The following is a 144179-nucleotide window of genomic DNA, read 5'->3' as shown; positions in this document are numbered from 1 at the left end:
CCCACTGAACTGGAGCTAATGGGAGTCCAATGCTTTTCTGAGGACAAGCATGAGTCTTATGAGTCATATGGTGATGGTGGAATAAAGAATAGGGTGCAGTTCTCCAATATATTTTATGAGGACTGAACTAGGCAGGTTGGTAGAACTCCATGAAGTAGTGGAACTCTATCACTTCAAAATTACATCCTGAGATTACAAGGAAGGGATTTATCTCACCTGAGTCTCTATAAAAAAAAAAATAAATTAAAAAACCCCAGATATATACATATTTAGTTCAACTGAGTCAGCAAATTATCTATGGTTGTTTACAGAGAGAAAAACTGTTATTGATGTCAATCTGGATTGGGCCTGTACTGCAAGTTATTTGGAATGGAAACTCTATATTTGCTTCTGGAAGAGCCTAAATTTAGTTTTCAGGCCAATACTTCTAAGTGAGATAAGCCTCTTTTGACGGGAACTCAGACCAGAACTGATGGGAGCAGAATACCTTAAATCTTCTGGAAATATTATCTTATATCTGGGGTCATCTCAGATGTCTAGTGGTCTTTGAAAACTGAGATCTGAGCTCCTGTTCTTTCTGCTTTTATTTGTTTCTTCAAAATGTCTGGTTTTATGGGTGGGATTAAGTCGCAGCGTTTGAGAGAGGCTGAAGATTTACGAACAGCTATGAAAAAGTTATGGGTCACAGTGTTCTTGAGTTGGGGGGAGGCCACATTAGATGTTTCTACTTTTGTGCTTGTGATCATGTGCAAGTTCATTCAGAAGGCCACAAATGAGACTGTCAGTTTATAAGTCACCAGGCTGTGCGGCCAATTAATTGCTGATTAACTTCCACTGGCTGCCAACCAGAGTCTGGAAGCTGAAGATAAAAAAATTGAAAGCCACTTTTGCTGATTTTCCTGTACTAAGAATATATGTTGTGGAAGCAAACTGCTGAGCACTACATCTCAAAAATACCACTGTTTGAGGAATTATTGATGAGTATGCTTAGCACCCAACAAAAAAACCAAACCAAATCAAAACAAACAAACCCAAAAAAACCCACAAAAAAACCAAACCCAAAAAACCCCCAAAAAACCCCAAACAAAAAAAAAAACACCACCAAAAACAAACAAAAACCCACAAAAAACCAAACCAAACCAAAACAACAAACAAACAAAAAACAAAAACAAAAAAACCCAACCCAGATATTATCACCTGCAGATGACACAAAGATATGAAGCCTAAGTGGTGCCAGTAAAAAAACCCCTAAGGCACCGTTTTCAGTGAGGACCATGAGTAGGATGTCCACTGTCTCCTGGAGGATTTCATCCAGAAGCTACTTTATCTTGCATGTGGGAGGTTCTTAGTGAAAGTAACCAGAGTATTTAAATCACTTTCTTGCCAGTGGAAAAAGACACACAGCACAGCAGTACAATGACCACAGGGTTAATAGCCTTCATTTTAAAGGAGGGTGTTGGCTAAATTAAAAGAAGTTGCTGTGTGTAGTCTCTGTGTTTAAGGTGAGTGCTGTGCCAGAGCAGCAGTCTCAGTCTCTGGTTACAGCCAGGTGAAGATGCTGATGAGCTTTGTCACCACCCACCCTGGGTGACCTCAGTGGCATCTGCGTGGAAACAGAGAGCTGGGACACATTTGGTCAGGGAGAGAAACACAAAGTTGGCTCGAGGCAAAACAATGCAAACACTGAATATGAGGGTAAAAAAATGCAGCAAAACTCACATCTTAAGAATTTTGATCCTAAGTTGTTTGTTAATCCCACCAGTCAAACCTGGCTGCGCAGCAAAGCAAGCCAAAGAAAGTCTCCTTTATTGTTTCCGTGATGCTTACTCATCTAAAAGCCATTCCCCTTTTAGATTATTCTATTTTTAAGACACAATTCCCATCTGTTCTTTGATCTTATACCACATAAGACATTCAGCTAATAACATCATCCATCAAATACCAACTTTCCTTTAGAGTTCAAACACAATCGACACAGAGCCCTGTCCATCTGCTGGCCAGTGCCTCTGAACAGATCCAGCTTGTGAATGGCCAGCTATGTTGCTTGTTTCTTAATTAACCAGCTTTGGTCTGTGCTTCCCATAATCCTGCAGGATGACTAGGGGGCACTCCACAGGGAAGTGAAACACCCTCCTCTGTTGAGAAGAGGGTTTGGTGCATCCAGAGCTGTGATGTGATTGTTGTAAGTGGGGTTTTCCAGTCGATGGAGCCTGCCTTCAGCCTCTGAGGGCTTTTTTTTTTTTTATTTTTGCATACACCCCTAATATTTTCTAAAATATTTTAAGGATATCTTCTTTCAAACTTGGCATTCTTCAGAGAAAGGTGTGTAAAGTGTTAAGTAGAAAGACAATGTTTTCTTCTCTGAGCAAACTTCTGAGTTTATTTAGCAGAAACTTCAGAATTTCAGGGCAGGTTGCCTGAAGTAGGGAAATTGCAGATTTGCAGCCAAGCATTTATACAGAAAATGCTTGTCTGCTTACCCAACTGGAGAGCCAGGGAATGTCAGATGATTTAGTTGACCAATTGTAGTGAAGCAGCACAGCTTGAATTAAGGATATCTGAGATCAATCACAGTTAAAAAAAAAAAGCCTAAGAAAAACTGGTCAGAAAAAAAATGAAGGATTAATGAGTAATCCAGGGAGCAGGTAGTTTTTTTCTATGGATATTTTCCAAGTGCAAAGAGTTATCAAATTCTTTAAATCATTACTGTCAGACTCTTCACTTAGCTCCATTACCTTTCTCCTCAGTGGTTTGCTTTATCTTGCACATGGTGCATTTATTTAGGGAGGAATTTGATTCAGGATTTATATTCCACTGGCTTACACATGCCACAGCGTCCTTATCTCCAGATCTGAAACAATAACAGCAATTTAAAAAGCACCTACATTTCCTTCTATTTCCTGGCTTGCCAATAATGAGAAGTCCCTGCAGAGGGGAGCTTGGCTGGTGGTGTTTTGTGATTTCTCAGATAACAAGAGCTTCACATTTCTGTGGAATTCCCATTTGCCAGAGAGCTGCTGCTGCTGCTGCCCTGATTGATATATGACTGCAATGACACTTTTCCATTTGACATTCCCCCTCTCTCCCTCTCTCTCGCTCTCTCTCTTAAACAACAGCCCTAACTTTTGTGTGTTGCAAATATAAAAGGCAAGCCATGTGATGGAGGGACAGAAGAACAAAAGCATTTGGAAGCAACAGGACCTCTTTTAGCTCTCCGAAGAGTTTGAGGGAAGAAAGGAGGGGTGCATTTTCCAAAGGTAAGCATGCAAATAAGAGATTCCTACAGATTTTGAGTATTACATGGACTTAAACTGAGTGCTTAATCTCTTTATCTGACAAAAACATGTTGTCCTTGTACCGTTTTTTAAATTAAACTGTATTTAAATGGAATCAACACAGCTCTTGTCCCTGTGTCTCCCTATCCTTGTGTCCTTATCTCCTGTCTGAAGGTTGCCTGCTTGCAGTCAAATAGGTAGCCCAGGGTGCTCCTGAGCAACTTGGCTTAAACACCTATTCTTGTGAGCATGCTGAGCTCCAATCTGCAGCTCTGTGCTGGTCATAGCTGGGGCTTTGGAGTGAATGGACATGCTGGACCCTGCCCTGAATTCACCGAGAGAGCGCTGGTATCGCCAGCACCCTCTTTGTCCCACTACAATAGGGCTCTATGGACACGGGCAAGCCTGCTACTTCTTTAAAGTTGGGCTGTTTACTTTTGTCACTGCTCACGCCCGCTGTTCTCTTGCCAGTCATCTGCTGGAGCGCTCAGAATTATTTCAAACAACAGGCAATATTTATTTCTAGCTTTGCGTCTCACGCTTCGCGGGAGCACTCACAATTCGCACGTTATTATTTATCCAAACTTCCGCAAGGCTTTCCAATGGACCGGACAGCGCTGGTTGTGGATTAGGACAGATTTAACACACACTCTTTAATTGGCTGGGAGCTGTGAGGAAAGCCCTTTGCGGTGGTGCCCGGGGTATATCTGGTCGGTGGCCGGCGTGACCGCAGCGGTGCCGCCCGGAGCTGACACGGGAGGATGCTGCGCGACCCCAGACCGCCCGCTGAAGGAGAGAGGGAGGCTCTCCTCCGTTCCCGGCAGATCATTTCCCTGTGTGTCAGCGCCAGAGGCACCAGCACGACTGTTCTCTGTTTCTCTGGGACGAAGGAAGGATTTCGCTGCTGTGAGCCCGGTGACCAAGTGTCAGTGTAGTGTAACTGCGAGGCTCGGACACTGCCCCAGGAGAGCGCGGCTGAGCGAGAGAGCCCCGGAGCCCTGCTGGGATTCAGGTGAGTGAATTCATCCTGTAAAAGTTCAAGTGAAAGGGTCCAGCCGCAAAGAACAGAGTAACAAAGGAGACCAATGTCAGGACTGGGTTAGCTACTGCTGCAATGTCACGCATTGTGTGTGCTGGTGTGCTGGGGGGCGATTTTCTTGTGACAAATCTGGATTTGCAAGATCTCTGTGTGTGTGTGTGTGTGTGTGTGTGTGTGTGTGTGTGCACTGACTCTCGTGGGACTGCCAGGCAGGTTTCTTATCCTACCTTGCAAGTTCATTGAAATTTCTCTCACAGCCTCCCCATAACACATCTTATTTGTTTCTGTCTGGGGGAGGTGGCATGGCACATAACTCCTTAATGTTCCTGCAGCTCTTTAAAGATGAAAAATATATTTCCAATATGCTACATGTTACTTACAGTTCCTAAAGCTTTATAACTGTGGCTCCGCCTGTTGAGAAAGGACTGGCAAAAGGTTTTTCAAAACATGTAATAGGACAAACCCACTTGAAGGCAAATGATTATTTAAAACCAACACTGGGGACAGTCTCACTTGAAATCAATACTTTATTGCAAAGTTATTTTCTAATAGAAGCAACCCTAATATATTTTCTATTTCTAATCTCTTTTCTAATAGAAGCTGCCTGATGTGGAAATAATTGTGGCTGTAATAGTCACTGTGCTGTTATTTGTCCCTCCTCAAAAAAATATAAGAATATCTACATTTTAGGACCTGTACCTATTATTATTTTCCCCTTCCTTTTGAATTCCTAATAACGCTCACTTTTGCTCTTGCTGTGGGACCTTACTTATATTTGTGAGTGGTTATACATATGAATAATTTCCTGGACCTTAACAGAACTATTTGGTGAGTATCTACTTGTCAGCTTGAATCAGGGATACCCAGTGTGAATTATACGTACACTGATAAGCTCTTGCTGCTAATGAAATCTTATTTTGTATTATAAAACAATGCTTTAAGACTTTCCAGTTAAAAAAAAATGTGGAAGGAATAGGGATTTCAAGCTTACAAAATAAAATGCAATTTGATTTAGGGAAAGGGTATAATTAGGGGCTGCTGCTGATTAGTTACAGGCTCATTTCTCTACCTGAAGGTGTCCCATGTAGGTTTCCTGGGTTTGTGCAGTGCCTGGTTTGGATCAGATTGATGTGTGCTGATGACTGGCCTTTACAGAACAGGATATTTGTTATGGACATCCTTGGGTACAGTTTGCAGTAGCAGTACCCCAGGTAGCTCCTTAGGCATGGCTGATTTCCACAAAAGCCACCTGCCCCACTGGAACGATCCCTCATGCACCACTGAGGCTTGTGGTAGCATCTGCATATTCTTGCCTTCTTGCCTGGCCAGGACTGCAGTCCGCCTTGCCCGGGTGGGAGGGAAACAAGCCACCTCCTTGGGAGCTCACACCGATGCCTGCTGTGACTCATTTGACAGGGAGTCCTCCCGTGGTTGGCTTCATTCCCCGTTTCTCCTGGGGCTGACTTTGTTCCCTTCCTGGCTTGTCTGCTCTCAGATGCACTAGGAAGTTCCCAAGGTTGTCCTTGGAACTTGGAGAGAATTGACTATCTATGGCAAAACTTGCATGAAACCACTGAGACATTAATTTTTGCAACTTGTCTGGTGGATTATTTGTTTAACTGAGAGAAAACAAAATCCTCTCTTTCCCCCTCCCCACCTCCCAATCACTACTGTAATTACAGTTATAAATATTTGATAGTTGTAGTGTAAGTATTGCAAATTTCTCTGTCTCATATTCCTTCTGGGTGTGAGGAGAGACTTGTCCCTCTGAGTCTTAGGAAGGTTTTGCTACATGAGGCTGTAACCCCCCGTTATTTGAGCAATCCACCTCTGGAAGCGGCCACATCAAAGAAAGACACAAAGACCCTGTGGCAGCAGCTACGGTGTAACTTGCTAGGGCAAAGAATTTTCCCCTAACACCATCCACTGAACTCTCAGAGTCCTGTGGGTTTATAACCCTTCCACAAACTCTTCAGAAATGAAGCCCCTGTGACTGTAACCCCCCATACACAACAGGTCCTTTCGCCGAGCCCAGCTAAACTTTTGCCCTCTGTGATATCTTGTTCCCCCGGATCATTGTCGGTTGTGTAAACACGTGTTTCTTTTCATCAGTGTTAAGTGTTCTGCCTCTCTGCTCCCCTGCCCTTCTCCATGTCCTGGTATCTCAGGATGGGGTCAATAGCCATGTGCAGATCACCTTTTCTTCTGCTGCCTTCACACTTGACAGTACTTTTGCTGAAATTCAAGTCAATGGCAGGAGAAAGGTTTAGTTGGGTCAGGTTAGCTCAGGTGTCTGGGGCAAGAGCACCCCATTTTGACCACCCCACTTCTGTGCATGCGTATGAAGAGATATTGCAGTCTCTGCTGTCTGTGATCAGCTGTTATTTCCTTTTTATATGTGTCAGTGTGGAACATATTAAAATTTCTCAGTAGTGGTATGTTAGGAATCCTTCTGATGCCCCACCTCTAACTTAGCAGAACAATAAAAGCAAGGTTGTAATAAGCCTTTGAGCAGCTGGTCGTCTATATATTCCTCCTTTTCTCACATAATCTAATTCAAACTATTATGTGGGTAGCAGTGGCACTACCACTTCCAGACACCATCAGTCCTCGTCCTGTTTGCTGGAATTTCATTGTGTGGCATGGAGATCCTTTCTACTACAGGCGAGTGTAGCCTCTCTTCTGGCATGAGAGAAGGGGGCTGCTGGTGCCATGGAGACACTGGTCCCAGGAATTCCTCCTCCTCATTGCTATTTTTCAGCTTCTCTTTGTTATTTTTCTCGTTGCATCAATCATTTTTACGGCTCATGCTTGTCACATTTTCGTGCTTGTTATTACTGAGCTGCAGACTGTGTCGGGCCGAGGCAGCACAGGTTATGTTGCCCTTTAAGACATGTGAGTTGAGGATCTGAGTTAATGCCTCAGCTCTGGTTTGGCAAAGGTTAAGCATACCATGGCAGTGACAATCACATTGCTGTCATAGCAGCACGGCTCAAAGGGAGTGGGACCTAGGGCAGTGCTGCTCCCCTTGTTAGAAGACATAGAATTGTTACCATGAGCCAAATATTTAGGTTCCTTAATTATCAAAGGATGAGGTATATGGATGGTAGTCTGAATGTTGCCTGTGTGTAAAAGAGGAAAGGATTTTGCCCCGGAGGTCAGAAGAGAGGGAACATCCCCTTCAATCATGTGCTGTCTCCGGCATGCATAACACTCTCTGCTGGTCCCAGTGGCTGGGATGTGTTTGCTTAGTGTTAAAGAATAAAAAGACCCATTCCTACTCCTGCATCTATTGATAACTACAGGCCTTTGAGTTCGCTGGAAAATATGCCAAAGACAAAGAACAAAAACTGCCCACCTGCTTGCAACACACTCCAACAGGTAGAGGACACATGCCTGAATGCCCTAGACCTCTCAGCAACTTGTAATTTGGCCAAGAGTAATTTTGCCTCATGTTGGGTCATAAGACTGAAGTAGAGGTAATTACCAAAGCAAATCCTATAGCTAATGCTTGGCTGGGAACACTTGCACTGTAGCCAGCAGCCACCCTTACTGGTTTGCCTCCTGAGAGGGATGGGCTGCCCTAGACTGCTCAGCTCTGCACCTGGTGCTTCACCAAGGAGTAATCCCATCCAGCACCCTCTGGATGGATGACCAAGTGGAAAATTGTATTCCTCTGCTGTCTGGGACTCGAGACCATGACTACTCTGATATTCAGCGAGACACAAGAATAAAGAAAGAATCCAAGGCTGGCATCACCTCACCATTAAAAGGCTCTACTCCCTCATTAGAGAGATATCCCATGCATGCCCTTAATCAATCTATTTAAAGCTTCCTGGAAGCAGGAAAAGGAAAGAATAAAAATACAAGCACTCTTTTGTCCCCCAGTAGTTATTCTTTGTGAGTGTATTAAACCCTTTTCTCCATGCTGGCCTGTGCCTGTCTGCTGGCTGGGCGCCAGCCCGCAGTACCCACTGGAGTTTGTTATTTCAACCACTGAGCAGGAAGGCACCTCCTGCTCCCCCTCTCCTACTACCTGAAGGGCTGGAAATATTCTTGGGAACTTCAAAGGCAGAGGGAAGTTCAGACAGCTCAAGTGCCATTCAGCTGGATTTGTTCCACCTCATGCACTGGATCCCCACGGCAGGAACAGTTTTGGGGCCTTAAACAAGCCCTGGGAATCAGTCCCAGGTATGCTCATCCCATGCGTGCTGAGGCTCCCAGGGTGCTTCCATTATGTTTGCTGCAATTGCCATGTTGCTTCTTATGCTTCACATGCCACAGTTTTCCTATTTCTTCTTTTTTAGTCTGCTTATAGTAACAAGTATGCTTCTCCCGAAATATTAAAAGACTTAAGGAAGTCTCACAGTGAAAAATGGTTTCCAGGAGTTTCTCTCAGCACAGCCTCAGTAGGACCAGAAGATGGACTTCTCTACCATGGACAATCAGATGAAGAGGCTTAAATTTCCTTCTTTTGAGCCTGTTTTCTTTCTTACTGCCTTTTTCCTTCCCCTCTCCTCTTGCCCACAAGCTGCTGCCAGGTCTGGCCAGGAGTGTTTGTTTTTTGTGTACCCTCCATGCAGGCCCACACTTCCCTGCTCTGTAATGGGTGGATGGAGCTCCTGGACCATGGATGAAGACTTCTCCTTGGCATAGAAGGGGACAAGCTCCAGCACAGATGGATGTCAATTGAGCAAACCCTCCTAAGCACAACAAGACCTTGGAGGAACGTTCACTTATTTAGACCTTAAGGGTCTCACTCAAAATATTTGGTTTGGTATTTGCCTTGACTCAGGATGGGAAGAAACCTGTTCAAAAGCCGTGTGGAGGCATTTCTCAGACAACTGGGGTTGCCTGTGTTCACCTGCTGCTGCCCAGCTGCCACGTGGCCAGTCAGTGGCTCTGTCAGGTGTTTTGACAGGCAGCTGCAGGATGAAGTGAGGATTTTTGATAGCATACACAGGAGGCCAGCTCCTTCAGTGCTGGCACAGAAATGACCACAGTAAAATAGGTACATAAGAAGATGATTGTGTTTATTTACAGAGCTAAAAGATATGCTGGAACTGACAAAGACTCTGAGGTGGTTCTACAGAAGGCAGAGTCAGACACAGACCCTCATCTGGGGTTGCCTTTCCCTCTCCCTGAACTGTTCTCTGGAATGACTCAGGTTGTCACTGGTGCGATTCAGTCCCACAGCTCCCAGTGCTTCTGGGAACAGCTTCCCAGCTGTTCCCAGGCATGGTATGGGTGGCTGCATGGACTGGAAGCCACCTGAGTGCTGTGGGTGCTGAAGGATCTTTGGGAACAGACCGTGCTGCCTTTGTCATGGCAGTGGAAAATTTAACCCTGCAGAACAAACCCTTGTGGAGCCTGACTGTGTAATTTGCCCATCACAGTTGTTCCCACTCCAACTCAGATCTTGGCAAGTGAAGGCCCCAAATCCTTATCTTCCTGGAAAATCAAAACTTTTCTAAATTCAATGAAGTTCTTGAGAAATTCATTTTCGACTCATGAAGAACTTCGCGGCTTTTTTCTTGTCAGAACAACAGCAGTGAATTGACACACACGGACACACATGGTTAGTGGCACTTTTTTAGGTCTGGAATTTGGAGAAACTGAGTATTCTTGCAACTCTTCTGTTTACATAACAAATTCAGATTGAGGGAACCACATGGTAGGATCCAAGTAATTGTGTTTACTAAATACGCACAGCATGCAAGGCCAGGCTTAAGTTGTATACACACACCGCTGCTTCAACGGGATTTTGGCAGCTTCCAAAACACAAAAAGCATCGAGTGACTTAAATGGTGCCCTCATCTTCAAGCAGGAGGCTCAAACACAGAAAATGCCCAGCAAATGAAGGTCAAGCTGAACATACTCACATGCCTAGTATGGGAGGGCTCAGGGAAGAACTAACTAGAAGTACACCATAGAAGAGCTTTTCCACTGCTCCCTCCTTGCCTCCCAGGGTAAAAGCTGTGCAGACCCAATAGACCTTTGGAGAATTGCTCAGCTCTTTATTTTTTCCAAGATACATAGCAAAAAGGGAATTTCTGTTTACGTTCTCACAAAGTGACTGGCTAAATAATTCCAGATGATGGAATGTTCTCCTGTCCTTAAAGGAAAACAAAACCTCAGCCTTCACCACTCTCTACATGATATTAAATCTATGATAAGAAATCTTTATTATTCAGAAAGCAGTTAATAACGTGGAGCTGGAAAAACAATCCTAACTTTGTGCCTATATCCGTGTGCAATACAGTCTTAGACTGTATGTTAATCTGGTTTTTCTTTGGGATGCCTTCTATTTTTCCCTGAAGTTTTTAGGTTAACAGCTGTAGCAGTTTTAGGTAATGGCTGTGACAAGTTTTAGTATGTTATGTATCTATGAAATCCTGAAAACTAGTTAAATGGAAAGGAAACTAAGCCATTGATAAAAAAATGTACTTCCCATATCTCAGCAAAATCTGAAAAAAAAAAGTGAAGCAGTGCTTTTCATCCACTTTAGGACATATATTTTTGTAGAAATTTTCAGCCTGAGGATATGAAGTCACGTTTGCATCTTTTTCTTTACAGGATGCTGTAAAGAGAGAGGGTTTAGTCTTCCTTTTTGTTAGCTTGGCAAATGAGCTATCTATCACAGTTTTTGCATGTAAAGAAAGTGAGGAAATAACAGCTGAAATAGAAGAAAATCATTTCTCTGTGAAACTGTTGATTTTAGTAAAAAAAAGTGTGTTTTCCAAATGAAACAAAATGTCATTGTAATGATGATTTATGATCACAATTGTACTTGCTTCTGTTTTTTGGACAGAAGTATAGACTGGAAACTACTCATGCCAACCCTGATAGCATGTGCTATCTAGGATTTTAGAATTTCAGACAGCATTTCAAAAGGAATGTGACTTTTAACTTAAAAAAATAATAATGCTGAGTTCAAATGAAATGCATTTGCACAATATCAGCTGGAAATGGAAAATATCATGCTGACATACCTCATCATGGTGATGTACCTAAGTGAAAATATTGCGACTTTTTTTTACAAGATAAAAAATCCACACCCTAATTTCTTAAATGTCATTCTAAGACATTTTCTTCCATATATGTTATATATAGAATACGAGCTTGAAAAATGTATGTGCATGCTTCCCAGAGGGATGTCAGGAGATACACCTACACGTTTTACCAGTATATCTATAAACAACTGTAACCACTTATTTCAGGAGAGATGGATGATAGTTACAATGATTTTCTCTCTTTTTTCTTATAAATATGTGATACTTTTTACTTCTTTTCAAGTATTGTAACCAAAACCTGCTACATTTCTTTGCTAGTGAAGTATAGGGGCAATTTTAAAAGGTTGTGGAAGTGTTAATACTTTTTGTACTGTGCTTATCCTGAAGAAGGTACAGCCATGTTCCTTTTCTCACACTTTTCCCTGTGTCTTTCTCAGAGCGTTTTCATGAGGCAGACTCTGTGTCATCCAATTATTTCCTGAAGAAAACTAGGGAGATAAGCCTTTGAAAACCGAGCCAGGACTTCAGATTTCTCTCACTGTATTAAATCATACTGATCAAAACCATGGAAAGATATGGAAGCACAGAATTAACAATGGGACAGAATGGGAAATGGGGATCCCTGGGTGTAATATCACATGAAATGAGACCGTCTAATATCAAGTAAATTTATTTGGACAGAGCGGGAATTACTGGGTGTGTAACAATGATTAACTATGCTGGAGGGAGACCTTGCCAAGCAGCATGTTTTGGTCAGCCTCTTTATAAAAAAAGAATAGGAATGTAGGTAAAAGGTTAAACACGGAGAAAAAAATAGTGCATCCCTCCTCCTGTGAGCTAATCCTTGGGCATCATCTGCATGAACTGGAGTAGCACAGTTCAGGGAGGGAGTCTGTCCCAGCTCCCATGACCAAGAGATTTCTCTCCTATGCTGCTGAAAGGTTTGGAGGGATATTTATTGACATGAATGAGGCTGTGCATAAATGTGTCTGAGTTCCTAAGTGTTTAGTGTTGTTTGTTTAAGTTCTTTATACTGCAGAGATATAGTATGTTTTTAATGCCCCATTTGCTGAGGAAAAGATACCAGGTCATATGTCAGACTCTGGGAAAAAAAAAGATATTGTCATTTAAATCCACAGTCACATAATTTTTCCTTTCCTACTTAAGCACATGGATAATAGCCTGAAACAACAACAGCAAAAATGTCTAATACACAGAGCATCTTTGTCTCTCTAACACACAGAGCATCCCTAATAACATTTCTTCCCAGCATGAGACTTTGGATGTCACATCAACTCCATCCCAACTTGGATGAACTCTGGAAGTGTTTGTCACTGCTAGACACTCCTCTCACAGAAGTGCTGGAGGAGGCTGTGAAGCAATATACAAATCATCAAGCACTCTGGTGGGGAGGCTGTTTGGGAGATGAGTATCAGCTGGTTTAGAGGACTGTCAGCAAGCCAGAAAACAGCTTTGAAAGAGGCTTGTATAAGGCAATAAAGGCACACACCAGCTTTTAAAATACCCAAGAGGCTCTGCTGGAGCAGTTCTTTCTGAGTAGGGAACGGTTTTATCTTAAGTTTCTTCAGAAAGTCTTTGCACTTTTAACTGCACTGATGAGTATCCTTTGACTATCCTTCATCGGGCTGTGTTTAGATGGATAATTCACAGCTCTTTCAAGTTATATCTGTTTGTAGTAAAAGTGAAATTAATCTCCCAGTTGGGACTAAGGGCTTTGTGAGAAGGATCAAGGGACTGTGAAGAAGCAGCTGATGGAGATATTCTCCTTCCCCTGCTGGCACAAAGCTCTGGGCAGCATTTCAGGGGCTGTCCTGTACCTGTTTCCTGGGGAATCTCCTGGTCTCCAACATGAACCAGAAATCCAGATGCCTGGGTATATAGCCATATGTCTCCACCTGAACATATTTCTTCCCAATTGATAACTGGGATAGTACTTGGATATTATGGAGTAATAAATGTATTTTTCAGGTGCTGCTCTCCAGTTACCTGGGAAGAGACTGACACCGAGCAAGTGCTGCCTGACAAGTAAGCAAGCAAAGCCTTTCTGTGTGCGTGCATGGGGGTTTGGTGCTCAGAGGGCAGGACAGTTCAGCCAGAGGCCTGGGAAGTTCCTCATGCAGTGCAGGTCAAGGCTCAGCAATTTGCTGGGGAACCACTTTGCTCATGGCTTGGCTCAGACCTTCAGCATCCCTCCATGGTGGGGGTGCCCCTTGTCCCTGCAGCACACCAACCTGCCAGGCCAGGCAGCCTCCAGAGCCACAGCTCAACCTGCCTGCAGCCTTTCCATGAGCTGCCTAGGCCAGACATTCCCACCTGTAATGCAGAAGGCAGCCGAGCTTTGCCCCTCTTTGACACTTTGAGTGGATACAGAGTCTTTTTGATTTGCAGAAACTTCTGATGCATTGCTAATCACCAGTTTTGAGGGGAACACAATAGGGTCATCACCAAGTGGAAAAGAATGGCATTGCATGCACTACTTGTGATGTTAAAAGTCCAAAGATTCTCCCTGAAATAATAGAACAATGCTAAAAGTAACAAGACCTTGACATCTCCTTCCTTAAGGCCATATTCCCCACCTACTGTGCGAATTTTGCTCACTCTGAGCAGGTATTTTGCCTAGTAAAGGTCCTGAGTGCCTTGATATTATTTATGTCTATTTTCTCCAGATGTCTTATTGCTCAGGATTGTGATTTATATTGTTTGGTTTTTTTTTTTTTTTTTTTTTCCCCCTGTGCAGGAGATTCTTTGATGGATTAAAATCTCGTCGGACTCCAGCTTGAGAAGAAGAATGACAGCTCAGACACTTAAACCAGACTTTTCACCGTCCTGGAAAGGAACTGGCTTCCAGAATTCGGAGGGTTTTTGATGCTCTACCTCCCTCTGCTGTTACCAGCGAGAAGTTCCTCGACAATGGGAAATCATGTTCTCGCGGCTTCGATTTCCATGCTCTCGCTGCTGGTGATGATGGGAGACACGGACAGTAAATCGGACGGTTCCTTCCTGATCGACTCCGACCCCAGCCGCTGTATGAGGCACCACTACGTCGACTCCATCAGCCACCCTCTCTACAAGTGCAGCTCCAAGGTAAGGCCACCCCTCACCTCCTCACAGCACCATGCTGCCAGGGAAGAGTTGTTAAAATGAGCCATTCTGGGTGATTTTCTCTGCGTTAATTCCTGCCTACCAGCAGCAGAGACACGATGCAGATGTGAAGACATCTCGTGTGTACATAAGAACTGCGACTGGAGATAAAAGCTCTTGACTCTCTTTTCATCTTTTCCAAAGGAGAAATTCACTGTGATGGTAAAGCTCACATGCAGTAAATTTCAAGATTCAAGGGAACACATTTGGGATTTCAGTTGATGGTCCCAAGGAGATGGGCTAGTTTGGAAGTTTAGATCACCCCAACCACCCCATCCTTCAAGTGAGTGTTTAATCTGGAGCAAGTTCATAGCTACTACAGGTGAAGTACTGAGATAAAGAACCAAACTGTAAAATGGTAATTAAAAAAGGTTGTGAGGAACACTGCTTTATTTTCTTCCTCCCCACCCCCTTTTCGAAGCCTTTGTTTTCATGCAGAATGACATTTGGATGGTAATTGTAGGGCTTAAGAGCAGACAGAAATACAAGATCAACTTTCATTTGGGATTTCGAGTATGAAAAGTTTTGTGTCAAAATGGCTTAGCAGCCAGTGCATGTAGACTACAGCAATTTATTTCATTGTGTGGAGAAAAAGAATTGGGAGAAACAATGGAAAAATCCTTGCTGGTCCCTTTTGTCTTGTCCTAATTTGTTCTGTCTGAGTTAACACAGTCTGTACATTCAGATGACTGGGCCATTCCTCTGTTCCATGGGAAGGGGCTTTGCCTCAGGCACTCACATCCCAGGATTAAGGAAAGGGAACAAGTGCCAGCTCCAGTGCTTTTGCCAGCCCTGTGTTGGGTAAGAGAGGGATGGCAGGCAGTGTGTGACAGGGTTTATCACAAGAGGGGTGCCTGCCTGGTGGTAAGCCCCAGCAGCAGGGATTCTGAGAGAATTTACAAGGAGAGGGGATCCAGAGTTGAGATGGATGCAGTGCTGGCTGCAGACACCCCCAGATGCCTTTGTGTGCAAAAAGAGCTCCTTGCTTCCCATAATCAGTGCAGGGGTGAGGGAATGCCACAGGTAGCTGCAGACCACAAAACCTAAAATAAAGCATAGAGAGAAGTGTCCACAGAAAATAAGATCTGCTGGGTGCTCTGAGCACCAGGACTGCTGCTGCCCTGGCCAAGCCTTTGCAGCCAGGCTCATCCTGTTCCTGCTCAGCAGAGAGGGGCCGACAGGCTCAAAATTGGGCACAGGGAGCCTGCTCTGCTCTGTGCTGCCTTACACTGTTCTCTCAGCAGTGCAAAACAGTGTTTTTGCATAACCATGCCTGATTCACAGCAGTGGGAGCCCAGAGACTTTTGCCCTACTTCTTCTGAATCCAAGCAGTAAAATAGTGCATTACTTGAGATTCAGGAGAGGTCTTTTGATTTGCTTGTAGTCTAGACTAGAACTCCCTACCATCTGGGAGATGTGTGGCATTAAAACAGAGAACTGCAGAGGTGCATCTCTTGGTGCAATATTCATTTTATTGCAGTTGACTTCAGCAAGAGACAAAAGTGACAAAGTGTAAGTGTGTGGGTGGTGTGGGTGGTTTTCATTGACAGGTTTCTGTGTGCCACCAGTCCTCCCCTCTCTGCACTTCTCTGATCACCTGTTGGAAGGAAGGAAGGAAGGAAGGAAGGAAGGAAGGAAGGAAGGAAGGAAGGAAGGAAGGAAGGAAGGAAGGAAGGAAGGAAGGAAGGAAGGAAGGAAGGAAGGAAGGAAGGAAGGAAGGAAGGAAGGAAGGAAGGAAGGAAGGAAGGAAGGAAGGAAGGAAGGAAGGAAGGAAAAGGACCCATTGACAATTCCCTTTTTTTGGCATCCCCAATGACAGAGAAAAGGAAAAAAGCAACCAGGCCTTTAGGAGTGGGGCTGATGGAAATGAGAACACAGAATGCATTGTAATGAAAACCATATAATTTCAAAACTGAGCTTTAAGGAGGGAAGGTTGTTGACATAAACATTCGCAATTGTGGCTGCAGAAGTCAGTGATTCTTTCAAATCAAGCCCTTAATGTTTGAAAATATTATCACATATTTTGACTTCCCAAATTCCACAACAGTTTCAAGAACAATTCTATAACAATACTGTGAATTGTATGGACTTTCTTATGAAGTGAAAAATGAAAACATTTTTCATACAAAGTGAAATAATTTCCCGGAAACTCTCTTAATTCAAGCTCCTTTTTTTTGTTGTTCGTTTGGGGTTTGTTTTTTTTGTTTGTTTGTTTTTGCTGGGTTTTTTTGTTTGTTGGTTTGGTTTGGTATTGGACTTTCTTGTTTGTTTGGGGGTTTGTTTGGTTTTGGTTTTGTTTGTTGGTTTTTGGTTTAATGTCTTGGGTATCTGAATCATTCTGGTAGACATACAGCTTCTGTTCTGGATCTAGTACCATATAAACACAGGAATATTAGACATGCTAATTAAAACTAGATGCAATGTCTATTTATACATACATACTGTGATAAAATGTAACCAAGACAAAAAAAAAAAGAAAAGTTCTGTGGGGGTAGCTGTGGGAATTGTGGTACCTCTTGTTTCCACCAAGTTTCCATTGTGGAAGCTTGGACTTACAGTGCCAAGCAGAGACTTTGCCCTTTTTTGGGGTGATAGGCTGGTTTCACTGAGATATCCTTTCTCACTCCATATGTTTTCCCTTTTGGTGCAGTGTAGAAGTTAAAAGTGGCTTCAGAAATTTCAAGACATATTATGTTTGCTGTCTGTCCTGGCTGAAAAAAGATTATGTCCACTGTGGTCCTCTGTGGAGGCTGCCAATTGTACCCACATGGGAAGAAGTTTTGTTAAACATCCCGCCAATATAATTTAGTCATTAAAATCCCTTTTGGTTATGGCCTCGGGCAGGCGATGAGAACAGTTTTCCAAATCCTTTGGAAACAAAGTTTATTATAGTAACAAAACATACAAAAGAGATGCAAAAGAGGGATAGAAGAAGGCCATTTGCTCCTGAAAGGAAGTGTTTTCCCTCATCTTCAAGGAGATGTTTGTATCAACTCATGAGGTATTACATTTCCTGACTATACTGGATTTACTCTGACCTCTGTCATGGGGACCCACTGGTCTCCATCAATGTGCTGGGTTCCCTCACTGCTCCCAGAGCCTCCTAAATTCCAGTTTTGGCTGTCGTTAAGTGCTTTGTCCAGATGTGCCAGAAGTGTGCTACCACTGACAGCCTTGCACTAAAGAATCCACCGCAGGGAGACACAGAGCAGATGAAGAAAGATTTAGCAGATGTTTGAAGACATTTACTCCTGAGGTAGCTCAGGAGATTTTCAGTAATGCCTGCTTGCAGCCAGGCCAAGGGAACTGTGTGAAAAATCTGTTCTCAGGCATCTCAGCCCATCTGCTTTCAGGCTTGAGCTCGTTGCTGAAGGTGCAGAAAACAGGACTACAAACACCATTAGTAACAAACCAGTTCACAGCTTCTGGATTTCCAGAACACAGCTCAAATGATCAGAGTCAAATATTGCCTCAGATTCAGGTTGCTCTCTCTTGTACCTATGAGACCATTGACTTTGAATAATAATGATAATGATAACGATAATGATAACGATAATGATAACGATAAAGATAATGATAATGATAATGATAATGATAATGATAATGATAATGATAATAATATTCTTCCCTAGCTGCTCATAGACCCACGTGGTTCCCTCCTTGTAGGACACTGTGCTTCTGGACCCAGCCTTGCAAGGTGACATGCACAAACTCACATGTACAGAGGCCAAGGGGAGCCAAGAAGTGTCAGGTTATAAAATACCCACATGTTTTTACTATATATACACACCCACTGTATCATTGTGCTATGCCATCATAGCATTACTAATTATTTAGGTGATAATCTCTATTGCCCTATAGTACATGAAGAAATAAGCAGCCGGTGCAATTGATTAAAAGGCAAAGCAGAGATTTCAAAGCACATGCTATTTCCAACTCATTTGCACACCTGCCAAAATCCACTGGTGCTGTTCTGGATTTATGGAGGGGAAGAAAAATTTTGGTTAGGACTTTAAGTAGCCCAGAAGGTTAGAGACCTATGAAAATGGAAAATTGTTTTTTTTTTCTTTAGCCCAAAAGTTCAGCTTGATAACCTTGGGTTTGTGCCATTGGTAAGAGTTTACACTGTCATCCAAAAACAAGGCATAAAACCAACACTGTGTGATTCTACATTATATAAATACTGACCTTAATCTTATGAAAAAACAAGTAGCCAGCAAAATTGCAAGTAAAAATCAGAGCCTCCGCAGATTAAAACAAGTTTCTAAAGACAAGGCTTAGAAATTATAAAATATAAATTGTAAATTATAAATTGTGAATTACAAATTATAACTACAGTAGCACATTGACTAAATATTGTCTGGGTTTGCAGTAGGAAGCCAGCTGTTTATGACAGATAAATTGAGACAGAGATATTGGCGCATCAGATAATTCTACCCTATAATTACCCTGGACAACTCTTCTCAACTCCTGCCAGTTTTTCGAGGGAATGTTTTATTTTATTGGCATTTCTGAAAGTACCTGCAGATGCAAGTGTCATAAAAATTCTTAGGGTACTAGAAAGTGACTGATTTTTCCAGCTCCAGAAGCATCAACCATCAGAAGCCAGCCCTACCATACAGCAGTGTGGGCCATCACATTTGGGCTGAAATAATAGAAATGATTGCTTGGAAGGGACTCTAGGGATACTCTGAACCTCCCAAAAAGCAATTTCTGGCTGTTGTACATCCCCCTGCTCCAGTCCTGAGGAGAATTCAACTCTGTTGTCTTTGAAGCCTTTAAACAGTTGCCAGGTGCTGTTGGATTGCTCTTCACCCCCAAAATTTATTGATGATCTCCAAGGTCTGTTCCAACCTGGTTAATTCTATGATTCTGTGATTCAGCCAAACATTTGGGAACAGCCTGTGACAGAGAGTGCCCAGCTTGGTGAACTGGTCAAAACAGGGGACCTAACAAGAGCTGTCAAGATTCTGGGAAGGAAATTACTGGGTTAAATGTCCCAGTCTGCTCCTTTCCTTTGCAATACAGGAAGGATTAGATACCTGCATACCTGGTATCTAATTAGATACCTCCACCAGCTGAGTGCCTGGGAAATGAGGTTTGTTTGCCAAGGGGGGAAAAAAGTGGACCTTTATCTGTGAGTAATGGGGTGACAGCACTGCAGTGATTGTCCCTTTCATGTTCTCTATACACTAAAGACTCTGCTGTTAAGGAGCTTGCTGTAGCTGATAGGTGTGACTCAACAATACACTGAAATTTCCCTCCCACCGTATTAGTACAAACAGCTGAAGTTAATTTATGTATGAATATGCAGTACCACGGGAAGGAGACCATAAATTTATGCTACAAATCCTAAAGGATGACAGATTTGTCAGAAAGCAATGAAAGCCCGTCTCAAACTAAGGAGCAAGATGGTACCAAGCACGGATCACCAGCTCATGAAGACATCTTCTTTGTCACCTGTGTTGACTGGAAGTGTAGTTGTTAATATACTAATACATTATTACATTTTCAAGCAAGCATTTAGCATGCAAGTACTCTTGGAAGAGTAATTTTTAAGCACTGTACAGTGGATGATCAGAACCTTTCCCATGGACACAGACAATGCTGGTATTTTCTACTTGATTTCAGGAATATTCTCTCTCTTTTACCTCATCTTTCCTTACAACTCTGACTAAAGAGAAAATTAAACATTCACTACACCTGCTTGCATAACTTAGAGATTTACAGCCAGCTGAGCCTACGTAATGAAAGAAGCCCAAAAAGGTTTAACACTGTAAAATATTTGCAGTCACATTTATAGTTATTCATTCAGATTCTCTGGAAAAAAACCCCATGAGCTCTGTGTAGCATGGTTAAAATCTAATGTCCTCCCTTGGTTGTAGGAAAGACAACGGTTTTACTGCCTGCTTTAGATGATACAACAAGCTGATATTGAAGTTTATGTTGGTTAAGCAAAATTAGCTGACATGGATTTAATATTTCCATCCCCATGAAAGTATAGGAGTCTGTTCAGACTTGTACAACACCCGTTATCAAGGTGGTAACAGCTGTTTCTAACACATCATTTACTGAGCTTTAGAAGGCCCTTTCCAAGATTTATATAGTGCTTAATGCACTATATATCTCTTCTGCTCAAGAGGTTGTTGGGGAGTTGGTGACTGCTCATGGACTTTCCTTCCTTAGTGCCTCCTGTTGTGCAAGTAACCTTGTTCTGGTCACAGTTCACATTTGAACTCAGAAGAAGAAACCTGGAGCCACACTGTTTTTTGAAAATCTCACTAGGGAATCCTCATGTTTGGCAACCAGTTCAACTTCTTTTACGTTTTCACTGTTATGCTATGCAGCACATTTTAGATAGATACAACTGATGGAATGATAAACAGATGTGCATATAATTGCAAATACACGTTCAATGTGATTCTTTGTCAAAGGAGTAAGCTAGAAACATACTTCTTTAAACCATAAACAGAGCATCTTCTTTATATTTCTACTTTATGTGTTCATATAAGTAAACTTGAGACGTGACAACCAGTTCTGCTGATCACTGGTGAGTATACCCAAAACACTGGTGAGCACCCAACCAAATAATCAGCCTGGCTGATGATTTAAGGGCTTGACTGCCGTGGATCTGTGTCACTGTAGGATACGAAAGAAAGATGAAAGACTCCAAATATTTCAGAAGGCAAAGAGCATAGAAAAAAGGCTTTTATTGCCTAATTCTTACTACCTTTTATAAGTTGTTCTGATACAGACTTAACATGATTGCTGAATAGGACTGACACCTTTCTAATCCCATTGGTTAAACTAGAGAAACAGCAGAACACCACCTGGAGAAAGATTGTTGTGAGAAAGGACAGTTGTTTGCCAAGATTGTTTCGAGAAGAAGCTTTCTTGAGAAGTTTTTCCTTGAGAAAAAGTTAGCAGCCACTAGCGAGCTAAAATCTCTCAGACCCAGAAATATCAGGCCCACACACCCGACCAAAGAATCAGCCTGGGTGATGATTTAAAGGCTTGACTGCCATGGATCTGGACTTGGCAAGCTGCAGTTGCAGTCACAGTGTCTGGAAAGCTGGCTGTGATCATTTGGAGCCCTAAGGTCAGTCCAGGTCCTGCAGTCCTTGTTGGTGTCAGTGCCAGGGATTTCAGGGGGGGCCTCGCTTTTCCTCCTGCCTTCAATATCTCCTCCGCTCTCTCAGACCCAGCTGAGGGGGGGAAGCACAGTGTGGGGCTGGGATGCCACGACAAAACCCCCAACCCCAGGCTGGAAGGAGGCTGCTGTGTGCTGGGGACACGTTTCCTAACCGCTGTGCTTTCCCTTGGCAGATGGTGCTGCTGGCCCGCTGCGAAGGCCGCTGCAGCCAGACGTCGCGCTCGGAGCCGATGGTTTCCTTCAGCGCGGTGCTGAAGCAGCCCTTCCGCTCCACCTGCCACTGCTGCCGCCCCCAGACCTCCAAGCTGAAGGCCATGAGGCTGCGGTGCTCGGGGGGCATGCGCCTCACGGCCACCTACCGCTACATCCTCTCCTGCCACTGCGAGGAGTGCAACTCCTAGGGAGCCGGGGCCGCGGCAGGCGGGGGACAAGGGGCTGCTGCTGCTGCTGCTGTGGGGGAAAGGCTCCCGGGAGACAACCTGAGATCGGGCCGGTGCTCCCAGCACAGGATGGCAGCGAGGACAGGACTAACCGGGCCGGACTGGATCTGAGGGCAGACGTACAAACTATCCTGGGTTGCTGGATGGTGCTGGTATCGCGCTGTGGGCCGCGACAAAGGCGAAAGCGTGAGGACTTGTTTTTAAGAAGCCTTTCTTTTTTTCTGAAAGGATATTTTTGGGAGTTTCTTCCTTTTCAGACTCAGCTCTGACTACAGACAGGTGCTTTTACTTTAGGCCATGGGCAGCAGGGGAGCAGAGAAGAAGGTCAACCAGATGACAGCACCGCAGTCTGGAAACTGACGTTTGGACAGAGGATGGGCATCAGTTCTCACAGACAACCTCTTAACCTACCAATTTATTCTCAGTTTTCTAGTTATACTGGCCTTCAAGGCAAACTGTGCTGTTGGCAAGGGTCGTCTGTTACTGACCTAGTGGCCAAATGCTGGATAACTTTAACTGTGGTTTAAATTACAAATAAACCATTGAAAAGAGAACTGGATATGAAATGCCATGCTTGGAATACCCAACCTAGCTGAAACAATTATTTGCACCATGTGTCATCAGAGTTCAGTGGCTGAGCATCTCTTGCGAAGGGAAAAGTCGTGAGACTCACTATTCCCTTCTAAAAGCCCAGCAAAGTGACCCATCACATCTGTTGAAAATGCCATTATTCACAAGCTAAAAACTAATCAAATATTAAAATACCACACATAATAAATGGAGTCATTTCTTAGTTTGAGTAGACCTGTTGATGTACAGAGCCACCAAAATGATGACTAAACCTAGGACTTATTTTCATCTGTAGTTCTTAGGCCATTGAGCAAATAGCATTTTGCCTTTTAAAGACAGGTAATCCCTAAATCCTAAACCTCAAAACAATGGGGGATTCAAAGTTTGGGAATGGTATTTGTTATTTGCTGAGAAACTCTGTCCCTTCTCCATTAATATGAGGTTTTAGGAAGGTTCAGTCACAGTCTATTGTGACTTCAAGGGAATAATACAAGTGTTTTTATCTCATATTAAAAATTCTTAAGTTCTTAAATGGCAGCATATGCAGTCAGCCAGCAGCATGTTGTGCTGTTCACCGAAACCTGGCTGAGCCATTGTTTTGGTAGAAGTCATGAGGGTGTTGAGAGCATCTTTGCAAGGACTCATGGTCAGTAGCACCCGTGAGCACAGTCCTACAGCTCTTGTCTGGGATAGACTGGACTGGCTCCCATGCACAGCAATGTCTGTCAGGGTCCCTTGGTAAGGAGGGAAGTCCTTTCCTAAAACAGAGTTCAGCCCCTCTGCTCAGCTCCACCCAGCGTATTTGCAGCAGATGCCATGCACAGCAGCTCGAGGATACACACTGCTGCCTGTGACAGGAAATCCCTGAGCTCTGACAGGGAGCTCAGTAACTGGAGTTACTGTGGCTGATTAGGCAAAGCCTAGTTCCTTTGCCTCTGCCACACACAGTGAATGTGTGTGGGGTGCGAATGCAGAGGTGACAGACACTGGCCTTGCAAACCAAACCCTGGAGTGGGGTGGCAATCAGCAGTGCAAAGACATGGGAGACAGGTATGACCACAGACACCATTCAGAGATGTTTGTGATATGTGGGAAGAACTCTGACTTCTGGAGGTGTCTAGGAGGTGGTCAGTTTTCAAAGATACAGAGCTGTGGGCAAACTAAAGGGTGAGTCCAACCCCCAGAAGCTGAGGGGCTCAGATTGAAATGTCAGAATGGGGAGTGATGAGCCCCAGTGAGCTCATTAGACACCATGTGTTGTCCCAGGACTGTCAGTCATTCCTTTCACATCTGATGCAGGGTCTGAACATCAAAGGGCCAGTCCAGGGAGCGTGAGCTGGGCATTATCACCAGACTACTTTATATGAAAGATCATACGTGCATCCCTTTTCCACTCTCTTTCAACCTCCAGCATCTAAAGATCTCATTATCCAAAAGAGCACCACCCCCTACTGTTAATTATATATAGCAAATTCCAGTCCTTGTTCAAAACGTCAGCAATACCTTTGATAGCCAAATAACTACACTGCAAAATATGCATGACCTCTAAGCATGGGTACAGACACTGCTGCACAGCAGCAGTACTATGCAGCTATCTGAGGAATGGGAATGTTTGAGGGATAATTGCTATATCCAGCATCACCTCCCCCCAGGCCGTGCTGCCACTGGTCTCCTTTGCCGGTGCAAAAGGGGGGGCTGTGACACAAAATCTGGGTGCTGCAAGTGGCTGAAAGGGTGGGATGGGACCTGGCAGAACAGCATGGCACTGATGGCGATCCTAACTGCTCAAATCAACCACACAAAAGAAATTTGTGTTTCAACAAAAGCTCTTTCCCCCCCCTCCACACTCCCCTACCCTTTCCTTCCACTTTTGCTTGGTTCCTCTGATGAAATCATAACCCTGTGACCTTAAAGGCTGTTACCAGGCATAAATGCCTAGATGAATTCAACATTACCTAATTGAACTGTTGAGTCAGAAAAATGCATGGCAGGAGTATAACAGAAATTATAAATGGTGAAACAAAACATTTGTAAATATCGACAACTTGATATTAAATAATGAATCAAACTTCCAAATTCTTTTGGCTTTGTCACAGTCTTCATACTAACATTAAAGAAAAGGAGAAGCTATTCTTCCTAACCAAATTCACCAAAGTCAGTTATAAATCCATATTTTGATACTTTTTGGTCAGTATTTTAGGAAACTCAGTTCTGAATGAAGCACACAAGTGCTACCTATGTCAAATTCAGATATTGAAGCAAACAAAAATGAGGTTTCAGGTAAAAACTACAGCATCTAGCTCATGGTGAGAGTCTAAATGGTGAGCCGGCTTCCTGATTTATTAGTCAGACACTACTCTGGATGCTAAAGCTCGGTTTTTCAAGTCAGACCACTGTGTAAGTGCTTCTTAAATTGAACAAGAGGGAGGACAATGTCCAGCTTTCCGGATAATGTGGGGCTTGTTCTTCACTGGAGAATCCTCTTGCTGGGATTTGAATGAGAAGGCTTTGTCCCCTTTTTCCCCCTCACTGCACCTCACCCTTCAGGCACCTCTTTCCCCACAGAAAGGCTGGTTGAGCTGCGATCACCCTGTGGTTTGCTCAGGATGAGGTGATACAGATCTCCCACTGTCATCTCTCTCTGCCCTCCTCTCTTTTGATTAAGTTTCTGAAATGAGCTTGGCTTATTTGAGGAAGTCACCTGTCCTAGCAGTGTCAGGGTTAGCTTCAGCTGAATTGACTTTAGTCATGGTGTCTGTGAAATGGGGAGATTTCCTCAAACCCTCAGTGTTTGATTAGTCTGGCAGTGCCCCAGGAAAGCCAAGACCCTTGGGCCCAACCAGTCTATCAGTGTCCTGTTAGGAAGACTCTTCTCAAAACAGTCCTGCTCTGTCAGAAGGTGGTTTGGCTGACTTGTTCAGGGTCACACCCCAAACACAAAACCTCCTTCTAAGTCTCCACACATTCACCCACTATCAGTGACTGCCAGCGCCCTTGAAGGACTCACATTAACAGTTTGTGGAATAATACCTATTAATAAAACTGGCAGGTTAAGGTTCAAGGGCTGCAGGTGGTCGTATCTGACTGCAAAGACTATTCAAACAATGTATTAATTCAAAGCAATACCCTAACAAGCTCTAGTCCCCCAAAAAAGCCAGCTTGATATCATTCAACACAGAGTACAGTTCTTACCCAAGGAGAAGGGTTTTACCACAGTTGCTGATTCAACAACATCTTTATCTCCCTCAGTTTTCGGATGCTGCGTGGCTTATCAGAGAGTACCACCAAGTTACCTCATCTGCAAGGGTTTCAACAGAGCCCAGTTGTAGCATCTTTACACCACTCCACTCCACTCCACTCCACTCCACTCCACTCCACTCCACTCCACTCCACTCCACTCCACTCCACTCCACTCCACTCCACCTCTGTTTTTTCCTCCTCTCGATTGTGTAGGAATTTGGGGACACTGACCATGTTTTGTCCAGGGAGAAGGAGCTTTATTTTCCCTTATTATGTCTGTACCATTATCTTTTTATCCCCAGTCATTTTCCCACACATGGAGACCAGAGGCAAACACCAGAGCTTCGGTGGTGTCATTTGCTTATAAGAAAAGCCTTACAATGCCCCCATTTCTGTGCCTATCGGAAATAATCTGTGATTTGCCAGAATAAAAGAGCCCATGACCTGGCAATTTTTAATTCTTTTGCTCTCAGTTTCAAAGCCACTATACTGGTTCAACTTTTATAACAATCGTTATATGGAATAAACCACTGCTTTCTTGGGGATATCCTCCCTGACAGCACCTCACATTGCCTGCTGACCTTGAAGAACATTTGCCAAGAGTTCCTGAGCCTGGCTGTCTCCCAGTGGCCTTTATCAGAGCTTTTGTAAGTTACTGTCACAGGGCTCATGCAGCAAAGCAGAGGTAAAACTCACTGACATCCATGGTACAGCACAGCCTGTGGTGGGTTTTCATGTTTAAACCTGTTCACCAAATCCTTCCAGACCAGCCACAAAGCCCTGCAGCTCAGGCAGGACTGTGTGACTTGCAGGCAGAATGTTTTTGTGAAAGAGGAGGGAAATAGAAGAGCAGAGGTTATTGTCCCATAGGAAAAGTGTGATGCTCTGCTGCTCTGTGTCTAAACTCAGTTCTTAGTCCCTGATGTGAGAAAAAGAAAAGCCCCTGAGCTCCCTCCTGTGGGTGAGTGTTTTTTCAGTGTCTGGTTCTACTTGTTTAGAGACAGTAGCTTCATACAGAAATAGCCTGAAGTAGGATTAAACCATTTACAAAATACAGTTCTGCTTTAGCAGAGCATTTTTCCTCTGACTTGGGCCATAAATAATTTTGAAAAGTCCAAATGCCATTTAAAAAAGCTGGTGTAAGGAGGAGGAGGGAGGTTGTGTCTTGCTTTCTTTGACTGTAATTATTTGAAAGATAAGGAGCTGACAGCCCTCTAAGATAGATTGCATTATGGCTAAGAGGTAATGAGACTGATATTCTTATGAAGGTGCAGCAGACTGATGGAAATGAGCAGCCCAGTTAAGTTTGCTGTGTTGCAAACTTGTGTACAAATAAGCTGTTTGGAAATCCAATTTGTGAGTATATTAGTCATGTTTTGCAAGGAAAGGACACATTTTCTATTTATTGTTTAAAAGAGAGAAGACGATGGCCAGTAAACTGCAAACTATATTGGTAAGGACTCTAATGCACTGAAAATGGCTCCTGGTGGTTCTACACAAGAAGATGCTTTGTGTATCAAGATAAGAAAATTTAGAGTTCATTAAGGAAAATAAGTAATCTTGTTTGGCTCGCACCAAGAATAATATATCAAAGTATTTTGTTCTGCCTTTTTTTTTCTTCTTCCTTTTTTTTTTCTTTTCTAATAGACCGTTCAGAAAAGGTCAAGGAATCAAAAACATGTATGAAAATATAAAAGGACATCTATCATTGTCTGAGTCAGAATTAATACTTCCTTTAGATGTTAACCAGCAGAGCATCCCATGAAATATTAAAAGAAGTTAATCATATTCCCTGCTAATCTACATATATTAACGTGATCTTTTATTCTTGAAAGAATTAAAGAGCAAATCCTGAGTTACAGCTGTTTTCATTCAGATGCACAATTGGTATTCCAAGCTCTACATGGATCTCAAGACTTGATAATTTTCTATTCTTTTGAGGCTCCTCAGACATAAAAAATAATGGAGGTTTGCAGTGACATTTTGTACTGTAGTCAATCACTTTCTTTGCATTTCAGTTTGCTGAGTTTTTTTACAGATACACGTTCCCAGGTAGTCCCTGTAGGAAAGGTAGAGACAACCTCTGCTGGTCAGAAAGACTTGTGTCTAAAACTGTGAGGCTGAAAATATCCCAGGTAGGTGTCTGAGTGAATGAGAAATTAGATTTGAAGAACTTACACTAATAGTATTGAAGTGTTGAAATTACATGCTCTGCTTTGTTCTTTGTTTCTTCTTTGTTGAAATTACATTGCTGTCTGCTTTGTTTTTTGAAAATGACTTAAAAATGGTTTTGCAGAACTCAAACACTCACAAAGGCAATCAGCCCCCTTTACTAAGATGCAGTTTGGTACTATTAGATGTAGTAACTCTTGATCTCAGTGCCCTATTCCTGTGTATATGTATCTGTACATATATGCACAAAACAAGCCTCTATTTCACAGACATCTCTTTTCAGCCTCACAGACCTCTACCATTTCTGAAAGCCTGGAGAAGAGCAAAGACCTCTATTAGACCCTCTCCACTGCTCTTAGAAAGCACCTATATTTCACCACTATTTGCAAGATGGACAAAATTTAGCAAGAAGGTGGCCTAAATCACTCATCATTCTCCTGAAGTGAAACATCACTTGGTGCCCAAATCCTCCCGAGTCCCTCAGCTGGCTGCTCAAGCACAGCTCCCTGTGGCCACATCAGAGGTTACTTAAATATTAAGAGCCAAATAAATATCCCAGACATAATGTTTTGTAGAAAAGGGATCAGGGTGATCCCATGTGAAACTGCATATCTGTGTTTACTCCTTCCATCTGTGCTTTTTATGGGGTTATTTTTTAAAAAATGCAGATTTTCCCAATTCTTGATTTTCCCCTTTAGAGCATTGACAAAGAGATTATGGGAACTTCGACAAAATTGCTTTATGGTGTTTAGAAATTGTGCCATTTCTCAAATCTGGATCAATATTTTAAAAGGTAGTTCTCTTCTACAGGCCGTGACTGTGAAAAAAATATATCAGAAGATGAAACACAGCAGAGGACGCTTGGGGGAACTATGACACCATATTGTAGGCTTTGATGAAAAGACAGTAAAGGATTTTCTTTAGCCTAAGAAATCCCCCCATTAATACTCAATTGAATAAACACTAAATGAATTCTGAGTGGGATTTTTCAAGGGTGCTCAATATTGACTTAACTCCACTTTCATTCACACAGAAGAAGAGCAATCAGCAACTTCAGCGAGAGCAAAGCCCGGCCAGCAAAGCCTCCTGCCTGAGGCTGAGGGGGGAGGCAGGAGGGAAGTATCCGGGTTCCTGCAAAGAACCTGCTCAGCATATTGACAGTCCTCAGCACCAGATATTCACAAGCCAGCTGCTCATGACTGAGGAAAACACAGTTATATTAGTTTTCTTCATCACTCTCACCTACCTTGCTCCTCCTCACCTACCCTGGACCTCTTAACATGTGGAAACAATCACCCTGCTAATGTCAGACACATCTCCACACTGTCCAAACACTCCCAGTAACTGGAAGTGTGACCTGCTGCAGCAAGACTGTGCTTTAAAGCTATTCTAATCTTATACGAGCTACATTTGTTCAAATATTACCACTCCAGGGACTAGAGTTGCTGCTGCCTCACATATTTCATTCCCTTTGATGCACAAGAGAGTCCCTACACTGGGAGAACCCATTCCCGTGCTGTTTCTTTGTTTATATTTGATTCCTCCTTTATGGAAGGCCTTGAACAAAGAGGAGCAGGTAGTCCAACACTCTTCATCTGTATTTTCCAGCTCGGAAACAGCCCCAAAGGGGAAATATATGTGTTAATTGTGGCTTTTCATCTGCAGGCACCATGAACTTCAGAACACAATGTTGTGATATTTCCCTCTTAAACTGCGATGATAAATACAGGAATACGATGTGTACGTGCACACACACACTCAGGGAAGATGAGACTGTTTGTTCTGGGATGTGAAAAGCTGTACTTTCTAGCTTTGGCTTGGATAATCACAGTTTTTTGGGAAATTATTTATACTAAGTCTTTCGATGAGTTACAAAAGAGAAACATACAGAGACATGCGTAACCCTACTTTTACATATTCATGAGTATATTTTTACGCATTTAAGCCTCATAGTGCCATGGCTGTCTGACAAAATAACTGCATGAATGACCTTGAAAACACCTAAAATTAAAGGTGACAAATACAAAATGCGGCTAGGTCAGCAGCACACCTGGCTGCAGTGGAGGCAAACGACATTACTGATTGCTCCTAGATTTTGCTGAGTAACCTACAAATTCCCCTGGAGGTGGAGCACAGCGTGAGGCTCAGGCATGATGAAATCCCTGTGAATCCCTCCTTCCTTTCTGGGAGACAGCTGAGGATAAACCTTTAGGTGGAGCTCACTTACCGCTGTTTTTCCTGCCGGATACAGCTGGCCTGGGCCAGCCCTGCAAGGAGAGAAAACAGAAACAATATCCTGATCTTCACAGCTCGGGTGAATAGCCAGGCTCTTCACAAGCTGAGAAATGAGATTGGAGGTGTTGTGTGCATGGGAGCACGGGGCAGGGGATGCACCCAGCACATTCCACTGGATGGCTGGAGAAGGCTGCACTGGGCTGTAGGATAGGGAGGGCAAACTGTGTGATTGGGACAGGAGGGCAGGATTTGTGCTCAGCATGGGGAATCAGCTACAAATTGTGTGGTTCCTAATTCCTCCATCCTTACTGTGAGGTCTGGCATGCTGGAGATTAGTAGCAGCAATAAGTAGAGGAAAGCTCTATGCTGGCAGCAACCCCCAAATCAACTGGGGACTGCAATTAGTCACATTTTGTCTAACAAAGCCAGGCTTGTAAAGGCCCATTTGTTTCACACTGTAAAAATGTTACCAGGCATCATAGGCAGAGCCTGTGTCAGCATAGGAGGATAAAAAATGAGATTGCCCTTGGTAGCATCAGGGGAAAGCTCTGGACTGCAGTAGGGCACAGGAATTAAATCTTAAATTTGCAGAACGTGAAAAGGCCAAATCATTGCATTCCACTTTTCTTACTCATGAAGCTGCCAGCAACATCCCACCCTACTCACAGAAGATCATGACATGACCTCAAATTTTGCCTACCATGATTTTACACTCAAGGGTTTCCTGGGGTGAACAGATGTTTGGGGCAGCAAACTTTTACAGAAGCAACTTTACACTGAGGCCATCCTGCTGCCAGCTGTGGGATAATGAGGATCATGCATGGATATCTAAGAGTGATCAGGAGATGCTGCTTTTTTTTTTTTCCTTGCTTTTTAGTGCCTGTTTATTTCAGTTGGATTTTCATAAGTTTCTCATCTTTTTCTCTACTTGTGCAAGAAACATCTCCCCCAACAACATAATGGTCGTGAAGATATATGGAAAAGCAAATTGTTTAGTGATGTGTTTCCCAGAAAAGACTTCATGAGCAGAAACTACATCTATCCCAAAAGTTCTTCACTATTTTGTGATCTCTCACAACCAGTATCCTGACTTCTTTTTCATGTAGGCAACAGAAGATGTTTTGAAAAGAAACCCAGGGAAGGGAAACAAATTTTAACAGAGTCGCTTCTCATTCTGTTACCACTTTACTTTCCTCCCCAGCCCCTGAGTTTTTTACAGGATAATGCCTAATTACTATACCTGTAAGCAACATTTTAGATGTTTTAGTAATTTAAGATGATCTCATAGGTCACTTAGGAGGATTCACTGCCCCCTGCACATTACAGGTCACTACCCACCACTGTAAGCAGCTATTGAGATCAGCAATAACAAATTCCAGTGGGGCAGCATTACTCCAACTTGCACTGTAAATATTATCCTTTCTATGGTTTTCTTCTACACTCTAAAAACGTTCAGCAAAACTTGACTGGAACATCCTGAGCACAGCATGTTATCCTGTGTGCCTTACACAGAATGTAGCAGGCAGGATTTGGCCATTGAATCAAGGGGCCCAGAATCAGGCCTGTGTTTGTCTTCCTACTGCAGGTGGAGAAGATCCAGGTGAGACAACTGAGCCGAAAGTCCACTCACCTGAGCAGACCTTCAGTGTATATCTCTGGGTGAGCTGAGTAGCCTTCTAGACTGATTGTTTTGACTAGGTGCTTGTGGTCTATAACAGCAAATTAGACCCCTGTTGCAGATGTAGACATATTCTCTTCAGTTTAAATCTTCAAGCTGAATCAACCTACTTCTTTCTTGAAAAAAAAAAAAAAGAAAAAAAAAGAAAAAAAAAAAAAAAAAGAAAAAAACCCTCAATCACTCTAATTTATTATTTTACTATAATTCTTACAGCAGAAAGTCTCAGATGCAGATCAATATACAGTACAGAAAAAAAGAAAAAAAAAAAAGGAGAATTTTAACTCAAAGAACCCAGATCCCTGTACCGCCCTACAGCAGCTGTGGAGATCAATAAGAATCACAGAGATGCTGTTAATGTAGTCTCTCTGTTGATATATCCACAAATAAGATGAGGAAACATGGTCAAGATGGATCTTCTGAGAAGTGAGTAACACCTAGAGCACCTACCAAGAGTAGCTACTAACAAACACTGTCCAAGTGTGAGATTGCATCAGTTCAGGCCCTTCACATTCCCACTGATGACTGAGATGATGGAATGGAGAGGAAGCCTATTGTATTTGCATGTGGCATTAAGCAGGAGGGGCTGCAAACACAAATTAATATTCAAAGCAATCCTGACAAATGGAAGGCACTGCCTAAAGCAAACAGAAGGGAGACCTGAAAGATGCAGCGAGACAGGAAAGAATAATCAGCAGTACAAATATAAACCTTCTCCAGGAGGAGATATGGGGATTATGGTGGGTCACAGCAGAGCAGGAGTCAACATTATGTTGTTATGAGAAAGCTAAATGCAATACTAGGCAGCATTGTGAAGTACCTGAAGTAATCCTTCCACTTTATTCACTTTCATTTTATTTAGTGATGCTTCAACCAGAATAGTGGGATCACTTTTGAGCTCAGGAAAGATGTTCACTAGCTGGGGAAAGTAAAGAGGAGAGAAATTCAAATAATCAGAGGGCATGAAAACATTGCCTGCAATAAATAATTGAGGGAAGTGGGCTGTACAGTCTAGAGAAGAGAAGGATAAGGGAAAAATCTGTTGAAAATATTAACATAAGCAGCTGCAGGGATTAAGCTTACAGTATCCATAATGAAAGAAACATTCTTTTGCAGAAAAGATGGAAATACAGTAAATGGCTGTTAAGACACATCCTTAGGCACCTTTAAGAAGTTTAGATAAACATTTAGGTACAGCCAATACTGCCTCCAGATGGTGCAGGTAACTAAATTAGCTCCTCATGTTCCTTACCATGCCCTGGTGTGTGTCAGTGCATCACGACCATTTTGTCACAATATCTTTCTCTTGGGTAAGCTCATGATGCATTACCTCCAAGGAGAGGGTTAAAACAATTGTGACACTAAACTCAGCAGAGGAGATCAAGGCTTGTGTCCTTGGTGGAGGGGCTGATGCAGGAAAATTACATCAAAGGGACTCTAACTGAGAGGCAGAAAAGGAGAATCACTTGCGAGCTGCCACCAAAACTCAGTTAAAAAGACAGCAGAGCTACAATATTTAAGAAATGTAAATACTGTGAATTTGTTTCACACAGCAGGGCAGCTTGCAGAGGCCTGGCAACATTTGGCATGTTAAAGTGCAGAGTCAGGTACCCTATTTTTTTCTGACTGTTCTTTGGACAGAGAAAATCCAGCTTTAGCTTGCAGCTGTGAGCATGAACTCCCAGTGCCTGCTACAGGTTGCTGTAGAGCTGAGATAGATTGAACCCACAGTGTTGAAGATGCCTCTCTACTTGTGCTTTTACTCCTTTTTCCCCCCACTTTTTCTTTCCAGGAGTGATGATTCTGAACAGCTGTGCCACTGGTCTGAAGTACAGTGTCCAGATCATAAGAGGTTTAGGCATTATAGCTGTGAAGCTATATAGGAAAGGGGTCGGTCAAAAAGCAGGGGAAAAGGTGCTTTGAAACCTCACAAAACAGTCCAAGGGAAAATATTTTGAAGGGAGAAGGTAGCATAGGGAACTAAAGAGAAAGGGAAAAAAAAAATGTGGCAAATGCTGGTTCTACAGAGAGCAGGCACGTGGAGCTACACTCCCAGGGCAGCCCTGTGGGGTGACTGCAGTCTCTGCTAAAGGCAAAGAGCCAAGGTTAAGTGAAGATGTTGGGTGAATCCCAGTCTTTCCCTGGGTGAACCTTGCTGTGTGTATGCCCCTGCTAAAGCACTGTAGCTCTGAGATCCCAATTCAGGAGACTGCTGGGCAGCTTCACTGACTTCTGGTTTTGCACAATCACCTTTTGCTGGCCCATGATGATCCCTCAGGCTTAGAGATGACATCCAGGGTGAGTTGTTCTGTCACTTTCCTGGGGATGAAGGTGAAGCTGATGGGCTTGTGGTTTCCTGGGTCCTCTTTGCTGAGTGATGGTGACTTTCCTCCAGAGCTCAGGCACCTCTCCTGGGTGTTCACCTCCCCTGACCTGTGGGCAATGCTCCCTGTGCCAGGGGCAGGAGTGGAGATTTCCCCTGACCAGGGCTGGAGCCTTCAGAATTCAGAATGAGATTATTTGGTAGCTTATTATTTTATAAGGAACGCTATTATCAGGTCTATGTTCAGGATGCATTTTACAGTTGGTGAAATGATGAAAACAGGCTATAAATGTCAGAAACTGCCTTTTAGAAATGATACAGTTCCTATCTTCTACAGCATAAAAACTGTTGGACTTGATGATCATAAGAGGTCAGCCTAAATGATTCTATAATTATCTAGCATTGGTCATTTGGTGAAGAATTAACACGAATGCATAAAGCCATCTTAAAATATAAACGTCAGAAACAGGTTTCAATGTCCCCAAATTTAAGAAGGTCTTCAAATCCAAAAGTGAGTGCACTGGTCACACAAGATTTACTGCTTTCCTGCAGTAGTATCCATAGAGGAACAGTGCTCTGGGTCTGTGGAATCACAGAATGGTTTGGGTTGGAAGGGACCTTATACTTCCCTCTCCCTGTGCTTGGCATTATTAGAGCATGTCCTATACACAGGTGCCATGCCTGTTTCTGCAGCTGTTGGTCAACTCTCATCTGGAGCACAGGACACCTTGCTTAGGCCGTTTTCATCAATACATTTCAGAGAGGAGGGAAGACAAAGTCCAGCTATTCCTAATGAAGAAATCAGTCAACACTGAACAGCTGTCATGACAATAATCCACATCTAGATTAATTAAATGTCACTTCCCCTACAGTACCTGCAGAGGTGCCGGTATTTGTGTTCCTGACACCATAAAGTCTCTCATGTCAGCTTTACCTACGTCACCCTGTGTGCTGTTCGCTGCCAAGGTCTTGTACATCTGCCACCCCTTCCTCAGGAACAGCAAACCACTGTGGGTGTAGGCTCAGCAGCACTGCCCTTTCACCACTAGATGACAACTAGACAACAAAATTTCACAATCCAGTTTAGAAGGCATAGTCGTCGTTTACAAAGAATTGCACCAAGGGAAACCAGCTATGGAAAATTCCAGACAATAACCTCAGACTTTTAGGCAGAACAGAGTTCCCTGCAAGGAGTCTGTTGTGGTTTAAGGCACGGCCCTCCACCAACACTGAGCTCATATGAGGCCTGCATGGGTTTAAAGGTCAATTTTTCTCTGACCTTTTGATCAGCCTAAGTAAACACAGGCACTACTGGCCAGCCCAGCTCTGCAATACATTTTGCAGAGGTACTGAACCTAGGAGAGGGTTTTATGCATAGTGACCTCCAGGAGCTGTGTTATTCCATGCTGTGCAACATGTGGTTCAGGGGGAAAGCTATACCTGCTTCTCAAAGGAATGATATTTTATAATGTAGGAAAAGGCAGTGTTCATGGGGATGTGGCTGTTGTAGTCTAACAGATACAGGCACATCAAAGTATGTAATTTCAGAAAACCTTCCTTCATTAAGCAAGCCTCATGGTTATGTAATGTACAATCCCAGAGCCTCGTATGAAAATGTCAGGATTTTTTTTCAGAAATACAAAATACCAGATATATTTGCTAATTAATCATAGTGTGTTTGCTTTGCTTATATCTACCATTTTCATTGGTCAATCAATCCCAGGTGAAATGCTGACTTTTCTAATGAACTCAAGGTATTTGAAATCACTAACCAATATTCAAAAGGCCAGTTCTTTCTGGTGTTGTCTATACACATTCTTCAAGTACGAAAGTATGCAAATACACTTGGTTTATTAAAATCTTACCTCAGTGCTAAGGCATTTGTGATTGTGAATTCAGAGGACTTGACTGACAGAACTGCTTCAATTGCTTCACTTGACTGACATAGATTAAAAGTCATATTTAATTGTCAAAAGAATTACCAGATGAGATATTTCTTGTACCTTTTCCTAATTATTTCTGAACAAGTACCAGTTCCAGAAAGCACTGTGACTTGGACAAATGACTATGTGCTTGCACATGTTAAGGTTCTTTTCATTTAAAATCATACTTGAAAAGCAAAACTGTTTTTTTTCACACCCAATTGTTTTAGAATAGCAATAAAAACTGGAACAGAGGCTTTCAGAAAGCAGTCCCTGACACCAGCAGGAATCGCTCCAGTGAGTCTTGACAGTAACCAGGACAAGATTGCAAAACACATCAGTGATCAGCAACATGCCCAGCAAAAATAAGTGGCAGAAGCTGCAGACAAACCAGCCCCTCCCACCACAGTCCGCAAAACTAAAAACATCCAAACAATGAAACTTATTTTGTGACCTATCTCCAATATGGTGGAAACATAGTGGGTGAATCACTCCTCAGCTGAAAACAAACTACAAGTACAGGAGCAGTAAGGAGGGTCACTGTTCTCAGAAAAATGCCACAGTAGTTTTCCCAACCACTGTGTTTATGTTGCAGATACATACATGGAATGGGAGTAAAGACTGAAGGGGTACAGGCTCACACAACAAAAGGAGAGAAAGCCAATAATGTGGAACCAGAAGTAAATAGTGCAAATCAAGACAGACCAAAAGAGTGTTAGGGAAGCAGGCAAGACTTCAAAAAGAGTACAGACCCGAATCAGTGCATGATCTGATCCCAGGGCATCATTTGGAGTTTTGATGGTACAATAGACAACACTCTCAGGAACATGGTGAGGCTGATTTATGCAGGGCTAGGAGCTGGACTTTGATGATCCTGGTGGGTCCCTTCCAACTCAGGATATTCTACAGTTCTGAGATTTAACATAAAACAGTGTCTGAGCTAGGAAAGTGGATGGAAATAGCCCTGCAGAGTACCCCACTGCCAAGTGCCTGCACACAAAGGTTTACAAACACCTGACACATCCCCACCAGGTACCAACCACTCCCTAGACAGGCATGAGGGAAAGGAATGACCACTGCATGCAGAAAGAAGTCAATCAGAAAAATGCATGCAGTGGCTCAGGACCAAGACTTTAATCCCAACAGAGGAAATGCAGAAGGCTCACCTTGATTTTTTTTTTTTCTTCCATCTGCCATGAAATGACAACTGCCAGAAGATGGAGGATCACTTCAATCCTCCCAAGCCTGCAGACAGTAGGGTCAGCTATTTGAACATGACAAGCTTCTGTTTTCACATTGCAACCTGGAGGGTTGATATTCTACTTTCTAAGTGATATTCTAGATTCCAGGTGATATTCTGGCTGAAGGATCTAGTTCATGAAGATAGAGCCAGGACCAGATGAGGTAAAATAGTCAAAGTTGCCCTTGGCCCTGGCAATTCCATTCAATGCAGTCACCAGCAACAAGAAACTATATATGCTTGAGCTGAGGAATGGGACAAAACAAGGGGCCCTGATGCTGTCTGGCTGCTTGATCACATCTGTAAATCAGCAACACTTAAAATACCCGGTTTGGTCCTGATCTCCTCTAAAATCGGCTATTTGTAAAATACAAGCCACTAACAATGTTCTGGCTGCCACATGAAACCAAAATACTGATCATGAGAAATGTGTGAGAAGATTGAATAATATTTCAATTTGAAAACTATTGCTCAGTGTCTGTATGGGACAGTAGTTAAAATTCTGATGTATCTAAACTAATTTTATTATATTGAAATAAGAAGATTGGCTTCAACAGGAGATGTGTAAACAGAAAATGAATACAACAGCCTCATTTTGCAGAAAACAAAGAGACTTATGTGTGAGCTCAGTAAAGAAGTGCTAATATAAACAAAGCACCTTTGCAAATTGAGCTTATCAAAATAACCAAGCACTTCAAAAGGAGACACCTATAAAATGGAAGACAATAAGCAAAGATAGCCCTCAATACTTTGAGAGACTAAAAACAGAATGAATATGAAAAGCCCTGCTCATTGTCAGATCCAGATTCTAGGGATATTAAATTATTGTACATCTAGTAAGAGGATACATATGCAATTTTTAAATTGTTTAGAGGAGGTTTGTGTTTATGGAAATTAGTTCAAGGAACAAGTATACAAGGAAAATTTGATGAGAGGCTGGACTTTGGAATTTATAGGGTAATTAAAGATTTTGGAGGAAGTTTAGGCCTGAAAAGAATGAAAACTCTATATAGAATTAAAAAAAAAAATAACATGTGCATGGAAAATCTAAACCAAGCCTCAGAGAAAGGAATCAAGTCTTGATCTCAGAAGATTTAGCACAGAAAGATTCAGATTAAAATCAGCACTTGGCAATGCTGGGATTTTGAGTATTTAGAAAATGCAAAGTGCAAAAGGCAATTAAAAGATAAAAACTTGATTCTGGCCCAGCACACAGCTCATGTTGTCATTGCTCAATCTGTGCAATGACATTCAAAATGCACAAGGCCCCAACCTTCCCATGCTAAAATATCCTCCCTGCCCAGCCAGGAAGGTGTTTCAACTTTGTCCCAGGGCACTGAGGGGCACTGAGAATGAGCAGGACAACACAGACCTTTTCAAGGTAGTCCCAACTCTCCTGGAGGAGCAAGGAGCTCACCTTGAACTCACAGCCTCCTGCTGCTTCTCAGGAGCAAAGATCCTGTACAAAATAAACCCAGTGGTAATTTTCCAGGGAAGCTTTGTATTGATTTTTTTTTTCTCCTGGGTTAGAAGTATTGGTTAGCACTTCTTTCACCTTCACTGGAGAACTGCATGAGTAGCTCTTTGTTCTCTAAGCACATACCTGGGGTGGGACTGAATTCACTGGTGCTAATAATTAGGAAGTTTATTTAGCCCAAGTCAATTAGGTGTCCTTTGAGAGAGCCAGGAATCTCAGGAGGAAACTTGTCCTGCCTGGCTTGATTTAGTACTCTAGTACAGCATAAATCCTTCTCTAGAACTACCTGTCCTTCCCATGCCTCAGAAAAGGGATCTTCAGAGCCAGTGCAGATGAGTAGCTTAAGATTAAATGAATCCCACCTGTAAAAATGATAACCCCTTAACCTTCTCCTCTTTAAATTTAGATTTTTCACTAGCAAGCATATTTCCTAATCTATTAATTATTTTCAAGGTTCTTCACTGAAGCCATTCCAATTTATACACGGCCATCTTGGACTGTGGAAATGTGCAGGGAACAACATCCCCCCACTAGTTCCAGCAGCATTACCATGTACACACATTGCAATACCTAATATATGCACAATAACCTCCTTATCAATACATGATAGCCTGTGTCCTGTTGTTCATTACTTTACTTCTTTCCTAAGTTTGCACTGTAGGAGCTTCTGGAATATTTTCTTGTGTGTTTTTTTCCTTCAAGATAACATTTGCAACTGATGATGGGCTATTTCACCATAGCTAAAAATTAGGTAGTGAGCCAGGAGAAACATGGGGGGAATGATAAGGAGAATGAGGAACCAGAGGAATGCAAGCCTAGGAGCTTCTTTTGACTCCCATAAAGGTGAAATAAATCAGCAATTAATTAATAATGAAGGCTGGTAGTGGACAGGCTGGAATGGGGGCTGTCTTTCAAGTGATAGATGGAAACAGTGTGCAGTGACTTCCATAGATGCAAAGCAGCAGGATCAAGAGAAAATAAAATGTCACCAGCCATTATTCAAAAGAAAAGATTTGGCATGAGTGAGAGGTGTAATCTGTCCCTTCAGGAACTCTTCAGATTAGGTTATCGGTGAAGGACATGGTAGATTATTTGTTAAAGGGATGAAAGTGTTTGATTTCCTCATGTGTTCGGAAGTAGGCTGGTGCATTTGCACAGGTCACTGTCTGTTTAGAGGTAGGAGATGGAATTTCACTGTTCTCATCTGCTTTCCATCTTTAGCTTTTGTTTATCTAGTTCAAGAAAAAAAAAAGAACTGAGCTCAAATAGATTCTAAACAAGTAAAAAAATAGGCAATACATAGCAAAGACTGTTGGTTTTCAGTTCAGAACATGTATTCTGGTCACTACTTTAAAAACACTGATCATTTTTGAGCAACACCCTTTGATTAAGTCTGTCCTTAACCCTGTCTCTGTCTGAAGCAGCAGTATGGTGCCTCCTAAAGGTACTTCAGCTCTTCTAACTCCTTTACATCTACATAAAGCCTTGCTTTCCATTCTGTCATTATCCTTGCCTGTATGGGTGACCTGTGGACCCATCCCTCAGGAATTCTGCATGGCAGAAGCTGACATTGCCCATGAACAAATGCAAAGTGTCTTTAGAAATTGGCACAAGTCCACACCACAGATGCCATGGTAGTGCCAAGCACTTCTGCATGCAGCTATTCATGGCAAGAACAATAGTGAACACCACCACAAACCTGAAAATGGACTTTTTTTGGAGGAAAATTTTGCAAAAAAGGAGAAGCAATAGGAAATTGGATCAGCCAGAACTGTAGGAAATCATCAGGAAGAGATTAGCACAGTGCAAGGATGAGCTTGACATTGGGGAATTAATTTATGTTAGTTTAAGGGTTTTCTCCTGCTTTTTCTTTGTTGTTATATTAGTAAGTATGGTTATATTTGCATGATTACCATTATTTTTTTAATCCTTCCATCAGAATGGTGGTTACACCAGTCACAGATTTGAAAAAGTGGGCTCATTAGGAGAAACAGATGGAAAGGAAAACAGAGACTATGAAGTAGGATAGCTGGAATGCTTTGAGACATCACATCAGTTTTCTTCCACTCCTTCTTGGGGTTTCATTACACAAGCAGTCTTGATGAATGGCTTCTCTGTGAGACCTAATGAGGGGACTGTGTTAGAGCCTACATGGCCTCCCTCCACTGAATGGGAGCCTGCATCTGTACCCTTTTGACCAGGAAGATCCTTAAGTCCACACAGACGATAATAATAAGAAAGATAAAATTATTTTGTTCTAAAAACTTGTGCACTTATATTAAATAATTGTGGCATCAGTAGGGACTTAACTTTGGGTGCTGCTCCTGCCTGGGGGTGGGACAGGCCTGGGATGTCACCCTCCCTGGGGGTCCCCATGATCCTTGCCCCCATCCCCAGGCAGCTGCAGGCCTGGCTGCACCTTGGCGCTCAGACCCTTGTTCTGCTCTCATGCTGTGGCTCTGTGTGTGCTCAGAATGTGAATGTTTACATTCACTCGTTGCTTCTACTAACAGGCTTAATCTTGTAGGTTTTACATTTAATGATCAGTCCTACTTTGAACGCAATCTGATTGATAAAATATTCAATTTTTGCTTATTAGCTCTAGATGAATGTCAGACTGTGTATGTTGGATTAAAACTCTTGGCTATTAACATTTACCTCTCCAGTTAACATTCACTGCTAATCAAGATAGATTTCAGTCATGGCTGGTGCCACTGTAGAGTTCAGGGACAGACTGGATAACCTGCTGAGACAACTTGCAGTAATTTTCCCCTAGTGGAAAGCCTGGCATGCAGCTTATGCTCATTTAATTGTGCAGTATTTCAAAAGCACTGACGTGCTTTCACAATTTCTGCACTGATTGCATGAGGGACATTTGAAACAGTGTAAAATATTTGTGTAGAAGCTTATTTAAAATCTGCCTGTCTTCTGCAACATCAGTATTCAGCAAGCACAAAGGCACTAAGCAGGAGAACAGCATGGCCTGGTCACAGATTAGGGAGTTGTCAGGCCAAGTTCACCCCTCCTTTGAGGGATTCTCTACCAGGGGTGAAGTGCAAGCACCAGATTCACTGAAATGCCTGAAAGCACCAAGCCCCAGGGCATGTCAGGACAGGGGTGGAAAAGGGTGGGGGGAGGATGAACACCCAGGGATCACTGACAGGGACTTGGCACAGTGGGAGTTTGCATACAGACCAGGAATTTAGAAGAATTCCTGGCTTCAATCACAGCCCTGCACTTGAAGCAGGTGCTGATAAAGTCTGCAGGTAACAGAGGAATCCATTCTGATGCTTTGACTAGTGGTGATGTTAACATCCATTTACTTGCCAGCAGGAAATTTCAGAGATGTGAACCTGCTTGTCCTGAAAAAGAGACTTTCCCCCTAAACATGTCGAAGAACAACTTTAACACATAACAAACAATGAAAAACTGCTTTTGTTTTAAATGCACTACTATTTAAGGAGTAGAAACTGAGAGGATGTGTAATTTTAAAAGCTGCACAGTGGTTTAACCAGCCACTGACCAGACAGTGATGGATCATGTGCCTAAATTCTACCTCTTAGACTTTGTAAATGTGGACATCTTTGGCTTTGACTCCTACTCCATCAGCTTTCCACTAAGCCCTCAAAATTTAGTCCATGGCTGTCAGTACATTTTCTACCAGACAGCACAGCTATTACAGCATTTCATTGCCACAGTTTCAGAGAGCCTAAGAAAATTTATGAAAACAATGTATTTTATCTCAGACAAGCTGTGGTCTGAGGTGAAAAAAACACGGAGGCTCTCAGCTGCTGTGTTTCCACAGAAAGTTTGCTCTGCTTTTAACATCATGCATTCAAAGGATAACGTTCCAAAATCCAGGCAGAACACACTATATCTATTTAATTACTTAGAACTACATGAGATAAGTAATGGGACCATAAAAACCCAGAAACTGAATTGTAATGTGATTAGATGTGAGGGTTCCAGAAAAAAAAAAAAAAAAGTCATCTTTATGCCATCAAAGAGGCTTTACTAGAATTATGTACACCATTCTGCTCATACCTGTTGAAGACAGATACTTTTGGACTGGGACCTGTGTATAAAATCGTTATTACGATTGGCAAATGTGTATCCCAATATCTGAGGATCCTAAAGTGCTTGACAATCATCACAACACTGCAAACAGAAGAGCGAGGAGGGGAATACGGAACCTGTTTCAATGCACCATGGTGTGCTGGTTTTTGTACAGGCTGGGGTTACCATCACACATGGTGAGAACATTTCAGAAGCAGAAGCTTGAGATGAAAAAAATGAACCTTTGAACCGGAATTATTGCAGGAGAGAGGAGGGAAAAACCACCAACCTGGCTTTGGGAGAGGTTTGGCCTGCTCTAGACAGTGCTAGACTTATTCACTAGCAGGATTATATAAGGTATCCATGAACACAGAGAAAAAGACTTAATGATACAGATGTTTGCTCTGTTGTATTCTAACAGGAACCCTTTTAGGGTTTTGTGCCCTCCAACACCCCCATGGACTTTCATGCGACTCTAGGACGTGCACCACATACCCTCAAATGCAGGCAACACAGACTTCTGTTTCAAACACTCACATTAAAAAAATAAATAAAAAAAAGATATTAATTCTTAGAGCCACAAGGGAAAAATATGAACCAGAAGAATCCCAGAAATAAGTGTTATTTATTGAGAATATTAGGAGCATTATTACATAATTATAAACATAGCTACCCTTGACAAGAGTCCATGAAATTCTCCACTTCTGCTTTTGGAATAGCCTTTCCCAATTTTCAGTGTTTCATATGGGATTTGAAATATGTCTGCAACTATTATCTCTGGTAATTTCATAATTGGGTCTCTCTCAGGATAAAGAGGTCTTAGAGTTTAATTTAATCAGAAAGATTCTTTTAATCAGAGTATGAATATGTATTTCTATTTTTATTCTATTTTCTGTCCCTTTAATTTTCTTCCCTCCCATTTTGCCTAAAAATGCAGGACTGTACCCACTGTAGTCAATATTTGTGACTTCCATCACAGATGCCCCTGCCTCTGAACCTCATACACTCTCAGTTGAGGTATGTTGGAAGGAGGGACAGGGAACCCTCTCCAGACTCTCAAGGCCTACTTGTTCCAATGAACAGCTCCAGGAAATGGAGAGTGACAGAGACTGAACAAGTGTCTTTGGCTCAGAGGATGTCCTGGAGCTGGGAACCTTCTGCCTTGAGCCTGCCGAGTGTGGGAGGTCAGGTATGCCTGACATGACTGCTGGGTGGGTGTTGGAACCCTGGAGGCTGAAAATTTCAGGCTTTCTGTGCTAAAAGGTGCTGACCCTCAGGCGAGCACCACATTTGACTTGAGGCCTTGGAACAGGCTCCTGAGATTGAGTGATAACATGGGGGTTGTGGGTGTGTGGTTTGAATAGCATTGTGTGATCTCACTGGGTGAAAAACTTAGATTTAAGATTTTAGCAGATAGAAATGTGTGTGAGTCAAGATGGAGGACTTTAGGCCTTGTCTGGGTCCTTCTTCTTCACCTTCTTCTTCCCTCCTCTTCATGGGTTTGGGTGGTTTTCTGTAATTGGGTGAAAAAGGTCCACATTGCGGGCCTTGGGTGGTCATTATTGGGTCAGAAATACAAATAATATAGATGTCACCTAATTATTGGGTAATTATCACTTAAATAACCTTGGAAAGAGTTAGAAGCTCTCGATTTTACCTCATTTCTCTAACTTGCTAGTTAGAGCTCATGGCTCGTGAGTCTGCAAATAAGTTAAGAAACGATAAACATCCAAGTCCAAACTCGAAGTCTACATTCCCCGTGTATTATTCATCCTGACCTTGGCAGAGAAAAAGAAGCCAGAGCCGTCATAGGTGGGATCTGTACAGATACACCAGACCAAACATATTTCCATGCTTTGCCCATCCCCAAAGCTGCTTCTCCTGGTGCCACCCTCACAGTGAAGTAGAAACCCGAGCAATGGAAAGCCCTCCTGGGTGTGTAGGGGACCAGCCCAAAGCATCTCGGTGGATTTGATGACACTATCACTTCTGGATGAGCCAGTCTTTGCCCTGTGGGCGGGTCTCTTGGGGGTCTCACACACTCCAGCTCTGTGTTTGGAGGCCGCTCTGGAGGAGCACTGACACTTGTCACTGTCACACAGCACAAACTGCAGCTGGCACCAGGTGCCAACCCTTATTTCGGGGGGCTCTCAACAAGGAAAACTCTATCTGGTCCTCCAGAGTCCCTACCCGGTCAGCCATAGATCCCTCTGGCAGCCCCGCGGCGTCTGCAGAGGGAGCAGGAGCGGATTCCAACATCACCAAGCACAGAACCCCAGACTGCCGCGCCTTGGGAGCTGCGCTGCTCAACCAGGGGCAAATTCCCTGCCCAGCCCGTGCGGGAGGCAGCGGAGCCCCATCCCCGCGCCCGTCCCCGGCCGTGCGCCAGCCCCAGCAGCAGCAGCAGCAGCAGCAGGAACACCAGCGGCAGCCCCAGCAGCAGCAGCAGCAGCAGCAGCAGCAGCAGCAGCAGCAGCAGCAGCAGCAGCAGCAGCAGCAGCAGCAGGTCCCGGCCGGGTCCCGCAGCGGGGGCGGTGCCGGGGCGGGGCGGGCGCGGCGCAGCCCGGCCGGAGCCGCGGGAGCAGCGAGCCCCGGAGCGCGGCAGCGCCATGGCCGAGAGATGCGACGTGGTGGTGGTCGGGGGCGGCATCTCAGGTGGGTGCGGGGGGCGGCGGTGCCGCCGGGGCGGGGACGGGGACGGGGACGGGGACGGGACAGCGCGGCGGGGGATGCGCGACCCCCGCCCGGCCCGAGCGGGGCAGCCGCGGAGAGCTCATCCCCAGCGGCTCGGGAAAGCCGGCGGGGCACAACCCCATCGTTCGGGCCGAGTGCTGTATGGTGCAGACAGTATTTTATTATTATAAGCTATTAATAATTTTTGTTGTAGTGTTATTTTTAGTTGTTTTTATTTTATAATTTGCTTTATCGTTGGTTTTATTATTTTTATTATTCTTTATTCTTATTATTATTTATTTTAATCATTCCTTTTTATTATTTTTATTTTTATTGTTCTTTATTTTTATTATTATTTATTTCCATTATAATTTATTTCCATTATAATTTATTTCCATTATTAGCTATTTTTTCTGTAATTTATTTTCATAATAATTTATTTTCATTGTAGTATATATCCATTATCGTTTATTTTTAGTGCTATATTTCATCTTACCTTTTTTTTTTTTTAAATTCAATTTTATTTTATGGATTTACATTTTATTTTTCTGGGTGTTCCACTGTCCAGTCCTGGCATCCCCTGAATCTGTGCATTTCTTCCAGTACCCCTGGATTTTTTGGACAAGAGAGGCTAGAAGCACTCTGCACCCAGTCCAGGGGTGTTAGGCAGAGGCCTTCGGTCACATGTGATTAATTTGAATCCTTGGCTGCCTTTTGTTCAGAGCAGGTAGAGGCATAAAGGAAAAATGCCTGAAATCACCTGGATGAATAGGAAGTTTCTAGCTGCCCTTTCAGCTCAGGTATGGGTTTGAGAGCATGAGCAGCCTGGCAGGATGGACAGACAGCACTGGGGGCCCAGAGCCTTCTTGCACTTGAGTGACGATCATTTGTTTTTAACCCAGTCTGGGCTGGAAGACTTCTGTGCCTGCCCACAGTGAATCTCTCCGGTGTGCATTTTGTTCCGAGATACATGTGCCGAATAAATTGTGCATGGGCAGTCGATTTTTCCCCCTGTGCCTTTGGCATATCAAACAGTTGCTTTTTGGCTCCTTAGCATTGGGAGGTATGGAGTGATAGCTCCTGTCCCATGTGGTGATCTCCTCAGAGCATGATGAGTGTGCACACACCCACAGATCCGAGCAGTATCTCCTGCCAAACCACAAACAATTACTTGAGATCTGTTACAGACTGTGATTTTGTCCATCCGTTTTTCACATGGCTTTTAATTTCCACTGTTTACTTACTTACAATTCTAGATGTCGGTTTAACCGTCATGTTAAGGTGTGTAGCATGCAGTTTGAACGATATGCAAAATGCAGAGACAGAATCATCGGCATTATTTCCTAAGGACGATTCTCTGATAACAAACTGCTGAATGATGTTGGAATGTTTCAAGTATGTTTACACAAACAGCAAAAATTAACCGTTGCTTTTCTATAAAGCACAGTGGATTCTGAACACAGTGTTATGGCTAATTTTTGACTTACACCATGTGTCACGGTGAAACTCAGTTAAAGTAATTAGCCTGTGGTAGATGTCTGCTCATGCCTTGTAAACCAAAACACTTCCAGTGGCATGGTTTTGTACAACAGTTGTGCTACATTCCCTCTGTTGAACGAGTTGCAGTGAAGGAGTCAGTGTAACAGCTTTTAAACTACCCTTGTTATTCGTGGTTGCCATAGGAATATTTTCATGGCAGGCCTGCACAGCCCGCTTAGGTTTTCTGGAAGAGCATCAGAACAGAGGAGCAATGCTAAGCTGTGGTAAATCGTGTGCTTGCTTTGCACTTTGCCTCCTGTAGAAAGCAGCAAGTGGCAGGGGGGAAGCAGTTTTCTCTTTACTTCTCTTTACGCTAAATACCCACGAATGTGCTCCTGTGTCATGCTGTAGCAACTTTTCTCCTGTCTTCCCATGAAAGCTGGAAAAATATACAGGCACAAAATTTGCTATTGACTAAGTACCTCTCTTCAGTCACTTTCCTTTAGCTGTTACGTGCAGCTCCTGCTTCACCTCTGATTCACACGTGGCTGTAAATCATTGAACTTGCAGCCAGGTGATGAAACCATGGTTTTAGACCTCCTTACACTGATTTAAAATCCCTGCTAACATGCCCAGCTGCTGCAGAGATCTCTTCTTCTGTCCACCAGAGAGTAAAGTGTAGGGTTTTTAAAATGAGGTGCTCCTTGGAGACCGGGTTTGTTGCTGCTCCACAGCTGGTGTGCGTTCCTTCAGAAAGTCTCCGTTTTTGGGCTGCCTGAGGCTCTTCTGACTGAGGCTCTGTGGCTGCAGCCTGTAAAAACAGCAGAAGGCTCTTGTCACATTGAGGTGTGCTCATGTCACCCACTCCAGCCCTCAGCTAAGCAGGTAATTGCAGAGCAAACAGAGACCTGCTGTGCCAGCAGGAGGATGCAAACAAACAAGTGTCACGGAGCTGCCACTTGGCTATCTCCTTTCTGTTTATTTCTTTAGGTGAAGCAAGCTGTCCCTTTGCAGGCTCACACCCTCTTTGGCAGCAGTTCTGCCCAGCTTTCTATCCAGATGTAATTAGTAGGGTCTAAAATTTAAAGAGTGAAACCATGATAATGAAATAACTGCAGAGGCCTTCACAACCCTGACAGTCTCTGTTTGTTTATCTGCAGATGCCACTTTTCTTTGCTGAATCATTTAAAGTGTCCTATATTGCAGGTTTGATAAAAGGGAAGAATAAAACTAAGGAACTGGCCAATATAAATTTTATGTAATGAAAATCTACTCAAAATTAGTCTTCGTTTCTTTCAAGTCAAAGTAATGGTCTGTGGCTTTTCTGAAGGTGTCAGGTAATCTCAATAGTATTGATGATAATGAAGACCTTTGAGGAACAGGAGGATTTGCTAAGGGTAGATTCTGTTTTGTGGGTGAAAACTTCAGCAAAAGTCTTTGAAATTTTTTGCAAATGGTGCAGATTTAAAAGAACTATTTCGAAAGAAAATTTCCCAGAGTCAAAAAACATATATGGAAATGCTTAGCCACACATTGCATGCAATATGCATGCACTAAAGAATATTTAGATCAGAAGCAAAACAGACCCTCACGGAGCTGGAATGTGCATGTGACAGGTTCTTCTTTTTGCTTTGAGTCCTCTCTTTTACTTTGAAGAGCTCCTCTAGCGTGAGGATCAAAACAACTATGAGAAAACTATAAAGTTACATCATCAAACTTGTTTATTTTCTTGATTGAGACACCAGTGACTTCAAATAAAATCTTGAAATCTGTTCAGACATTTTGTTTAGACTTTCTCCTTTTGTTTTCAAAAGTGTCTTCCTGTCCCTGCTTTCACCTTGGGAACTACTTTCCTTGTTTTTTTCTTGAAGTAAATTGCCAGCTTTTATCCTAATCTTTTGCCACTCCTATTTAAGAAAATGCTTCTCTTAAATCTCTAGTGCACAGATTTTACAATCAAAGTGAGGTTTATTTTTTTCCTTAAAGGTGAAATCTTTTTTTAATTATAGTGTTATTTGAAGTATGCTTGGTGTTTTGCTGTTCACAAGCAACCTGTCATGTTCCTGTAAGTTTAGAACCAAAACATACTGTAAGGTAAACTAATTCTATTGTTATGTTGGGTTTTAAAAATATTTCCATACCTATTCTTGCATTATTGAGATGCCACTGTGCTCTCTACTCTTCTTAAGCCTCACTTTTAATTTCTGTGACAATTTAATGTGCTGTACAATTACAGTAGCTCTCACTCCTTCTGTGAACTTTCAAGTTACTTTAAAAATAAAAACGAAACCAAAACATCCCAAAACAGACCAGGTGTTTTGAGGGCTATTATATGATGGTATTCTATCTGTTTAAAAATAGACTGATGGAGAGGGCAAAATCGTTTTTTTTAAACAAATCTGGGATGGGTAAGAAAATTATAGATGAAAAACATAATATACGGTAGATACTTGTTTCTTTTTGCCCTGGGGTAGTAAATTACAATGTCTCAATACTCCTCCTCTGAAAAGACGGTTTTCCAAACAAGAGGCTATTTTTGGAGAACATTGCTAGTCTGGGAGTCCTGTACTAGATGTTCATTTGGAGAAGAAAGAAACCCCACAAAACCAAAATGGGGGTGTGGATGAAATAGCTGCGCATGATGAACCAGAGTGGATTGGTCAGTGGGAGGACTCTGACCCTCTCCAGGGAATGTCACCATCTCTGGGATGCACGCTGACAAAAAGAATCCAGGACATTCTCCTGTCAGTTGTCATGATGAAGCTCTTGGTTCACATTTTCAGTCACCTGTCTCTGTATCTGACAGCAGGAAGTTATTCCTTTTGTGCCCAACCACTCTCATGGTTAAAGCAGTATGAACCAGTTAGATGGAACCTGCATTTGACTTCTAGACATTTCACATTAAAAAAAAAAAAACAACTTGGCAATGCAAAGTAAACAGAACAGAAAGCAGCTGCATAATGTTGTGAAATAGTTTGGTAGCCTAGGCAGCAGGGACAGCTCTTGTAATTCACTGTCTGAGACCTCCTAATTGGTCTGTGAGTTGATTTGATAAGAAGCTTTCCAGTCTATCTGCAGGAGCCATTTCATCTCACAAGGCTCAGGGTGATGCATCATTAAGGAAAGGTTTTTCATTAGCTTATTTAACCGTTATGAAAGGGTGTTGTTAGGGAAAGTTTATTCTATCTGTTCAGCAAAATGTGAAAACTACTATGGAAGAGGAGAAAAGGTAAGTTAGGATGGCAAAACTTTGGGAAAGAAATTGCTGTAATGTCTTTTTTTTAGGGAACCAAAGTTTATGTGCAGCAGTTGGTGTTAAAGTTACAAACAGGAAAGTCCACAGGATTTTCTTATCTGTACTGCTGAATTGATTTTTTTTTTTTTTTTTTTTTTACAAACAAGATTTGAAACAGGTGAGACAGAAAGCTCTTTGTAAGAAGTTCTCTGCATTGTTTGCTTGGACAACCACCTGCAGGGCTGTTTTTATGTGGTGAGATTTGTCAGAGTTTAGTATAGCACTTGACTAGAACCTAATCATGCTGGAGGTGGGGATTGGTGTTTGTCTACATTAGGAAGCTGGTTCAGATCAAGTGTGTGATGTTCTGCACTATTTTTTCACACAGACACTGCCAGTTTGTTGTCTTGGGAAACTTAGTTTCCCTGATCAAAGGTAGTGACATGGAAAGAGTAAGTATTTAAATTTTGTGCTCTTCTTCCTTCCATGAAGACACAGTTAAAAATTATTTACTTGGTCATCTTGACCATGGGTGTGCACCTGCATCCTCTATGTCCATCCTCTGTTTTCTCCTTGCCTACTTCCATTTTCTCATAGCATCAGGAGGTTGCCAAAAGATCACATTCTGCCTTCTTATGAATCACGATTTGCTCGTTTTACTCCTTGACACCATCATGTTCAAGAGTTATTTTAGAGAAATGCAACTCATTGTGCTTCCCCTGCTGCAGTGAGTGATCAGTGTCAATCTCCCGCAGGTAACACGGTGTCAGACACTGCAGTGACACAGGTCTGGGTTAAACACTGGTGCCTGTGGTCCCAGTGGCTATGATGAGCAGCCCATTGCTCTGTTTTCATCCTGGAGTGTTCAGGCTGTCTGAGATGATCTCAGGAGTGTGTTGACAAGGATACTGTTGACTACTGGAGGTACTCTTATCAACTGTTGTGTGTATGTAGTCTTATCCAAAGCTGGAGAGATGTGCCAAAAAGCTGTGTATTCATGTTTGCACTGCCTAAGTAGGCAGCCTGAGCAATGTGGGCTTACATTACTCTGATAGTCCTAGGGGTAAACTTCCAGCGCTGCTTGTATTATTGTAAACCAGCAGAGAGTTTGCTCTGTATTTACATATCTTACACAGCAGCTAATGACAACGAATTAGGCGTCACGCTTAATTTAATCAATTCAGAAGGCTTTTCTTCTTCAGAAGTTACTATCCTGTATGTAAACAATCTGGGGGATTTTGGCACATTTCCCACTGCCACAGTTTCCTTCTCCATAGCACAAGTGACAACTGTAATTAAATAGTTATGTTATTTCATGATAAAAAGCCATGCTGTGTTGCTGCCCTTTCCCAAAACAGGAGTTGTTTGCCTTTGTGTTCTGTCTCTGTTGTGTAGCAGTTATTTCACAGAGTGCACTGATACAGCAGTGAAGTTTGTCATGGTTATAAGTGTTTACTGAGCAGGGCCCTAGACTATTGGAGATGTTCCTTTGGATTTCCTTTGCTGAGAAGGTGTCTTGATGTACTTACAAAGCACTCAGGGATGATTCTAAAATCAATCATCATTCCTGAGGAATTGTAGTCATAGAACAGTTTGGGCTGGAAGGGACCTCTAAAGGTCATCTATTCCAACTGCCCTGCAATGAGCAGGGATGTCTTCAACTACATCAGGTTGCTCAGAGCCCTGTCGTTGAATGTTTCCACCACCTCTCCTGTCCAACCTCTTCCAGCATTTCACCATCCTCATTGTAAGAAATTACTTTCTTTACATCTAACCTGAATCTGCCTTTCAATCTAAAATCACTGTCCCTTGTCTTACTGTGACAGGCCCTACTAAGAATTTCACCCTCATCTTTCTGATAAGCCTCTTTAGGCACTGGAAACTGTTACATGATCTTCCCAGAGCCCTCTCTTCTCCATGCTGAACAACCCAAGTTCTCTCAGCCTTCCCTCGTAGGAAAGGCGTTCCACCCCTTGGAACACCTTTGTGGGCCTCCTCTGGACCTGCTGCAATAGGTCCTTGTCTTTTTTGTGGTCAGGACTCCAGGGCTTCAGCCAGGCTTCAGTTTCTTGAGGAAATTACATTAATCTCATTGAAGTTTCAATCATTTAATTTTTATATAGCCATTTTTGAACTTAACATGACTTTCCTTCTGGGCTGATAACCTATTTCATCCTTGTAAACTTATGTCAGATATTATTATTGCTGCCTTGAAGGATGGTCAAAATGTGATCATTCATCTAATCCACTGGGTTTTTTTTTCCTTGTGGACTGATTCATGTCTAAGATGTATAATTTTGTAATGCTGCATTGTTCTTTGTTGACTTTTTTTTTTTTTGCTGTTTCCAGTGGTCAGTGAGGCTGCACGACAGGCCATTGGTATTTAAACCATGAATGACTTGCATTCTTCTAAATAACCCACCTACGCTCTTGTATTTTGCACGATTTTCTCTGTCCTGTCAGTTTTCTGTTCAAACAGCTTGCTTAAAAGAAAACTCAGTATAAAGTAACTTGGAAAACTGTACTTTCTCCACAAACAATTATTTGGTTTGGGGCTAGAAGGGAAGGGAAAGAAGAATGGTCATCAGGGTCTCATTTGGGGAGACTCTGAGTTCTGGGTAAGTTAGTAATAAAAGAGGTGCTGAAAGGTGCCTGTCGAGCCAGAGAGGAATTGCACTGACCTAGTCAAGAAACAGTGATATTATTTATGGGAAGAGCAGGCTTCTGTGCTTCTATGCCACCCACAGCCCCACAGGAGTCAACTGTGTGGGCTCTTAACAGCATCAGGAGCAGCAGCAGTGGATGGAGAGCAGGGAACTGCCTAAGGAAATGATGAATGCCCAAGGCATCAGGATTTTGCAGGGGGTCTGTGTGTGATTGTGTAGAGGAAAGGAAGGCAGGGAAAGGAGAGCAAGGGATAGGATGGGGGAATGCAAAGTGAAAACCATCCCTGGAGGAATGGGTGGTCTCGTCTAGAAAGTCTGACACCTTGTGGGTTACTTCTGGTAGCTGGCACATCTGGCAAAAGAAATCACAGATGCACTAATTTTTACCACTGAGGAGTCTGGCCGTGGCTCATTAGAGGCTTGGGCATCTTGCAAAGATTAAGTTATGGTGGTGACATGGCTTCTGTTGGCACTTCCTTTTTCAGGTGGTTACAAAGTTCCCTGAAGTTTTGATTTATTTTAAACCTGCTCATCCTACAGATATTACTTTGTACTATTCAACTTTTTCACTCTTTTCAGTTTCCACACAGCTGGAAGTGAGGAGGGTGGGGAAGAAAGATGCCCCTGTAGCCTCCTCCCTCCCAGGCAGCTGGGCTTTATCTTGATGGTATAATTCATATATAAAACATTAAATTGAGTCTGCTCAGCTGACTGCACACACCAACAGCTGATCAAACAGCAGGTTCATACTGTGCACCATGATTACCTGGATTACAAGGATAGCTTGGGTATAAACTGGCCTCATTTTTGCTTGAGTAATAAATCTGTGTTTGAATGTATTAAATATTGGAGCAAGACACCTCTTTTGTTCCAATATGAATTAATTTTTTATTAGGTAGCTTGGCCAGAGGCTGAATCAGTGAATTATGCTAAACAGTGAGCACAAATGAGGACAGGAAAGGGTCTAAATGCTTTTCTTTTCCACTTTAGATATTTATCTTTTCTTCTATGCTTCCTTTACCATTTTTGGCCCTACACATTCTATCAGAATGGTACAATTCTAGTGGTAGAGTATTTTCTTTCAGAGCAGTGATGTTTTTATGAACTGTTTCACTCAAACTTCCTCCTGCCTGCACTTAGAGATGGATGGATGGAAGTCATAAGTCATCTTATTTGGTGGTTCTCTTTTGGGCTTCTTTGGATGACATGTGCATTCTCAGCCTTTGGTATCTCAGCTGGGGAGTGATTTGGGCTTTCAGCAGGGTTCATCTTTATTTTTCGGTTGTTCAAATAAATAAAATCCTCACAAATCCTTGTAGGCTTTCCAATTTAGCCTGTGTGTGTGTGTACACACCTACTTGTATGTGTGGGCTGTGATGATGATAGGAATTTCCAAAAAGTTTCTCTGAGGTGTGGCTGTTTGGAAGTGACATTGAGAGGTGCTCAGTATTAATCTGTAATAATTACGTGCTCTTTGTGTGAAAATCAATAGCTGAAGATCAATTGAAACGTGAAGCAACATGGATAGCCCTGAAATGAGGACATGATGGGTCTGCTGGGCTTTGCTGTTGCCCAGCCTGGCCTAGGTGAACACCTGTAAATCATTAGATATTGAGAAACCTGGGAAGTTACACGTTAATCTTTAATGTCAAGAGATGAGAATGATAGACTGTTTATTTTTTAAATCCACTTCTTCCAGCTGATTATGTTTTTTGACCATTTACTTTTCTCAGCGGACTAAAAGAAATGAATTCTTCGCTTGAGAACAAGCAAGGCTTGGCAAAACAAATAAGCATTTCTCTTCTGAGGCAACTGTTGCATAATTTTGCAAAATTTTCCAGATGCAGCTTAGCCTTTTTCTTCCCACATTGCTGTGTATGGAGGGCAAAACTATTCTTCAGAGTAAATCTGGCTGGCATTTCACTTACTTGTAGATCTCTTCATAATTGTAATGCCTAAAAGGATGCTTTTAGGAAACTGCCTGTATAGACCCTCAGCCACTTCACTGTGCTCAGCTTTATTTGATCCAGTGCTATGATCTGTTTGTTGTAGCTCTTTCAGTTCTCTCTGCCCTTTTTTTTCCCCCTCTATTGTGTCTATTGTGTTTTGAGGCAGCCTAGATTGTAAACTAGCAGAAAGGGATGACCTAAGCTAAAGGAGGCCCCGGGACTGAGGGTGTGTGATAATATCGGAGTATAAGTGATAATTACATTATTAATATTGTTATTAATATTAACATTTCAGTATATCCTGGAGCCGTAGCAAAGGACATGCAGAATGTGTTTGGGTTTTTTATCTGACTGAAGCCTAGAAGACTTCTGACCTGCTTTTAAAGTGTGAGGCAGGCATGGCTGTTCATGACAAGTCCATTAAATGAAGAGAACACAGTAAATGACTGAGACTAGAAATACTCAACCTTTGGAAACCTGGAGTGCCCAGTTTTGTCAAGAGGAAGTTTCAAGGGGAACTTTTTATGTAGAAGTGAAGGGAAAAAGGATGCCTTGGGCAGAACAGCTGTGCCTTCAGTGCTTAAGCCTGGGTACCACTGTACCAAAGGTGTTTGGTTTCCACCCAAATGCCACAAATTGTCTTCATCCCATGCTTGGCAAGGCTTGAGCTTAACACCCCACAGCTTTGGTCATCTCACTCATATCTGCCCAGGCTCTGTATCACTTAACCAGCTGCAATGCCTGGGACAAGTATAGGCTGAATGTTCATAAGTCTGGTTTTGAGAACTTAATAAATGCTTAATAAATGTTGCTCCCTGCACTGTGGATGGATCATCCAGGAGCTCTTGCAGGGAGAAGAGATCACAGAAAGCTGGGACTAGAGTTTATGCTCCCATGAAGTCCCATTAACTCATGGGGATGCTTATACTGACCTAGGTGACAAAATTACAGAATTAGAGCTCAGACAGAAAAACTCATTGCCTTGGCTAGACAATGAAATGCCAACAGAAATAAATTATATTTGCTCATAGAGTGCTGTATCTTAGGCAGAAATGTTAGGTCCTTTGTACAAATATTTTAAGTAAATGTACATTTTAAGCAGATAGTCAGGTTGATAATATCTCTTTTTGCTCCTTGGGGTTTCTGAAACTGTAATTTTCTTGTTTGCCTAAGCTCTGTAATGTTCTACGTGGGCGACATTCATTTTAATGGCATTAATTGCAGCATGGTGATACAGTTTAGTAAAACAGAGTATCTCCCCCCATGGCCAAAATACTTGGGTCAAAAAAAGCGTTGCTTTGCTAGTTTTAACTGTACTGTTTAGACATGAAGGTTAGAGAGTGACAGTCTACATTGGCCCAGCTCTGCCATGGTTTTAGGTTCTGAACTATAATTTTTGAATTTTCTTTGGTGATATTGAGTCAGATATCTAAATTACCATTGTTAAGATGGCCCAAATTAGAGAAGTTAAAAGGCCACCTTTATAATGAAGGCACAGTATTCTTCACAAGAGCAGAATGCCATGACCTTTCCATAATGTGAGGAACAGTACAAAAGAGTCTTGTACCACCTTAACTCACCCAGGCCCTGAGCCAGCGCTGGTTTTGCTTTATTGTTGCTGTTGTTGTCATGCTTTTTTTTTTTTTTATTTACAATCCTTATCTGTCATGGCTTGCAGGCCTTATTGTCTCAAGCCATTATTTCAATTAAAACATTTTAGCTGGCTAATGATGAGTGGCAGAGGTAAAGGTGACCAGTGCCAGGTTCAATCTCTCAGTGGCGGGGCAGTAATCGGATTGTGTTCATTAGAGCACAGACAAGACCAAGGCTATTAAATTGCGGTTCCTGGCACAGCAATGCAATAAAGAAGCTGTGGGGCACAAAGGACAAATCCCACTGGTGAAAAATGTCTGCTTGGCTGTGGGTGAGGTCTTTTCCCAGGTCCTGCCCTCCACCCCTCCAGGGTCGCAGTGACATGGAAGCTGTAACTAATGCTGATGGCACTGAATTACAGGATGTTGTGGGGACATTTCTTTGAAGGAGGTCAGAGAGCCCTGACTATAAACAAGGAGGGTTTGAATTTTATTTGGATTTTTGAGTAAGTAGGTCTAAGCAAACAGCAAGCCTTCTGTTTTGAAGGTTTTTGTTCAAGAACCGGCGAATTCTTTCACTATCTGATCTAATTTTTCCATGCTAGAAACTTAATTCCTGATCAAGGGAGTGTTTTTTTTTTCTCCTTCTCCCATGATTTACCTCACCTGCTTGGGGCATATTCCTCTGAGTCTCTTCTTATTGACCTCATTCACTGCAACTGTGTTGACCACTAATGGTGGTGATCTCCCCAAATATCCTTCTGCAGCATTAGCAGGTGGATTTTGTTTCTTTGGGTACAGTGCAGCAGTTTTGGCTAAATTAATTTATTTGCTATGTGTATTTTGCAAGTATTCCTGAGCAGCAAAGGTGGTAGGTCAGGGGTACTGTACAAAGGCATCTAATAGTGAGGAAAGTTGTATTTCACATGTCATCCCACAGCAATACCAGTTTCTATAACTTCTTGTAGGTTCTGACAGATTTCCTGGGTTTTTTCTTGTAACATTTTAGATACCTCAGGTGGGTATTTTTTAATTTCTTTATTTGGGTTTAGGTTTTTGTTTTTGTTTTTTCTTTCAAGACTCATCACTTAAATTAAGAAAAGAAGTTAAATTCGTGGCCTCTCTGGTCAAAATGAGACTTATATTCAAGATCATAAAGAAGAATGCAAAGATTCCTAAAATAACAGCTTCAGTGTATTTAATATCCATGACATCCATCCGTTGAATAGTTGAATAGTTCTTTTAAAAATGCTTGAGTTCATCTGCCTTAGATCCTGAACTGAAGTCTTACTTGTCTGTATATAATTAATTATATGTTATGATTATGTTTCCTTTTTTTGCTGTCAGTCTTGTGAAACATTTTTGCATCCCACAATTTCTCCACGACCCCCAGGGCAGAGGCCCGTGCTTGCTCTGCAGGCTGAGTGTTATATCCCATTTCCAAGGAGTAATTTTGGACACATCCTCGTGCTAAGCCTGCTGCAATGTTTGTTTACTGCTCTGGACTCCACTGAGGCTGCTCTGCCCACTGGCTCTGAGTAAAGCAGCATCTGCTACCTGACATCTCTGCAGACTCAGTGATTTAGATGTGGCTGAACAGGTTGACAACCAGGAAAAAGAAATCCTTTGCAAACATATCTTTTGTGTCAAAATAAATACAGGGGGGAAAATGTTGGCAAATTTCATGAACTGAAGGAAGAGACCTGCAAGCTACTACAGCACAAGTACAAGGGCAGCATTTCTTCCTGCTCAAGGTTCAATTTTAGTCAAAGGGAGGAATTTTTATGGTTATAAGGTGAACAATTTTTTTTTTGTGCCAGCCATTTTAGAAGCTATTAATTTAATGCCTGTGGCTTAGAACTTTCTTTGCTCCCTCCATGAATTAAAATTTAGCATTTGTAGATGATTTTTTATCATTATATAAATGAGATAAGCAAATTTTTTTCCTAGAAAGGAGATAATAAATATGGAGGAACATGACAAAGGTAGTGAGTAATACAGAGAAAGCACAACAGGAACGCCTTCAGAAATTTACAGTCACGTCCTTTCTAGTGGGTTTTTTTCTTTGCCAATGCTAAGATTAAAGGGTGTTTCAATAGAATTTCAGATTTCAGGCAGAATAGAACGGTGTTATTAAATTCAAATCACTTTTTTTTAGAAAATATACTTTCAAATACTCTCTAGATAGTCATATATATATTTGATCATAGGGCTAGATTGTAGGGCACGTGGTGGTCAGATGAAAAATGAGACTCTTCTCACATTTGTCAATTCAAATGTAACTATAATAAATATGTTGTAATATTTATATCATATATGAGTATATGTAGTCCAAATATCTATATCTATATATCTCATATATAATAAAGGTTGGACTCTACAATCTTGGAGATATTTCCAAGCTTAATGATCGTATGATTGTATGAAATATCAGTTTGGATTTTGCCTTAGCTTGTATTTTTTTAAAATAAATATTTTAAAAAATAATTTTACTTTAAAAAAAATAAAATTAAAGATCTGAATTAGTCATTCTCTCAGGATAAGAAAACTGTTGATGTTAGGAAGTGAGGTTGTAATGAAGCTGTTTAGTGAAATGGTTCAATTTAAGGTGTTTAGTCGGTACAGAGACAGCCAACAAGAAAGAAATAAGTTGGAGCTGAAGATGAAATAATTACTGTGATGATTACATTTGAGTCCAATCTGTGTGAATGCAGAGTGCTGCACGATGGGGAAAGAAACGATTTTCGTGACTTGAACTTGTGTTCCATGATTGTGGGGGAGGCAATCTCCCACCAGGATCTCTGGGTGGCTGCCTTGGGTACCGGGTTGCCGTGGTAACAGATGGAGGCTTGCCCGGTGAAGCATCCTCTAAACACGGTGGTATTTTCAGTCTGGGGCTTCAAATAATCGTCTTTGCTTCTTTGTTGTTTGCATTAATCACCTGCCTGTTGGTTCTTTGGGCAGAACTGCAGGTGAGGCTGCTTAACTCTTTGATTTCTGCTGTATCACTCTCTCTATATATTTATATGTGGCTCTCTCTGGCCCCTTGGAGAAGGGGACCAAGGAAACTGGACCAAATTTCTGTCTTCTGTGAAGTGCTGGCAAAAGTGGCTGAGCCCTTATATTGCAGTTTGGATCTGATTCTACTGAAATGCCCCTGGGGAGGAGGGAAAACTGACTCTGGGTGACAAAACACTGCACAAAAGAGGAGCAATAATAGCATCAATCACAGTTTTGGGTGGCTTTTGCATTTGAATGTGGCTCTTTGCCTGGCTTGTGTGGAATGGGGGCAATATCAAAGATCTGCCTTTTGTTAGTGATGTGTTAGAGTGGCAGGTTAAACTTCTCAGGAGGAGGCCTTAAATCACATATGACTGATTTTTCCAGGCTTTGCTTCACAGGTATTCTGCGTGCTCTGTTTGCAGCAATTGGGGCACAGAGAGACAGCTCTGACTCTTGCCCAGAAAATGGCTTGTGATTTGTGAGGTTTTCTGCAGCAGTTGTTAGTTTGTGAAAAGCAAACCTTAACCTCATGCCCAAATATTCACATTCTAGTGTTCATTTCAATTCTAGTATGCTTCTGTTGCTGTTCCTGGTTCCTTACATGCCCTTTGTACCACTTTGGCTCAGAGCTCTCCCTCCACAACATCCAGTCCTGCTACTGTTATTATAGTGACAGTCCAAGAGCCCATTTGGGGCCTTGAGTCCAGCTCCAGGAGCTGATGTGGCAGTACTGTGATTCCCAATGTGTGAGATACCAAAACCAGCAACATTCCCACCAGACACCTGCCCTGTAATGTGGTATCTGTTACCAGCAGCCTTGAATTATCCTGTTCTGTGTATGCTAAGAGACCTACTCTGGTCCTTTCCTGTGCCCTCTGAGCCTCCTGAGCCTCTGCCTTCACTTCTTCCATCTTTTTCCTGTTATGTGTTTGTGATAATTTCTGCAGCCTATTTAGGACCAGAACAGTGATGTGGGTGAGAGGAAGGGGTGGGGCGTCAGCCCCTGAACTGCTCAGGTGATGCTTAGTTTGGGAACCCTGCAGACTGCATCCTCCAAGCCCCAAAGATGCATCCCTCCCTCTGCAGAGATCAGACCTACTGGAGGATGGGCATGGATGGGCCAGTGAGATATCAACGAGCCTGATCCTTTCCTCAGCACTGTTTTGGTTTTTTTGGTTTTGCTTCAGGAAAGAGTAAAATCTTGTCCGTCCTTAACAGGTCCGTGTGAATGTGGCAGGGGGTGGGGGAAATGTAGCACATGCCCCAAATAAACAGTGGGGAATAAATGATGGGTGCAATCAGGTGGGTGAAAGGTGAAGGAGGAAACAAGGAGGTGGGGCCTGGGCTGCAAATCAGCTGCAGTCCAGTGGAATCTAGAGAGTTATCCTTTCACAAACTTTTCTGTCGGTTCAGCTCCTGGGAATAAACTGCGTTTGCTCCCAGCTGCACTGAAATGTTTATTCGTTAGATTTTAATTGAGCAAGTCAAATCTCATATCCTTTAATCAGTGTTGGTAACTGAGTGCTATTAATTGATTACTCAATACCTGTTAGCATGAAAAGCCAGCAGAGACCTTCAGTGACAGACGCCTTTAGTTTATGCATTCATTCTGTAAATTATTAATAACTATTATTCATCCTCTCCCAACTGATGATATATTTGTCTATTTCTGAGAAGTAACTTCTTTTTTCTTTAACAGATGAGCCAGATTTATTTAGGAGTTTTGTTGCTTATTTTTCCCCCAGGAGCCAATCTCTCTTTGCAAGTTGTTTGAAGGGGTTGTCCATGTTTACATACCATGGCTGTTTCTGTATTATGTTCTTCCTTGGTATCTTCAAATATTTTTGAGTGTAGTCAGGGCCACTGATCCAGCCAGATGTTTTTGCAATATAATTTCCTCAGTAGAAAGCACAGAAAGACCTTTATCTGTTTCATTACTGTTTTTCTCACCAACACTTATGTGAAAACCCAAGATAAATAAGCCCATGAAACTAGGGGGAAAAAAAAAATGGCAGGAGGGTGTGACGTTTTAATGAAAACATCTGCAGCTTTTCTTCAGAACATGTCAAATTCTTTAGATAGATAGGTCTACACTATTGTAGGAAAAAAAAGGAACTTTTTTTCCCTTTCTCTCTCTCTTTTTTTTAATTTTTTTTTTAATTTTATTTCCAGATGGGGAAAGAAATAGCACATTGCAGCAGTTTCACTACAGGGCTAGCAAAGGACAGGATTCTCCTACACCCAGTCCATGAGTTGGTGACCAGAATGTTCTGTGGCCTCTCCCCAGGACTGCTATACTTTTTTCATTTTCATTTCATTCAGTCCTTCCATGTTAGCTTGGGCCATCTGTTTTTGCTGTCAGTGCTTTTTTTTTTTTTTTTTTTGCCATTTCTTCCACGGCTGCTTTCTGCTTGGAACAATCTGCTTGGATGACAACTCAAAAACTGCATGTACTAGGACACACAGAGGGAGCTGATTGCATTCTCATGGTAACAAGGCAGGGAGCCAGAAAGGATGGATAAATTAGGATGTATGAGTGTGGCTTCCAGCCTGGCCTCTTCCTGAACTTTCTTCAACACATCCTGTTGGTTCAGAAGGATGATACAACCTGCTAGAATGTAACTCTTGTCCTACTAGAAATTCACATGTGGCCAAAGTAAGCACCTCGGTTTGTTTAAATCTGTTTGTGTGCTGATGTAAAAGGCAGAGATGTTCTTAGGAAGTTGAAAAGCTGTGGGTTGGATTCCCTCCATTCCCTCCCTTTCTAGTTCCCTTCATTCCCACAGCAGCTTGATACACTTGCTGCAGGGCTCGACACTGATATTTTCCACTGCAATTGTGAGGATTTATGACATCACAACTAAAAATGAGATATTGCCTCCTCTCTTTTTACTGTTCCTTCCTTTGGGTGTCTCAGCTTCAATAGTTGCAAGATGGAAATAAAATGTATTAAAAAATGGATGAGGAACAAAACAATTTTTGGGGTAGACTTACCCATACTTTTAATTCTTGTTGCCACACACAGCTGCACATTCTGTCTCTCCTTAGTCAGACCATGTGTTCTTCTGGGGATGAAAGCTCTGACCTGACCATGTGGGAACTTTGCTACTGTACTTCAAAATATTCAGAACTGAAAAGCAGTGACATAGAACAAGTGTCAGGAAAACTTCACAAATTTAGGACAGTCCTAATAATACTTCTTCCTTTTTGTTTGTTTTTGGGGTTATAACAAATGAATGGGGAAATGGGAAAATGTTGGGGAGGACAGCTTTCTGTTTACAAACAGTGAAGTCTGTAAGTTCTCTGCCTGGCTGGGTGACCACCAAGTGCTGGCTGATGCATCAGAATTCCTGAGCACGTGGTGCAAAACTTGCTCAGCACGTGTAAAAATTGACAACAAACTGTTTAATTAGGTGATTTCACTTCCACTTAATGATTATTGGGTTTTGAGGGTTTTCATTCCTGCACCTCACCACTGGCATAGTGTTTGGATGAAAAATTCAGGATTTGGGTGAACAGCCCTGAGAGTATTTACATATCAAGTCACAAAAGCTGTGCAGTGCATATTCAGAAGTATTCTTTAATTGCTTTTCTTTTTTTATCTTTTAGGTCTTTCAGCAGCCAAGCTACTGACCGAGTCAGGCTTGAATGTGGTATTGCTGGAAGCCAATGACAGAGTTGGTGGAAGAACTTTCACCGTAAGGGTAATTATCCCCAGAGCCGTTTATATTCTACATATTCATACTTACAGTATGTGCCATAAGGGGGAAAATTTCTCGAGTACCAGAAATTCTGGAGGTGGGAAATTTCCTGATGTTGTCCCAATAAGAGAGGGAAAGACTGGTGTGATGGTGGGGACAGAGTATTTCTGTGATCTTGAGGCTCTGGAGACACCCATCTGGGAAGGAGAACATGATGAGCTAAGTTTCAAAACCATTTCCTGGGGAAAGACACTGCAGAAATCTCTATGGGAGAAACTCCCATGAGGCCACTCATGCTGTGGGGAGTCTTGAGCTGAGCTGTGACATGGCCCTTACGGAGTGGTGTAGGGCAGGGGAGTGTCGGGGCTGGCTGGGAACTAGAACCACCACATCTCCCTTCACTCCTCTCTTCTGCTCTGTCTTGATGTGGGACATCCCCTCTCACTCTGCCCACTAGAAAATCTTGCCTGTGCTGCTTCCCAGGATAGTCTTAAACTGGTCATTGGTGAGACGCCTGACTGAGCAAGAGCTGCACAGATGTCTCTGACTCTCCTCTCTCTGCCTGCCAGGCTCTTTCCTCTTTTTTAATGCTATAATATAACAATGGGTCTCTTATTCTGGTTATGAACTCCAAATTATAATCAACACGCTGGTTGTGAACTCAGTAATCACCACACCAGAACTCTGCCAAAGAATTTCTTTTCCACGGGGAGAAGAATCTTAGCCAAAATGCTCTGGGAGTATTTAATTTCATTCCTCTGGATTGCTCTTTTAACTTGTGTGCTATTTACAAAGGGCTTATCTCTTGGTTTTGTTTTTTCTTTCTTCCCTTTTGCGTGTGTTGTGTGTGATAAACCAGAATAAGCAAGTTAAATACGTGGACCTTGGAGGGGCTTACGTGGGGCCAACACAGAATCGTCTCCTGCGGCTCTCCAAGGAGCTGGGAATAGAAACATACAAAGTGAATGAAGTCGAGCATCTGATACACCATGTCAAGGTAAGAGATGCTCTCAAGCTGCTGCTGTAAACATAAACACTCTTGTGATGACCTTTCTCCTTGTTTTCCATTCTTGCAGCAGTGGAGGGTACCTGTTTGAGTATGCAGCATCTGAGTTTGTTGGTTAAAAAAGAAGTGTGTTGATAATGAAATCACCAACAAATTACCATATTAGTATAAATTATGACACGCACACATATTTATGTGTGTGCCCTGTGGATGCAACCTGTTAGCTCATGCCTTGGTTCAGGTCTCACCTCTTAGTTGAAAGCTCTCAAGAAACTTCCTTGTTTATGAACAGTGCAACTGTGACTCTTCTGTGCAGGTCAGCTCTGATAGGCACTGCCCAAGGTGTCAGAAGTCCTGGATGTATCTCCAAGCAGGCTGAAAGTCTCTCAGGATGGGCTTCCTAAGCCAGTGACAATTATTACACTGACGGAAAGAAGCGTGAGAGGTTATGTTTGGTTTTGCTGATGGGGAGACTTAACATGCAGAGTAGCAAAATAGTAACTGCAAAAGGCTCTGGGAATCAGTCTTGTGGAGGCAGATCTGAGCGATCTGTTTGTGGTCTGAAATAGAACAGCTATGGCAAAGCTGTTAAAAAGCCCACGTATTCTCAGTAGTCATTCTCCAAAAGAGCATCCTTTCTCCTTTCCTGATATAGACCAGCGTTGCACTTGCACAGAAAGGAAACTTTCCTTGTTAGAGCCAAGGAAGTTAACTCTGAGTTTCATTATATGCTTAGGAAAAGCCATTGTGCATGGACTGGCAAAATATTTGTAGCTGATGTTTCATCAGAGGTTAAAGAAGACACACACAGTTTTTAAAACAGCAATAAAGAAAATATGTCCTGTCACCTTTTCCATTATTTTTTCCACTCAATTGTTATGAAAAAGAAAAGTGTTCTCAAAGTGATTTGCTATGGTGACTGTAATTACCATTTCTGTGGTAGAACTAATGGATGCATCCACACTGCTCTGTTCTGCGTGCCTCTGTCATCATCTTCAAAGCCAAATTTTCTGTTTGTTTACAGTATTTAGCCTTCAAATCTCCCCAACAGCGATAGGAGGTCATGCCACGAGGGGAAGCACTTGACGTTCCCAGTCAGGATGCCCAGCTTTTCAGGGGAACCTGCTGTCCTAGCATGGTGGCGTTCCAAAATGCTGCCAGAAATCAATGTTTCTTGGAGTTGTTCCCAGTCAAGTGTTGAAAGACTTCAAGGAGAGAGATCCAGCTGCTGGCTGAGTACTCCCAAGCCATGCTGAGAGCCTAGAGGTTGTATGGAAACAGTCTGGAGGCTCCATTGCCTGTAGGAGTTCCTGAAAAGAGGGAGGAGAGAGCTGTGTGCCAGGACTCCCTGGTAGCCTAGCAAGAGGTAAAGAGAAGAGATTAATTCCCCAGTCAGTAGCACATCCTTTGCATTTCCTGATTTCATTCATTTAAAATCCTTTGTTTCCATTTTTCTTCTGTGTGTATACAATTGTGGGGAAGTATTAACATAGTTGAAGAATTACTTGCAGTTAAATAATTGGCAGGTGAGCACTGTATAGTAAACATATGCAATTTCTTGGGGCCAAATCTTCAGCCTTTAATGTATCTAAATCACATTCCTTGCAGGTTTCTGAGCCATGTGGCTTGTCCATGCTTTCCCTGAAAATGAACAGTGCTTTTGTGCTCCTCGAAATCCAGGCCGTGCTCCCAAGTTGTAGATCCAAGTACACAAAAGGCCATGTCCCGTGTGAATTTGAATTCACATTCTGACCCAAGCTTTGTGACTGTGGCCAAATGTAATTAAATTCTGGACTACAAAATTATCCGAGCCCAGAGAGGCAATGAAACCTAAAGGTTTTAATTCTTCTTTTGCTACGCAAAAATCAGGCATCACAGTGCATCTTGTAAAATCAGCCGCTGTTTTTACTTATACCCAAAGGCAAAATCAAGCCTTTCATAGTTAATTAAATTCATTTTAGAAGCTTTTTTAATACAAGTAATATATGCAGCTTCTTTGTACTACAAAATGAAAAGAATGCATTTTGTTGATCTCTGGGTGGGTCTCTGCTAATTAGGCTTTACTAACTTGATTGGGTTGCGTGGTTCTTTTCTCCTTTAATCTTTTTTAATGCCAGGTTCTATTGTGAGATTATTTTTGGTCTTGCTTATATTGCGTGTGATATCTTCACAGAAACTCAAATTTATGTTTCTTGCCCTACATTTTCTTTCTTTTCCCTCCACTTGTTAAGCAGCCTTTTTTCATGGTCTTTGAAAAGAGATTAGTATGTTCTTTTCATTTTTGTAAATACTGGTTCATCAGCCTTAGTGAGAAAATTAGTAGAGCTCTGCAAGTAGTATTTGGTAGGCAAATTGCTGCCTGAACACCATTGATTTTTCAATAGCCTAACTGAAACTAGGTTCATAAATCCAAATTTAAGAAGCAAAAGCAGAACTATCTGAGAAGTCATCATCTCCTAACAGTTCTCCCACTGGACAAGTAGGCAAATATAAAATCTGTAAAAATGCTTCTTAAAATGAGTTAACAACTTCTTAGCTGCCCAGGAGAGGATTCAGGGTCCTACCTTAGATATGCAAATTTGCAACTTTTGACTAGTGGTGTTTATTTTCCTCACCAATATGACAGCTTTTGTCTTTTAAAAAAGCAAAGCTAAGAGCAAATAGTCCAGGTAATTTTTACCATGTAACAGTCCCTGGAAAGACTGAAATATGAGAATGTGCCAATTTTTGTGAGGGTTTAATTAGCAAATTTTCCCTGTTAATTCAAGCTGTACTTCACTTCTGTGGAGTCTCATTAGCCATGCCAACTTTCTGGATTTTAAAACACAAATTTACCATATTTTCCGTTGTAATGTGGGTTCATTGTCCAAGATAACTGTGGAACTGGTTAGCTCTGCTATCTTGAATCTCTGTGAGGAAACATTTCTTTGTCTGACTGCTTTGCCCAATGAATGTTTTCACATGATTCCTTCATGTACTGTGAAGATGATCCACTCTTTGTCCAGCTGTGATGCCAACTGAGCATCCTCTGATCCTATTTTCTACCAGATCTTTTTATGGGATAATGCCATTGGTGCTTCCTGGAAATTCCTTGTTGTAAAAAATGGTAGAAACACTTGTTTCTTCTAATCTCAGTGCCGTCTCAGGGCAGGCTGTGGATAGTGCTAACAGCTGGCTGAGGTAACTGGCTATTTTCACAGCCTGCTGCACCTGAAATATTCCTCATGTGGATATAATTGAGTTGTTTCTTTAGCACCAAAAAGGCCCCATTGCCATGGCACCCATCCTGGGAGTCTCTCAGGTTAAGATGCTGGGGGAAACATGAAGCATGCCCTCCCCAGTCACTGGATAAGTTCTTGACAGCAGCTTGCGACCACATCATTACCTCAGTTAAGAGGATGGAGTTTCCTCATGCTGATCCCTCTGCCAGCAGCACTGGCTGGAGCTGTCTGAATGCATGTCATGCCCACTTGAAGTTTGGCACCACTTTCATACAAGGATAAATAATTGACAGCTCTGGGGAGAGTGATAATGTGAACCCTGCCTGCAGCACCTCATGAAGGTGAATATTTAATCCTGTGCACACAGTACTTTCAACCAGGACCCCAAATCTGCACTGATTTTGCCAGGTTATCCCCTGATCTACATAAGACTTGCAGAACAAAATTTTGCAGCCCTCTCTGGTGTCATTCATTTCCATCATTATTGTGCTTATTAACATGCAGTTTGCTGTGGTCTTGTTCAAGAATCAGAAATATGATGGTCGTGTTGTATTGGGATTTAATTAGCAGCTGGATAAGTGCTGTATCTAAAGCTGCAGAATTTAGTGGTGTTTCTTCTGTGACATCTGTGATATATGCACTGAAGCTAAGCAATATGATTTATTTAAGCTTTTCACCTGCCTTGTCTGCAAGTCTAAGGGCAGTATCTTCTGGCATAGTCTGTAGCATAGAACATAAGCGCTTAAATGGATTTTTGAATGGCTGGATTAAAGTGCTTTCATTGTTCTTTGTACATCTCAATTAGAGTGCAGTCAGAGAATGGAAAGACTGTGAGACTCTCAGGAGCCATCAGTTTAAGTGAGGTGAAATGGCCTTGTGTCTTTTGTTTTCTCCCCTTTTTGCTGACAATTTGTAAACAAGAATTTGGGGAGCTGAGAAGACATCTGAATGTTGAAGAAGCTGAGCACCTGGTGTCTTGAAAGGAGTGCCAAGTAAATTCAAAGACACTTCAATTGCTGCAGGGCCTTGATGTTTTCACGTGTCTTTACTGGAATGCAGATCTGTTGTTTTAACTCTTTACTGGAGATGAGATGCAGACATTCCTGCCACAGGATGCTGTGTCAATATCACACTCACTTGGAGCTTTAAAAGTGAGCCTGAGGTTGACCAGGCTCAAGTTGGTGAAAGCATCTTCCAGAGCCCCAGAAGGGATATCCTCCAGTCAGAGAGTAAAGAACAGCTTTTGACAGGAGTGTAGGAAAAGCTGGACTTGTTTGGTCCCACTGGACCTGCCCTGTAAATAGAGGCATCTTCCCTTTTCTCCATGCCAGCAGCTGGCAGTATTTGCAGGAAAAATTTCCTAATTAGGGTTTTTAAAATTAAAATATAGATATTGGTATTACGGCAGCTTTAAAGAAGCAATTATGGACAGCAAATCTGCCAAGTGATCTCTGTCAAGGGGGGGCTGTAAAGCAAGGTCTTGCAAAGGGGGTTTATTGATCAGGAAAATTGAATGAAAGGCTGGAAGCTGTGACCTAGTGGTAGCATGGGGATGAAAGCAGAAAGAAAAATGAACTGTGAATAAAGTATGCATTTCCTAATTAAATTTGAAGGGAAAAAAAGTCTTCTTGAGCCTTAGCTTTTCCCAGACCCCATAGTCTGTTTGTGAGGAAACAAGGAAAAGGACTTGTGCTCCCACCTAGATTATTTAATTGAGGCTGCTGGGAGAAAAGCTTCAGTTGCATCTGACTGTAGAACTGATTTTTGTTTCCCTTGAGAAGCTGATTAATGTCTACAGGCAAACAGAATTAGGGAAATGTATATTTAATACTGGAACAACTGGCTGAGCATACTGGGTTTCACATGTCAGTAAAATTTTATGTAAGTTTTCTTATTTTTAGTGACCCCAAAGTCATGTTCAATGTAAACCCAGTATTCTAGCTGTGGGACAGTGTGTCTACTCAGTTATACTGTGGGCAAATGCTCTTTTGAAGGGTTTCTTTCATATGAAACTTTTCTTCTGTTTTAATTTATTTATGCCCCATTTATCTGCCTTTTTAGAAGAAAAGGAAGATTTTTTTTAAGACTAATTCTTGAAATACTAAAAAGTTTTCAATTGATTTTATCAATTTTGTTGACTGGTTAAATTCAGGTGTTGAAAGTCACATGCAAGTCCAGTATCAAAGAGTATTTAGAAACAAAGTCCCCGTAAATCTGTGCATCATAAGATATCTTAATGGTTTTTCTAAAGGCATTTTTTAATGCCTGTAAAAAAACCCTGATTCTAGTAGGAAAGAGAGTTGGTTAATTATTTTCAGAGCTAATTGGAACAAATAGTTATGTATATATATAGTTTTATATAGAATTTAAATTCAGAGCAGATCCTCAAGATCCTCAATTTTGCTTTCTGTATCGCTCCCGTGGTGTTGCTCTAATTCTTCCTTTTTTCAAGTATGAAAAGTATTTGACAGATTGCATGACCAGTGTGGCAGAGTGAAGATGGACATTATTTCCATAATACAACAGAAACAAGTTGTTCCAAATTAGCTCCTTTCCTTATCAGAATGCATATTTCAAGCCACTGTGTCTGGCTCTGCAACACTTAAAATGAAATTAGTTTTCTTAAGGAAATTCCCAAGACATGTTGGCATCCACAGCTGATGAACTCAAATTAAATATTGAAAGGTATTTGGAGGACATTTTGACATGTCTTGATGTTCTAGCTTTGCACCATCAGTTATACGTTTGGGGTTTTTTTTGCTGCTGCTGCAATTATATTTTCTAACCTATAGATCTTCTTACCTTTAGAATATCTGTCAGTATAGTAACCAGCCAAGCATTTCAGAACCAGAACAATTTTGCAATGAAGGGAGTTTTAATGAAGCTCAGCTGTATTATAGTTTTAAGTAGGTTGTAAAATCTCTCTCATTTTGCTCCAGGTACTTGCCATTTTTCAATTGAGAATTGTGATTATACAAGAGGCTTAGTCTCAAAAATGTCTTGTTAGATGTTATGAATTAAAAACAAAAAAGCCCCAACCAACCAAAAAAACCGCAAAAACCCCCAAACAAACCCCCCCCCCAAAAAAAAACAACAAAGAAACATGCACACACCCAAAAAACCCTCAAAAAGCACCCTCCAAATAAACCAAACCAAAATTACACTTTTCCATAAGGCAGCAGATGAGAAACAGCCTCTGAGACAGGTACAGAGTTACAGCCTGAAGTGATGCTTTTCTGTTTCTGATTTTTCTTGTCAAAGCTTGGGGGTCTGACACTTCCTGAGCTTTGTAAGAATGACCTTCCTGGGATTTTAAACTGCGAAGGCAGGGTGTTTGTGGTGTACCAGTGCTGTGAATCAGCAGAGGGCACTACGTGCCAATAAACCTGTGTGGCTGTGAATTAGCATGCGGAGTGACAGTCTTGGTGAAGTGAGCATCGGTTAGTCCAAGGTTTAGATGGTTTAGCTGAGGGAATATCTGTGCTGAGCGAGAGCTGACTCTATTTATAAGATGTTTATACTGTGCTATGAAAAATGCATGGATCATTGTCACCAGCGGCTTCAGTTCACAGTGCTGCATCTCACTCTGGCACTACCCGGGTACATAATGGTTAGGGGAGCCTGAAGTTGTCCTGGGCCTGCAAAAGCAGGTTTTCTCCTGAGAATCCCACTCTGCATTGAGATACTGATATTTCCTGGCAGTCCTTCCTCAGCTAAAGGACTTTTAGCTCACTGTCACCTTCACAGGAGAAGGCACATGAGATCTGGTCCCTGTGCCCCTCCGGGTGCTGGGGTTGACATTCAAGGGGCTACTGATATTCAGTTGTCATGTTGTGGGTTTTTTTCCCCCGTAATAACCCATTTCTTATGTCAGCTATTTGACCTGAAACAGACCTGATGTATGAAGAAATCTTATTTCTGCACGATTTACACGGGTCCTTTGTAACTCAGCCAAATGCTGGTTGACGTGAAACAGATGGCTGAGAAAAATCTATTGGGAATTGGAAAGTTTGTGACAAACACTGGGGTTCTCATTCCCCTGTTGGTTTATTTCTGGCACAGCTGGGTTGCATGAGTTTCCTCCCTTAGTTTCAGCTTTTTTAGTGAGCTTTAGCTCCCACTGCAGCCACAGCCTTTGTGAGCAGCAAGTGATCCATGCAATGGCAGGTAGATCTGATGCTGCTGTTGTGGTTTTTTTTTTTTTTTTTTTGAAGCACTGCAAGTGGCATCATGAAACCATTTCTAAAGTTTTATATACAAATTAAAAAAAAAGGGTAAGAAATACTTCTGAGCACCGTAGAACTGGTGTTGAAACACCGTGTCAAATGATTGGAAGGGATGGTTATTGATGGTTTTATACAGCTCTGATATAAGTATAAAAATATTTGAAAAGGAAATGTTTTGTGCATCTTGGGGCATGCAAATGCCGTGTTGTTCTTCAGAGATTGCACACCACCAGGAGGCACAGAGAATGCTATTCCCAGCAAATAAGCAAATTGTGCCGAAATATCAAAAAGGTTTTTTGTATTTGCAAAAATGCAAATTCAGCACAAGTGAAGCTGAAATGTTTTGGTTTGTTGGTAACTACTCAGAGCCATCTGTAGCCTTTCTTTGCTGCTGCTATTTTTGTTTCTGTGTAGAGCCTAGTCTGGCAGTCTCTTCTCAAACAAAATTCTGAGTGACAGCTCCTGGAGTTTTGTTTGTGCAAGAAATAAGGATCAGGCCTTAGGAGATGCCTTAGAAGCTCTTGAAAATAACTTCCACAGGAAACTTGCTAACTTTGATAACTGTTTTTATTTTTTTTTTCAGGTAGAAGTTTGTTCTTGTTCTTTCTAAGTCTTGCCACCCCAGATTCCTACACAAGAGACATACCCATGATTTTCCTTTGGGCAGTTCAAATGCAGTGAAATAGAAGAACAGTAAAACAGAAATATGGTTTGTGTGCCTCTTAGCCGTGCGCTCATGGGGAAGCACTGCTGGGAATTCATCAGACTTGAGTTAACTCAGAGAGGATAACTGGGTTAGGGTTGCCTCTGGCAGACCAGGAAGCTCAGAACAAAATCAATAATTAGAATAACCCATTCTGATGCTGTCCTGGTTTTCTTGAGCACAGCAGTAGGCTTGTTTCAGAAACCTTAATTTGGGAAATAGCAGGTACTTGAAAGCGAACTGATAAGCTCTGGCTTTGGAATATTTACAGGGTGCTGATACTAGTGAAGGCTCCAGAGTTCAAAAGATGCCACAGTAAAACTGACTTCTTGAGGCCATAGGGCCAGTTACAGAATTTTAATGTGCCCCAAGTATCTAAAAGGTGATTTCCAACATGGTTCAGATGTTATCACCTGGGATGGGAAGGCATGTGGTCTGAGAGGTTTTGCTCTTCTCTCACAGCCCTTTGGCAGTCAAGTATGAATTGATGTGTGCCCCAGTATAAATTGATTCCATGTGAAGAGATTCCATATTAATACCCAGATGTTCATGCTGGGACCAAATACCTCTGATGAAGCAAATATTTTCTGTTTATCTCTTTCTACAGGGGATGTATTTTCCTGATTCCAGTTTTTGTTTGCCTGATTTCAATATTTTCATAAAGTTGAGCACAAAAAATGAAGGAATGCACTTTGATTTCATGTTGAATGAAAAAAAATAGACAAACCTTCATTTTTTGGATGAACATGTGCCATAATGTCCATCCTTAAATTGGAAGTGCCAGGTTTTCAACCTTGGTGTCTCTGGGACATGGAGTGACTGGAGATCTACTCTGGCTGTGACAAAACTTCTGATTGAAAACTTATAAAAATTTGATTTTGGCATTGCAGAAACCATAATTTATCCTCCAAAGCACTGCAGAAGTAAACTGTTGCCTTGTAGCTACTTCTTACCCTTTTACCAAAGAAAAGAGTGCTTTTCTCTCCATCTCGCTTTCTTCCTAACTTTCATTGCCTTGGTGTTTTTGACAAGGATTCCATTAGAGTCTTCTGTCCATAAAGACTAGGTGAAAAACCAGTTTCTTCTTCATTTTTTCTAACCTGTTTGGGAGTTTTGTAAATTGATTGTCTCTTATTCATAGGTTTGATTTTCTTACTGATTTCTGAGTGTCCTTCTCTTTGAATTTAAAGTCCTCAAAGTTATTTGTCAGAATTTTTCAAAGTTTTATCTCATTTTTGTTATTTCCAGACCAATTTTTGAGTCTTTCAGGATCCCTTTGTGCCATTTTACTGTATCTTCTGGTGCTTGCAGACACCTGCAGATTTGAATAATGTGCTCTCTGTCCCTTCTTTCACAGTATTAATAGAGAGGCTAAATCAAATCAGGCCTGACATTTCTTTGAGTTAGTGGTCTTTGGATACTCCTCTTCAAAAACCCACTGTTGTTGCTGTTACCTGGTAATATTAAATCTTGATGCAGTACAACTTTCGTTAAGCCAGTGTAAATAATTTTTTAGTGATGGATTAGTGTGGCACTGCATCAAATATCTATTAAAAGTAGTACTTCTACTGTTTGACCTTCATGCTCACGCAGTGCACACTTAAATTCATAATTTAATATAAATTTTGACAAATCATCTGTGCATGCAATACAGCCTTTATTATTTATCTATCTTATGGATTCCATAATGTATTGTGAAAAAGCAAGTACCCACATAATGCTAATGAGCCTTTCTGTGTGAATTTTTAAAGCTATTAGGCTGTCATCCATAAAGTCGGCCAGGGAAATCCCTTGTAAATAAAACAGCTCTACAAATTACCCACTGTCTTCTACTCTTAATTAAGCTGGACTTTCTGAACATCTAGTAATGGAGATTTAGATGCAAAAAATCTGACTATTAAATATGTAATTATGTAATTAGGACGTTGGTATTAGTCACACTGTCCCACTCTAATTTACAGAGGCTAGGAGCCTTGGAAGAATAAGTCTAATTAGTAAATGCTACATTTTCTGCAGGACTGGTAATTTTTAGGTTAGCTGAGTTATTTCTTTTCACCAGGAAGGTCTCTGAGCTATGATTTAGCGTATGATACAGCTTACCACAACTACTTTTGTCTGATTTTGAAAGAAAAAAAAAACAACCCAAACTTCTAAATGCAATTAACAGTTAAGTGTTTTCATGAAAAATTAGGAGGGAAAAAATTTAAATAAATAAATAAATAAATAAATATCCTTTTCAGGAGTGAATAGCCAAATTTTCAACTCAATCAAACAATGGTGTTTCATCTCTTTTTTTTTTTTTTTTTGGTCTGATCTTGGTGACTCTATTGCAAGGTGTTAGTTTGGTTGCCCAGAAGTGTCAAGTGCTTTGAAGGTAAAGTATCAATTCTTCACTGACTTACTGAAGTGTGACTTGCTAATTCAGCTGTGTACCACACCTAAACTGCACATGCAGAACAACAGGAATAACAAAATCAACACCCAGAGCTGGTTTCCCAGGATCATATTCAGGTAACATTTGAGCATCTCTGAGGGTGGAAGATGCCACAACTCCTCTGGGCCATCAGTGCCAGCGCTCAGGCCCCCTCATGGTGGAAAAGCATTTCCTGATGTTCAGAAGGAACCTCCTGTGTCTCACATTGTGCCTCTTGTCCCGTGTCCTGCACACCCAGACAATGCCCCATCAGAAGCTGCCACATGGATTGATTAAATTTGTGCTTTCTGTGAACAGAAACCTTTTGGTGCTGCCTCCCACACACGGGACCCATGATTATGCTGATCCTTTGAGGCTTTTTAACGATGTTTTTGTTTGTTTTTCATCTTGCAGGGTAAATCTTACCCCTTTAAAGGCCCATTCCCTCCTATGTGGAATCCCTTGGCCTACCTGGACTACAACAACCTATGGAGGACCATGGATGAGATGGGAAAGGAGGTATGGCATGAGGCACAGCAGCTGAGTCAGCTCAGCTTGTCTCCATGAGGGGCAGAGGGAAGGGAGTAGGGATTAGGGTGCAGACAGGCAGAGCCTCTCTGCCTTGAACAAACCCAGTGCTGGCAAGAGCAGCCACACATTTTGGTACCCACTGGTGGCCAGAGCACACCTGAGAGCGGCTTCCTGGCAAGCTTTTCTGAATCCTGTGCTGCTGAGGCTGTCTGCACGCATCCCTTTGTTTTTCTGGTTATGGGAATGTTAAGGTTTATGCCTGTGATTGATTTTTACCACTTTTCCTGATGATTTGGTAAGGAATATTTTAAGAGGCTTGCAGAACTCAAACATTTGCCCTTTTCTACCCTGAAATTCAACTTATCTGTTCTAGTTTGTTACCAGTTTTCCATTGACTGAGCTACAAAATTTGAGAAGAGGTTGCTCTTACTTGTCCCGATAAATGTGAGAAATATGTAATAACTTAGAGACATTTCTTAACTCTAAAACTGTTCTCTATTTTTCAATCTAGAAAAAAAAAAGAATGTTAAAACAAGCAAACAAACAAACCCCCTCCCCCAAAAGCATTCTCTGTTAAGTTCACTGTGTTACCTGCCAGAATTTTGCAGGCTGAATTAGCATTTAAGGACAAGATTATTGGAATTTCTTTGCCACTCATTCCCTTGCTGATAAATGCTTTTCTTAATGCCTCCTTAGATTCCCAATGAAGCTCCATGGAAGGCTCCACGTGCAGAAGAATGGGACAAAATGACTATGCAAGATTTTATAGATAAAATATGCTGGACAAAGTAAGAAACTTTTTAATATGAAATATAATGGCTTATATTTATATATCTTAGAGCTCCAAATAAGAATTACTGCTTTGCAAACAGATATAGCTGTCACTAAAATACAGCCCTTTTAAAGAAAAGGGACGGGAAAGTCCTGTAATAATGGACCACGACGCCTGTCAGCACACTCAGCAGATTCTGTTACATTTCCCTAACTGTTTAGACAAAAATTAAAAGAAAAAGAAAATATATTTGGGAAGAGTTATTTCTGAAGAGTTGGGTAGTACACTAATTTGTTATGAGCGCTTTCCTGCTCTTTACTGTGTGTTTAGCCTTTCAGAGGAAAATGTTATGGTTACTGCAGTTTTTTTGAATCAAACTCTTGATGGAACAATATACATTTCTTCTGTGCTGGACCAGCTGATTTTACCAAAGTGCTATAAAGATAACATTTGTCTTTCAGTAGCACTAAATCACTTTAGCACTCATCATTCTACTCTTTCGCTGTTGCACTATATACCACCCAGGGAAACTGCTTCCTGTTTTTATGTATACATCAAAGCAATTTTTCTTTACCTGCCATTCAACCGCAGTTTGATTGTTTTTCTTCTCAGTGAAGGGGAAAAAAAAAAAAAGCCCATTAATCCTGGTTGCTGTCGAGCAGATTGATTTCTACAGCAACCTCTTCAGAATTGCTGAGTATCTGATGCGTGGCTGCCATGAGCTGGAGCTTGGTGAAGAAACCTCTTTGTGCCCACTGAAGCTGGTGCTGTCATTGACATTTTTATGGGGCATTTTTATGGCTTCAGGCAGCCTCTGGAGGGCAACGTGGCCTTTGTTGTTCGTGTTGGGCCTGTTGGAGTGAGTCCAGATGAAGCCACAAAGATGATCTGAGGGCTGGAACACCTCTGCTGTGAAGCTGGGCTGAGAGGATTGCTCAGCCTGGAGGAGATAAGACTCCAGGGAGACTTTAGAGCACCTTCCAGTGCCTAAAGGGGCTACAGGAGAGCTGGAGAGGGACTGTGAACAAGGACATTAGTAATAGGACAAGGGGTTCTGGCTTAACACTGAAAGAGGCCTGGGTTAAATTTGATATTTGGAAGATTGTTTTACCATGAGGGTGATAAGGCACTTGCACAGGTTGCCCAGAAAAATTGTGGCTGCCCCACCTGTGGAAGTGTCCAAGGGCAGGCTGGAAGACACCTGGTCTAGTGGAAGGTCTCAGCCCATGACAGGGAAGTTGGAACTGGAAGTGATAAAGGACATTTTGAGTTCTTTCACCGTTCTGTAGCTCAATGATTGTTAATGGACGGCAGGCTGTTGTCCAAAACCTTGGAATCTTCTTGTTCATAGTTTTGCTTTCACAAGAGTGACAATTGCACAGAGGCATATAGAAAGCCTTTCTGTTTTACACCCTGGTCCCATATTGAGTAAAACCAAATGGAAATGTGTGCTGACAGCTGTGCTTGGCTGTGTGATCCTCAGACGGGGGGAGGAACTGTGCACGTGAGCAAAACACCCACACTGGTGCTCACTCAATATCCAGTAGCTCATGTGACTGCAGTCAGGTTTTTTCCAGCTCTGATGGAATAAGACTTGACATTTTACCTGAATATTGGCATAAGCTGAAGATGCTTTTCAGATTTTATATGTGCATCTCGGCTTGATTTGCTTGGTTTGTTCAAGATTGAGGTAACATTCTGCAGAAACTTCCCACCCTGGGAGGTAATGATCCAGAAGGGCAATCTTCTACTCTGTCCTCTTGTCTAACAGACTGTACAGGTTTGCTTTTGGCTAGAGCTCTGTGCTGGAAATATTCTGAATGCTCTTGGTTGAAATCATACTGGCATTTCTAGATAAAACATCAGGAACTGAAAAGTAATAGGAGAAGGTGGCAGAATCTGGTAGAGTGCAACCACCATGTATTAGCATCTGCTTAGAAAGTATTAATAAATACATATACATTAGGCAAAATATCTCATTGAGTTGATGGTATTTTACAGTATGTGTTTATACAGATGAAAAACTTGCAAAAAAAATTCTGTAGTATTTTTGGCTCTCAAGAATGTATTCAGAATGCACCCATTTTTCAGAAAATGGATCAGCTTTGTACTTGAGAGGGACTTCACATTTTTAGGAAAGAAGTTAGGTTTTTCTATATAGATCTAGAGCTCTTTGAAACATCATGTTAAAGTTACTTTTTTTTTTTTGAAAGTTTGAAGACTGAAGAAAAAGAAAGAAGCAACCAGAAGTGGATTTTGCACTGGTTTTGTATGCCTTACATATGAAGTATATAGAATCTTCGTCCTTGTCAGTTACAACACAGTTAAACTGAGCATCCTCTGGTCCTGTTCATGTCTCTTTAAACTCCTCCTCAGAGTGAAGGCAGAGGGAAGTATTTATTTACAACAGGAGGAATATTTCCCTGAGCTTTAATTACCTCTGTCTTACTGCACCCCAAAATATTGTACAGGCTTATACAGTAATTTACAGTAGAGTTGCTGTGAAAGAGCAGGTTACAAGACATAAAGCAGTGATCCCTTTTCAGGCACGGGTCAACTTTCTGCTTCTGTGTTCATTGCCACTGGATACCAGGACACTGTTTAAAATACTGAGTTGAACTACCAAAAGTATCCTTTCCTTTCCTTTCCTTTCCTTTCCTTTCCTTTCCTTTCCTTTCCTTTCCTTTCCTTTCCTTTCCTTTCCTTTCCTTTCCTTTCCTTTCCTTTCCTTTCCTTTCCTTTCCTTTCCTTTCCTTTCCTTTCCTTTCCTTTCCTTCCCTTCCCTTCCCTTCCCTTCCCTTCCCTTCCCTTCCCTTCCCTTCCCTTCCCTTCCCTTCCCTTCCCTTCCCTTCCCTTCCCTTCCCTTCCCTTCCCTTCCCTTCCCTTCCCTTCCCTTCCCTTCCCTTCCCTTCCCTTCCCTTCCCTTCCCTTCCCTTCCCTTCCCTTCCCTTCCCTTCCCTTCCCTTCCCTTCCCTTCCCTTCCCTTCCCTTCCCTTCCCTTCCCTTCCCTTCCCTTCCCTTCCCTTCCCTTCCCTTCCCTTCCCTTCCCTTCCCTTCCCTTCCCTTCCCTTCCCTTCCCTTCCCTTCCCTTCCCTTCCCTTCCCTTCCCTTCCCGTCCTCTGTCCGTGTCCTTTCCTTTCCTTTCCTTGGCAAGGCTTCCTACTTACATTTCTTTCCTTGTGTTCCAGCTGCGGAACTCCCTGAGCACAGCAGAGGATTGGGCAGTGAATGGATGCTAGCTAATCCATAGATCTTTAGATAATAGATAATTATCTTAGAAAAGACTCCTAACTTTTTTGTTTGCTTGTTTTATGATGGGTTTTGAATAATCTCTGTGCTGTGTTCTTGAGGGGGACAGGCATTCAGCAGGGGCAGACTGAGATGCAGATCTGGTTTGTAACCCAGGAACTGGGGACAGGGTGAGTTTGGAGTCCAGTGAAGACAGGAGGGTTTGCTGTGCTCAATCTTAAGGCTAGGATGGCAGGCTAACTTTGCATAAGTAGCATAAAGTGAAATAATCTTGGTCTTTTCTGTCTTTCAATGCCCTAATTTGTATGGAATATGAGTCTTTCATTAATATTTTTTTCAGAATTACTTGAAAAATGTTACATAAGAGGAATTGATAATTTTATTCCTTCAGCTAGAATTAAGGAATCCTTTGCCCCCACAGTGAAAGAAAGGTTGTCAAAGGGAGGCTCCTGCCTACTCAAGAACAATCTTGTCAGCATTGTTCTGTTTCTAAATTAACTAACTTTCTTGTCTTTGTTGCAGAGCTGCCAAGAGTTTTGCAACTCTGTTTGTGAATGTGGATGTCACTTCTGAGCCCCACGAGGTCTCTGCCCTCTGGTTTTTGTGGTACGTGAAGCAGTGTGGGGGCACAGCAAGAATATTCTCGACCACCAACGGGGGACAGGTACTGTCAGCCTTCACCTCCTGCAGCTCTTGGCAGGCCCTGGTTTAACTTCATTCTTTTGCTGGTTTACTGTAGTCCAGAGACATTCATGACTTTTGAGCCAGCAGCAACACTGATAACTAGTTTTATTCATTTGCTCTTTAATCTGAATCTTGAAAAACTGGTGTTGAAGATTGCTTCGTACTGAAGGCATTGCCCCCAGAGATCAGAAGATTTGTATCTGGCTTTTGTTTGGATACAGATTAAAACATGTCCTTTGCTTATCCACATTGAAAAGAGAAAATTTTACTTATGCTTATTTCTGTCATGAGGCTGAAGCCGTCCTTAGCACTGCAGAAGCAACTTAGTGGAGATGGCAATGTCAGCTGCAAGTTAATACTGAAAATGTAGCCCAGAGCTGAGTTCCTAAGAAGCAAACTTCTGAGCATTAACACCATTAAGATTTTAAAATCAGTCTAAAGAAAATGAACACCCCTGCTTAAATATGGTATTGCTTTGAAATGTTTGCAGTCTGGTACGTTAGAGCTGCTTCTGCATTTAAAGAAAGTAAAGATTCTGTTAATGTTCTTCTACTTGAGAAGTGGAAATTTCACTAATTGTATCAGAAATGGATATATTTTTAGAAATGCTAATTATTTAATCATAAATAAAAATGCAAATACATTAACCATATTAAAATGCATAAATATGCATAGATAAGCAATTACTGTAGATAATTTAAGTTAAATATGTTTAATTAAATATTATTTGAATTCTGTACTATGTTAGAGATGATTTGAGTTAAAGTTGGGTTGAATTACATACTGCAGCAGAAATTTTTCCTGTGAGCTATGTTACTTCTTACACCTTGTTATTTATTATGGAGGTCAGGTTTCCTGCTTCTGATACACAGAGCTCTGCAGGGATGAGTGAACCCAGAGAAAGATTTGAGGGCTTAAGCACCTTTCAGAAGTCTTGCTGATTCACACAGGTGTGTGGAATCTTTTTGGAGACCACATTTGGAGAAGGGATTTTTTTATGAGGTTGCTATTGATGCCTTGGGAAGGCTGACCTGAAACAGAGACAGGGCAGAGTTAGAGGATAAAGTAGGCATTTATTGAAAGGCCTTTAGGGTACACCTTGGGTAGGACAAAACCCTGACCAGGGCTACATCCAAGACGGACCCAAAATGGTCACAAAATGGATGAGTGGTCACAAGGTCTTATATTTTTATAAGTTTTTTTTTTGTTTTGCATATTAGGGTTTAACTGTCCAATTACGGCTTCAGGTTTTGAGGTCTCATCCTTCTTGTTCCTGCCTTCAGTCCACTGTGGTTTGTGCTTTTGGGACTGAAAGTTGTCCTTGGTCTTCAGCAGGAAAAGGATTTGTTTTGTCTACCTACTCTGTGAAGAGAGCTGACTGACACTGAATATGAGGCTCAGATCTACACCCCTAGGCAGAACAGAATCTGAAAAATATGAAAGCTAAAATTTAACGCATCACTATTACTTTTAATTTTGACTAGAGGTCAAGTAGTGGTCAGATATGGGAAGGATTTGAGAAGCTGATGGGAAGAGAAAGTAAAATGGGTACATTTCCAGGTGAGATTGCAAAAATTCCTGAAAATGTTTTGATAATAATGGAAGATGGGGTTTTGCTTTGAATGCCAAGAGAAATACTTGTCACCATACACGCTCCACAAGCACTGCGCTGCTGAGCTGTCGTGTCTGTGTTTCAGGAGAGGAAGTTTGTTGGGGGTTCTGGGCAGATCAGTGAGAAGATGATGGAGCGCCTGGGCGAGCGGGTGAGGCTGAGGAAGCCGGTGGTGCGCGTCGACCAGTCGGGGGACAGTGTCATCGTGGAAACCCTGGACCACGACTTGTATGAGGTAATGGCTTGTCCTGTAGGACATCATTAGTGGTGGGGTGGGTGGCTACAAAACCTTTAGCTTTTCCTTTTTGGCTTCTCCAAAGCCCTGTACAAAAATGCAGCAGAGGATTAAGTGACAGTGACAGAAAGTCATACGTTCTCATTGTCCTGAAGCAGCAGCAGCAGTGTAGGAGCTTTAAAGTGATGCTTAATAGCAAAGTGTGCATTCAGACTTTTCCTTTCCTGGCATCTCTTTGTGTTTGGTTATCTTCTGAATTAGAGGGTAATTGTAAGGTGTAGAATGTGATTTAGCAACAAATTTTCAGTGAAAAAAACCTGCAAGCTTTGCTTCCAAGTTGTAACAGGGATGAGTGGACTCTTAGAGCACAGCGCTTTCTTTTCAACACCAGGGGAAGGGCAGCTGCCCATCATTTAAACAGATGGCTGTTTATGTAATTATTGTTTGTTCTTTAATGAGAAGGATTTTGTCAGGGTTTAGTTTTGTGATTCTTAGGCTAAATGCCAAAATTGCTTCACAAGGTACATCCAGCAGCCTCCCCGGGTGTCTGCTAAGATCATTAGAGCAGTATACTTGGGCTGAAGTAGGGGAGAATATATTTGGCTTATGGATAATTTCTTTTCCAGGGAAAATATGTGATCATTGCCATTCCCCCAGCTCTTTGTTTGAAGATTCATTTCAACCCACCTTTGCCCCCGATGAGGAACCAGCTCATCAACAGAATCCCCATGGGCTCAGTCATCAAGTGCATCGTGTACTACAAGGAAACTTTCTGGAGGAAGAAAGGTATTGAATTTTAATTAAAAGCAATAGTAATGACAGAGAGAGGGAAGAGAGTACCTGGCAACAGAACAGACTCTTTGTTCAGAGCATGCTAAACCTTAGTAGGAGACTTCATATTCTTCTATGCCATTTTTGCCTTCCTCTGTGAGAGAAACTTGAGAGGAGAGGGTGGATGAGGGAACAAAAAAAAGGAGGTAGTCATGAAGGGAGAATTCATGCCTGTTGCTTATTGCCTTGGTTGTTCTGTTGTCCTCTCATTGAGTGACACCTGGGCATGAGATGAGTCTCTCTCACTTGTGCAGGGGTGTAAAGGTACAAGTGATGTGTGATGAAAGACTCTGCAAAAATTCTGCTTTCTGCATGGACTGATCAGCATTAATTGAAGGTGTTTTCACACAGACATCCCCAGCTGGGCTAGTCATCCTGGGCTCCTCTTATGTGCTGAATGCTTCCGTCATGACTCCTCTTTTGAAATTTACAGAATGCAAAGAAAAGTGCAATGCAGTAACACCCAGTTCTCATTATTGGCTGTAATGAGCCCACATCTGTTTGCCTATAAATATCATCCACCCCCCATCTTTGTAAATGAACTTGAGGGTTCTGGATCCTGTCTTGTTCTGGATCCTGTCTTGTTCTGGCTGTTAGTCTTAGGATGGATCGGCAGGAGGTGACTGAGTATTTTATAACTTCTTGGAAGTTCCTGTGCCTTGATTCATGGATTGTGACTGCTTTTCCACCTTGTTCTTGCCAGGGTATTGTGGTACCATGATCATTGAAGATGAGGATGCTGCAATTGGTCTAACACTTGATGACACTAAGCCTGATGGCAGCTTTCCTGCTATAATAGGGTAAGGGACAAAGAAAGTGTCTTGTCTAGTTAATGCTTTTTATTTTGTCTTATAGGCAACAATTGAAGTGGAAAACCTGATACTTTCAAAAGAAAATACTCAAAAATAATTTAAAGTTGAGTTTCTCAGTGCATGGTGATGTTCTGTGATTGTTCTACTTCAAAATTTTCCTCTATGATTTCATTACTAATGAAAAAAAATTAAATTATCTCTTTCTACTCTTTATCACTGTTATCTTTTGCCTCTGCGTGTGGCGAAGTACAAACTTGGAAAGGAGGAAAAAGGAAAGGAAAGAAAAGAAAAAAAAAGGATGATTGCAAAAATGTAAAGTTTTCTCCAAGTTCTAAATGAAAATTTGTTTTCTAGAATTAAATTTTATGTTGTTCTGGTTATTTTAGCAACCAGAGAATATGATCAGTCTTAAAACTTTTATTAAAATATGATTTCCAGCTCAATCCCAGATTTTGTGTTGTTGCTATATGCCTACACCCAAGGCTGTATAAAATTAAAGTAATTGGGAAATAGCTCATGCAAATATTCTAACATGAATTTCAGAGTGCCTCCTTCCTAAATGAGTCCTGCAAGCAGCAGGTGGAGCATTATGCAGAGAGGTGAAATGGATGTTTTTATTAGAGACCCTAAAGCTATGGCTGTGAATCACAGCATCTCATCATAAGTTCTTGGCATTTTAAATAATGCAAGAAATGTAGCAGCATAATGGGAGTAAATTGTTTGTGTCTTACAGCTTCATTCTTGCTCGGAAGTGCAGAAGACTGACAGGTCTCACCAAAGAAGAAAGGTAAGTACAAATCCTGGAGATCTGTGTGGAATTCCAGTCAAAATTTTGTTATAAATGACCAGAGCAGGAAAAAAATGCCCTGAAGGAAGTTGTCTGTGACCTTGTGCCAGTAGGCAGACATTAAGGAAGAAGATGCCTTACTTGGTTTTGGATGAAGGACCCACGGAATTCCCACATAGCTCTTGCCCTGTGGAAACTCTCTGGTCCTGGTTCTTATTTTCCCACAAGGCTTCTCTGTTTCTGTGACTCCTGCTAAGGAACAGCTCTAAGGCGCTGAATATAAAGTGGTGTAGATAGCCTGCTGGAAAGTGTCCAGGACCAGCCTCCTTCCCCCACTGCTGCCTCCCTGGCTTCCTGCAGGTGCCCTGAGCTCTTGGAAAGCTTGTCAGAAGGGAAAGGTTTGGCCTCTGTGTTTGATTTTAATCTTGATTTTCTGTTCACCCTGGAGTGTCCTTTCAGTGTCTGTGACTTAATGCAACTTGAACCTGTAGCTGCTTCAGCATCCTGAAGGGATCAGAAAGCTGCCTCCATCTCTGCCCTTAGTGTGGGGAAATAAATGCCCTTCAGGCACAGATGAAGGTCATTTTACTGTCTTCTCAAAACAAATCTCTGCATAGAGTAGTGCTCTTTGGTATATTACTAAAATAGAATTCATAAAGTAATGATTTTTTTATTTTCCATCTCACTGATTCACTGTATCTGATCAAATCAAAGCTGCAAGTAGAAACTGTGGATTGTGAGGAGAGCCTTGGTTTGACAGGGAGAAAATACATTTGATTTTAAAGTATGATAAAGGAACGCTGTGCCCAGGGAAACATTTTTACAGTAATAGCTGTTTAATTAGAGAAGTCATCTCAGATAGTCTGGCAGTCTGTGGATAACGGGTCTAAATGAAGCTGTTTGTGTCCCAGTCTTGTCAAATGCCAGCCTGGTACCACGGAGCCCTTTTAATTTTGGCAGGGATGGCCAAGCAGTGAGGGCCTGCAGGTGCCAGATGATAAAAGTCACATAGGTATTGTGAAACCTAGTGTGCCCAGCATTTTGAGCCATCCTAAGCACCAAATGGTGTCTTACACTGTGTGTGAATACCCTCGATACAAGCGAGCGCTTACAGTCTTTGAGAACAGCTTTTCTTTCTATGAAATTAGGGTCTGTCCTGGCTGTTCGCAAGGCACCATCCTTTTCCCTGGGCTATAAAAGCACTGCCACAATTATCTGACTCTGCTGCTGCCAACAGCCAGGTTTTATGCCAGAGTTCTGAACTCTTTTGTGAGGTAAACCTTAAGCTAGGAGGGACTTTGCTTTGGTAAAGAATGGTTGTGAAATATGCTGGCTGTCCCCTGGTGCAGGACATCGTGCTGAGGACAGGGTGAGGGTTTTGGTAATCCTTAGCTATGAGGAGTAGGATATAAAGTCTGCGGCAGCTGTCCTAAATCATGACTTGGAAATTGTGGGAGAGGATGGAAATCTTTTTACAGCTAAGCCAGACTGAAGGGAGTAAATTTCACTGCTGCCTTCCAGCTGGTCTTCCCAGGTCAGGTGCCGGTAGTGAGATTGTGCCCTGCCTTTCAGAGCTGTGCAGTGAAGGCCATGGCATCACACACTGCTGTGGAGTAAGCAATTATTTAGTGCTTATAGCAATTTCATAGCTGAGCCCAAAGCCAAGAAATGAGGATTTTACTTACTGCGTATTCCTTGTAGTGCTATTATGTTCCATGCTAGCATTAACTACAAGTCCATTAATAAGAATTTCTTTAAACTTCTCTAAGACAAAAAGTGCAGGTTTTGCAGAGAGACCAGCAAGATGCAAAGATTGATCCTATTAGGGGTAATATCCTCAGTGATTGATTTATGTTGATACAATTCAGTTCTTCAGAAACTGCTGGTTTGGTTTTTGTTTTGTTTGCTCATTTGGGTTGTTTTCCTTGTCAAATAATACCCTATTACTAATGAATAATTCCTTCCAATTTCTACACTTCTTAAGAGTCTGAAGATGCCCTTGACTTGAAGCTTAATATTTTCCTTTGCACAGATGTCTTAAACTAACTAATCTGTGTTTGTAATATACTCAGCTTTGAACTACTCAGCAAGTTCAAAGGTGCTGTGAACTTGCACCTTTGTGGAGCCTTGCAGTTGGCCACAAGTGACAATACCTACCTGTCACTGGTATGCCATCTCCAGGCTCCCTGGACGGTCTGCAAGTCACTGTGGAAAAAGGACAGGGCACAGGCAGGCTCAGAGGAGTCTTTCTCATCCCTGCCGTGGTGCTGGGAGGAGCAGAAGCAGATGGGTCCCAAGGTGATAACTCACTTTCCAGTGGAGCCCTGTGGTGTTTTCTGACCTGCCCTGAAAGGAGGAATTGATGGCATTTGTGAGAGTTGGTGGGCTGACCTCAGCAGAGGCTTGGCTGGGTCCTGCAGTTAAAATGACTTTGTTCTGTTCAGACACTGGGTGGGTGCCGGTGGTCTGCAGGGCACAGTGCTCACCTCACTTATGGAGAAATTGGGAAGTCACCCTTTTTCTTATGGCTGTTGCTGGCTTTGTGTCACTCCTGATTGCAGAGGAATGTTCATATTCAGGTCCTGGAGCTCTCTGAGCCTTCCTGTCCCCTCACTGCTTCTGGAGCCGTCTGACCCTTGTCCTCTGCCCCAAGGCAAAAGGAAGGGGCTGTTTCCTTCCCCAAGGGCCACGGCTCTACCTGAACTGTAGCAACCTTCACTTTCCTGCTCAAGCTCCTACCTGCATGTGAGGACACCTTCAAGGCCCTTCAAGTCATTCTGTTTCTCTTCATCCTCTTTCCATTGCACTCTGAGTTCAGCTGGTCATGGGTATAGCTGGGCTCCTGTAGAGCTGGGTTGCTTCTTACAGCAATTATGTATGGTTTCCTCCTGTGCTTTTATAGCTGAAAAGGTAGTCCTCACATTTAAAGAGATGGGACTACTTTGTTTCTGTGCCCAGCATGGCTTTTTGTGGAGCACTGGATTTTCTTCCAGAAGTAAATGTCTTTCCAGAGCTGTGTTTGTTTTCCACAACTGTTATTTCATCCTGATATTCTTGCTTTTGGGAATTGGTACAGTGTGGCTAAAAGTAAGACCCAAGGGCTTGTAGGAACAAACCTAATTGTACTTGGGGTTTGCAACAGAATGAAGTGTATTTAATGATGTATAGACTCTTAAACTTAAAACAGGAGGAAATTTTATATAAATAGAAATTAAGTACTGATTCCCTGAGAGCTGCAGTATATTGAGACCTGCGTCTTTGTAGGAACAAACTGTTAGTTAGAATATGTGCCAAGACAAAAAAGTGCAATGCCTTACTACTTTTTTTCCTGACAGCCTGGAGATCGTTTGGATAATTTGGAGGTTTGGGTTGCTGGAGTTATCTTCAGAGAACAGCTTGCAAAACTGCTGGAAATTCAGCACTTAAGCAGCACAGGATCTTGGGTTATTTCTAGTGATAATTTGGGATAGGTCCTAAAAATCTGGAACCTCAAATTCAAGCATATACAATACTTGTCCTCTTAGGAGTAGGGTATAGTAGAAGTGATTTGTTTTCTCTTTCCCCACACTGAAGTCATCTGTTGCTTTTCTCTCGCAGGAAGACGAAGCTGTGTGAGCTCTATGCAAAGGTTCTGGGATCAGAGGAAGCTTTACATGTAAGCACAAAATCTCTGGAAAAGGTACCTTTGGAAAAGGTACCTGCTATGGGAGCACTTGCTGCCCTCACTGCAGGAGTGGAGAGAAGATTCTGACAAGCTTGGTTTGGGTTTGACAGTGAGGATAAGAACGAGATTTATGAACATTAATGAAACATTAAAAGGTGTTTTTGTTGATATATTCTTGTCCAGCTCCATGGGTGGGATTCTCCATGGGTATGGCTTGCCACCATAAACCTCAGCTGCTGTCACAGGTGACAGGCTTGCTTTCCCTCTTTGTCCATGTTGTGTCTTCTCTCTTACTAGTTGTTAAGATCCACTGCTGCACGTGTTGAATTGTTTTTGTTTTTCTTTTGCCTTTCCCTTGCCTTCTCTTCCCTGTAGAGGTAAATGACTGCTAGGTTTTGTGTGATCTCAGATTATGTCATTAATGCTGCTTCTACTTTAAAGAACAATTTTACAGGGTTAAAAGTTGTAGACACCAATCTGGAGAACACGATGTTGTACACAGAACCATGCAAGTGCCATGCTTTGCATATTTAACAGTGTATATTTGTACCCAATGTACACATTACAAGTATTACAACTGTATACACCAGAGGTTAATTTTGCTTTACACGGCTCAAAGCATAAATTTGTGCACAAATCATAAATTAACATGGACAGATTAGGAGGATTATGCTCTGCAATGGCCAGATTAACTAGTTTTTTAGACAGTGTATTCCTATTTTTAAAAAATAGGGGCTTATTGTGTTGCATTCATGCTGCATTAAGAGACTTGTTAAATGTGCTCATCTTGTCAGACGTTGACATGCAGCAAATGATAAGCTGTTCTTCTCTGCTCTCTCCTCAGTTCTGTTATTAACTTCCTCGAGACTTTGTCCTTTCCCTGGGTGAATTAATCTCTGTTTTACAGCCTGTGCATTATGAAGAGAAGAACTGGTGTGAAGAACAGTATTCTGGGGGCTGCTACACAGCCTACTTCCCACCAGGCATAATGACTCAGTATGGAAGGTACAGTGTCTATTTATAGTGGGCTTTGGAGTGGTAAGATAAGACCAAGTTAATAAATATCCTCAGAAAGGGTCATAAATCCTCTGTCACTGTTCGCTTTATACCTTTAAGATCACTGGGGAGTGTTTTAAACAGATGGGATAACCTTCCACTTGTCTCCGTTGGGCTGTATGATGGATGAGTACAGTATCATTAGGGGTTTTTATCCACTCCTGTGATTTGGTGAGTTCAGCTGAGGAGGTTCTGGGGAGGGAGCTGGGGAGCTTCCATAGTCTGCTTACAAAAATGGCTTTGGGTATTTGAGATCAGTGTAACCATTTCAAGCACGCCTTTAGCTGATGATTTAAAAATGCTAACACAGAGTTAGTTCTTGCTGACACTGATGGTAATGAGGGATTTCTTTGGACCATTCCTTTCTTTTTTAGCAGGGAAAGCTTAATATAGTGATCAATGTGCTGTTGTATAGTCCTCTCCCACTAAAGTTTTTGCATAAAAATAAGATTTACCAACAAGAAAAAGACTTACTTCAGACTGGTAATTTGATTTAGATACACAGGTTTTAATGTGGTAAAAGATCTGTACTTTTGAAGTTTAAGTTCTTATAATTTAACTTAGAACAATAAAGCAGTTGTAACAAAGATCTTATGGAGGCCTTAGTTTTAAAGTAATTAAAATGATAATTATTGCAGATTCTGACAAAAAATAGAGTTAAAACAATGCTTTTTGTTTATTTACTTATTGCTTCAAATATTAAGGGGATATATTTCAGAATGCTGCACTGTGCCAGTAATGCCTGGCACTGGTACTTATGCCACAGGCTGGAACTATGAGATAGTATAAGTGTCATCTCAAAATAGTTGTCCTTTTCACCTATAGTTGTCATTTTCACCTATGAACAGTGTAAACACTTAAAAAATGTGAACACTGGCATGTTCACTGTGAGAAATTAAATGCAACCCAGATTCCTCCTCCAGCTCCACTCACCCAGTGCTATTATCTTCAAGCGCTGCCTGTCATTTAAAACACTTTTATTCCAACATTAACCCAGCTATTTCAGTTCTTTCCTGATGCAGCTGATATGACTTTTTGCTTGTCCCCCTCCAGGATCATTCGGCAACCCGTTGGCAGGATCTATTTTGCTGGTACAGAGACAGCCACTGAGTGGAGTGGATACATGGAAGGGGCTGTCCAGGCTGGAGAAAGAGCAGCCAGAGAGGTACAGATGCTCAGGGGACACTGGAAAATGTCCTCTGGAAAATGAAACATCTTGTGGTCGGAGGGGAAATGAGAACTGGGTGTTGACAGCTTCAGGTGTTCTGAGTCTTGGTGCAAATCCCTGCAAAAGGGCATTGACTTCAAAAAGAATGGAGGTTTTGCACTTAGATTTGGAATGTTAGGAAGGGCTCTGGCTATTTTTTCAAACTCTCCCCTTGTTTCTAGGATTAAATTCTTTCTTCTTTTACAGAAGTCCCAAATTCTCCCCCAGTCATTTTCCTCCCAAATCTGTTAGTCATCGTGCTGAGAGATCCTGGCTGTTAGAGCATGGGAGCAGCTCAGTCCTGCAGCTCTGCACACCAAGCCAGGCCCTTCCTCAATATTTCCAGCAGTGATGTTCCACTGAGACAGCCTTAACACAGAGTCACTAAACAAGTACTTAGATATTTTTCTTCTGAGAAAATGCCAATTCCCTGAGTATTTTGGGGAACAGGATAGTTTATGGAGCAGCAAAAGAAATTTAATCTTTGTTTTATGAGATGAAGTTCCCTTGTGGCTAAAAAACTAGTAAAGGAACACAAATTGTCCTGGAAGGAATGTGGAGAGTTCATCTAGCCCATACTCCTGCCCCAGAAGACAGAGATCAATTGTTCATAAATTATCCCATTTGAGAAAGTTATACCTAAGGTGCTCCTGAAAAGCTCCAGGGGCCTCATGATCTCTCTAATGTAAGGACATTACAGCAGAGCCTCCATAGGCCTCAGCAGAGTAGATAAGTGCACTTGACTGTAAAAATTTCAGTATTTTTCTTTTCTTGTTTACTTATGAAAGGAAAACGTATTGAAAATTCAGTGTTCCTCCGTCTCCTGCATTGAAGAGTTGACAGGGTCCATGAATCTTGTCTACGCTAAAATCCCCTCATGAAAGATGTTAAATCTTAAATCTACAAGTGCCTGGAATAGAAAAAACATTATTATCACCATCTCCATTTTATTTCACAGTAGAAGAAGCTAATTTTGCTGTCTTGCCTGAATTTAATTTCAAATAGTCTTTGTTATCCTACTGATCTCTGCTATCTTTGATATTTTGAATGGTAACTTTCCCATTGTGAAAGTTTTTTGTTTTAGTTTTGCTTTTCTCAGGCTGAAAATAGTGGTCTGTCATCACTCCCAAGATGCTGTTCCTCTTCCTACATCATGATAAAATTCGCAAAGCAAGCTGTTCCTTGTAGCTGGTGTCTTCATGCCTCACTTTGCCATGAGAGCTTAACTCTTAGTCATAATCACATTATCCTGTTCCCCTGGGACTGGACAAATTCCCATATCTTGCATGGACTAGCTAAGCATAAAGAGATTTTTCTGTTACTGTTTCTATGTTCCACAAGGAGGAGTGTCTTATTAAATATCAGCCCTCCCCAGAAATAAGTTGTGAAATGTTGAGTTTTCTTCTAAAGTTTGAATACACTGTGATTCATGTGCTCAGTCATCATGCCATTTTTAAACAACAGATTTTTTTTTTCTGTCTTGAGGAATCAATGGTACTTATTGGTACTTAGACAATGTCATTTCTTTTCAGATACTGTTTGCTATGAGGAAAATCCCAGACAGCGAAATTTGGAAGCCAGAACCTGAATCAGTTGTAAGTATTTACATAGCTAAAATGGATTGGGGTATTTTTTTTCTGCTGTTTTGCTGATGAGATAAATTTTTTGTCTTTTTTTTATAAAAGTTCACTAAATCAAAGCCTTAATAAGCCACGATGAACTTTCCCTTATTCACCAAAATTGCTCTTCCCTATAAAGGGAAGAGGATAGAAACCCATCTGACAAGTCTGTAAGGCAGGATTGGAAAGAGCTGCACATCTTAACTGGGCTGTGAATCCTTTCCATGTGTATGTTCTTCCCTTGGAGCAGAAAATCTGGATGCACTGCTTCTTGACAAGATATAACTGCTTCAGCCCAGTTCTGTTCCTGCTGCAAGAATCTCCCAATTTATATTCCTCTTCTCACAGTCGAGATGTTATGTGGATAATGGATGCTCTCCCTACAGGATGTGCCAGCTTTGCCCATCACTACAACCTTCTGGGAGAGGAACCTGCCATCTGTGCCAGGACTGCTAAAGCTGATTGGATTTTCCACTTTCCTCACCTCTGTGGCTGCAGCTGGGTTATTGGCCTACAAAAAGGGACTTCTGGTTCGAAACTGAAAAAAGGTGCCAACTCAAGACCTCACAATTGAGGGATTTTCTTTTTTTTTTTCTTTTTTTTTTTTTTCAGAGGTTTTATTTTGTCATGTACTTTTCTGTCTCCAAAATCTGGGGAAGAGGTGAAGACAGCAGAGAAAATAGGCTGGAGGGAAGGGATATAATAAAGGGATCCATATTAAATAAAAACCCCTGGAGTCCAGGCCTACTTCTAGCAGTAACTTTTTGGTTGTTGAATTTCTGGGCTCTCAAGTTTTATCACCTTGAGATTCTGATCCAGATCTCAGAACAGAAGTGACAAAATATTTCTTTAAAGGCTATTCTCATTAGATTTCTGCTTGGTTTTACTTTTATGTCAGAACCAGACCCTGAACTCCAACTCTCCACAGGCCCTATTTGTACTGTACTGTACAACAAAATCTCTAGTTGTAAACAAAGGATTTCTGCCTTCTTGTGTGGTAGACTGAGAAAAGAAATCCACAGCTTACAGAATAATCAGGGAGTTCATGCCAATTACTGGTAAGAAAATGTTAGTGTTTTTATTTCTTACCCAGATGTCCAGAGCTTAGGGAGCACCTAAGGGACAAGCCAGGCTAAATTTATCCATCTATGCAAGTGCAACCATAGGATTCTGGCATTTCCAGTGGCATACATGTCCTACAGTGAGCTAAAGGACAATATTTCTGCTGTGTTTGGCAATGTGGATGAATTTCAGGGTCCTCAGATGTTTACGACATCCTGGCTGTTCACTACAGCCTGGCTCAGCAGAGCCGTGGAGTCTGTCCCTGTGTGCACCTTGAGGCTGTCTCTTGCTTATTAGGGCACAGTGGGCCTGAAAACGTAGTGTTAGCATAAAACAAACAAAATAAAACCAAAACAATCAAACCAAAACACCCCTCCTCCCCCAACTTATCTTCCCCCAAAGTCTTGCTTCATGCTGAACACAGATTTGCTGATTCAGAGTTTTGCTCTTTCCTAACAACCATATTGATGGGATTAGCACTTCCACTTCTGCCTGCTGTGCTGTGTTGCACTGACTATGCACTTTTGATCACTAATCAGGGATCTAAATGATAGGGACATCAAAGAGAATTGTGGATTCGAGAGTCACATGCAGGTGCCTCTGCTCTCCTTAGCTTGGTACTGTTCAAACAACGGGGGGGAAAAAAAGAGAAGATATAAAGAAGGCACTGTGCAGGACTGAGGGGAGAAGTAAAAAAAATCCACCCACCAAAACCTCAGTTCCTACTTGTCAATGTGTTGGTACCTTGTTCTAGACACTTCTGCTGTGTCACCAGTGCACAAGATGAAACAGGAAGACACAGGTATGGCTGAGAACAAGATCTGGTGCACATGAAGTTGGAGATGTCTGGAATTTTTCAGAGCCTGTTTGCTGCACTTCTCCCTTCAACGAGTAGCAATTTATATGTAAAACATATTGGATTGCAGTAAAGAGCCACGGAGAGAAGTATAATAATAAATTCAGCAACTGGTCTGAGCAGACGGTGGAGGAGCTGTATCACCAGTCTTAGGCAGACTTTTTGGGCTAACATCTGATCTTGCTTGTGTAGAGCAGTACTTTGTTCTCCAAATAGTCCCATGGAAATTTACTGAACTGCTTGGAAAGCTGTAACATTTGTGAGCAGCACCTCGCTTTCTGGCCCTTAGGTTTTGTTCTTTTTAACTTGATGTGCCGGTTAAACATCATCTTGTAGCAGCAGCTTGGATTTTATCACAAATGAATAGCCTCATAACAGCCTTTTAAAATGCATGGGGGAACTTTTCAGGCATAAAGATCTTTAAGGCAGAAGAAGAGTGCAGCAGTGTACATATGGTCTCTTTGGTTGTATCACATCGAGCTCTAATTTGCTGGGACGTTTGCCTACTGCAGAGTTCCTACGTGGCTTCCTCTCCTTGTGATTTATTTACTAAATGAATTAGGAACCAAAAGCTGAATGAGAAGTTCAGAGCTTTTGCAGCTCACACAATTCTCAGGCCAGAAATAAACATGGGAACCTAAATTTGGGGAGATGTTTTTAAAGTTTTGACCCCAATATTTGTAAGTGCTAGACAGTGAATACATATGTTACATGTAAAGCGTTGCTTTATACATTATGTATATATGCTTCATCAGTTGCAGCTGATTTTTCTGCCAAAACTGTTTGGAATTCAAGTCCTGCTTCTGCCCTAGAAATACTCCACATTCTCTAAAGGGGAGAAAATTCATGAAACTAATGAGGATAAATTGGTTTTATTCATGTCCAAAATGTATTTCTCTCTTTTTTGCTCCTGAATCTGGCAGAAGTTTTTCCCAGTTTAACAAGATCGTGTTGTGTGCCTCAGGGGGAATTGTTCCAATCAAAACCAGAAATTAGGTAGTTAGAACTGAACTGAATCATAACCTAAGCTTTTCCTGAGATTGGCCAATTAAAACAAAATATTGAAAAGTTTCTATACTTATAAACCTTCTATACTTATAAACCTAATCTTAGTTTCAAAGTGAAAGAAAGATGGAAAATAAATAAAGTATTTCTCATCTTATTCTGCCACAACTAAATTAGGTGAGACCAGGAATCTCAAAATAAATTTGGATTCCCTGAGATTTCTAATCAAGTCTGGTTGGAGCTGGGAGGTCTGAATTGTGACATCTGTTTTAGCACTCTAAAGTCTCTGTCTTCTTCCTTGCAGACTGCCAAAGCTTTGGGAGAACTCTCTCTGTCTTTACAGCCGTGTCTTGTTATGATTGTGCTATGGACCTTACTACCACTATGGGATGAAAAAAAGGATTTGCCACTGTTTTCTCAACATTTTCCACGCAAAAGGAATACGTGGCACCTCACGTACATGGATGCCAGCGTGATGAGGAATTGACAAATGGAGGTAGAGAATCAAGCTGCTTCCCTATGGGTAGAGGGAACTGTTAGCGCTGGCTTACATTTTTGAAATTAAAATTCATGCCAATCCTTTGAAGAGAGAAATGAAGTCTGTTTTAATGGATACCCAGTCATGCTGTATTCTTAATTTATTATCAGATTTGATGAGACAACTGCTATCATGAAAGTTCCAAGAGTTTACCAGCTTTGTAAAATGTACTATAGGAACAACCATGGAAATAATTGTATTTGTCTCTTACGAACTGAACTGTGTTACCATGCATATTTTGTAATGCTCTTAAGAGTTTACAAAAAAAAAAAAAAAGAAATTTACTTTCTTGTACACTGTTCTGGTAGCCACTGTACAATGCAAGGAATGACGGGTCATGGTGTAGAAATCTGTGTTAACCAAAGTACTTGAAATCTAATTGTATAAACTAATCAACAGTAACAAGGGTGTGAGCAATCTGAGGCAGCCCCCTTGTCTTCCCTTTAATTTGTGCATTTTTTTCCCCAGTGCAAATCTTGATTCCAAATAGTGTATCTGCTCTGAATACAAAGACATTAATCAAATAATTAAGTACCTCTCTGAGCACTGTCCATCACTGGAACCCATGGGCTGGACAAGAAACTATGGGGCTTAAAGAAATCTTTCTGTGTCCACAGGGGGGCTGTTGTTTCACTGAAGTAGGCTTTATAGATCTGCAGAAATTTTAAGGGTTTTTTCCCTTTTTTGAGGCAAAGTAATATTTTTGAGGAAGAAGTTGTATGACCTCCAGGAGTACTAGAGAGTCAAGATTAAATAACAGACCTGCCACTGCTCTGATGCCATCGGAAGGCTGTCCTGAAACAGAGACTGGACAGAGCTAGAGAATAAAGTAGGTATTTATTGAAGGGCCTTTAAAGGGTATGCCTTGGGCAGGACAAGAGCCCTGACCAGTAGACTTAGAATGGTCACAGAATGGCTAACTTGTCTGGAGGTCTTACATTTTTATAAGTTTTGGTTCATTTGCATATTGGGGTTTAATTATCCAATTACATCTTCAGGTTGTGAGGTCCCATCCTTCTTGTTTCCTCTCTTTGGTCCACTGTTGTTTATGCTTTGAGGCTTGAAAATTGTCATTGGTCTTCAGCAGGAAAAGGATTTGTTTTGTCTACCTGCTCTGTGAAGAGAACTGACTGACACTTAATATGAGGCTCAGAACTACACCCCTAGGCAGCACAGAATCTGAAAAACATGAAAGCCAGAACTCAAGGCATCAGCTCTTGGGCAAGAAGCAAACCCGCTCAAACCACAGGTTACAAACATTCACAAATAAACCTGACCTATGTTCCAATGAACTAACATTCCCTCTCCCATCTCCACCACCTTAAGATCACCTTGATCTTCCTTTCTGTTGAAGAAGATTGTAAAATTGAGATGGCCAAAGCAGCCTGGCTTTTCAAGTGTCTCTCCAGTGAATTCCTTTAGGCGTTGTCATAGACTGCTGCTTATAGCGTGTCTGCTGTGGTCATGTGCAGGTCAGTGCTCATTGGTGCCTGCCTCTGTGTTTTGGGAAAAAAAAATTAAAAAGAGTGACTTCACTTTGCAGGAATATATATGCTGTGTGTGTGATGAATTTGTGCCTTTTATAACCGTAGCATTTTCTAAAGTGCCTCTGTGGTGACTGTCTCCTTTGGTTTCCTTCTTCAGCTCCCTTTTCAATAGGCTCTGCAGATATTTTTATCCGACAGCTGTGAAATTTTTTTAACCTTAATTAGAATCAATAAATATTGTCATGTCACATGTGTTGTTTGAGGCTTTTCTTTTGTGGAAGCCCCTTTTGACTTGGTTGTAGTGGTATTACTTACTGACACAGCAGTTTGTATTTCATACTGAAACCTGTGAGGTAACTTCAGCTTTTCTTAGTAAAGAAATCTCTGTAAAGAAAAGGAGAATATAAAAGAAAAAAATACAAAACCACCCAAGCAACCTCTCAAAACAATGCAGAAAATCCCATTCAACCCCTTAAATACACAATTATTAATTACTACATTTGGTAGTAATATAGATGACCAACTCTCTTACACTTAAGAATTAGTTTTTACTGCTGTAGGACAGGTGGCTCAAACTGAACATAAGAAGAAACCTTGTACCAAATACTGTGTGATGTAAACATAAAAACCCTAGAAGAAAAGAGAGACCAAAATAATTTAATTTCACCCACTAGCTCAGTGTCAGTGCTAGAGATAATGGAACTGAAGAACAAATTTGCTCCTAGGAAGGGACCTGTGTTGAAAAACTGTTGGCCATGAATACTGGAGAAAGCGTAACCATCCATGAGAAAAACATCTAAAGTGTGCAGTGCTCTTTGTAAAGGCTTAACTTTCAGCATTACAAGTTATAAAGGAGCACAAACACAATGAAAGCAAACACCCTCAACTAATCCTTCACACACTCTCTTAAGCACCTGTCCCCTAAGAAACGTATCAGAACCAGCAATGCATTTCACAGCCCTCAAAGCAGCCAGCAAGTGGCTATGACTCTGAAGCATTGCTGCTGTACTGGGTTTGTGTGACCTGGTTTTGGAAGCAGGGGGCTACAGGGGTGGCTTCTGTGAGAAGCTTCAGAAAGCTTCCCCCATGTCCAGCAGAGCCAATCCCTTATGACAGCTCCAGGATGAACCTGCTGATGGGCAGGGCTGGGCCAGTTAGAAAAGATGATAACACCTCTGGGATAACAAATTCAAAAGGATAGAAAGTTGTTGTGCAGAGGTAATTGCAGGCAGAGAAGAGCAGGGTGAGAATCGGTGAGAGCAGCAGCCCTGCAGACACCAAGGTCAGTGCAGAGGGAAGGGCAGGAGCTGCTCCAGGGCTGGAGCTGGGATTCCCCTGCAGCCCACGGTGAGCCCGTGGTGGGATGGCTGTGCCCCTGCAGCCCAGGGAGGGCACAGGGGGGCAGAGATCCACCTGAGCCCGTGGGGGAGACCCAAAATGGAGCGCAGGGGAGCTGAGAGGAGGCTGTGCACCCCTGGGGGGCCTGTGCTGGAGCAGGGTCCTGGCAGGGACCTGCAGACCTGTGGAGAGAGAGCCCACCCTGGAGCAGGTTTCCTGGCAGGACTTGTGACCCTGTGGGGGACCCACACTGGAGCAGGCTGTGCCTGAAGGACTGACCCCGTGGAAGAAGAGCCCACAGTGAAGCAATTTATGGAGAACTGTTGCCTGTGGGATGGACTCTCATTGCACAAGTTCATGGAGAGCTGTCTCCTGTGGGAGGGATCCCACACTGGAGCAGGGGAAGGAATCCTCTCCCTGGGCAGTGGCAGGATCAACGTGTGATGAACTGACCATAACCCCCATTCCCCATCTCCCTGTGCCACTGGGGGACAGGAGGGAGAGCTGGGAAGGAGGGAGGGATGGGAGGAAGTTTTTACAATTTTTTTTTACTTCTCGTTATCCTGCTCTGATTTTGTTGCTAATTAATTCAAGTTCAGTCTGTTTTGCCCATGGTGGTATTTGATGAGTGATCTCTCCCTGTCCTTATCTTGACTAATGCACATTTTGTTATATTTTCTCTTCCCTGTCCACCTGAGGAGGGGAGTGACAGAGTGGCTTTGGTGGGTGTTTGGCATCCAGCCAGGGCCAATCCACCATGGTATTTTTGGTGCTGAAACCTGGGATCATGATCATTTGGAGATAAGGATGGTAACTGGGAAAATTTGGACAAAACATGCGCTGAACAATGTTAGAGAGTAGAATGTTCATGGTGAATTTTTGCTGTAATTGTGGTGAAGGCACAAGGGATGGGTTTCATGTGAATTGCCAATTTTTGTTCTGTGTTGTGATGATGTTATTTTGATTTTTTTTTGTGGGAAATTTTTGTCTTGCTTTGTTTGGTTGGTTTTGTTGATGTGAGTGTATGTTGTGTGATGGATGTGGATTTTAATGATAATTCTTAAATAGTTGAATATGTGATTCACAGAGGTGAGGGGTGGAAAGTGGACTCAGATTTGACCTACCTCTTTAACCCTTTGTTCAGACATATCCTGCAGCATCCCAGAGGACATAACTGAAAAGGTATTATTATTAATTTAGTTATTTACAAAGCTTTCAGTGCGCATTTCAAAGAGACTGTGTCAGCCAAGGGGTACTTCATTATTTCCATCAGTCCAGAGTACAGAAAATTAATGTGGACAGATTAATACAGAAGAAATCCATTTTGTTTAACATCTATAAAAGATACAAATATGATTTCCTGAGAAACCAATTAGAAATCCCACTCATTGTTTAGAAGAGGATAAGATGTGTGTGAAAATTATTTGGCTAAATCATGCAAAACTCAGTGCTACTACAAGAGCTGAGGATAATTTTTTCTTCTTGTCTTGTGTAATTATACCAATTTCTCATCTGGAGCAAATCCCAGAATGTTGGAGGGACTGATGAGTTTTGCCTTCTGGCTCAAGACAGGATAAATTCTCCTGGAGCCTGTGGAATTGCCTCAGAGAAAAAGAAAAATAAAAAGGATCCAAGAATGATAGGTGAAACTGGCCTCAGAAGGTAGAACCAAAGTACAGTTTGGTATCTGCTGGAAGAAACACACAGAATTTTGCTCACGTTGGTCCTGCCCTGTGGTGTGGGTGTGGAAGGGGGCTCCTCATCTGGTGTTTCAACCCATGCAGGTACTGTCTGACTCCTGTGGACACGTCCTTCTCTCTCTGTGTCCATGTAGGAGGGATGGGTGAGATTTTGAAATTCAGTTATTGGATGGGATTTACTCACACCTCACTTTTTCTGCAAAGAGCACACATTTACCCACCTAGAGGGCAATTCATGAGCCAAAACTCAGTTGCCTTGTGCCTCTCAGACATTCGAGAGCACCTTGTTCAGCCTCCAGCTGCTGCCCTGAAAGGAGGCAGCTCTTCCAGAGGCCCGAGGGAAACATGTCCTAAACCAGCCCTGCCCTGTGGCACAGATGATTTTTGGGTACCAAACTGGGCAGCTTCTACCTGCCAACAACTGCTGATGGCAATTAGGCACTTCTTGGGGCATTGAGCTTTGAAGAAATGCACCAGGGATGATGTGGGCTCTGTGAATCTAACACGTTGCAAGTTAATGTGCTGCATGTTAATAGGTAGCTGCACACATAATGTGTTAATACACAGCTGTCCTTTACCCAGGCATACTACAGATGAATCTGTTTGTCACTGGAAACAGAGCCATGGTATTCCAGTCATAATATTAGCAGAGTCTGCTAGAAAAGCCTTCAGTTAGCAGCTGAGTGCCAAGTTAAGCAGTAAAAAAATACACCTGAGTAAGAGGCTTCGTAAGTTGATTTTAGTGTGCATGATTTGTAGAGTCAGTAATAATAAGCTATTCTGAAGCTAGGCTAGAAAAAGCTCAAAAATAATTTGAAAAATAATCATAGAATAGTTTGGGTTGGAGGGGATGTAGAAAGGGGATCTTTCTAGGTCATCTGGTCCAAACCCCCTGCCACAGGCAGGGACATCTTCAACTAGACCAGAATGCTCAGATCCCCATCCAGCCTGGCCTTGAACATTTCCAGGAATGGGTCACCTACAACTCCTCTGGGCAGCCAGTTCCATTGTTTCACCTTATATCTAATCTAAATCTGTCTTCTTTTAGTTTTAACCCCTTTGTTCTGTCACAGCAAGCCCTGCTAAAAGGTCTCTTTCCAGCTCTTCTAGCTACTGGGAAGTTCTTTGAGGTCTCCCCAGAGCCTTCTCTTCCCCAGGCTGAACAGCCCAAATTCTCTCAACCTGTTCTTTTAGGGGAGGTGCTCCACTCCTGTGATCAGCTCAGTGACCCTCCCTGGACCCATTCCAGCAGGTCCATGTCTTTCCTGTTGTCAAAATACCTGTGAAACGCACTGCTTCATCCACTGGGTCTGTGCCCAGATCTGTGTTGGCTCATCCCAGTTTCCCATTCTTCCTGGCACTGCTGAAAGAGGCAAACCAAGTTAATTCAAGTCCAAGCTGGTCTCCCCCACCCTGTGTTTGGACAGAAGGTGAGATGCTGTTTCTAATTTAGAAGCAAAGGGTATTAGCTTTCTTCCAGGGCTGGTTTTTGCTGTGTGCACAGTGAATTTTCTGATAGCAATGTTTCTAATCCTTTCTTAGCAGAACGACCCTAACAAAATAATCCATATCCATCCAGCTCCATTTACTCTGACATCTACAGGCTCTGTAGACTCCTTCCCACCATCCCTCCTGCTTTGTGGGGGAGAAAAAGCCTCATCCAAATCTAAGTGATCCACTCACCTGACCTACAGCAGGAAGGGGCTGAGCAAACACAGGCCAGCCTCATCTGCCCAAGGGCGTAACTGAATTTCAGTAGTGTCTTTGAGAGGGGGAGTGTCTCTGAGTGCCATTTCCCTCCAGCAGCAGAGACTCCAAGAAGCACTTGAAGAAGTGGTACCCAGCAGAAACACCAGCCTTTGGATGATTTGGTTTGTCAAGTGGCTCTGTTTGCCCCTCTGCCCACTGGGATTTAACATTGTACTTGAATATGCTCCAGTGCTTGGCTGGGAAGGAGCAGGGGAAAGGAAACCTATCAATAATGCACTGAGGCATCCTTGTCAGCCCTCAGGCTGTGCCCAATTTGCATATGCTCCAAGCTGTAAGGAAACACTTTGCACAGCAGTGTTGCATTTAGCAGAAATTACATTATAATTTCAGATGTGGAAACTTCTATTCCAGGTCTGAGGCAGGGAGGTGTCCCATTGGGCTGTGCAGTCATTATCTTAAACAATTGAAATGCATGCTTGTACTTAATCAAAATCAAGGGAAGACATTACTCCAGCCTCCACTTGCCAATTCAGTCCAGAGTGGAACAAGAATATTTAACTAAATTAGAAACGATATTATTTCCCAATAATTCTTTATGAGATGGAGTTTGCCCTGAGCAATTTTTCAGAGTGTGCATGTTTGAGCCAGCACCTCTATCCATCTCTGCAACGCAAATTGCCCCCACAGAAACTCCCATCTTTGGGAAGGGGAATGTCCAGGTGCATTCAGGATCTGTGCCCACACTTTTCTTCCAGCTCCTTTATGCTGCCAAGCAGGAGAAAGGACTCAAGTTGACCTTTGAAGGAAGTTTTGCAGTTTTGCTGGGGCGTGGTGCCTCAGCCATTTCACTGCCCTGATTTCTGCCAGGGTCTGGACAAAGCCAGGAGGCAGAGGCTGCAGGGATGGAGCCTGCCTTTCTCTGCTTCCTCCAGTGTGGCACATCAGAGCTTGGAGATGGGTGAGAACTTATGCTCAAAGCTGGGGACTTGCATCATTTTCCTTTACTGTGCTTCTCTTGCAGAGTTTGACAGGAAGGGTAAACACCAGTGCAGAAAAGCCCACAGGGACCTTTCTGAAAACAAAACTGTGAAGCTCCTTGCATATTTTTTTTTTTTTTTTTTTTTTTTTTTTTTTTTTTGGTGAGGTGATAAAATACTTCTATGAGGTAGCTCAGAAGATGACAGCCTTTATTTCAGCCTTGAGCCCTGCTGTGCCATGCTGCTCAGCTGGCCTTGTGTCAGCTTAGCTGTCTGCAGCTGGTGTCTGCTGACAGAAGTCCTCTTCAAATGCCAGCCTCTGCCTTTTGGAATTCAGCCAGGTGTCCTGGATTTAACCAAGGTTTTGATGAAAATGATGGGGCTCAGGCTATAATCCAAGGAGTTTTCAAGTGAGTGGTCTGGTCATAGAAGTCCAAATGCCAGCACAAGCAATAATTACATCCTTTGCTTCATTTTTAACCCCATCTCAAGTGGCAGCTGTCCTCTTGTACTGTGAGTGGCAGGCATAATTCATAAAAAAGAACTGTGGGAAGATACAGATGGCAAAGGGCATCTGTCTTATATTTTCTTGTGCTTGCTATGGTTTGAGGCAGTGCAAATTCATGCCCTTGTCTGATCTGTTCTTTATAGACCAGGGAACACCACATCCCTGGGACTCTGGAAGAAATGTGTGGCTTGAAAGCACTGCTGGCCTCCTCTGGCACCCAGCAAGGTGCCAGCACCACTGCTAAACCTCCGCTCTCCTCTCATCTGTAATGGTCTCTCACTTGGGAAACTCCTTCTATGTCTCCTGGGTTATTTTGTGTCTGTTATGTAAGATGAGTCAAAAAAAACCAAAACAAAGAGAGCAAGGAGCAGGGAGCAGAACCTGGGAAGCCAAGTGCTACAAATAAAGAGCAGACCAGGAATTGCAGCTGGAGCCCGAAGCATTTGTTGCCAAGTGCAGAAGCTGAGTGGAAAAAGAAAAACTTACAGTTCACTCACAAAGAGCACATTTGATTTCCCCTCCTGGATTTTCACCAAGATGAAATTTCCTTTCTCTGTGTGTGTGTGTGTGTGTGTGAAAAGCAACTGTTGAACCGGAGAAACAGCCCACAAGGAGGAGAACTGACTGTAGCCATGTTTCCACAGTAGAGGACTCCCTGGTTTGTCTGGTTTTCTATCTTTGGAGCTGGGAGCTGAACTCTGTGCAGAGACTATAAAACCAGTGCCCAGCCTGACCCCAGCATGGTTTCTAGCTGAGGAAAGCCCTTGCTGTCAGGCATCAGAATCTGGTCAGTGGGACATGGGAACTATCTGGTGGGAAACCTGGATGTTGAGATGTGTCAGACTGTGTTGGCCCATCACCTTGGGCGGTTTTTTTTGTTCAAATATGTAATGCTAATTTTGCCAGTAGTTGGGGGGGTATGTTTGATCCTGGGAAAAGAGTTCAAGTATGAACCTGGGGGCTGAATGAAAAGCGAATTAAAAAGTACTGGTGATGAAGGACTAGCAAAGAGACCAAGTGAAGGCAGCAATCTCTGCTTCCCCAGAATGGATTTTCACATAGTAATAGAATGCTTTGAGTTGGAAAGGACCTTAAAGATCATCTTGTTCCAATTCCCCTCTGACAAAAACGAGCTGCTTGGAGCTCCATCCAGGGAAACCTTGAACACTCCCAGGAATGGGGCATGGAGTTCTCTGGGCACCCTGCCCCTCACCATTTTGAGGCTGGACGTACCTTTTTAGCAACCTGGGTATGTCTGGTCAGACCTCCCCCTTGTCCCACACCGGGAGCACGACTGGAGGGCCACTGTGTGCCCTGGGGGACATCCCAGTTCACTGCTCCAAAACATGGAGACCCTGCAGCCTGGCACTGCTTCCTTGGGGTGGTGGCCCCTTCCCAGACCTGTCACACAGAGGTTCCAAACCAGAGAGGTTTGTGTTGTCACTTCCCACTCCAGGAGGTTTTGGCCTGGGCAGGTAATGAGGGAAGGAAAGCCTTGCTAGGCTGATGGTGCTAAAAATCAAGCCAGTGGCTCTTCTCCTGCACCTACTGCCCACCCTGTTTCAGGTCACTGTCCCCAGGGGTGGGTTGATGGCAGCCAGGGAGGAACAACCGTGTCACCCTTTGCAGGCAGGAGCTGCAGCCAAGGGGGGTGGGCCAGAAAGGTGGAGGGAGAGTCTCACAGGAGTGTTTTTCCATCCCCAGGACCTGGGCAAAGCTGCTCTGCTATCTGTAATCAAACCCAGAAACTTGATTAAAACGAGGCAGATCTTCTCACATGTATCATCACTGCTTGCTTATTTTGGGCTGCCTGATCTATGTGCTCAGTGGTGCCTCTTATTTCACTGCCAGTATGGAGTATTAGGAGATTTTCTCTCCCTCTGCTACTCCTTTTGACAGTGGTTGGTCTGGTCCTTATTTTACTTCCAGCAGCCCTTTCACCTAAGGTTTTCCCATTTCCCAGGGGTGTCAATGCAATTTAGTTCCCACACTGATACTGAAGGACTTGGTGTGGACCTTGGCCTCTCCCATCTCACCCTGCATTCAAAAAGGAGAGAACATTTCCCACTTCTGCCAAGGGAGTGCAAAGCTCTTCCTCCAAAAACTGGGGCACCCCTGGTTAGGAAAGGTGTCCAAAGGCTTTCCCACTCCCCAGGCTGGGTGAGGGCTCTGCTTTGTTCCCAGAAGAAAGAGGTGTTTCCCTGGTGCTTCATCCTCACAGCTTTAATACCAGCAGCAGCTCGCTTGGGGAGTTGTCAGTGGTGATAAACTCAGTCCCATTCTGTTTCAAAATTGGTTTAAGAAGGATGCCTGGCTGTTTAATATTTAAACCAAATGTTTAATGTTTAAACAGGGAAATTGGTCTGATTGTCAGAAAGGGCATTAAAGCAGGATGGGAACTGGTCTATAATCTCTGACAAACGCTGCCCTTTCTCTGCAGCAGCCTGGTGCCTGGGAGCTGCAGGAGTTTCAGAAATGCCAATTTTAATCAATCTCTCATTTCACTTGCTGCCTGCCAATCCCACAGCAGTGAGACGTGCCTTTGCCTGGGAAGGGGGGAACGTTGTACCTGGCCCTGTTTAACAGCTTGAGACGAGTTCAGCTGAATTGCACTGGTATTTCAAACCCCAAACTAATTTCAATAGAAATGTGTGTGAATAAGGTGAAAAGTGAAGCTGGACAGTGCTGGGTGTATTGCAGATGATTTGGGGTCCCTTTTGCATGTGCATGCAGAAGTTCTGAAGTCAAGTCTAAAGTAAGCCTGAAAATGAATGGCTCTAACTCCTACAAATACACCTATGGATAAATTATTTTTGAACAGGTATGGGCAGTGTTTTTCAGGTGGTGGAAATGTCCCCCTGGGGGAAGTGTGTGACAGTGTAGGACTGTTTCACACCACAAAAGGCTCATCAGAAGCCTGTGCTCCCTCCCTGAGGAGGCACTGAGGCTGTGCCAGGCTGCAGGCACAGGGTAGTCCTTGTGCACAGGAATCCCTGCTCAGCAATGGCTGGAGCTGGGGAGAGCACGTTCAGCAGGGAGCCCTCGAGTCAATTAGCAATTCATGTAACTCACAACAAACCAAGCAAGAAAGAATCTGAAGAAAAGTTTATAAGAAGATCAAGGTTTCAGGACTATTGAAAGGCACGTTTCACCCATGTTGAACAACAGCTGAGTTCATGGACACGTACAACGCTCAAAATTCATGGCAAAAAGACCACATAATGATGGTACATTGCGAAACATACATTCCAGACTTCAGGAAAACACTCAAGTGGTTATTTTAAGTGTATCATGTACATAATAAGAGCGGAACAGGCAGATGCATCCAATTACTGTAATTTACAAGGCAGCAATTCGAGCCTCAAATACATTTCTCCTTATTGGATGAAGGGGCTACAGATTAGCAGTGAAATGAGGGGCAGTGAATGGACAGGGAGCCAGGAAGCTCCTGCCATTTGGAAAATAACAGCCAGCACCTGGTGCAAGTTGAGGGAATTTAACTTCGCTAATTCATTTCACTGTGCTGTGGCAGCACAAGGCTGGGCTGGATGGATGCTCTGAGGGCAGGCACCCCACAGAGCAGATGTGCACAGATGTTTCCTTGGCAGTGGAAGGAATTAAGTCCATCCACGCCTCCTCTCTCCCTGCTCAGTGCTGTGCCTCATGTTAATTACCTCCTTTCATCCAGCTCGGGGTTAAGTTTCATGTTGCGATGATTAATAATTAATCAAATGCATTTGAAAATTAATTTGGCAATTCTACGATTGATTGGCATGCTAATCTCTTCTGTGCAGCAGGGATGGTATGGGAATAACCTCGGATGTTCTGAGCTGCTGACTGAGGTGAATGCATGAGGGCATTTACCATCTTGTGAGGTGAAAAATAAAACACTGAGTCGAAATAAAAGTGTTCTCCCAGACCTCTTTGCAACTCAGAAAAGGTGTGATCTGCATTTTGCCTTGCCTGTATTAGGAATATATCATTGATATTATCATGTCCAACCAAAAACAAATGGAAAAACTTGAAAAACACCCCCCCAGTTGATTTATTTCTGTTTAGCTGGTAGCAACTGCAGTAGATTTGATGCATTAATTACAGGACTAAAAAGAAAAATCACAAGGAGAATAACTTTTGCTCTTTCCAGCTGTCCATGCCGCTTTTCTCCAAAATAACACTCATCTGGTAAAAGGGGAGAGGAAAAGGGGTGTGCAGCTCCCACTGGGTGTGTTGGTCCCTGCTAGTTTCGAGTGACAAGTCCCTTTTTATAGACAAAGAGCCCTGCAGCAGCCACGGAGGTGAGACACAGGGTGCAGCTCAGCAGGCACAGCAGCCCTGGCGCCGAGGGCAGGTTCCTCTCCCAGAAGGTGGTGGTGAATGGCAGGGCTGGGACGTCCTGGGGAGAGAGGTGTGGGAAGTCAGACAGAGATAATCACAGAATCACAGAATGATAGGTTGGAAGAGACCTTCAAGATCATCGAGTACAACCCAGCCCTAACACCTCAACTAAACCATGGCACGAAGTGCCACATCCAGTTTTTAAACACATCCAGGGGTGGTGACTCCACCACTTCCCCAGGCAGAAAATTCCAGTACTTCATCACTCTTTCTGTAAAAAACTTTTTCCCAATATCTAACCTATATTTCCCTTGGTGCAGCTTAAGACTGTGTCCTCTCGTTCTGTCAGCTGCTGCCTGGAGAAAGAGACCAACCCCCACCTGACTACAGCCACCTTTCAGGGAGCGGTAGAGAGTGACAAGGGCACCTCTGAGTCTCCTTTTCTCCAGGCTAAACAACCCCAGCTCCCTCAGTCGTTCCTCACAGGGTTTGTGTTCAAGCCCCCCACCAGCCTCGTTGCCTCCTCTGGACACTCTCCAGCATCTCAACGCTTAGGTAGGTAATAAAATTACCTTCCTAAACTGAGGAGCCAGAACTGGACACAGCACTCGAGGTGTGGCCTTGCCAGTGCCGAGTACAAGGGAAGAATGACCTCCCTGCCCCTGCTGGCCACACCATTCCTGACACAGGCCAGGAGCCATTGGCCCTCTTGGCCACCAGGGCACACTGCTGGCTCATGTCCAGCGGCTGTCACCAGAACCCCCAGGTCCCTTTCTGCCTGGGCACTGTCCAGCCACTCTGTCCCCAGCCTATAACATTGCAGGGGGTTATTGTGGCCAAAATGCAGGACTCAGCACTTGGACTTACTAAACTTCATCCTGTTGAACTCTGCCCATCCTTCCAACCATTCCAGGTCTCTCTGCAGAGCCCTTCTCACTTCCAATAGATCAGCACACACTCCCAGCTTAGTGTTGTCTGCAAATTTACTAATGAAAGACTCAATACCCTCATCCATGTCATCAATGAAAATATTGAACAGAACTGGTCTCATCACAGATCCCTGAGGGACACCACTAGTGACTGGCCACCAGCTGGATGCAATACCATTCACCACACACTCTGGACCTGACCATCCAGCCAGTTCTTAACAGTTCTTTTAATGCCAAAGCAATCTTGCCTCCAATATATTGCAGCTGTGTTAATTCCCAAAGAGTGGGAACAGCCTCGCCCTTGCAGCTGGATGTGATAAAAGAGTGAGTTAACTGGTAGAGAGTTAGTTGGAGTCTGCTGTGAGGAGGAAGGGACAGGAGGTTGTGTGAGGGACAGGCAGGGTTAGGTGGCTGTGATAGGGACAGGAAGGGGTGAACTGGAACTGCAGAAGGAAAAAAAGGAAGGAGAGAAAGAGTCAGAGCTGTATGGAGCTGCCCATGGGAGGCTACACAGAACAGGTATGAAAGACTTCTAGATAACAAGGTGCTGATGCTTGAAGCTTTCTGAAGTTTTACTGAAGCACTCTGAGTGTTGTGGCTGTCTCTACAGTGTCAGAGAGGAGACGGTGACTACACAGGGTCTCCCCTCACCACAGGAGCAGGGGAGTGGCAAACACCGCCCATGTGGTTGGGGAGGTCACAGGTTTTTCCCAAGGACCAGGTTGTGCAGGGAAGAAGAATCATGGCTGTGAGATGTGTTTTCTGTCATCTTGAACAGCCACAGGACAGTGAAGATGGAGTTGCTTGTGGCTGGAATGAAGGTCTATTTGGCTTTAAACCATGGCCTGGGACTGGGTAGAATTAGGCTGCATTTTTCAGTCCCCCAGGCTCTGAGATCATTGTCCTTGGCTCTTAGTAATCCACCCTTCAGACACAGATAATAACATTCCTTGGACAAGTCACAAAAAATTCATACATCAGCATTTGAGATGACTAAAGCCTTGCCTGGGAGGATGGTGCATAGGAATCCCTGAAATAGGGACACACCTGACTGGGTGACACTGATACTCTGGCTTACCTTTGACTCTGGCTCTGGCATCCAAATTTCACCCTTGGAGATCTTCCCCATACTGTGCAGTACCTAGAAGAAAAAATTATTTGTACCACATGAAAGAATTATAACCCATAATACTTCCAGTTTTGGAGAAACAGAGCAAGTCAGAGCACAGTGACTTTGATAAAAGGTGTAACTATGACTAGCTGTAAATCTTTTGAACCAGAAAATGCACAGTGATTTCTACTGGAGATTCTCTAAATATTTTTGTGGGGGGTTTTTGTGTTTTGTTTTTTGTTTTTTTTTTTTTTTTTGGGGGGGGGGTTGGTTTGTTTGTTTTGTTGTTGTTTTTCTGAGTAAAAGTAAAAATGCTTTTTCCCAAGGCAGTTTGAGAACACCAAGGTGAGGTTACTGCCATGCACTTGGGACACAAAACCTGTTAGGAGTGATGCTTCTGGGATATAGAGAGAGGAGAGATGCAACCCTGGGGCTCTCACAGCATAGAATTATGGAACCCTCCCTCACCTATTCAAGCACTACAAAGCTCATCAAGGATTTTTCTTGAGAATAAACTGATTGTAACAATCATGGGGATTCTTGGGGACAAATGAATGAATGCCTCCAGAAGACAGCTCACTGTCTTTGTAACTACTGCTCCCAGGCATGGTGAAAAGAGAAATTAGGTGACTTGAAATGAAGCAAGTAATAAGGATTATAAGGAGAATATGACATTCTGTCAAATGGAAGTAAAAGACTGATTCTCCCTTAAATAACAACTCTGTGGCTTTGCCATGCAGCAGTTGTAACTGCAATGTGCACCCTTTAATACTTTTTTCCCCTCCCTCCAGATTGTTGTAAAGGGATTTCACTGTGACTGGGAACCCAGCCTGATGTGTGTCGTTCTGAGAAGATTTAGACATTATCAGAGCTGCACATTACAGTTTCATAAAGCTCAGCTAACAGTACTGTCTTGTAAAAGGAGAAGCAGAAGGGATAGATAAAAAATGAGAACAATGTTTAGATTTCCCGATTTCTGCACAGGAAATAGCTGTGAGCATTTGAAATGACTTAGATTGGTTTTAAAACATCCAGTGATTAATTTGTTAGAAATTCAGGTAGTGTATCTACAAGAAGAATCAGGTTGGGTTTTTTTTTTTTTTTCCTTTTGGGCATGCAGTACATGGCATAAGCTTTATTTTAAGTCTCTAGTTCAGTAATACTCTGATTTGGTTGAGATTCTTGGCTTCACTTTATTCAATAACTAATTAAGTTTAAAAAAATAAAAATGCTTTGGTTACGTTGTTTTCTGGGATTGCTCCCTGTCAATTCTAGGAGCTTTTGCACTAAATCAGACCCTCCACACTGTGCTTAATCCTTTCCAGCCTTTTGATAGAGATGTTGAAAGCAGAGCAGTGGTCTTTACCTCTCTGGCTGCTCTCTCTCCTGCCTGCACAGCCCCTTCCATGTATCCACTCCACTGGATCGCTGTCTCCGTGCCAGCAAAGTAGATCCTGTCAAAAGGCTGGCGAATGACCCTTCAAAACAAGAGAAGAATGTCAGGTGACAAGTGACAGGAAGGTGATGATCCTTCTGAAAGCCATTTATGGCTTTGCTGGAGTGCCTGGCTTCAGCTCTCCACAATCCCCACAGACCTGGGTTGAGGTGCAATAATCTGTCCCTGCAGGACTACCTGCTTGCTTCTGCACACAAAATTCAAGGTCTGAGAGAGAGAAAAACCTAAGGTATAAATCAGTGTTCCCAGCTTCCATGCGAAGTAATACAGGCCTCATTTTAGTGCTGGGATAAGGGATAATCCTTACAGCCTCCAGCAATGCAGTGCAGCTGACAGATTAATGTCTGCTGCATGGCAGCTTTGCTGTTATCCTGCCATTACAGTGGAATGTGAATGACATTTTTGCAGTGATGGATCTCTAATATCAGCTTCTATCTGGAGATTGTTTATCTATAACCTGCCTGGCTGCTGAAGGCCTGGCATTCAGGGAGCTGCATTTACCCCACAGGGTCACAAAGCCAGTCCCTCAGCCCTGCAGTGCTGCAGAAGCATTCCAGCCAACCCCGCTGTAGGTAACGAGCTCCCTCTCCCACTGGGAATGTGCTTGCTGTAAGGGCTTCCATCTAATCCCCCATTAGGTTTTCCCTGTCTGCTTGAAAGCAGCTTCCCCAGGTCAGACACCTCACCCATCACTGCCTGAGTGTTTGGATAAAGGTGATGAGAAGAGACTACATAGGACAATGTCTTGGGCTGCAATATGTAGCCAAAAATGTGTATTCCATTTTCCATCTGTTGAAACTGGTTGGGGAGGTGGGTTTTTTGTTCGGGTTTTTTTGGTTGGGGTTTTGTTTGTTTGTTTTTGTTGGTTTTTGTTTGTTTGTGTTATTTTTTTTTCCTTTATCTCTTGTATAACCCATTCCTCATAATTCCAGGAGGGAGGGGGTGGGTGCCTTCTGTTAATGGGCCAGCTGTTAAAACCAGGTGGAGCAGTGTTCTTTATCTCTTCCACAACCCATCCTCCCTCCAGGGGATATCTGCTGTTAATGGGCCATCCAGGCTCACTGCATGGCTGATAAAATACATCATCCCATTGGGAGATGCTCCACCCAGTGGGAGGAGCCAAGCATTTCTACCTAGATAAAAACCTGAAACTCAGAAATACCAGGACAGCCTGTTTTCCACTGGATTCCCTGAGGAAGACTGGACCCATCTTGCCACCACTGGACCCTTCTACAGGATCATCTCTACTCCAACAGAACCACATCTGTCACTCCAGGAGGATTTATTTGCACTGCTTCCAACACCTTGACCAGAGTGTCAGGTCGTATTCTGACTCTGTCAGGGTTTCTAGGATTTTTGGTTGGTTGTTTTTTTGGGTTTTTTTGTACTACTAAATTTGTATTTTTTAATATTCCTAGTAAAGAACTGTTATTTCTATTCCTGTATCTTTGTCTGAAGGCCCGTAATTGCAAAATTATAATAATTTGGAGGGAGGGGGTTTACATTCTCCATTCCAAGGGAAGCTCCAGCTTTCCTTAGCAGACGCCTGTCTTTCCAAACCAAGACAGACAACTCTTCCCCACAGGACCTTGGCTCAGACAGGGTATAACGCTATGCCCAGCAGCTCCTGGACTTCTCTTGAACCTCATGCTCCACCTATGCAGTCAGTGGACACTCCTCATCTGCCCAAGATTTGTGTCCTCAAGGGCTTGGGGGTCTCTAGAGGGATCCACTGCAAATACTGCATAGCACAAACTACTCCAAATAATCCAGAGGGGAAAAGTTTTGTGGCTTTAGCAGGTGCCCTTGTGACTGTGTTTTGTTTCCTTGAAAGCCACAGGAGAAACTCTGCTCTTAGTAAAGTAAATAGCAAGTAAATATCCTTGTTAGCTGGGGAGTGGAAAGAGGTTTGAAGTTCCCCTAACATTCTAAATATGCCACAGGTGTGTTGCATAAGGTATAATGTTGTTCGTGAGCTAAGAAATGTGAATTTGAAAGCAAAGTGTTCTCTGTTTTACCTTCCATAGGAATGCATTATGCCTGGTGGGAAGTAGGCTGTGTAGCAGCCCCCTGAATATTGCTCCTCGTTCCAGTTCTTCTCTTCATAATGCACAGGCTGTGAGTATCAACAGAGAAAGCAGTGAAACACTGGCAGAGAAACTGGAAATAAAGAACATATTTCTTTTGAAGGGTGTGGCGAGGGGGAAAGTGGGCTAACAATACCTGACAAAGGAGTGCCATGTAATCTGGCTAATGCTATCCAACTGCACAAAACAAATTTTTGTGCTTTTACAGAAACACCAGTCTCCCACGGGCACACAACAGGACAAAATAAAACATGCACTGCCTTCTCTTTTCTTGTGCAGGGTGAGACTGGCAGCTCTTTTCTTCCTGTACTCAGTGCTGCCCTCCCCTTGGGAATATAGATTGTATGGCACAACATGCAATTTTTGGTTCACTTTTTAGGTGCCAGGAACTTTGCCTTCATCATCCAGAACAAAGGACCAACATTATTGTATACAACAGAGGCAAAACCAGGCATTAATTCCTTACTTGTAAAGCCTCTTTCATCCCCAGTGCCTTGGCATAAGCCTCACAGATCTTCTTTCTCCTACATGAAAATAAAATCAGAGTCAGAAAAAAATTGAGGAGGGGGAACATCTCCACTCTCATCTTCCTTATAAAAAACCCCTAAATTTATTGCAACACATTGGAAAGAAAGTTGGGTTAGGCTTTAAGTCTGATTTCAAGTTCTTATCTTAACATACATATTTCAAATGCTGATGCCTAGAAGTTACATCTAAAATGGACCCTGGGAATGGGAAATGAAGGTTGATTTTGGCAATGAGCTCTAAAAAACCAAATCTTTCTACAGCTATTTTAGGATGCAGAGCCAATTCATTCTCATGTTCGCTGGTGTAAGACCAGAAGAAAAGCAATATAAATCAATTAAATCCCCACAGATTTACTATAGCTGGGAATAAAACACGAGCTGAAGAATGCCGCTCACATTCCTAAGCAGAGCTCCCCTTCCACTTGCACAGTACCAAAATTCACATTTAGAAAGTACTGTTTGTTCATTTCACTGACTAATGGGGAAACCATGCTTTTGTAAACACAGAAGTTTAAAAGTTTTATCACCCAGTCTGACTCTGAAAGAGACCCAAAAGGAGCCATGTCAGCACTCCTGTATCCCTGGATTAAAGCATCATTCAGTGGAGATGCAGTCTGGGAACATGGTTGGAAAAATCTTCATTCACACAGAGACCCAGAACTGGAAAATGATAGCATGGAAGAGTGGGCAGGACTTGCAAATTTAGAAAAACCCATAACTGGATGAATATTAGCATTAGTGTCTTGGCCTGTTCATGCTAAAATCTCAATTTCTGCCCCAATTTTCAGTGTTGGTAGTTGCACTGAGCATATATAAATGTGCATATTCACACACATTCACACACAATCCTGTGGGGAAGCATCTCAGAGAAACAAATTGTTTCTGAATATCTACAGCTTCTGAACTCTTACCTCTCTTCCTTGCTGAGGTGGGCCAGTTTGACAGCCTTTCTGGTAAGGATGAAACTGAAAAGAAAAATAAGTCATATGAACATCACCCCATCTGATTTGCAAGCTCTTGCTCGAAATTATTCTAAAAAGGGATTGACAAAGCACTTTACTGGTATGTAATAATCTCCACGTTTGTCATCGTACCTCAACATTTAATATTTATAGGTCACACACGTGAAAAAGCCTGTGCAGAGTAACCTGCAGAGTTCACTGAAAGTGAGGGTGTGCATTCCCAGAGGGCACCTGTCTAGGCCTGATCCAAAAGGACTGAGACCCTGAGCTTTCTTGAGCTTTTGAAGTCCTGCAGGCACCTGCCTGTGTCACTTGGTGTCAGCAGGTGATGGCAACCTGCTGCTCTGACAGGCACTGCACAGTGTCATGGATCACTCCTGCAAGGACTGGGATTAATATTTATTCCTCTTGAAGGAAACAGATTGGGCAATTAGTTCATCTGACCCTAGTGGAGATATCCAGGGGATGAGGTATGTTCCTACACTCTTTTAGCAAGTCACACAAATCCATGAGGAGAAAGAAAGCTGGAAACTGTTTGCCATATGGGATTTGGAGGAGGCTTGCTGCTCTCAGCTCATGGAAGCTTTTAAGCCTTGAACATGCCCATAAACATGTACAGTTCAGTAGGAGTGGTGAGCTTCCCCTGCCAGACACTTAAGGAGTAGTTGCCTGACATTTATATTGGACTTTTTTTGGCAGTCTCACCTCAGATTATGGTGGAAACACTTGTAAAGATCGTTTGTTCATTTGGTTTCAGCTATTTTAAAAGCCAGCCAATGCTGTCATGTATTTTCCCACCTGTTCGTCCAAACTGTAACATTTTTACTTGTCAGTTTCTACAGAATCTTGGTTTCTTTTCACTGTACAGCTGCTTTCCTGCTCCAGCAGCTGATGTTCCTTGTCCTGCCTCAGCTCAGTGGGGAGAGGAGACAACTGAGGATTTGTTGGACAATTGCACTGTCATTTTGGACCAGGCACTAAACATAAAAGCCCGACATAAACCAAATAGAGGCTCAAACAGATAGGTAAGAGAGGGATTTATTTCTAAATCTACTCCACCACAAAAGAACCCCCCGTGAACTGAATGCTTAAAAAAGACTACAGCTGAATTCACCCACTCCTTCCCAACCACATCCTTTGTATTAGGCTGTTGTAGCAGCACCTCCACCAAAAAGTTTATATGGACTAGAGAGGCACAGGAGGCTTGGCAGAAGTGCTCTCCTCCATCTGTGCAAACTGTGGAAGTGGGAAACACTCATGCAACCTGGTCATTTTCCCTCTCCCTCCTGCTCCCACCAACTCTTTCAAGAAGAAATACAGATCTGTGAGTGTGTGTAAAAGTTATCAGCTTTTACCCCATAATGGCAGGGAAGGTTCCATCAGGTTTTGTGTCATCTATGGTTATTCCAATTGGAGACTCTTCATCCTCAATGATGAAGGAACCACAGTAACCTAAGGGGAAAGAAACCCCAAGATGATTGTTAGGAAAACTTGTTGATGATCACTGCTTCTGATAGAAATGAGCAAGGAAAATTATCCATAAAAGGAGTTTTGCAGTAATTCCCTTATTACCAGTAACACCTACATGTCTGAAGTGTCTCTGTAACAGTTTCTCTTCTCTCTGACTCTGAGAAATTGTGTACACAGACTTTAAAAATCTTTAAAATTCCACTGCTACTTAACAAGGAATTTCTGTGGACTGCTGCAAGTCCCTTTGGCTTCCTGTTTGGGGCACAACAAACATTAAAAATAAATTGATCTAGTCAGAACTATTGTGATTCATTCCATGAGTAACTTGGACCAAAACAAAACCCAGTGTAATTATATCTGGTCACTTCAGGTTCAAATTTACACTATTTTGATTTTGCTGGTGATAAGATTGTTAGGAATGGTGCTCCATAACAGTAATGCAGCAGAAGCATGGGCTGTCTAATCTAGGATCACATCAGGACATGTTTCAGATGAACATGTGAAAAATCTCATAGAGAGAACAATGTATACACCTGACTGTATTCCTGCCTAATCTCAATGGCCAGTTTATGTCCTGAAACATGCAAAAATTGTATTACTTTAATGAAGAAAGATCCTTACCACTTTCAATATTGTTAGGAAGAAAGTGGAACTAATCTGTTCATACAAATAGTTCTGAAAATGGTAACAGTTAAAGCTGAGAAAAACAAGATATCACAGCATGGAAAAAATATCTTGAGCTAAACAAAAAGCTAACCTACTTTGCCCAGTCCTCTGAGATATCAAGTCTGCAGAATAGAAGATTAAAATCAGGGAAAGGTCTTTCTTACACCTTAAGCTCAGCTTGTCATCTGCTGTAAATTCTCTTTGGCTGACCTCACTGTCCCTGGCAGGAGGAGAAGGGAGCTGATGCTGCAGGGAAGCTGATGCTTCTGTGCTCTGCAGGTTTCAGCAAGGTTTCCCAGGGAAACATTGCTTGTTCTCTTGGTCATCCCACCTCAGCCAACTGCAATTTGATTTAGGATCCTGTTTGAGTCTGGACTCATCCTTGGGACAAGGCATACACTCAAGCCCAAAGAGTTCTGCTTTCTAAGGAGCTTTACTTTTCAATTTTCTGCATGTTTGGGGTTTTGCACATTTAACCCTCCCTTGGATTGATTTCCTGATTGTTAGACAACAGCAGAGCTTCAAAATTTGCACAGTTTAGAGTTCCCAAGTCCTCTGCTTTCCCAACATACCCTTCCTCCTCCAGAAGGGTTCCCTGTAGTACATCATGCATTTTATGACACTCCCCATAGGCATACGCTGAATTAACTGGTTTCTCTTTGGTGGCAGCTCTGGTTTGTAATGAATCTTTGTTGTCAGGATTGGAGGGATGGCACTGATCACGTACTTGGCCTGAAATGCAGAACAAAGTCAGCACAAGGCACTGCCTCCCAGCGAGCTCATCCCACAGGACATGTTTGAAAGACACGCAATAGCTGCTAACAGCTTTCCCACACCTCACCCTGCTAGGTCAGGATTTCCAGGTGACAAAAGTAATTCCACCACTTCAGAAAAAAGGAGGTGGGAAAAAGAGACCAGAGTTGAAACTTGGCTAGAGACAGGTGAGGAAATGGGACAAGAGACATCATGTGGCCTAGATAAAACCGCCTTTTATCATCTCCAGGAAAATATTTGTCCACATTTGTCCTGATTATAAGATGCTAAAAAAAAATCACGTTTGTGCATATTCACAGGATGTTACTCCAGGACAAGGAATACTAATGGTGATTCCAGCTTTCCTGAACATGCTCCTTCCCTCTCACAGGCCCTGGGTCCGACTGGAGCGGTGCAGGACCCTATAGGGTGACACTATATCACAACTCTGCTGCTCTCAGGGATCTCAGGCTTGTGGGGCTGCTGCTGCCCCATGCGTGCCACTGTGGCTAATTGTGTGCTGATGGAGCATTTCCAAGCACTACAGTACAGAGGCAAAATCTTACTAAAGGTGTTTGAAATCTCTCTCTTTTTTTTGTTTATTTTTGGTTTGTTTTTTTTTTTTGTGGGGGGGGTTGGTGGGGTCTTTTTGTTTGTTTGTTTTGTTTTTGCAGTTTTTTTGTGCTGCGAGTCACAAACTTAGACAAAACCAGCAAGGTTATTATTTTTCCTTATTTTGAAATGGTCTTAATGCAGAACTGAAATGTAAAAATGTATAAAGACATAGAAAGTTAAGGCAGACAAGTCAGAGTAATGACTGAAACCAAGAAGCAGAACACCAAGAAGAGAGCCAGTCATAAATAAATCCGTGAAGCAGGTTCCATGGAGTGTCAGCATAGTCCAAGAAATAGACACACACAAATGGGTACTTCCTGATTACATCTGGCTAAGAGCTACAGCAGATGTATTCCCCTACTAAATGCATACTCTACTTTTATTCTGATCGAATTACCTCATATATCTCATGGTTTAGAGTCTCCACAAGGACATTATCACCTGTCTGATCGATACTGATCACAGGTCTCTCCAGTTTAACTCTGCCTTGGAGGCGTTCCATTATTTTCTCTGATATCTGACCGGAACCCCCTTTAAACTTCCTCTCCTAAAACAACAAAGAGAAAAGAAATACAAACAAAAAAGCAACAGCATTAATCACAGTGACATTGAATATGACTTCTGCTCACCATCATGAAATTCCAGGCTAAAAATTCAAGCCCTAAGGATGCATAAAGACACCTAGACTTTCAGAAGAGTGAGGGCATAAACCTGAGCCTCAGTGAGAATTACTAACTAAACCACTTTTGCAATGGCTTCCCTAATGACCTGGCTTAAAGACTCTTTAAGCTTAGAGAACAGACACATATAATGTAGGCTTTCTAGCAAAAATAAACATATCACTTCATTCAAAACAGGTGTTGAGTATTTTACCACCACGGTGCTACCGAAACCCTCAGATGTGACAATGAAACCAACTGTAAAGTGAAAGACTGTGCCAGCCCAGAAGCAAGGGCCTGGTCTCAAGGTTACGAGCTTTCTCTGTCCCTGGGAAGACACAAAGACAGTGGTGTCAGGAAAAAAGCACAATCTGTGACACACATTTCCCTGCAATGTCCGTGTAGAGGGTCAGAGGAAGCACTAAAACCTCTCATCCAGCAGCCACCAGCGGTAGATAAAGCAGCTCACTTTTACTTCTGAGATGCTGGTACTGGCAGGGTGGAAAGGATCCATAAAGTTTCGTGCTGAAACACTGAAATGGCTGCCCAAGCAGGTTTTATAAGACTTGTCAGGGCTACCAAGCCAGAAACCCTTAGTGCTTTGGCTCAGCTAAAATTGATTGGGGTGAGGGAAGAAGGAAGCATGGTGGGAACAAAGACAGCTTTTCCCATTCAGCTGCAAAGAAAAGGAAGAATTCTTCCCAGGCAGCTTTCCCTTCTCTACACATTTCGTTTAGCTGTGAGTATCTTGGGATTTATTTTAACTCTTGCTGGAACACCTAGCAGTTGCTAATGTGGGAGAGCAAACATGACTGAGGGGCTCCTGAGGAGGAAGGCTCTTAGTCAGGTCTGTCTTCTACCACAGGACAGCATCAGCACTGCTTACATCCTTCCTGACATGTGGTTGTCTATTCTTACCACCATGGACAGATGTTGATGGAAACTGTTGCCATGTGAGCTGCCTCAAGAAGAATGGGCCTTTTGCTATTTACTTCCAACCCCTGTCACTAGAGACTTCAACACCAAAAATACGCCCACGTTTCACTCTGAAGTACACTTGTACTGAACTCTTCTAAACACTCAAATGTGCTAAGTAACCCATAGAAAATAAATTGGCAAAAAAGCAACACAACTGCAACAACAGTACTGTGCTGAAGTGAATGCAGAAAACCCTCAATTGTTTAAACAGTCCCAATTTATTCCACATCTTAGCTAATAAAATCTTTCATCAAACAGGGTTAGTTGACAGGGCTGTATCACCCCATGAGAACATGTTTCTCTCTGGTGCCACATGCTCTCATCTTTTCATTAATTGCAGGGTTTTGATGGGTACAACACTGCACTTGCTCGTTCCGGATTCAAGAGAGGAGGAAGGAAATGAGACATTTTGTACCTGGCCCCCATTGGTGATAGAGAAAATCCTGAATGAGCCCCCACACTGCCTCACATACCACAGGAACCAGAGGGCAGAGACTTCGTGAGGCTCAGACGTGACGTTGACATTCACAAAGACCGTGGCGAAGTCCTTGACAGCTCTGCATGAGACACAGGACCAGGAAAAGACTGTGAGAAAATGTGACTTCCTGACTGCTTTCAGGATTTTATTTGCCATACTTGACAAGGGCTGCTTTCCCAAAGTCAGAAAAGTCAAGATGATTAATATCTGTTTTATTTTTCAATCTGTAGTGAGTCTGTTTAAATGGGTTTCTACCAGTACCTCCCTCCCTCCCAAAGTATTTACCCATTTAGTTTGAAATCCCATTGATTTCACCTTAGCTAAATAGTTTCCCAGCTGCTATTCCTTTCATCAGAATAAATATTTTTCTCAGCAGAAGAACATTTTTTTGTAATCTTTTAGTGAAACTTTTCTGCATTTCTCATGGGGAGCTCATGGGGCACATCAGTTCCAGGGTCTGATGGGTCCTGAGGGACTGAAGCAGCCCAGACATTCCCACCTGTCATGTAACACTGCTGCACTGATCTTTTGTGAAATCAAGAACCCAATCTGGCAAATAACTCAGACAGAGAAACAAAACTGGCAATCATTGCTATAAAAATAAGGAAAGGGTCACATGTCTACCACAGGAAGTCCTCTGAACATAAACAGAGAAACAGCAGCAGGAACAGAGGATCTGGATATTCACATCCCTTGCATTTGTGGTCACAGATTTCTAAGAAAATTGAGATCATTTTGCAAAGAAGGCAAAAGGACTTTGACTTCAATGAAGCTTCATGAAACAACATGCATTTATAATCATCTGATAAAGGAAGGAACTTTGCAAGTTATCTGGGCTAAAATATGTAACTTATAAACTTTTATAACCTCATTTCTCTAAGTATGAAGTCCATTCACCTCTATTTCATTACCAGGATATGAGAACAGCCTGCACACAAGAACCCTCTGTGACAATTCTGGGAGCACCAAGACATTAAACAGTTGCAGCAGATTCAGGCCTAGGAAATGTGAAAAAACTCTCCAGGATCAGTAGATGCTGATCTGTGACACAGGACAAATAATCTTCTTTTGTAATCTTGGCCCTGAGTCATACAGAAAATGCTGTGGAGAGCTCTTCTGTTTAAGTACTGTTTTTTAACTGTGTGTAGAAAAATGTGGCTTGGCCTAAAGATCTACAATGGGTTTTTATGAGTTTTTGAATGCATTTCAGCTGAGCACATCTATTAAAACTGGATGTTCTACTGACAACAATGGCAGTAGAAGCTGCCCAGCAGAGAGGTCTGTTAAAGGAGGGATCACTACAAACCCAGTCCTGCTTATGCTCCACCAGCTCCATGGCTAAAAGCAGCAGTAAAAACTAGAAGAGGAACAGTCAGTGCACTTGCAACAGCAGCTGAAAGTAACTAAGTTTGCAGGCAAAAGGCTCATAAAACTAATTGCAAAGAAAACTCTAATGCCACAGAGAGCATGAGCAAGTCCAAATGGCTGTACAGCATATCCCATGGAACTGGGGCAAGACCTAAGGCACAAAAAACAGACTTCAAATGGGAAGTTTTGGTCAGGAAGCAGCAGGCACAGCACTAAACTGCAGTCAGAACGAAAGGGCAAAAGAACTACAGTCACACAAATAAAAGACACTGAATAGGAGGGAGGAGAGTGCTACAGAACAGCATAGGGGCTGGCACAGCAAGCAGGGACATGAGTGCTCATAAGAGAAACTTCTCTTTGCCTTATAAAGAGAAATGATTGAAAAGAGAAAGGAAAGAAAGAGAATTTCCAGCTGTCATCACCTCAATGTACTGAACATTGTTCCTTTTTTTATTTTTACAATGCAGTTCCTCACAGAAAACACATTGGTCATTCTATAGATGATACACCACCTTGAGCCCTCTTCCTACCAACTCTTGTTGATGCCCTGTTGGATCTGTTACTCACAGACAAGGAGGACCTGTGGGATGATGCAAAGGTGAAGGGCAGCCTTGGCTGCAGTAGCCACGGGACTGTGGAGTTTAAGATCCTGAGAGGAGTACAGCAAACAGCAGAATTGCAGCCCTGGATTTTGGAAGGGCAGATTTTATCCTCCTCAAGGGCCTGAATGTCAGTGTCTCACAGAAAACTATACTGTAAGGCAAAGAGCCACAGGAGAGCTGGCTGGAGTTCAGTGATCCAATGATTTGAAGTGAAAGGATGGTGGGAAGAGCCCACACCATCCCTGCTCTGTGCAGGGGCCTGCTGAAGCAAACCCCAGGCTCTCCCCGAGCACCTCTGATGCCACCTGCCAGCCAACCAAAGCCCATCTCAAATACCTCCAGGTCAGTACTCAGCTGTACCACAGAACCTGCCAAAAAAGCCACCATCATTCCACAGCTGGAATTTCAAAGCCAGGTAAAGATTTACATACTTGGTCCAGCAAATCTTGTCGATCAGCTCTTTCATGCTCATTTTGTCCCATTCTTCAGCATGTGGAGCATCCCATGGTGCATCAACAGGAATCTGGAGACAGAGGTGAAATATTCAAGAAATGATTCAGTATTTCATCATTGCCTGGTCATAGCTAGTTAGTAGCACAGACTTAATTGATATAGTGGCCAGGAATTATTTTTGTTTCCTGCACATGGATATAAATTTGGAACAAATGGAATAGTTTCCATTCACATCTTTGGCCATGAATTGTACCACGACCACCAAATCTGTTTTTGTCTGACCAGTGAACCATATCCTGATGTTTGGGATCATCTGGCTTTTAGCTGTCCAGAAGAGATTCAAATTTAATTGTCTTGGTGTCCTCTAGAAGTTGAGGGGAAAGTTCTTTTTCCGGTCAGTTCCAAGATGAGTATCCAAAAGCCCCTAAGTCTCTCTGCTAATTGCAGAGTAAGAAAAAATGTCTAGATGCTTTTGAAATACTTTAAGCAGTTAAATTCTTAATAATAATTCTTTAAGCATGTAAGTAACGTGATGTGGAGGATACTACCATATCCCTAAATATTTAAAAAATGTACTATTGACAAAAAAAAAAGTGTAGTATAATACATAAATTTGATTCTGTAAAACCAATGGAATTTGCAGTACAGTGAGTTATGCTTGAAGATTCTGGGAAAGTAAAGCCCTTGGTTTGTTGCTAGATTATATGGAAGCTGATGAATGTTTGAAAGAGAGTATAATGCTCCAGGGGTTGCAGTTGTCCTGTTTATATTTTGACGTTTAAAATTAAAGTTACTGTGAAGTCAGACTGGAGCCCAGCTCAGGCAGCTACCAAAAAAAAAAAAAAAATTCTTTACTCAAAATGCTGTCATGAGGAAAGAGGAAAAAAAAATCCTCCTAATCTCCCAGCTCATGGAATATTTCTTCCTGTCATGAGAAAATACTTACACTGAGTTCAACCTCATTTTTTCAGATATCTTAGACACCTCCAGATCTTTTTGTCTCCTCTCATAGAATCATAGAATAGTTTGGGTTGGAAGGGGCCTTTACAAGTCATCTAGTCCACCCCCTTCTCAGGGAGGAAAACCTATTATTTCTGACAACTTCTGGGCAAAACAAAAATCTTTCCAATGGATGCATCCTTTCTGATTTGTTTTGTTGTTGAGGGTTATTTTTAATATTAAAGAAGCAATAAAAAACCCTCCCAGAAACAAAACAAAAACAAACCTGATTTATTCACGGTGACATGAGCATTGTAGGAAACACTGACTTTTCACAGCCTACCTCTTTTCCCATCTTGTCCATGGTTCTCCAGAAGTTATTGTAATCCAGATAAACCAAGGGATTGCATGTCGCAGGGCAAATTCCCATGAAATTCCGTGACTTTCCCTGAAATGCACATAAAAACACCAGCAACTGAAATATAACAGAGCAGATCTTCATTACTCAAGAACACAAAATCCTCAGAGTCATCACGTGTTTGGCCTTTTGCCCCAAAAGACCTGGCTGGGTTTTTGGTTTTTATTCTTTTTTTTTTCCTGCACCTGCATGCAAGCAATGGAATACATGTTGCTAAGCAGGAGGGATATAAACAGCTGGACTGACATTAAAAAGGCCAATAACACCTTCTTATATTTACTATTCTGAAGGGGTGGGAAGGGTTACATTTGTTCTGAGCAAGTTGTCAAAGCCTGGGCTAAGGATACTCAAGCCATGGCCAAAGAGGTAACATTCCTTGTTCCTAAGCATCCTTCATTATTACATTTAAATGAATCTACTATTTGCCTGCTGCTGCAATGTGCATCCTGAAATTTGTGTGGGTCTAAAGTTGAATGAATTTTAAACTATTTAAGCACGTTTATGGTACACCTCACTTTAAAGGAAACATACCTCTTTATGTTGGAAGAAACCTAACCTAACCTATAAAAAAGTCTGAACAGGAAGTTTTTGGCTGCAGGAAGAAAAAAACTGTACACTTGCAAAAATGGTGTCAGTACTTACAATGTGTGTGTTACAGAGCTGTAGCAGTGGCTGAAACTGTTATTATCTAGAACTGACTGTTACAGATAAACCTGCGATGTCATGATAAGAAAAACAATCTACCAGCAGCTGCTTCTTTGTGATAACTTTAATCTGAAAGAGGAGGGGTTGAGGAGGTAACATTTTCTCTAACTAAATTGCTTTGAACCTTCCCCCATGTAAGTCAGTGGTGAATTTTTCATCAGACCTCTGTTTTCTGCCCTTCCAGGTGTGTCAGAAGTTTGTGTGAGGATGCAGGGAACACTCTGACCATGACAGGTGTGGTGCTAAAGCAGTTTGCAACCTGCTTTTCAGTGCCATGGACCCTGTGCCAGCCCACCACGCCTGGCAAGGTGGGAGTCACAGACCAAGAGAGAGGCTGCAGTGCTTCAAATGCAGGAAAAGGGGACCCAGGGACAGAGGATAGGAAGCAGGAGCCAAAAACACCTTCCTCACACTTGGTGAGAGAGAATTTATTGATCTTCCCCACTGGTAGTTGTGTATTTGTGTGTAAATGCATATGGGTTTCTGATATTCTGCAGAACATTTTCCTCTGCAAAGGTCGTAACAAAGATAAAGGGTCAAAGACGAAACTCAGAGATCATAGTGAGCTTTCAGACTTGGCAAAAGCAGTAAAATACTGAAATTCCCACATTTTGGTGAACTTTTGTCAGCCCCAGGACAGGCACAGTAGGGGAGGCAAATGTGTAGAGGACCACAGCAAGGCTTGGCTGGCACTGCCTGGTGCTCTCTCCTATGAGCAGGGCTCCAGCAGTGCCCCAGCTCTGGAGCCCATCAGGTCACTCTGTGCTGTTCCTCCTCACCATCTTCAGTGAGGGCAGCACCAAAGCCACTCTCCTGTTCCATCCAGATTCAACAATTTCTGCTCTGGACCAAGCAAAGCCCAAGGTTGTGATCTCAGCACTTAGTTCACCCTGAGATCCGCAAGTGTAATGTTTTAGGGGGTTTTTGTTTGTTTGTTTCTGTTTTTCCCAACAAATGTTGTGCATTCAAGTCACCAGGAGGTGGTTGGTTGCCTCTGGATTTCTGGGTATGTAATCTCACTCTTGTGTACTACATACTTTTCTCTCTCTTTGATCCTTTATTTTGTTCTTTTTCAGACTTACACTGAAGGAGGGTGGCAGGGGGGATGCTGCTCCAGCCTCCTCCAGGTGCACACATGCACACAAAACATTTCTGCCATGGCAAGAGCAGAGTAAATGCTCCTGTGAACTCCCAGCAGGGAATCCTCCAAACAACACCAGCTCTTCCTTTCCCTTGAAGACAGTTTCTCACTGCCAGGCTGCAGCACTGTGTTCAGCCACAGAAAAGAGGGGTCAAACAGTGCATGCAAAGGGATATACTGCATCCTACAGCTTTTACTGTCATAAACTGATAAAGCTGTATCAAACTAGGAAATACTGATACCAAGCAGTAACATACTACTAATCACTTTATTCTTATTGCACAACATTTTGCTTTTCTAAAAGATCATCAAACACTGCTTCTCAAATGTCATTTATTGCTAGTCTTTTTATTCTGGGAACACAGGTGCCATCCACATTCCTTCCTGGACATGCTTTAACACAAATAACTCTGCCCTTCAGCAGAGATGAGGTGCAGTGCTGCCAGGCCACCCAAGTCAGGGTGAGGAGAAGTTACTACTGCCATTCCGTCCTGTTGATACTTCAAGGGGACAAAGGGAAAAGATAAGCCTGTGTCCAATCAGGAGTAGCAGCAAGATGTTCCCGGTTTTTCACTGTTTGGTGAAAATCTCTTTTCAAAAGTCTTTCTGAAAAGTGACTGTGCTTGTACAGAGTGATGTAATATGCGAACAGCTCTCCTATCCTTAGCTCACTTAGCTTAAAAACATCTTTGGCCAATGGCATAGCCCAGGGAGATCAGTGGGAATACATACCTTATCCCCTGAGAAATACAAAATGCCAACTGATAATTAAAAGAGTTTAAAATTGTGTTACTTGTTGCTCTCTTCTGCATGCAAAAATCCTGTAGCTTCAGTAAGACTGGAGCCCAGTGGCAGGAAAAGCTGGAAAAATACAACAGTGCTAACAGAGCTGGAAGAAGCTAAGACTGGATTCAGAGGCTGAAATAGCTCACAGACAGTGACCCCTGTGTGGCAGGGCTGCACCTATCAGAGATGGCATCAGAGGAAGGCCAGCTCTAGCAAATTCCAGGAAAGAAATTCCTATTTCCCATCAGGCAGCACAAGCCCAACAGCCTTACACACATCATTTCTCCAACTTTCTGTCTGGCACAAGTATCCCCACAGCAGCTAGGAAATCCAGCCCGAGTGAGCTGGGGTTGGTAAGTTAGTTATTTGGTTTTAATATTGTCTCCCTGCTAGGCAAAAGAGCTCTGGCTGCAAGTTTCACAGAGGAGCACACTGCAAACAGGGCAGGTCTTGCAATATTCCATTTTTAAACAAGTTTATAGTGTTCTGGATGTATTATTTTCAGAACTACTGTTTTCTTAACTGAAAGGCAAATAACCTACTGGCTTAGTTCCCGTGCTAACTAACACATGGCTGCCTGACTGACCCACAGAGTTTACCCAACTCTTTTTTTTCATTTCCTGGTGTGTCAAGTGGCTTCCTGCAGACCTCAGATCTGAGTCCTGCTGCCTGCTTGGATTAGTTACCCCCCACCAATCCAAAGAAAACAAGATCCTCAAGCACCATCCCTCACTGGTTAGAGACAAGGCAGCGAGAGATGAGCTCTGCAAGGTCCCTTCCCTGCCCAGGGCTATGCTGGAGTCTGGAACCAGAACTCCAGGAATAAACCCCAAACTCTGACACCATCCCAAGTTTCAAACTGTGCCAGAGCAACAGACAATTTTGCCAGACTTGAGCAAGGCAGGTCCGTCTCCTGGCTGCTGTGCCAGGGACAGGGCACACACCAGGAGGCACAGGAGGAGCATCCCCCATGCCCCAGAGCAGGGGTTGTTATTGCCTGGGGCTGTGCACAGCACAGAGCAGCAGCTCCCCCAGGTGAGAATCCTTCCCTGATCCCCACCTCCAGCAGGGCTAGCCCTGCGAGCAGTGCTGTGCCTGGGACTGTCTCATCCCTGTGTATGAACAAGTTTGTGGGGATGTGCTGCACCCTGAGCTCTTAATCCAAAGGCAGAATGAAGGAAAGAAAGGAACAGATGGATAATCTGAAGCACTGTATAGAAATTCTCACATTTTATCAAGTGTTCCCTCCCTCTGAAAATCGTAATTCCTTATTAAGTAATATTATATATCCTGGAGCTGTGTGCTGCTGCCAGATATTGGAGAAGGTTAATACCACACCAAGGCCCAATGCCTTTACTTTCTAGGATCTTCTACTAAAAAGATGAAAACAGCACAGAGCTTCAAGGATCTCTGTTAAAACAAAAAGCTGTCTGCCAGCTCAGGGAAGGGAGAACTCCAGCACATCCTCCCCTTCTCAGCCCAAAAGCATTCTTGCTGAATTATGCGACAGTAGCCATAGAGAAATTTAGCTGGAAAGAGGGCTCATAACAAACACTGAAAGTTTTAAGTTACAGATTTGCAAGGACAGGATACCAAAAAAATTCCTGATTGACATTAAAGGAGTTCATGTTACCATGCTGACTGACGGGAAAGAAAACAAATAAAAAGATTTTTAAAAAAGATAAACTATAGTTACATATTTGGATTTTCAAAGAAACTGTAACTACAAAGGAAACCTACACCAATGAAGAAACTTGCTTATTAAAGCTTGCAGTACATGGAATTTTTCCACACACATATGGGAAAAATTCCTGTCAGAGAAAAGAAGCTCATTAAATCCCTCTGGGGATTTTCACTTTCTCTTGGCTGCTCCCACTGCTCAGATAAACCATTTTCCCACTTTCTCCCAGCTCAATCAAAGCAGTATCCTGGAAATCTTCAGAAAAAGCCAAGCTGAACTGATTGTTAGAGTAGAGAAAAGACCAAAAATCTCTTAATCCAAGGGTGCTGGAGATTACATACAGATGTCACAAACACATCTACAGCTGTGCTTAGTCATTGCTCAAAACACTTCCTCTCCCCTCTGACAAAACCACACAGCATTGCAGACTTTGGAGAAAGCTCTTGGGAGGAGACCTTCCTGTCTGGCCCTGGCTACACACTCCTGGACAGCCACCAGATGACAGAAACAACAGCTGAGACACAAGGGGAGACGATTTAATCAGAACTTTCAAACCTGAAGGGCTGTGGATGGCCCATGGCTGATAGCGTATCAGCCCAAGAAGCTGAAAACATCCATCTTCCAGATTAATATTTAATTTCTGGTGGATATGATCCTTTAATATCAAATAATCTCTTTGCTAACGCTTTCTGCCATCTAGGAAACACCACAGGTGCTTGTGTTCCTGGAGCATCGTTAATGAACATGAGGGGTGCAGCTACAGCTGGGAGAGCACAAACCCCTCCCTGCACCTCCCCACCCAGCCTGGTGTGCAGCAGGCAGGTAAAAGAGAGGCAGGTAAAGAGCCCTGGGCACTGACCAGCCCAGCCAACAGCCAGGACTGCACAGATGGAGTTGAATAAGTTTCTTCTAGAAGTGGGATATGAGACAGGGTTCAACCACACATCCCTAAATCAAAGGGCAGGGTGACTACACAGTGTCTCAAGGCAAAAGAAAGGAGAAAAAGCTGTGAAAAACTTGAGAAAAGGGAAACGGAAGAAAAGGGCTAGAATTCATGGGAAGAGGATGTGGGAGAAATGAGACCTACAGAAGAAAAGCATCATTTTTATTCATCCAGTGCTTAAATCTGGGAGACCTTAAAGCCCCTTTGTTGTCACCCTGGTCCAACAACTACAGCTCCCTTGGGACCCTGATCATCTCAGCAGGACCATGATGACAAATCCAAAATTGATCCACAGCCTGTGATCCATCTGAATAGCTCAGAATGCTGCCTCCTGCTTAGAAATATGCTTTCATTTCAAAGAAAACGTACAAAATTACATGGTCATTAGCAGGGACGTGCATAATGCAATGTGGGACAACAAAAAGCTGCAGCTTTGGCGTCAAAATGGATTAAGGGCTCAAAGTAATGTAACCCATTAGAGCCTTTTATTTAACATGAAGAAGATAAGTGCCTTTTAGGATGCTGAGAGATTCATGCCTGAGCTTAAATTAGAGTGGGACAAACATTCTGCTGGTACAAACCAGCCCATCCCTCTTGCTGTGGAATTACATCAATTTTGCATGAGGGGGTGACAAATAACTTTTTTAGTATTATGGAGTGGCTGTGAAATTATTTAAGATGTGCCTGTTTTATGAGCATGGCATCAATCTGCCCAATAAGGAGTGCTTGCAAAACCAGATGGTAAAACTTTGCAGCGTGAACACGTTGCTGCAATTCTTAGGGAAAAAGTGGGAAGGTAATAGAAATGAAACCAATTAAGGATCCATCACATAGGATGGCTTGTCTGTATCAAGTATGTCAATTGTGACTCATACAGGCTTCAAGTCTGGTTCTGCCAGAGTCTGTTAAGTACCAAAACTAAAGAGTATTTTTAAAAAATAAAAGTGATGGTCTTTGCAAACTAAAACAATACTTTGAGTTATGGATACCAACAGTCACATCTCACACCAGTAAAAATTAGGCCTTTCTTTGTCCTTCTCCCTGCCGCTCTCAACCTGCACTGGTTTTGGCACCAGGCTCCGGGTCGGACCTGTGCAAAAAATTCACAGATCTGGCTAAAGACGTGGCACAAGGGCTGGAAATCTTCTCTGAAGACAGGTTTTATTCCTGTTCACTTTAGCCACACCAGGACTTGCTCAAGAGTGGCCACCTGGACTCCTGCTGCCCCACATCTCAGAGGTGAAACTTCTGGTGACTCTTGGGAAGGGCTTGTGTGTCACCATTAGCTAGAGAGGGAACCTCAGAGCCTCAGATTAGATGATTAATTTCCAAACACCCATTTGTGAGATGAATCCCACTCTAGGGGACTGAGAGAGATATGTGAATCCAGTCATGTGGGCAAAATATTTTATCCTATTCCCCGGCTAGTTCTATAATATAATTGTCCAGAATCATCGTTCAATACTATCCATCAATACTATTATTTTTTAAATTTAAATTTGGCTTTTATTTCAGACCAAGCATTTCCTGAATTTCAGGCAAAACTTCTTCAGAGAGTATGCTCAAAGACAATGTGCCAAATGCATCCCAGATTTTTTAGCTGCTGTCAGCTGCATTTTCTGAACACTTTTAAAAAGAAAATGAGAACCTTTTGTCGCACTCCCAGTAAGTTAAAACAGAATAACAACACTTCAAGCAGGTGCTTTCTGGATTACTGAGGGTGAGTTTTAAATGGAACCCTTTTGATGACTGTCAGGAATTTCCAAGTTTCAGTGCTACCTTTGGGTACCTCAGCAGGGAAATGCAATACTCACCCCTTTGTGATGGAACATGTGGCCCTTCACATACACTTTGTAGGTCTCCACCCCCAGCTCTTTTGCCAGTCGGAGAATCCGGTTTTGGGTAGGTCCCACATATGATCCACCAACATCTACATAACCCACTTTATCATTCTGTGGGAAAGAAAACAGGGATCAGAAGCTGTGCAGGGAGCTCCTCAATACAAGTACCTAGAAGCAGAAAGAATTATTCCATACTGAATGTGTGTAGAATGTATGTGTATGATATTCAGGAGGAATTTGTTAATGGAAAAGGTTGTCAAGCATTAAAGTGGGCTGCACAGGGAGGTGGCAGAGTCACCTGATGGAGATGTTCAAGAAATTCACATTACTTTTCTTGTCATTGCAAAACATTTCTGCAGTTGAAACCACCTCCAGCCTCAAGGCTTGTTTTCTCTCTCTAGAAACCTGCCTAGACTCCATCCTGCAGGTGCTGAGCACTGCACTGCGGTTTTCCAGGTGATTAATCTCCTTTCCAGCACTGCATACCCTGGCTCCAGCCTGCTGCAGTCTCGGCAGGGACCCCCAGCCATGCCTGCCATGAAAGGTGCTCAATGCACCCCTCAGACCAGCACCCCACTCACTTGGGAAGTGGGAAGAAAGCAGGTTTCAGGGATGCACACTATCCCAGCAGGCTCATGTCCCAAGACAGTAACTCTTTTGAACACTGTTTATAGTGTGTATTTTAAGCCTGGCATTCTCAGTGTCACAGAAGGATGGTGTTTATGCTCCATGTTTGACACACAATGATTTCGGCGGGAACACCGTTTATCTCTGGTTCCCCAGCAATGGCACCTGACATAATTTACATCTCCCTCAGTTCCAGGGTGGGAAGCAGAGGCAATGTCTGTATTACATTACACTGCACCACAAGTGACTCTTCATTTCTTTCATTATTTTTTTTTCTAATGGCAATCATGATGCAGTTCATTTTTAGAAGCAACAGTGTTATTTCAGATATTTTAAGACATTTTAAAACACTTGTCTGAGCCATAATGATGTCTGGTCCTGCTCAGGCTGCTTCTTAGAGGGCTCTAAGTTATCATGCCTGTTACAGTGTGCAGAGGGAGATGAGAAAAAGAAGGGAAATGCTCTGGTACTCATGGTCCCAGATGATGGTTTTCAAGACATTACTGAAGTCTTAGGTAGACTATATTCATTTTTCCCTCATCTACTAAGTCAGTCACTGCACCTTAGGCTGTCAGGTTGTCCAAGCAGGAATTCTTGGTGAACACATGCTGACTGATGACTTTTGGATTAGTTGCTCTGTTACCTTCTAAGGGATTAAGCTGAAGCTGTAGTTCCCTGCATCAAAATAATTGTAGTTCCCTGGGTCAAAATAATAGGAGTGACATCTGTCACATCACAGACCAGCACAGGTGAGAGTCCACACCTCGTGAAGCACTTACCCTGATGGTAAATGTCCTTCCTCCAACTCTGTCCCGGGCCTCAAGGACCACCACACTGACCCCAGCCTCAGACAGCAATTTGGCAGCTGACAAACCTATCATAAAAAAAGAGAAAGTGCATTAAAGCAAGTGGCAGCAATCAGCCACATTAACAGTCAAAAACTGAACCAAAGCTCCAAGGTCAGACATTTCAATAGTGTTGTCAAAAAATCCCTGAGAGATGTTAGGAACTTTGCCTGGTATCTCACCACAGAAATCATGTGGCTGCTGCTTAGTTGCATGGTGTAACCATTCACAGCATTCACAGACTGAAGTTTCCTCCTTGGGTTAGCATTTTGACCTCTTAAAAACAGCAAAATTTTATTTATTAAGGGACAGACACATATCTTACTCTTCATTTGTGCAGCCTATGGAAAAGCAGCAGCCAGCTTGGGGGACTTGCAGTGCTACAGTGACACCAATAATGCTCCTCACCCACATCAGGTCTGCTCCTCTGCTGTCCCTTGTCCTCATTCACATGCAGAAGGAAAAGCCTGCTTCACGGTCAGGATTCATTCTCAGCAATGGAGTTTGACCATGACAATCAAACAGGCTGCATGCAGACACTTTATAAAAGGAATTATGGTCTCAGCAAAAATCATCTAATTATGGGACTTTGTGATGGAGCCACTAGAGACAACTGAAAATTCAATAGGACAGGAGACCTCTTTGCTTCTGACAGATGCGAGCTGAAATTGTAAAAAGCAATCATGAGCTGGTGAAATCAGATTATCCCACTGCCCTGCAGGCCAATCTGGCACTGAAGCATTGTTCCTTTGGAGTTGTTTCCCTTCCTTAAGTACACGAAAGGCAGCCCTATTGATCAGAACTTCCAAGATCCCCTGCAGGCAGGAGTAACAATATTACACTCATGTTTATTACACTACCTTGAAATGTGATTAAAATCAATTGTTTGTGAGCCTACAAAGAATGCATGTCTGAAAAGACCAGGGGAGAGGAATTATTTTGGGAAGAGTTAAATGTACTCCTTTATTCTAAGGGCAATACAGAATTGACCATAAACTTATATGCAGAAAATCTTGTAATTGGAAAGGGGAACACCATTCACTGGAAACCAGAACTGAGGAAGTTCAAATGTCTTATATAGGCAGAAATGATATATATATAATTTTCATACTGATCTAAAAGTAACTTTACACCCTTGTACCATATTCTTCAGATTGCTGCTGGAGCAGAAGTATGCTTAATTCTTCCATCTGTTTAATATTCTATTTTTTTAATTGCAAGCCATTTTTCAGTGGAGTGGATATCTTATAAATTGATCTAATTTATTTCAGTGATCATTTTTTTCCTCCATGAAACTCTGGAAACAATTTCTTTCTATCTAATTCTTTAATGCATTGAGTGATGGCTTCTCCTCCTCCCCAACACAAATGTAGAAGACAAAAATCTATGATGTTGAAAACACAAACTGCAATACTTTCTTACAACTACGTAATTTTTTAATATGCAGAAAAATGAGATTTCAGAGTATACAGCAGGTTCTGTCACAAAATACCGCATATCCTACATGTATAAAATAAAAGGCTGAAGTCTCTATTCTGTGTAAATACCACTGGACACTCAGACATGAGTGGGTAATCCTTGTGTAAAAAAGTTTACTGTAGATATACATGCCTTGAAAAAATTGAACATGAAGCCGAATAAAGTCCAACCTATATGAAAAAAAAAAAATTAAACGCAAATTTTTGGTGCCTAAACCCATAATTTCATGCTGAATACAACAGCTCTATTCCTGCCACAGTTGTTTAGGAAGAATAATGGTTACACTGGATTGAGGTGGAACTTAAACTCACTACTGGATTATAGCTTAATTATGGGATACATCCAAATAAAGAAGGGCTGCTAAGGGATGAAGAACGTGTTGTAATGTGTCTGAGGTTCTCTAACCTGTCTGCCTGTTAAACTGTACTCGTACTCCAGATTTACAGATGGTTAGGTTTCATTATTGTTAACCCAAGGGTCATGTGAGAAACTGGTCCAGAAAAAGAAAAAAGGCTTTGAAGTTTCATAGACTGGGAAACAGCAAGAAATAAATTGAGACAGCAATGGCTTAACTGGGAACTGGGAGAGGGCATGACTCACAAGTAAAAACAATATAAAATATGTTTATTTGACATCACTTCTACACATTTGTTTGCTCAAAGCATGGAAACTATTTTCTTTCAAAACAGAGGACTAGGAACAACCTGCACACAGCACCTCTATGTCTGCCTCTATCTGTTGGACCCACCTCTTTAGCTCCACCCTGGTGAGACTGAAGTGTACCAGGTCCAGGTGCTTCCACAGCTTTGTCTGAAGCACCCCACAGGTCATGAAGCCTCTGTGCTTTTTATACACAATTAACCTCTAAACTGACTGCATATTTACCTTTCATCTTCTCCATAACTTGAGTTTTCAAGACTTTTGTTGCTGTTCCAGTATCCTGGACAGGACTGGACACCAGAGAGTGACCATTTGATTGATGGGGTGAGAATGAGAGAGGAAGGAATGAGACCTTCTCCTTTCCTGCTCCTTGCCTCATCCCTGACTGCTCAGCTCCCCTCAGGCTGCATGGAGCTCTCCTCTCACTTCCTCTACAACATCTCCATCCCAGAGGACATCATGAACTTCAGCAACTGCCAAGGAGCAGGGAAGAAGCTGTGGATGCCCCATCCCTGGAAGTGCTCCAGGCCAGGCTGGAAGGGGCTTTGAGCAACCTGGTCTAGTGGAAGGTGTCCCTGCCCATGGCAGGGGGTGGAACAAGATGGGTTTTAAGGTCCCTTCCAACCCAAACCATTACTTACAGGCTATTCCAGGCCAAATGAAGCCCTGGGCTCAGTGCTCAGAGCAGGCAATGGAAACACTCCAGAGTCTGTCGGTGTGACTGTGGTGCAGAGACTCCTGGCACAGCTGAGCCTGTTGCCTCCACCTCCTCCCAGTGCAGCCTTGAGATAAAGCTGGAAACAGCCCCAAATCACTGGACAAACTCCTTCCAGATATCCCCCTAATTCCATGAATTAGAAATACACTTCTTGCCTCAGCAGGATGGAAGGAGCCTGCCAAACCCAAGCCTCATCTGCAGTGTCTGGCTGTGGAAATTCACTTATTGTTAAATGAGAACAAACAAGGCGAGACATCCTCCACAAGGGTTTCTATGGAAATCTCCCAAGCAGCACCCCTCCTCTGAAGATGCCATGCAGGAAAAGCTCGGCTCCTATTGATTTTGCAGAGCTATTAAGGACTCAGAATTGCTGCTGCTACAGATCATAGTGTGGCTGCTTTCATGCCAGAAAATCGTAATAATCCTACCACAAGCAAAGCCCTTTGAAGTGCATCAAAACACTGGATATATCGTAGAAAACAAACAAACAAACAAAACCACACTTAGATGAATTGATGCCAACCTGCAGACTACAAGACACACGCCATGACTGAAACATAAGGACACTGAACAATACTGAATTTTGTAATACAACAAAGCCCATTTCTACCTCTACCTCATAGGAAAGAAAAGTTCAACTCCACAGGTAGCAAACAACACTGCGACTTAAAGAGACTTGATCTTGATTCCAGAGGAGTCCTGTAATGTGGAAAATGGTTCCCTGTTTCCTAGGGAAGTGTTTATAAGAGAAAATTTATGAGGATAATTCCAAGGTGCCTCAATATTGGGGTTGATATAGGGCATATGTGCAGAGACGAGTACTACAGCACAAACAGTGAGAGCCTGAAAAAAGTTACTTTATTGGAAATGTCCTAGTGATTGTATACTAACGGTGTAGAAAATTATTCTACTTTTCAAAATCTAGGCTCTGTAAATCCAGAACATTTCTTCATGAAATCCTTATTAATACACCCTACTGTACATGGCATGGGATAGCCACATTGTGAGAAAATGATTAACTCATTACTGTAGTGTTCTAGCAAGCTTTAATTGAGGAAATGGGAGAAAATCTTCCTGTAAAATCCCTACATTTTTCTGATCTTGAGTGGGGAAATAATTTTAAGATTTTTTTTCTCATTTTTCCAAAATCAGAAAATAAGAGAATTGGCAATATATCACTATTAAAGTTCCAATGTAATGGCATTCTAATGCTGTGACTATTTTTACTGTTTCATTGATAGAAAACCTAACAACTTCTAAACACTATTGAGTAATTAAACCTGGCAATGACCACCTTAAAATCAGCTCTCATTTTTCCAGCTAGAAATCCCTTTGGCAAGTAAAAATGAAACTGTCAACGAGAGATGCAAAACATTTCTGCCATGATCATAGGGTAAACTGTCCCTTCCTCACCTCTTTATTCTTCTCCTGCAACCCTGATTACCCTTCCACTGGAATTTTTGTGTACATCACACCATTTATTTAAGCTTTAAAATACAGTTAAAATGTGCTCAGTTGCATGAGATTGACCAGAGAAGACACTAATGGGCAACAACACACAGAAAGCTGAGACTGAAAGAACTGTTTCCTTTCACTGACTAAGGATTTGAAGATTTTAAATTGCCACTGAAAATACATTAAAAAAACCCCAAACAAACAAACAAACAGAAATAAAACCAAAAAACCCCCCAAAGAAACCAACCCACCAATGCTATTAATTCAGTAACAGCATCTTAAATCCCCCCAAAACAGTGAGAATGCACAGTGTGGATCACAAGTCTACATTTATTTCTACTTCAATGTTGCCTAATACCATAACATCACTAATTTTCTGCTTGTCAAAAACCATGTTTTATCTTGCCACACTTTCTTTCACATTCCTTCTTGTAGAATACTTGGTACGGGAGAGATTAAGTTTATGTATTTTGTCATTTTCGGGTAAATGTATTTAATTTCTTTCTCATCAGTATTTTTTCCCTTCTAGGGGAAAAAATCCACTTGATTCAGCAAAGATCTTAACCAAAAGAGAATAAATATTTTCTACTACGAAGTACATTGTTCAAATGAGACCAAGCCACTTACTGGTCTCAATGGCATCACTGTCTAAAAGCTTTCTACAGATGCAAGCCTTGTTCTGTAGGGCACAAAGACAGCTTCTCATGGACAATGCTAACAGAAATACAGTGGGCAGGAAGAGGGAATTCTATTGCAAGGGTGAATCCACTCCTCTGCCTACACCCACTGGGATTTTCATGTCCACAGTTTCTTGCAGTAAACATTCCTTTCCCCAAGTAATGCCCTCCCTCAAAACAAAGGCAAAACAAAAAGTTAATGAGTATAAGCACAGGGCTGGACATGAGGCATCTTTCCTCTCGTTACATATTAAAATGAACAGTTAAAATGATGACAGTTTGATACCACCTAGTAATGGACACAACCAAGGTAATTACACACATTTTATGACTATTGACAATTTTTTTTAGTCGGTGTCGTGCAGAATAAATGCCTGTTACCTAAATGGTGACCTTCAACTAAAAAAGTAAGTGAAAAAATGTTGCTGCTAAATTATGATCAATGTCATCACCACAAATGCCAATAACATCAGTGCTGGTATTCCCAGAAAAGACATAATGCCTGTCCCATGCCTGTTTTTTTTTTTTATGTTAGGGTTTTTTAAGGGATCTGTCTTAACTACTTGGCTATTTCTTCCGCTTGTTGGGGAAAATAAAACTCATAAGATTTCAGCAGCAAAACAGCAGAACACATTATGAAGAAGAAGGCAAATGGAAATTGGTACTTCTGCTTATTTGCAATTATTGTATGAAGCATCCACTACACTTTGTATGGGATTTTGGGAGTTTTGCTCCTGCCGTAAATTTTTGTCATTATAACAGTCAGCTTGCTAGGAGTACATTGGGAATTCAGAGCTCTGTGAAACGTTATTTATTTCTGCATCCCCAAAAATGGTCTTTAGGAATCTCTGGTGGTAAACGACAACATCATCACTGATTATCAGTTTTCTGGTTGGATCCAGAAAGAAGGAAGGAAGGAACAGGGTAGATGGAACCCAGCACAGGGCAAATGCAAAGCGATAAGCAGAGAATACATTTGGTGAATGTAAATATTACATTTCTATAGGTCAAACCCCAGGTAAATACAGAAGTAACACTAGGGGAAAAAAAATCTATTGAAAACTACTCCAGATTTACACAGGTCGAACTGATTCTATCTCACACCAACAACTGTGTGTTTGACAGTTTATCTGACACCACCACCCACCAGCAGCTTGGCGAGCTGTCAAAACAAACAGGGCAGTGCACAACAGAAGTTGTGCTGCCAGGATGGCGAGCAAGGAAAATCTGCATTTCCTCATTATTCAGTCTTTCACTCCGAGCCCAAAGCCAAGGCGTAGGTAGCTCGAGGGGTAAGGCTGTCGATCACACACTGTGGAGCTGGGGATGCCAACACAGAGTGCTTTTCCACAGAGAGAAAAACAAAAAAAAAAGTCTCACTAATATATCATATGTTTTATTTCTATGTAAAGACTAATCACTACTATTTTTACATCCCAGTTTTTTCCTACAATTTGTGGCCCTTGGACCCCTCTGTAAGTGCAGCAGAAAACAGTGCTGTTTCCTGCACATGGCTGGGAAATCTCAGCTCTGATTTTGTAGAACTATGCAATCTCCTTGTTTCTAGATAAGAACAAACATTTTTTCTGTTATAAATAAGAATAAATAAGAACTACCCATGTCAGCGAATTATACGCTTCAGTGTAAGATTCAATTACGCCTGTTTTTCTCTTGTGTTTTGTACTGGTATCAAAATGTGCTGAAATTTCTTCCAAAAGATATTTGCATACAAGATTTTTTGGACTTCTCTGCTTCTGGATGTACTTCTCCATATCTGTTGCCTCTCTGGTTTGCATTATGTAGACAAACATTATTAATTCTCAATGCAATCTTCTGATAAACTTGGCTTGCACACGAGGTGAGGCTGGCACATGAATATACTCCCATGAAAAAAAGTTAAAGTATTTTGCTTACTTTTTTTTTTTTCTTCTTTTTTTTTTTTTGTCTCAAATTTGGAACTATTTAAGCTTGAATTTCCAGACCGTGCTTTTCAGGGTGTGGTTTTTGGTGATTCTTTTCTGCCGGAAAATCTTGGTCAAAATCTTGGTCTATTTCTAAATGTCTAAGGAAAACACATTCTTTGATTTTGAAAAACCATGCCTTTTTTTAATTCCTATTTTGGAAGTTGCAGCAGCAACTTGAAATTTGGCAGGGAGGTAACCTTGGAGTCAACATAGCACATTTTGTTATCCATGTGGAAATACACCCCAATAAGGTCAGTTACAAAGTTTTGTGAAATTACAGGTCACAGCAGTCATTTTGCAGATCTGACTAGCTGAAATAGCTGAGGTTTCTGTCAAAACTCTCTGAGCACTTAATGCCGTCCAGTCGCTAATGAACAGTGTCTGAGCAGTGACTGAGCATCCAGGACCTCCTTACAACATTTTGTGCCATCAGCTTGCTGGGTTTCAACAAGCACAAAATCAAGTAAAATCAATCAAGTCAAAATCAATCCAAAACAACACTCTTCAGTTCAGTAGAAAATGCTATAAATAGAAAATGGGAGCAATATTCAAGCCATATAAAAAAAAGCTCCCTGTGGGTATGGGGAAAGTCTTTAACTTCAGGCACCAGTTTATTTAATATGCTTGGGTATAAAATGCTGTAATTAATATTAACTGTATTACAGGGGACATTATCTATTAAGAATGACACAAAGGTGTGCCTGGGGCTTTTACTAGCCACAATCCACATTTTTAACATACAAAATGTTGAAGTAGAAAGAGGAATTTATCCCAGCCTCTGCAGCTCCCTCTCTGTACGGGTCCAAAGGCACTTGCTGATGCAGCCCTTGAGTGGGATTCCATGGTGTACAGCAGGAAAATCTCAAATCTCAAATCTCAGCAGGAAAATCTGCCACCCAAGCAGAGATTTCTTCCAAAAGCTTTTCCTTTCAAAAGCACTCTTTGCAGAAGCTCCCTGCACCCCTAGACTGCAGCTCCCCACAGAGTGGATTCTGTGTCCCTGGAATGACCACACTGTGGTGTGCATGCAGAGGCCAGAAGCATGGAGGAGTAGAACATGTTAGGCATCGTTCAGGAATGGCCTCTCAGGACCATGCTTTGCTTTGAGGAATAGACAACTCCAGAGCTGCCTGTCAGGATTTGAGCTTCATTTCACAAATACTGGACAAATACTTTTAAAAGCCACAGCATCACTGCTGGGATGTCCACACTTACTAAAGCAAGCACCTTGCTTATGCTTCCTACAGATTTCATGTATTTCTAGCAAAGAACGAGTTTATCCCAGAGTTTCCTATCATTTCCTGCAAGCACCAGGTAGTGAGTATTTATAAATATAGCAGAAGGAGCGGAGACAGAAATCTCACCAGATGAGTCAACTGCAAATTCAATTTCAGAGATGCAAACAGCAAGGCAAGACTGGAGTCAGAGAGATGTTGAAGGGAAATACTGTCCATACTGGAATATGATTTACTATGTATTCCACCAGAAGCAGAGCTCTAGATACAGATTACTTCTGTTTTTTCTGGGGGTTTTTTGGGTTTTTTTAAGACCAGAAAGCAGCAGTGTCTAACCTCTTGCACAACTGAGGTGTAGGCATATTGGTACAGGAATGGTAGTGACAGAGAAGCTGTGAGAAAAGCAAAAGAGACCAGAGGCTGATCAGAGTTTAATCCCCAGCTATGAATAGCAGTGTAGAGTAAAGATGGACTAATTATTAAATAAGGCATTTATTGTCTATTTTTCAATGGCTGTTTTCTTAAAACGATGCCTGTTCTAATTCATATCAGGCAAACACCAATTTCTGTGCCCCTGGCATGGGGTTTCCATTGGCATGAAAAACGTTCCTGCACCCCAGGACTGCTGTGACACGTTTATTTGTCTTCCTCATGCCACTGACAAATTTTCAGGGGCTGTGAGCACCATGAAATTTTCTCCTTGGCTCCATTCCAATCCCCACATCGGGTTTTGGTCCAAAGTGTAGGTGCTACAAAGTAACTTGGCATTTTTGTACTAGTGAAGTGAGAAGCCACATAGAAATGCTCAAAGCATTTTCTGAAACACTGCAACAGGTTGGGGACCTGAAGGAACGAGGCACCCTGAAGGGAACAAGAGCTTCTCAGAGCTCTAAAAGCCATATTAAGAGGATGTTGCCATCAGTAGCACACAGGATGGGTGGTAATTCCCTAAGGACACTGCGTGCATTACAGGAACCCTAAGGATGAAGACCAAATGTCTCATGCTAGCAGGAAAATTACCAGACATCTGGTAAAAATTAAAAGCAAGGAAATCTAGGTCCACACTCTTCCTTTCTGTTTTGTGATGCTATAGATTATTTGCATATTGACATATTCACAAATAATTATTTAAACAATTACTGTTCTTTTAGTAAATGAAATAATGTCATTATGTGAACCATTTGCTGTTTTGCACGTTAATTCAACTGCAGATAACACCAAAGGAAAGCTTCTGATTCCTTCTCATTAGCAATAAAACCTAACTTTACCAACACCAGTAATGGCTGTAATATCACTGAAGTCACACAGTCACAAAACTCACCTTTTCTGAATCATTTGTGAAATAAGAGCTGCCTGAAAACTGAGACCTGGCCAAAGCTGCCAACGCAAAATTGACCTGAGGGACAACCTAAACACTAATTTTCTCCAACACAGCAACATTCTCATTGTTGGTAACATAATCAAAAAAAAAATAACGGGGTTTTTAAAGCATACGGATGAGGGGCCATGATGCAATTGCTGGTGCAAAGTAGATCTGAAGAGTATTCTGGGAAGTTGTTGCCTGGTGTAGTGTGAGGAGCCCGTGGCACCTGGGGAATCGGGCTGCCTCTAGAACAGCTCTTCTCCCAGCAACAAAACCTGACCTAGAGATACTCCCAGATGTTTATTCTGCGGCATTTTCCCAAACAACTGCCACCGCTGCATGGGCAACCCAAAAAGACCACGTCCAAACATCGTCTTTGGGGGGACGCACCAGTCGCAGCCTGTATCCCGTATCCTGCCTTATCCCGCACCTGTGCGCACTGCCAAGCCGCTGTTCCTTCAGCCGCCCTCCCGACGAGCACCGAGGACAAACCAAGGCACGGAGCAGCGATTTGTCCCTAACACAGGGACAGGGATCATTTCTATTCTCCGTCCCCGAGCGCACCCGGAGCCGCCGGGGCTCTGGCTCCGCGCTCGTCCATCGCCACCCCCGCGCCACCGCCCGGCCCCGCTCCGGGAGCGCTCCCGGCGGGATGCCCCGGGAGAGGCCGGCGGGAGCGCGGGGGCCGCGCCTGTTCCTGCCCTGACCCACCTGAGATGCCGCCCCCGATCACCACCACGTCGTATTTCTCGGCCATGGCGCTGACTCCGCTGTCCCCGCTGACCCGCTGTCCCCGTGTCGGCTCCGGCGGCGGCCGCGGCTCCGTCCCTGCCCCGCGCTCGGACGGCGCCGTCCCGCCCGCCCCGGCCCCGCCTCTGGGCGTGGCCACACGGCCCTTCCACCAATGGACGCTGCTAGGGGCGGGGCCGTGAATGACCGCGCCCTCCAAGATACTCGTGCGGCCCGACGGGGCGGGGGATGCTCGGGACCGCCGGGAACACCAGGAGCATCGGGAACTCCGGGAACACAGGGGACGCCGGGCACACCCGGAACATTGGCAACACTAGGAACACCGGGAACGCCAGGAACACCGGGAATGCCGCATCCCTGGGCGCGCATCGCTACCGGCACCGTGCCGCACCAGGCCAGGGGGATGCAGGCAGGCGGGCGGCAGCGTGGCCGGTGCAGGGTGCAGAGTATGAATCAGCCAGCGCTCTCTTAACCCCGTGCCTGTGACCCGCAGCCACTGCGGGGGAGGAGGAGATCCATGGAGCCAGAGGTCATGGCAGCCTGCCAGCCTCGCCTCCTAGAATCAAGTCGTACTTGTTCCATGAGCCAGGGAACAAGGGGTTAACCTTTCCACGGATGTACCTTCTCAAAGGCAATGCCTGAAATAATAATTGGTTGTCAAAATTCTGTTTGTAGTTAGCGACTATTACTGCTCTGGAATACATGATGGTTGTGACATTCCTTGCCATGCGTTTTACAGCTCGTACAGGTTTTATTGCCTAAGTGTAGATGTCATCCCTGTGGAGTGGGAAAAATAGAGAGCCTGTCCACCACTTCCAAGTAAGCAGAGGAGACCTTTACAGTCCACAAAATTATGGGAAATCCTAACACTGTTTCATGTTAAACATTGGCAGAAGTCCTGAGAGCTGCCCAATTCTGCAATCATATTCCATGCCTGGGTATGACCAATGAATCCACTGAGACTGCAATACCTTTTGCCTGGTGTTCTTGGAAATGACTCGGTTTTCTCTTCTATAGGGAAAATATAGGACCTTTGGGTTTTGTTGGTTGTGCCAAATGAGTGAGATTCACCTGCTGTGTGAACCAGGGGAGGGCTACAAAAACATTTGGAGCACCTGTCCTGTGAGGAACATCTGAGAGAACTGTGATTGTTCAGCCTGGAGAAGAGAAGCCTCTGGAGAGACCTCATTAAGGCCTTTCAGTACTTAAAAGGGGACTATGAGAAAGATGAGGACAGGCTTTTTAGCCGGGCCTGTTACAATAGGAAAAGGAATAAGAGGTTTAGACTAAAAGAGAGCTGATTTGCTGTAAAGAAGAACTTTTTACAATGAAGGTGGTGAAATACTGTTACAGGTTGCTCAGAGAGGTAGTGGATGACACATCCCTGGAAACACTCAAGGTCAG

At 42.5% G+C, this 144179-nt stretch overlaps 3 protein-coding genes across 7 annotated transcripts; 2 read left to right on the top strand and 1 right to left on the bottom strand.

The window, feature by feature from the left end:
- The first annotated feature begins 2593 nt into the window (after nt 1-2593).
- Nucleotides 2594-22986, top strand: NDP (norrin cystine knot growth factor NDP). Of its 5 annotated transcripts, none has more exons than XM_066177053.1 (6): nt 2594-2645; nt 3148-3257; nt 3870-4287; nt 13317-13373; nt 14086-14432; nt 21816-22986. In XM_066177053.1, the coding sequence occupies exons 5-6, from the start codon at nt 14214-14216 to the stop codon at nt 22041-22043; spliced, it is 447 nt and encodes a 148-aa protein (XP_066033150.1). In that variant the 5' UTR covers nt 2594-2645; nt 3148-3257; nt 3870-4287; nt 13317-13373; nt 14086-14213; the 3' UTR covers nt 22044-22986. The 5 variants fall into 5 exon arrangements, with proteins under 5 accessions (XP_066033150.1, XP_066033148.1, XP_066033151.1 ...); XM_066177051.1 differs by having other exon boundaries at nt 3802-4287; XM_066177054.1 differs by lacking the exon at nt 3870-4287.
- A 22556-nt stretch (nt 22987-45542) lies between these two features.
- On the top strand, nt 45543-97114 carry LOC136285632 (amine oxidase [flavin-containing] B-like). The gene is made up of 16 exons (XM_066177050.1): nt 45543-45647; nt 63199-63293; nt 64150-64287; nt 75274-75378; nt 76087-76178; nt 79934-80075; nt 81793-81942; nt 82569-82728; nt 83477-83573; nt 84319-84372; nt 87970-88027; nt 88944-89041; nt 90146-90257; nt 91832-91894; nt 92305-92466; nt 95146-97114. Exons 1-15 carry the CDS (start codon nt 45602-45604, stop codon nt 92458-92460), a joined length of 1566 nt encoding a protein of 521 aa, XP_066033147.1. The 5' UTR covers nt 45543-45601; the 3' UTR covers nt 92461-92466; nt 95146-97114.
- Nucleotides 97115-106189: 9075 nt separating this feature from the next.
- LOC136285631 (amine oxidase [flavin-containing] A-like) lies at nt 106190-142871 on the bottom strand. The gene is made up of 15 exons (XM_066177049.1): nt 142737-142871; nt 132409-132503; nt 130976-131113; nt 123831-123935; nt 122527-122618; nt 120063-120204; nt 118408-118557; nt 117215-117374; nt 115862-115958; nt 114456-114509; nt 113484-113541; nt 112949-113046; nt 110841-110952; nt 109442-109504; nt 106190-107492 (listed from the first exon to the last, which is right to left on the bottom strand). Exons 1-15 carry the CDS (start codon nt 142780-142782, stop codon nt 107337-107339), a joined length of 1566 nt encoding a protein of 521 aa, XP_066033146.1. The 5' UTR covers nt 142783-142871; the 3' UTR covers nt 106190-107336.
- Between the last annotated feature and the right edge of the window lie 1308 nt (nt 142872-144179).

The sequence above is a fragment of the Chamaea fasciata genome, unplaced genomic scaffold (assembly GCF_029207755.1).
Source record: "Chamaea fasciata isolate MVZ Bird 193981 ecotype frontalis unplaced genomic scaffold, bChaFas1.0.hap1 SCAF_2, whole genome shotgun sequence".
Classification (NCBI taxonomy): domain Eukaryota; kingdom Metazoa; phylum Chordata; class Aves; order Passeriformes; family Sylviidae; genus Chamaea; species Chamaea fasciata.
This window is presented reverse-complemented; position numbering and strand designations above follow the sequence as displayed.

What these genes read in the sequence shown, in the direction of transcription:
- NDP (XM_066177054.1), top strand. Translation starts at nt 14,214, where the DNA reads ATGCTCTACCTCCCTCTGCTGTTACCAGCGAGAAGTTCCTCGACAATG. An exon ending in TCTACAAGTGCAGCTCCAAG is followed by an intron (nt 14,433 to 21,815) that starts GTAAGGCCACCC and finishes TTCCCTTGGCAG; the next exon opens with ATGGTGCTGCTGGCCCGCTG.
- LOC136285631 (XM_066177049.1), bottom strand. Translation starts at nt 142,782, where the DNA reads ATGGCCGAGAAATACGACGTGGTGGTGATCGGGGGCGGCATCTCAG. An exon ending in TAAACCATGAGATATATGAG is followed by an intron (nt 117,375 to 118,407) that starts GTAATTCGATCA and finishes TCTGCATTTCAG; the next exon opens with GCCAAGTACGTGATCAGTGC. An exon ending in CACCTCAGCAAGGAAGAGAG is followed by an intron (nt 113,542 to 114,455) that starts GTAAGAGTTCAG and finishes ATTTTCATGTAG; the next exon opens with GAGAAAGAAGATCTGTGAGG.
- LOC136285632 (XM_066177050.1), top strand. Translation starts at nt 45,602, where the DNA reads ATGGCCGAGAGATGCGACGTGGTGGTGGTCGGGGGCGGCATCTCAG. An exon ending in GAAGAACTTTCACCGTAAGG is followed by an intron (nt 63,294 to 64,149) that starts GTAATTATCCCC and finishes GTGATAAACCAG; the next exon opens with AATAAGCAAGTTAAATACGT. An exon ending in ATCTGATACACCATGTCAAG is followed by an intron (nt 64,288 to 75,273) that starts GTAAGAGATGCT and finishes TTCATCTTGCAG; the next exon opens with GGTAAATCTTACCCCTTTAA.